The 144,179-nt window shown below is 37.3% G+C and overlaps 1 pseudogene; it reads right to left on the reverse strand.

Annotated features, from left to right (window-relative positions):
• Positions 1–4,934: 4,934 nt before the first annotated feature.
• On the reverse strand, positions 4,935–74,768 carry LOC136148008 (deoxyuridine 5'-triphosphate nucleotidohydrolase pseudogene; annotated as a pseudogene).
• Between the last annotated feature and the right edge of the window lie 69,411 nt (positions 74,769–144,179).

A 144,179-nucleotide genomic window follows, 5' to 3' on the forward strand; every position in this document is an offset into this window, starting at 1 on the left:
TTTAGAAAAGGCAGAGGACCCGTAGATCAAATTGCCAACATCTGATGGATCATAGAAAAAGCAAGAGAATTCCAGAAAAACATCTGCTTCATTGACTGATACACTAAAACCTCTGACTGTGCGGATCACAACAAACTGGAAAATTCTTCAAGAGATGGGAATAACAGACCACCTTACCTGCCTTCTGAGAAACCTGCATGCAGGTCAGGAAGCAACAGTTAGAACTGGGCATGGAACAACAGACTGGTTTCAAATTGGGAAGGAGTACATCATGTTGTCATGTACATGTATGTTGTCACCCTGCTTATTTAAGTTATATGCAGAGTACATCTTGCTAAATGCCAGTCTGGATGAAGCACAAGCTGGAATCAAAATTTCTGGGAGAAATATCAATAACCTCACATATGCAGATGATAACATCCTTATAGCAGAAACTATAGAGAAGAAGAACTAAAGAGCCTCTTGATGAAGGTGAAAGAAGATAGTGAGAAAGATGGCTTAAAAACATTCAGAAAACAAAGATCACTTCATGGCAAATAGATGGGGAAACAATGGGAACGGTGACAGGCTTTCTTTTCCTGGGTTCCAAAATCACTGCAGATGGTGACTGCAGCCATGAAATTAAAAGACATTTGTTCCTTGGAAGAAAAGTTATGCCCAACCTAGACAACATATTAAAAAGCAGAGACATTACTTTGCCAATAAAGGTCCGTATAGTCAAAGGTATTTTTTTTTCCAGTAGTCATGTATGGATGAGAGTTGGAACAGAAAGAAGGCTGAACACCAAATAATTGATGCTTCTGAGCTGTGGTGTTGAAGAAGAATCTTGAGAGTCCCTTGGACTGCAAGGAGATCAAACCAATCAATCCTAAAGGAAATGAACCCTGAATATTCATTGGAAGGACTAATGCTGAAACTAAAGCTTCAGTATCGGCCACCTGATTCGAAGAACCAACTCATTAGAAAAGACCATGATGCTTGGAAAGATTGAAGGCAAGAGGTGAAGGGGACGACAGAGGAACAGGTGGTTGTTTGGCATCACCTACTCAATGGACATGATTTTGAACAAGCTCCTGGAGATTGTGATGGACATGGATGCCTGGTGTAGTGCAGTCGATGGGGTCGCAAAGAGTCAGACGCGATTGAGTGACTGAACAGCAAGAACTTCTTTTATGATTTAATAATATTCCAAATACATACAGATATATAAACAGCTATATTAGTACTTGCCTATATCACATTTCTTATCCATTTGTCTAACAACAGACACAGGTTGTTTCCATGTCCTGACTCTTATGAATAACGCTGCAAGGAGCTCAGGGTTTAAATGTCCCTTTGATATAGCAATCGCATTTCTGGAATTGCTGGATCACATGACAGCTCTACTTTTAACATTTTTAAGTTGTTAAATTTTAGGGCATTTTATTATATGAAAACAAGTAACAAAATGTTCCATGAGTACTTCTTTCTCCTTTTTTTTTGTTTGTTTTGGTTTTTACATTGCTGAAATGATTTTTAATTTGTTCAGATATGTTTCTTTCTTTTTAAAATTAATTTTTATAGGAGTACCGTTGTTTACAATGTTGTGTTAATTTCTGCTGTCAAGTAAGGTGAATCAGCTATATATATATATACTCTCTTTTTTGGATTTCTTTCCCATTTAGATTACGATAGAGCAGTGAGTAGGGTTCCCTGAGTGATAGAGTAGATTCTCATGAGTTATTTAGTTCATACATGGCATCAATAGTGTGTATCAATCCCAATCTCCCAATTCATCCCACTTCACCTGTCTCCCTTTTATAACCATATGTCCATTCTGTTCATCTATGTCTCTATTTCTCTTTGCAAATAAGTTCATCTGTATCATTTTTCTTTTCCTCTTTCTGACTTACTTCACTCTGTCTCTAGGTCTGTCCACATCTCTGCAAATATCACAATTTTATTCCTTTGTATGGTTGAGTACTTTTCCATTGTATATATGTACCCCAACTGCGTTATCCATCCTTCTGATTAGGGACCTTTAGGTTGCTTCTGTGTTCTGGCTATTGTAAATGGTACTTTAATGAACATTGGGGTGCATGTATCTTTTTGAATTATAGTTTTATGTTGAGCACCTTTTCTTGTGTTTTTTGGCCATTTCTATGTCTTTGGAGAAATATCTATTTAATCCTTCCTCTCATTTTTTCATTGGGTTATTTGTTTTTAGATATTGAAGCTGCATGAACTGTTTGTATGTTTTGGATATTAATCCCTTGTCAGTTGCTTCATTTGTAAACATTTTTCTCCCATTCTAATGGTTGTCTTTTTGTCTTGTTTATGGTTTTGTTTGCTGTGCAAAAGCTTTCTAGTTTAATTAGGTCCCATTTGTTTATTTTTGTTTTTATTTTCATTACTCTAAGAGTTGGGTCAAAAAAAATCTTGCTAAGATTTATGTCAAAGGGTATTCTGCCTGTGTTTTCCTCTAAGAGTTTTATAGTGACTAGCTTTACATTTAGGTCATTTATCCATTTTATTTTTGTATTAGTGTTCTAATTTTATTCTTTTACACATAGCTGTACAATTATTCTAGCAACACTTATTGAAGAGACTGTCTTTTCTCCATTGTATATTCTTGCCTTCTTTATCATAAATTTGGTATTCATAGGTAAGTGGGTTTAGCTCTAGGTTTTCCTTCCTGTTACATTGATCTATATTCCGTATTTTGTGCCAGTACCATATTATCTTAATGACTGTAGCTTTGTAATATAGTCTAAAGGCAGAGGAGTCTGATTCCTCCAGCTATATATATATTTTTTTTTTCTCAAAATTGCTTTGGGTATTCAAAGGCTCTTGTGTTTCCATACAAGTTGTAAAAATTTTTATTTTAATTCTGTGAAAATTTTCCTTGGTGATTTGATATGGGATGTATTGAATCTGTATATTATGCGTACTATAGTCATTTTGACAATATTGATTATTCCAATCCATGGACATTGATTTCTTTCATCAGTATCTTATAGTTTTTTGAGTGCATATTTTTTGCCTCCTTAGGTTGGGTTATGCCTAGGTATCTTATTACTTTTGTTACAATAGTAAATGGAATAGTTTCCTTAATTTCTCTTTTTGGTCTTTCATTGTTAGTGTATAGGAATGTAATGTATTTCTGTTTATTAATTTGTATAAATCTTGTAAATTTAACAATTTCATTGACTAGTTCTTCTAGCTTTCTGGCAGCATATTTAGGATTATCTATGTATAGTATCACGTCATCTGCAGACAGTGACAGTTTTACTTTTCCTTTCCAATTTGTTGTTAGTTTATTTCTCTGATTGCTGTGGCAGGGATTTCCAAAACTATCTTGAATAAAAGCAGCAAGAGTCAACATCCTTATCTTATTTCTGATCTTAGAGGATATGCTTTTAATTTTTCACCATGGAGAGTGATGTTTGTTCTTTTTTTTTTTTTAATAACCTTTATTATGTTGACACAGGTTCCCTCTATTCCCACTTTCTGGAGAGTTTTTATCATAAATGGGTGTTGAATTTTGTCAAAAGCATTTTCTGCATTTGCTGAGATCATATTGTTTTTATTCTTTCTAAAAAATTTATTTATATATTTATTTGGCTGTGCTAGGTCTTAGTTGCAGCTTGCAGGATCTTCCATTTTTGTAGTGGTGTGTGGGATCTTTAGTTGTGGCAAGTGAACTTTTAGTTTTGGCATTTGGTATCTAATTCCCTAACCAGAGATCAAACCTAGACCCCTTGCATTGGTAGTGAAGAGTCTTAGCCACTGGACAGCCAGGGAAGTCTCTGCTGTTATATTTTAATTTGGTAATATGGTGTATCACATTGATTGATTTGTGTATACTGAAGACTCCTTGAATCCCTGGGGTAAATCCCACTTAATCATGGTATGTGCACAATCCTTTTAATGTGTTGTTGGATTATGTTTATTAGTGTTTGGTTCATTTTTGCATCTATGTTCATCAGCGATATTGACCTGTAATTTTCTTGCATATGATTTTTTTTTTTTTGGGGGGGTGGGGTCTGCTTTGGGAATAAGGGTGATAGTGGCTTCATAGAATGAGGTTGAGAGTATTTCTCCTGCAATGTTTTGGAAGACTTTGAGAAGGATAGATGTTAGCTTTTCTCTAAATGTTTCATAGAATTTGCCGGTGAAGCCATCTGGTCCTAGCTTTTTGTTTGCTGGAAGATTTTTAATCACAATTTCTGTTTCATTACTTGTGATTGGTCTGTTCATATTTTCTCTTTCTTTCTGGTTCATTCTTAAAAGATTGTATATTTATAAGAATTTGTTCATTTCTTCCATGTTGTCCAACTTTTTGGCATATAACTGCTTGCAGTATTTCTTTATATTTCTGTGATATTAGTTATTACTTCTACCTTTTCATTTATAATTTTATTGATTTGAGTCTTCTATTTTTTCTGTGATAAATGTGGCTAATGGTTTATCAATTTTGCTTATCTTCTCAAAGAACTAGCTTTTATTTTCATTGATCTTTGCTATTGTTTTCTTCATTTCTATTCCATTTATTTCACCTCTTATCTTGATGATTTCTTCCTTTCTACTTTGTGTTTTGTTTGTTCTTCTTTCTCTAGTTGTTTTAGTTGTAAGTTTGGATTGTTTATTTAAGATTTTTCTTGTTTCTTGAAGTGAGAATGAATTGCTATATGCTGCCCTATTAGAAGTGCTTTTGCTGCATCCCATAGGTTTTGGGTTGTTGTGTTTTCATTATCATTTGTTTCTAGGTATTTTTTTAATTTCTTCTTTGATTTATTCAGTGATCTATTTGTTTTTTAGTAGCATGTAGTTTAGATTCTATGTGTTTGCATTTTTATAGTTTTTTTTTTTTTTACACAAATTTTTGTAATACTTTATGCAAAGTCCTTTCAAGTTGAATGTCCATTTTCTCAGTTTCTGTTTTTGGCAAAATGTTAATTATTTCCAGTGGAATCAAAACCTCCTGAACCCCCCTCAGCATTATTTAAAATTTGAAATTCCTCTATTTCTGGGCAAACTATCTATTCACAAATGAGCTGTGCAATTCAATCACCTTTCTTTTTCAAACTTTTATATGCCAAAGTTAAGCATTACAACACCAACATTTCCTCCATAAACTTCATCTACAATACCATCTCCCACATCTGTGGAATATTTTGTAGCTTAGCCTAAATGGGGAGCTACTCTTCCATAGCACCCAGAAGGAAGAACTGTCTGAATGTTGGTTTTAATAAGGCCTTTCTCCACTGGTGGTACTGTGTAACCATAGGCACTATACTGATCATAGCCCACAGACTGTGTGGACCCTTTGGTGGGGTGGTACTGTGTTCTGAGAGCCGGGTCAAATGCTACACTCTGCTGAAGTCTGAGCCCATTTGCTGGGGAAGATGAATTGGGTCTCTTGAGAACAGGGAATTTTAGGGAAGATTGTGAGCTCAATTTCAGAGCAGGGGAACAAGGAAGCAGAATGAACCCAGCACACAAGATCTAAACTTCCCATGAATCCTCCCTCTCTCTAATTGATTTCTGATCTCATAGCATTGTGGTCAGAAAAGATGCTTGATTCCATTTTACCTTTCTTAAATTTGCTGAGGTTTGAGTTGTAATCCAAGATGTAATCTATCCTGAAGAATGTTCCCTGTGCAGTTGAGAAGAAATTATATTCTGCTGCTTTCAGATGGAAGGTTCTATAAATATAAATTAAGTCTATCTGGTCTGTTGTGTCATTTAAGGATTGTGTTTCCTTATTAATTTTCAGTCTGAGTGTTCTGTCCATTGGTGTGAGTTAAATGTTAAAGTCCTTGAGCATTGTATTACTGCTGATTTCCCCTTTTGTGGATGTTAATATTTAACATTTTAATATTTTTTCTTTGTACTTGAGTTTTGTTATTGTGATTAATATATGTCTTTACATGCTTCTCCTTGGGTTTATTCTGTGTGGGATTCTCTGTGCTTTTTGGACTTGTTTAGCTATTTCCATTCCTGTGTTAGGGAATTTTTCAACTATAATATATTCAAATATTTTCTTAGACTCTTTCTCTTCTTTTGGGACCCTTATAAATGAAAAGCTGGTATGATTAACATTGTCCCAGAGTTCTCTGAGATTTTCCTCTTACCTTTGCATTTTTTTCTCTTTGTTCTGCTTTGTGGCAGTTATTTCTACCATCCTGATTTCTATCTTACATATATATATATATATAATATATATATATATATATATTATATATATATATATATATATTCTTTTTCTGCTTCAGTTATTCCAGTGTATTTTTCATTTCAGTTATTGTGTTTTTCATCATTGCTTGTTCTTTAGTTCTACATTCTTGTTAGACGTCTCTGTATGTTCTCAATTCATGGCTCTATTCTGTTTCTAAGATCTTAAATCACCCATTTCCAGGTAGGTTGCCTGTATGCTCTTCATTTATTTGGTCTTGTGGATTTTTACCTTGCTTCATTGTCTGTTGGATGCTTCTCTGTCGCCTGACTTTGTCTGTCTTACTGTGCTTGTGTCTCCTTTCTTCAGGCAACTGTGTCATATTTCCTCTTGCTCCTTGCTGGGTGAAGTTGGCCCAGGGACTTGTGTAGGTTTCTTTGTGTAGGGACCAGTGGGTGGAGCTAAATCTTGTCCCTCTCATGGACAAGGCTGAATCAGGTGGTATGTTTTGGGGTGTCTGTGAGCTCAGTGCAATTTTAGGCAGTCTGTCTTCTAATGGACAAGGCTGTGTTCCTGTCTTGCTAGTTAGTTATCAGGGCACCCAGCACAGGATCCTGAAGGCAGTTAGGTGAGCTGGATCTTGATGTAGCAATGGAGATCTCCAGAACTCATGTTGATCAATATTCCCTGGAACTGAGGATTCTCTTGTGTTCCAGCATCTTGGGATTCAGAACTATTACCACAGAATCTCAGGCCCAACAACTGGCCTGGGAATTGAGGCCCTGAAACCTGTGCAACATGTCCAGGAGGAAAATAAGAAAAAAAAAAAAAAAAAAAAAGCAAGACAAATGATGAAAGCCAAACCAAAGAAAAGGAAATTAGAAAAAAAAAAAAAAAAGAGAGAGAGAGAGAGAACAAAAATCAAGAGAACAACTTAAGAAGCAAATGAACCCAAACACAAAAACAATAAAATCAAAACCGACAAAAGCATAAACAACATAAACAGAAAGCAAACTCAAAAAACCAAAAGAAAATATTAAACAAACACACAATAATGTAAAAAGTGAAACAGAACAAAAACACAAGACAACAACAACAAAAAGTAACAAGAGAAAAGTAAACAAAATGTATTGAAAATTAAACGAAAAACAAAAGCAAACCAAAAAGAAATTAAAAAAAAGGTAAGAAAAAGCAAAAAGAAACAACAGAGCAAAATTAAACAGAAAACAAAAAGAAAGAAGAGGAAAAAATGCTAGTAACAGTATTTTCCCCTGGGCCTTCACTATCTCCGTTCTTGCTTCCATAATGAGCTATAGTCAACCCCTGCCTCCTCAGGTGCTCCTCCAATGTCTCTAGGTAGGTCTCTGGACCAACTGTAGGCATTGTACGGACAGATCATGTTCTGACTTGGCCCAACTCCTGTGTATACCTGCCCCCAAATTCCACCACTGTGAAAGCTAGACTGGTCTCAGTTTTGGAAGCACTCCTTGTCCTTTAACATGTTCCACAGATGCAGTTTACTTAACAGATCATGAAGATTTAATCTGCTGCTTGCAAAACTGCTTGAAGAGATCTCCATTTCTCCTCAGTTACACAAACCCTGGGGCTCAGCTTTGGTTTGACACCATCTGCATGTGGGGTATATTCCCCACCCAGGCAAGAAGCAAAATAAGTAAAATAAGCAACTAATTGAGTCTCTCAAGATGATTAGGGCACTTATTTGCACAGGCCAGGAATATATAAAGTGGCCACAACTGGGACCTTCCATGTGGTAGAGAATCCACCTGCAATGCAGGAGACCTGGTTTTGATCCCTGGGTTGGCGAGATCCCCTAGAGAAAAGAAAGGCTACCTACTCCAGTATTCTGGCCTGGAGAATTCCATGGACTGTATAGTCCATGGGGTTGCAAAGAGTCAGACACGATTGACCAACTTTCACTTTCACTTTTCAACTGGGACATGTGTGAAGCAGCTGTGGCAGAGACAAGTAGGAAGATGCAGCAGACTGAGACACACTCACCTTAGTGGGAACCCCTCCCAGTGCCCGTGGAAGCAGGGCTTGTGGGTGGGGAAGGGGGTTGCAGTGGTAGTTCTGCCCCTTGCACACCACTCATCAATGGTGCCTTATTTCCTAGGCAGACGACATTTCCTCTAGGAACGTCCCTGGCCATGGAGCCCCTCACTCCTGTCCATTCAAGTTTTCTCTGTGAAACCAATAGAACATCTCCCTGGATATGCTCTCCTAATCCCATGCTTTAGCACTCAGTTCCCGCAGGCATTGGCAGATTCCTGTCTCAGGCTGGAGCACCCAGGGGTGATTCTAAAAGAGTGTTTTTGGTGGCAGTGCTCAGGACCCCAGAGCCAACATGAGGAGAGGAGGCTTTGGTTTGAGGGGTGGGCAAGACTGTTCAGGTCAGAGTCCTTCCCATTGTCAGTGGGTGGGGAAGGGGTTTGCAATGATGACCATATCGCTTTCACATCACTCAGCAATGTTATCCTGGTTCTGTAGTGTCTCATGCTCCTTCAGAAAATTCTCTGGTTGTATAGTTCCTTAGTCCTGCCCCTTCACAGAAAGTAGCTGCCCCTACCCAGGGTCTATACTCCAAACCTCACTTTTCAGGACCTGGCCTCCCAATACACCTGGAGACACACAACTCCAGGAGGGGTGTGCAGGGCAATGACATGGATCATGCTCACAGTTCTTACTTTGTCTTGCCTTCCACAGACTGGTTGCTGTGTTCCCCTCCAGTCCTCCAAAGGTCCCTTTCTTCTCCAGCTGATGTCCCTACTGTGAATGTGCTTTCCTGAGTGTGGGAAACTTGCCTCATCTTCAGTTCCCTACAACGGGAGCTGGTCCCTTCCCATTTCCTATTTTTTTCTTCCTTTTTGTCCTTCTATTGTCCTACCCAGTTGCATGGGGATTCATCTTGTCCTTTTAGGTGTCTGAGTCTTCTGCTAGTGTTCAGCAGGTGCTTTGTGACAATTGTTAATTTTTAGATGTAGTCTTGGTGTACCTGTGAAGAAAGGTGTATTCCACATTCTCCTATTCCACCATCTTGACTTATTCCCCTCCTATTTTTAATTTTTTGAGGAGTCTACATACTGTTTTACATAATGACTCTATCAGTTTACATTTTCACCAATAGTCTCTGTTCAGTTCAGTCCAGTTCCTTTCAGTCGCTCAGTCATGTCTGACTCTTTGCGACCCCATGGACTGCCACACGCCAGGCCTATCTGTCCATTACCAACTCCTGGAGTTTACTCAGATTCATGTCCATTGAGTTGGTGATGCCATCCAACCATCTCAATCTCTGTTGTCCCTTTCTCCTCCCACCTTCAACCTTTCCCAGCATTAGGGTCTGTTCTTCCTATCAGGTGGCCAAAGAATTGAAACTTCAGCTTCAGCATCAGTCCTTACAAAGAATATTCAGGACTGATTTCCTTTAGGATGGACTGGTTGGATCTCCTTGCTGTCCAAGGGACTCTCAAAAGTCTTCTCCAACACCACAATTCTAAAGCATCAATTCTTCGGCGCTCAGCTTTCTTTATGGTCCAAATCTCACATCTGTACATGACTATTGGAAAAACCATAGCTTTGACTAGACGGACCTTTATTTGAAAAGTAATGTCTCTGCTTTTTAATATGCTGTCTAGGTTGGTCAGTTTTTCTTCCAAAGAACAAGCTTCTTTTAATTTCATGGCTGCAGTCACTGTCTCCAGTGATATTGGAATCCAAAAAAACTAAAGTCTCTCACTGTTTCCCCATCTATTTGTGATGAAATGGTGGGACTGGATGCCATGATCTTACTTTTCTGAATGTTGAGTGTTAAGCCAACTTTTTCACTCTCCTCTTTAGCTTTCATCAAGAGGCTCTTTAGTTCTTCTTCACTTTCTGTGATAAGGGTGGTGTCACCTGCATATCTGAGGTTATTGATGTTTCTCCAGGCAATACTGATTCCAACTTGTGCTTCATCCAGTCTAACATTTCTCATGATATACTCTGCATATAAGTTAAATACACAGGGTGACAATATAGAGCCTTGACGTATTCCTTTCCCAATTTGGAACCAGTCTGCCGGTCCATGTCCAGTTCTAACTTTTGCTTCCTGAACTGCATACAGGTTTCTCAAGAGTCAGGTCAGGTGGTTTGGTATGCCCATCTCTTTCAGAATTTTGCACAGCTTATTGTGATCCACACAGTCAAAGGCTTTGGCATAGTCAATAAAGTAGAAATAGATGTTTTTCTGGAACTCTCTTGCTTTTTCAATGATCCAGCTGATGTTGGCAATTTGATCTCTGGTTTCTCTGCCTTTTCTAAATCCAGGTTGAACATTTGGAAGTTCATGGTTTGTGAATTGTTGAAGCCTGGCTTGGAGAATTTTGAGCATTACTTAACTAGCATGTGAGTTAAGTGCAATTGTGTGAGAATGATGCTTCCTAAGGCCCACTTGACTTTGCCTTCCAGGTTGTCTGGCTCTATTGGAGTGATCACAGAATTGTGATTATCTGGGTCGTGAAGATCTTTTTTGTATAGTTCTTCTGTGTATTCTTGCCACCTCTTCTTAATATCTTCTGCTTCTGTTAGGTCCATACCATTTCTGTCCTTTATTGTGCTCATCTTTGCATGAAAACTTCCCTTGGTATCTCTAATTTTTGAGGAGATCTCTAATCTTTCCCATTCTACTATTTTCCTCTATTTCTTTGCATTGATCACTGAGGAAGGCTTTCTTATTTCTTCTTACTATTCTTTGGAACTCTGCATTCAATTGGGTATATATTTTCATTCCTCTTTTGCCTTTTGCTTCTCTTCTTTTCATAGCTATTTGTAAAGCCTCCTTAGACAACCATTTTGCCTTTTGCATTTCTCATTCTTGGGGATGGTCTTGATCTCCTGTAAAATGTCATGAACCTCCGTCCATAGTTCTTCAGGCACTCTGTCTATCAGATCTAATCTCTTGAGTCTATTTGTTACTTCCACTGTATAGTTGTAAGGGATTTGATTTAGGTCATACCTTAATGATCTAGTGGTTTTCCCTGCTTTCTTCAATTTAAGTCTGAATTTGGCAATAAGGAGTTCCCTTTTCTCCACATCTATGCCAGCAGTTTCTGTCTCTTGCTTTCTTTATAACAGAAATCATAAGAATTATGAGATGCTATTTCATTAGGATTTTCATTTGCTTTTTCCTGACGACTAGTGAGGCTGACCATCTTTTGCCTGGAGAAATATCAATAGCCTCAGATATGCAGATAACACCTCCATCATGGCAGAAAGTGAAGAGGAACTAAAGAACCTCTTGATGAAAGTGAAAGAAGAGAGTGAAAACGCTGGCTTAAAACTCAGCATTCATAAAACTGAGATCATGTCATCTGGTCCCATCACTTCATGGGAAATAGATGGGGAAACAGTGGAAACAGTGGCTGATTTTATTTTTTGGGGTTCCAAAATCACTGCAGATGGTGACCTCAGCCATGAAATTAAAAGACGCTTGCTCCTTGGAAGAAAAGCTATGACCAACCTAGACAGCATATTAAAATGCAGAGACATTACTTTGCCAATAAAGGTCTGTATAGTCAAAGGTATAGTTTTTCCAGTAGTCACGTATGGATGTGAGAAATGGACTCTAAAGAGAGCTGAGTGCTGAAGAATTGCTTCTGAGCTGTGGTGTTGGAGAAGCCTCTTGAGAATCCCGTGGATTGCAAAGAGATCAAACCAGTCAATCCAAAGGAAGTTAGTCCTGAATATTCATTTGAAGGACTGATGTTAAATCTGAAATTCCAATACTTTCGCCACCTGATGTGAGGAAATGACTCATTGGGAAAGACCCTGATGCTGGGAAAGATTGAAGGCTTGAGGAGAAGAGGATGACAGAGGATGAGATGGTTGTTCGGCATCACTGGCTCAATGAACATTGAGTTTGAACAAGCTCTGGGAGTTGGTGATGGACCAGGAAATCTGGAATGCTGCAGTCCATGGGGTCACAGAGTTGGATATGACCGAATGACTGAATTGAACTGAATGGCCGTTTGTATGTTTTCTTTGGGAAAATGTCTATTCTACTCTGCCCATTTTTAAAATTGGATTATTATTATTAATGTTGTTAAGTTCTATGTGTTTCTTACATATTTTGGATATTAACACCTTGTAGGATAGTTGGCTTACAAATATTTCTATTTCATAGGATGCTGTTCTGTACATTCAGTTTGTTATTTCCTTCGTTGAGCAAAAGCTTTTTAGTTTAATGGTAGTCCCACTGGCTTTTGCTTTTGTTGCTTGCACTTTTGGTTTGTTTGGGATGGTCTTGTTAGCTGCCTCCTGTACAGTATTACAGACCACAGTCCATAGTTCTTCAGGGACACTATTATCTAGTTATATATATCTTGAATCTGTTCATTGCCTCTACTGAAAATTAGTACTGGATTTGATTTAAGTCATACCTGGCTGGCCTAAGCTTTTTCCCAATTTTATTTATTTTTTTAAAGCCTGAATCTTGCTATGAGAAGCTGATGATCTGAGCCATAGTCAGCTCTAGGTCTTGTTTTTGCTGACAGTTTGTCCATTTCTGGCTACAAAGACTGTAATCAATTTGATTTTTGTATTGATCATTTGGTGATGTCCATGTGTAAAGTCATTTCTTTTGTTGTTGAAAAAGGGTATTTTCTATAACTAGTGCATTCTATTGGAAAAATTCAGTTAACCTTTTGCCCTGCTTCATTTAGTTCTCCAAGGCCAAATGTGCCTGTTACTCCAGGTATATCTTGAGTTCCTACTTATGCATTTCAATCCCCAATGATGAATAGAACATCTTTTTTAGGTGTTAGCTCTAGGAAGTCTTCTAGGTCTTCATAGAACAGATCAACTTCAAGGAGGCAAAGTGGTTGTGTGAGGTGGCATTATGAATAGCAGAAAAGCAAAGTGAAGTGAAAAGCAAGGGAGAGAGGGAAAGGTACATTCAATAAAATGCAGAGTTTCAAAGAATAGCTAGAAGAGACAAGAAGGCCTTCTTCAATAAACAGTGCATAAAATTAGAAGAAAACAATAGGAGAGGAATGACTAGAGATCTCTTCAGGAAAATTGGAAATATCAAGGGAACATTTCTCCCAATGATGGACACATTAAAGAGCAGAAACTGTAGAGGCATAGTAGATACTGAAGAGATCAAGAAGAGATTGGAAGAATACACAGAAGAACCGTATGAAAAAAAGATCTTAATGAACCAGATTACTATGATGGTGTGGTTAGTCACCCATAGCAAGACATTCTGGAGTGCAAAGTAAAGTGTGTCTTAAGAAGCAATGCTGTTAATTAAGCTAGTGGATGTGATGATATTCCTGCAGAACTATTCAAATACCTAAAGGAGTATGCCATCAAAGTTTTGCAGTCATTTGTCAGCAAATCTGGAAGACCCAACAGTGGATACAGGACTGGAAAAGGTCAATCCTCATCCCAGTTCCCAAGAAGAGTAGAACCAAAGAATGTGCTAACCATCAGACAGTTGCACTCATCTTTAATGCTAGGAAGATCATGCTTAAAATTTTGCATGCTAAGCTTCAGCATTATTGAACCAAGAACTTCCAGATACCCAAGCTGTGTTTAGAAAAGGAATAGAAACTAATTGGATCAATTTGGATCAAATTGCCAACACTCACTGGATTATAGAGAAAGCAAGGGAATTTCAGAAAACAAAAACAAAAACAAAACATCTATCTCTGTCCAACTGACTATGCTAAAGCCTTTGACTGTGTGGATCATGACAAACTATGGAAAGCTCTTAGAGATGGGAATAGCAGACCATCTTACCTGTCTCCTGAGAAACCTGTATGCGGGTCAAGAAGCAACATTTAGAACCCTGTATGGAACAACTGATGGATTCAAGATTAGTAAAGGAGTACGGTAGGGCTGTCTATTGTCATCCTGTTTGTTTAACAGGTATGCTGAGCACATCATGAGAAATGCAAGGCTGGATGAGTTACAAGCTGAAATCAGGATATGCGGGAGAAACATCAACAACCTCAGATATATGGATGATATCACTATAATGGCAGAAATTGAAGAGGAACTAAAGAACTTCTTGATGGGGGATGAAGGAGTAGAGTGAAAGAGCTGGCTTAAAACTAAATATTAAAAAACAAAAAACTATGATCATGGCATCTGGTCCCACAACTGCTTGGTAAATAGAAGGGGAAAAGGTGGAAGGAGTGACAGATTTCTTCTTTTGGGATCCAAAATCACTGCAGATGGTGACTGCAGCCATGAAATCAGATGATTGCTTCTTGGTGGAAAAGCGATAACAAACCTAGACAGTGTGTTGAAAATTGGAGACATTGCTCTGCTGACAAAGGTCCGTATAGTAAAGGCTATGGTCTTCCCAGTGGTCATGTATGGTTGTGAGAACTTGATCATAAAGAAGGCAGAATGCTAAAGAATTGGTGCCTTAAAACTGTGGTGCTGGAGAAGACTCGTGAAAGTCCCTTGGACAGCGAGGATTGACAGCAAAGATTGACAACAAACCAGTCAATCTTGAGGAGATCAACCTGAGTATTCAATGGAAGGACTGATGCTGAAGCTGAAGCTCTAGTATTTTGGTCATCTGATGCACACAGACGACTCATGGGAAAAGTCCCTGATGCTGGGAAAGATCGAGGGTAGAAGGAGAAGAGGCCATCAGAGGATGAGATGGCTGGACAGCAACACCAATGCAATGAACATAAACTTGGGCAAACTCCAGGAGGCGGTGAAGGACAGGGAGGCCTGGCCTGCTGCAGTCCTTGGGGTAGCAAGAGCCAGACATGCCTGGGTGACTGAACAACATCAACAGCAGCAATTTTTGGTTTCACAATTAAAACTCTTGCCAAGACCAATGCCAAGAGCTTTTCCCCCTGTGTTTTCTTCTGTTTTATATTTTCAGATCTCTTACATTTCAGTCTTTAGTCCAATTTAAGTTATCTTTTGTGAGTAATGTAATATATGAAGTCTTGATTCTGCTAATCAAGAAAATAAGAGAGAAGACTCAAAATCAAAAATTAAAAAAAAATTAAAATTGACACCACAGAAATATTTCAGGAACCTGAGATGACTATAAACAATTACAGGTCAATAAATTTGATATTTCTGTATAACGACTCTTGCTGTTAAAAGTCAGGACAAAATATAAAGAAACACCATATATGGCTATATTGAAACAGTAAGAGTATTATGAAAAAATGGGATAACTTCTATGGGTATAATGAAAGTTTACTTTTGCATTGCTAAGTTGTTTTAGTCGTCTCCAACTCTGTGCGACCCTATAGATGGCAGCCCACCAGGCTCTGCCATCCCTGGGTTTCTCCAGGCAAGAACTCTGGAGTGGGTTGCCATTTCCTTCTCGAATGCATGAAAGTGAAAAGTGAAAGTGAAGTCACTCAGTCATGTCTGACTCTTAGCGACCCCATGGACTGCAGCCCACCAGGCTCCTCTGTCCATGGGATTTTCCAGGCAAGAGTACTGGAGTGCAGTGCCATTGCCTTCTCCTACTTTTGTATTACCTATTAATATAATTCATTCAATGAACATTTTAAGGATAAAATTGGGAGAAATTTTTGATAGATGCTGTAGTGATTTTTGAAAATAAATACATTTTTGGTTAAAACCATTAGTAAAACAATAAAAGGAAATTTTATAGCAGGTATGAAATTGTGTCTAACTGGTTATAATTTCTGAATGCCTTCTGTGAAATATTCGAAAGAATATAAAAATCTTCACTATAATAGTTGTTGTTCAGCTGCTCAGTCATGCCTGACTCTTTGCAACCCCATGGTCAGGCTTTCCTGACCTCCACCATCTCCCAGAACTTGCTCAGATTAACGTCCATTGAGTTGGTGATGCCATCCAACCATTTCATCCTCTGTTGTTTCCTTCTCCTCCTGCCTTCAATCTTAGCCAGCAACAGAGTCTTTTCTAATGGGTCAACTCTTCACATCAGGTGGCCAAAGAGTTGGAACTTCAGCTTCAGCATCAATCCTTCCAATGAATATTCAGTACTGATTTCCTTTAGGATTGACTGGTTTTATCTCCTTGCAGTCCAAGGGACTCTCAAGAGTCTTCTTCAACACCAAAGCTCAGAAGCACCAATTCTTCAGTGCTCAACCTTCTTTATGGACCAACTGTCACTTTCATACATGGCTACTGGAAAAACTATAGCTTTAACTAGACGGACTTTTGTCAGCAAAGTAATGTCTCTGCCTTTTAATATGCTGCCTAGATTAGGCATAGCTTTTCCTCCAAGCAGCTAGTGTCTTTTAACTTCATGGCTGCAGTCCCCATCTTCAGTGATTTAGAGCCCAAGAAAATAAAATCAGTCAATATTTTCACTATTTCCCCATCTGTTTGCCATGAAGTGATGGGACTGAATGCCATGATCTTAGTTTTTTGAATGTTGAGTTTTAAGTCAGCTTTTTTACTCTTCTCTTTCACCTTCAACAAGAGGTTCTTTAGTTCCTCTTCACTTTCTGCCATAAGGGTGATGGCATCTGCATATCTGAGGTTATTAATATTTCTCCCAGCAATTGTGATTCTAGTTTGTGCTTCATCCAGTCTGGCATTTTTCATGATGTACTCTGCATATAAGTTAAATAACAGGGGGACAATATACAACCTTGACATACACTTTTCCAATTTGGAACAAGTCCATTGTTCCAAGTCTGGTTCTAACTGTTGCTATTTGACCTGCATACAGGTTTCTCAGAAGGCAGGTAATGTGGTCTGGTATTCCCATCTCTTGAAGAATTTTCAACAGTTTGTTGAAATCCACACAGTCAAGGGGCTTTAGCATAGTCAATGAAGCAGAAATAGATGTTTATTCTAGAATTCTCTTGCTTTTTCTATGGTCAGTGGATGTTGGCAATTTGATCTCTGGTTCCTCTGCCTTTTCTAAATCCAGCTTGAACATCTGGGATTTCTCAGTTCACATACTGCTGAAGCCTAGTTGGAGAATTTTGAGCATTACTTTGCCAGCATGTTAAATGAGTGTAATTGTGCAGTAGTTTGAACATTCTTTGGTCTTGCTCTTCTTTTGGACTGGAATGGATACTGATCTTTTCCAGTCCAATGGCTACTGCTGAGTTTTCCAAATTTGCTATCCTATTGAGTGTAGCACTTTCACAGCATCATTTTTTAGGATTTGAAATAGCTCACCTGGAATTCCATCACCTCCACTAGCTTTGTTCATAGAGATGCTTCCTAAGGCCCCCTTGACTTTGCATTCCAAGATGTCTGGCTCTAGGTGAGTGATCACATCATCATGTTTATCTGGGTCATTAGATGTGTTTTTTTTTTTTTTTTTTAATTTCTGTGTATTCTTGCCACTTATTATTTTCTGCTTTTGTTAGGTCCATACTATTTCTGTATTTATTGTGGCCATCTGTGCATGATATGTTCCCTTGATATCTCTGATTTTCTTGAAGCGATCTCTAGTCTTTACCATTCTACTGTTTTCCTCTATTTGTTTGCACTGATCACTTAACAAGGCTTTCTTATCTCCCCTTGTCATTCTTTGGAACACTCCATTTAGATGGTTATATCTTTCCTTTTATCCTTTGCCTTTCACGTCTCTTCTTTACTCAGCTATTTGTATGGCTTCCTCAGGCAACCATTTTGCCTTTTGGCATTTCTTTTTCTTGGGTATGGTTTTGATCACCACTCCTGCACAATGCTATGAACCTCTGTCCATACTTCTTCAGGCAATTTTTCTATTAGATCTAATCCCTTGAATCCATTTGTCACTTCCACTATATAATTGTAAAGTATTTTGCTTTAGGTCATACCTGAATGGCCTAGTGATTTTCCCTACTTTCTTCTATTTAAATCTGAATTTTGCAATAAGGAGTTCGTGATCTATGCAACAGTAAGCTCCTGGTCTTGTTTTGGCTGACTGAGCTCCATCTTCAGTTTCAAAGAATGTAATTTATCTGTTGGTATTGATCATCTGGTGATGTCCGTGTGTAGATTTGTCTCTTGTGATATTGGAAAAGAGTGTTTGCTATGATTAGTGTGTTCTCTTGACAAAACTCTGTCAGCCTTTGCCCTGTTTTATCTTGTACTCCAAGACCAAACTTGCCTTTTACTCCAGTTATCTCTCGACTTCCTAACTTTGCATTCCAGTCCCCTATGATGAAATGGACATCATTTTTTGGTGTTAGTTTTAGAAGTTCTTGTAGATTTTCATAGAACCATTCAACTTTTTCAGAATTAGTGGTTGGAGCATACACTTGGATTGCTATGATATTGAATGATTTGCTTTGGAAACGAACAGAGATCATTCTGTTGTTTTTGAGATTTTCTCAAGTACTGCACTTGAGACTCTTTTGTTGATTATAAGGGTTACTCCATTTCTTCTAAGGGATTCTTGCACAAAGTAGTAGATATAATGGTTATCTGAATTAAACTCATCCATTCTGGTCCATTATAGCTCACTGATTTCTAAAATGTCAGTGTTCACTCTTGCCATCTCCTGTTTGACCACTTCCAAATCACCTTGACTCATGGACCTAACATTCCAGGTTCATGTGCAATACTGTCTTTTACAGCATTGAACTTTGCTTTCACCTAGACACATCCACAACTGGGCATTGTTTCTGCTTTCACTCAGACTCTTCATTCCTTCTGCAGCTTTTTCTCTGCTCTTCTTCAGTAACATATTGGGCACCTACCAACCTGGGGAGTTCATCTTTCAGTGTCATATATTTTTGCCAATTCATACTGTTTATGCAGTTCTCAAGGCAAGAATGCTGAAGTGGTTTGCCTTTCCCTTCTTCAGTGGACGATGCTTTGTCAGAACTCGCCACTATTACCCACCTGTCTTGGGTGTCCCTAAGCACCATAGCCATAATTTCTTTGAGTTAGACAAGGATGTGATCCATGGGATCAGTTTGCTTAGTTTCCTGCTATTGTGATTTTCATTCTGTCTGCCCTCTGATGGATGAAGATAAGAAGCTTGTGGAAGCTTCCTGGTGGGCGGGATTGGCTGTAGGAATCTAGGTCTTTCTCTGGTGGCAGGGCCATACTCAGTAAATCTTTAATCTGTTAATCGGTGGTGCTATCTATGTTCGCTGCCTGTAGTTTGGCTTGAGTAGTTTTTCCATAGCTTTATACAAAAAGGCAAAATGGTTGTCTGAGGAGGCCTTACAAATAACTGTGAAAAGAAGAGAAGCGAAAAGCAAAGGATAAAAGAAAAGATATACCCATTTGAATGCAGAGTTCCAAAGAATATCAAGGAGAGATAAGAAAGCCTTCCTCAGTGACCAGTGAAAATAAGTAGAGGAAAACAACAGAATGTGAAAGACTAGAGATATCTCTTCAAGAAAATTAGAGATACCAAGGAAACATTACATGCAAAGATGGGTTCAATAAAGGACAGAAATAGTATGGAAGTAACAGAAGCAGAAGATATTAAGGAGAGGTGTCAAGAATACACAGAAGAACTGTACAAAAAAGATCTTCACTACCCAGATAATCCAGTGGTGTGATCACTCACCTAGAGCCGGACATCCTGGAATGTGAAGTCAAGTGGGTCTTAGAAAGCATCACTACAAACAAAGCTAGTGGAGGTGATGGAATTCCAGTTGAGCTATTTCAAATCCTGAAAGATGATGCTGTTAAAGTGCTGCACTCAATATGCCAGCAAATTTGGAAAACTCAGCAGTGGCCACAGGACTGGAAAAGGTCAGTTTTCATTCCAATCCCAAAGACAGGCAATCCCAAAGAATGCTCAAAGTACCACACATTTGCACTCATCTTACATGCTAGTAAAGTAATGCTCAAAATTCTCCAAGCCAGGCTTCAGCAGTACGTGAACCATGAAATTCCAGATGCTCAAGCTGGTTTTAGAAAAGGTGGAGGATCCAGAGATCAAATTGCCAACATCTGCTGGATCATCGAAAAAGCAAGAGTTTCAGAAAAACATCTATTTCTGCTTTACTGACTATGCCAAAGCCTTTGACGGTGTGGATCACTATAAACGGTGCAAAATTCTGAAAGAGATGGGAATACCAGACCACCAAACCTACCACTTGAGAAACCTATATGCAGGTCAGGGAGCAACAGTTAGAACTGGACATGGAACAACAGACTGGTTCCAGATAGGAAAAGGAGTATGTCAAGGCTGTATATTGTCACCCTGCTCATTTAACTTATATGCAGAGTACATCATGAGAAACGCTGGGTTGGAAGAAGGACAAGCTGGAATCAAGATTGCCGGGAGAAATATCAATAACCTCAGATATGCAGATTACATCACCCTTGTGGCAGAAAGTGAAGAGCAACGAAGAAGCCTCTTGATGAAAGTGAAAGAGGAGAGTGAAAAAGTTGGCTTAAAGCTCAGCATTCAGAAAACTAAGATCATGGCATCTGGTGCCATCACTTCATGGCAAATAGATGGGGAAAGAGTGTCAGGGTTTATTTTTGGGGGCTTCAAAATCACTGCAGATGGTGATTGCAGCCATGAAATTAAAAGACGCTTACTCCTTGGAAGGAAAGTTATGACAAACCTAGACAGCATATTAAAAAGCAGAGACATTACATTGCCAACAAAGGTCCATCTAGTCAAGACTATGATTTTTCCAATGGTCATGTATGGATGTGAGAGTTGGTCTGTGAAGAAAGCTGAGTGCTGAAGAATTGATGCTTTTGAACTGTGCTGTTGGAGAAGACTCTTGAGAGTCCCTTGGACTGCAAGGGGATCCAACCAGTCCATCCTAGAGTAGATCAGTCCTGGGTGTTCATTGGAAGGACTGATGCTGAAGCTGAAACTCCAATGCTTTGGCCACCTGATGGGAAGAGTTGACTCATTGGAAAATACCCTGATGCTGGGAGGGATTGGGGGCAGGAGGAGAAGGGGACGACAGAGGATGAGATGGTTGGATGGCATCACCAACTCGATTGGCATGAGTTTGAGTAAACTCTAGGAGTTGGTGATAGATGGGGAGGCCTGGCGTGCTGTGATTCATGGAGTCACATAGAGTCGGACACGACTGAGTGACTGAACTGAACTGAGCTGAACTGAACTTAACTGAACAAAGGTATTCTACTTTTTATTTCAAGCCTTCTTCCCCAAGCTGTTTTAAAGTAATAAAATAATAATAATAGTAATAGAGACATAAAGATTTACAAATGCCAGAAATGTTTGTTATGGTTTCTCTGGAGACTAAGAACTCCTATTCTTCTTCTTCAGCAGTGGGACTGGATGTCTGAGAAGCCTTCTCCCCTGGAAGTATGGCAAGTAGGCATCTGCTATGTTAAACATATTGCAAAACTTGAAAACAAACAAACAAACTGATTTTTCCCATTTGGATAAAGCTGGGAGCTTTTATCTTGTAAGATAAAGCCATTGAGAGAAAAGCCAGGGGTTCTGCTCGGTCACAAAGTCTTCATTATGATGCTCTCAGTAATGACCACACAGGACAGTTATTGAGTTGACCTGGGTGGATGGTACAGCAACTGATGCCTGATACCTGCCTGGGATGCCAATCACATGGATGGTCCTGTGATCCTGCTCATATTCGCTGCTAAAATATGCCACTTTCTGAACTAATGACAACTTTAATTTAAGTCTCTATCAATGGTTCTCAGATTTTGGTGTGAATCACAAATATCTGTATAATAGCTAAAGATCCAGATTCCTGGGTTCCACTGACAGACAGTTTGACATTTTGAGAGATAGGAACAATCTGTCACTTTTCTAGTGGTCTGTGTCTCCCAGAGAGATGGACTTCCAGCTACAATGTAAGCATCTATGTTGTAGTACTATCTGTACTTGTGAGGCTATTAAAAAAGAACAAAAAAGAAAAAACAGACATTATTATAGCTATGATCTCACTATAGGAAGAAAAATGAAGCTCTAGATGGTACCTTATTTATTTCATAGCACAACTAGTACGTTGAAATTGCAGCATAAATAATTTGAATGTTCTGTTGCTTGTATAGCTTGTTAAACTGTATATTCACAATGTATAGACTATAGACATCCATAATTTACTTACAGTGTACCAGAAATAAGAACTTCAGAGAGAATCTTTCTTCTCCATAGAAGCAGCAGCTAAAGTATGTATCAGAAGTAGTAACTTGATTGAAGGATTTCACTTCAGACAGAGGTGACGAAGTTCAGAGCTTTTAAATACATCAGACAGGAATATTGAAAACAGTGGCAATGAGAAAAAGAATGAATTCTTCCCCAAACATCATTTCTTGGTAGAATTAATACATATGCTATGACATATCCACACATCACTGGAGTTAATCGAATGCTTAAAGGCACAATGCAGACGTCCACATCTTCCAAATGTTTTGTAACAGCTGGGTGCAAAGGAATGAAATTGCCTTCCTTTTAAATTCACCTGTTGTGTTAGCAATGGTCACCCTGGATCCCCAGGAGAAACCAAAAATCTTTGTTTTTGTTGTTTGAGGTTAGGTTTTGTAGTGTAATTAGAGAAATTCCTTTCTTAAATGGATTGAAGTATCAGAATATATTGACATATCTTTCTCCAAATACTTTAAAGAAAAGTGCTATTGGTATAAAATACTTGGAGAAAGATTAAAGGACCTTTGGAGCTTCTTTTACATTTCCTTGTTTTGTTTTGTTTTTTAATTTTTAAATACCTGGTTGCTGACTGCCCCATATACTCAGAAAAAGCTAGTTTTGAAATAACAAATACTACTGAAAAGCATTATCTATTTCACAAATTATGCTGAATTTGATTTAATAGCCAGAAAATAGGTTTAATTTTCTTGGGATAATATTGGTAATATGAAGCTAATTATAACAATCTGATGATCTTATTCACTGACTTTTTTCTTTTGTGATATCTGGGTAAATGATAAGCTGTTTATATTAACCAAGTCTCCCAATTCTCATTTGTCAAGAGTCCTATCAGTGTACACTGCCTTTGCACTCTTTTTATGTCCCTAAAGCAAAATCCATGTTGAAAATGTCATTTACTTTTGTGAAATTAATTTCAGATATTCTGTTTAGTAAGTCTCATTTTGAAATGCATGCTGTTGTTTCTTATCTCAGTTATTTTTCTTAAACCTAGTCAAAGTTTCTTTTGTCTTCTAATCCTTTCTCTGGTGCAAAAGAATCTTCCCTTGTGCTTCATATTCAGTGTTACTTGGCTAGCAACTTTCTTGAGGCTATCTGCCTGTGACCTCTGTCTGTTTGTAGTCAGACCAAGAGATCCCGAAGATCACAGGCATCCATTTAAATCTTCACTCCCCCTTGGGATCCCAGTCCAAGCAGCAGATGTTTGCTAGCAGAGGATGCTCTGCAGAGTCTGTTCTGAGTCACATATGGGCTCCAGTTGTGACTGGAGTCTGTTCCAGAGTCTCATATGGGCTCTGCTGTGGACTGACTTTTATAATCTCAGGGTTGATGTGGAGGAGAGTTTTGTGCCTTCCTTGGGGAGTAATTAATATTCCATTTATTAGAAAAATATAGCCACAGTATATAATTTTTGTAGTCTTTCCCTCTTTCTTATGATTATCTTGCCACCTGTCACCTGAACGCTGATTGCTTACAGAATACAAGGGAAAATCTGAAACTCTTCCTGATGTCATGATCCGTTCTAGAAAATGGATGTTTCTTTTTTCTTTTGAAGAAGGGAAATGGCAACACATTTTGGAGAAGGCGACCCATTTTGGAGAAGGAAATGGAAACCCACTCCAGTATTCTTGCCTGGAGAATTCCGTGAATAGAGGAGCCTGTCACGCTGCAGTCCATGGGTTCGCAAAGAGTCGGACACGACTGAGTGATTTTCACTCACTCACTTATTTTTTTGAGGTTTTGCAGAATATTATTTCTCAAATATCTCACGGAAAGCTTTATTTTGTCTAAATTGGTGAGGACAGAATAAAGCTAGTTTTTATCAATCATAAGGTACTGATGTCACTCAGTACTTATGATAAAATAACAACACATTCATTCATTAAATGCCTCTGGCACTATAAGTTCTGAATTTTTTCTGTTTAAAAATTAATTGAACTACAATCAGAATAATTTTATGTGTATTTTATTACATTATAATTTAAAATTGTTATTTAATATATACTTTTAAAAGTTTTTATTTTATATTGGAGTATAGTTGATTATGGAGTAGGAAATGGCAACCCACTCCAGTATTCTTGCCTGGAGAATTCCACCGACAGAGAAGCCTGGTGGACTGCTGTCCATGGGGTCACAGAGTTGAACATGACTGAGCAACTGAGCATGCATAGCTGATTAAGATTATGCTGATAGTTTATGGTGTACAGCAAAGTGATTCAGTTACACCTGTGTCTATTCTGTTTCAAATTCTTTTCTCATTTAGATTGTTATCTAATGTTGATTATAGTTCCCTGTGCTATGCAGTAGGTCCTTGTTGGTTATCCATTTTAAATACAGCAGTGTTACATGTTGATCCCAAACTCCTGAATTATCCTTTTCCCCCACCCTTCCCCTCTGATAACCATAAGTTCATTCTCTAAGTCTTTGTTTCTGTTTCTGTTTTGTAAATATATTCATTTGGATCATTTCTTTTTAGATACTGCATATAAGTGCTATCATACAACATCTCTTTTTTTTGTCTGACTTACTTTACTCAGTATTACAATATCTAGGTCTAATTCATGTTGGTGCAGATGGCATTATTACATTCTCTGTAAGAGCTGAGTAATATTCCACTGTATATATGTACATCTTCTTTATCCATTCCTCTGTTGATGAACATTTAGGTTGCTTCCATGTCTTGTCTATTATAAACAGTGCTGCAATGAACATCATGATGCATATAGCCTTTAGAACCATGTTTTTCTCTGGATATATGCCCAAGAGTGAGGTTGTAGGATCACATGGTAGTTCCATTTTTGCTGTATAAGGAACCTCCATACTGTTCTCCATGGTGGCTGTGCCAATTTCCATTCCCACCAGCAGTGTAGGAGACTTTCTTATATGTTTTATGTGAGTGTGGTTGCCAGAATAATGTCTCTGAGGCCCCAAATCTCCATTTCCTAATACCCAGAACTGGTGAAGGTCATTTTATATCACAAAGGAAAGTTTGTATATGTGCTTAATTTAAGGATCTTGAGAAGGGGATGCTATCCTGGTTTATAAGGGTTGGCCATAGTCCTTATGAGAGGGAGGTAGGAAGAATCTAAGTTAGAGAAGGAGGTATGATTACAGAAACAGAGAATTAAGTGATATGCTTTGAAGATGGAAGAACAGGCTGCAAGCCAAGGACTATAGGCAGCCACCAGAAACTGAGAAGACAAGGAAATGAAATATGTCCTCAGAACCTCCAGAATGAGGCGGTCCTACCAACACCTCAACTACAACCCAGGGAAGCTCATTTTGGATTTCTGACCTCTGCAATTATAAGATGATAAATTTGTGTGGTTTTAAGATGATAAATCCATAATAAGTAGTAGCAACATTAGGAGTCTAATGCAATCAGCCTAAGTATTAGACTTGCCTCTCCCTGAAGATGACAGATAATATTTCACTGTACATTGGTGTGATGTGAAATTGGATGAGCACAAGTGATTTTTTAAATACAGCCTCTGTGCACAGGCAGTTTGGATATGTGCAGTCTCAGGATATTTCAAGTAATAGTAGCTTTTTATTTTCTAGGATTATTGAAAATATGTGTATGTGAGTTTGCTTAAATATTTACTTGCTTATTATGAAGCATTAATAGGTTTTAAATGCATTAGAAAGATTACAAATTAATCCTCACAGTTCTTTTTTTTTTTTTTTCATTTATTTTTATTAGTTGGAGGCTAATTACTTTACAATATTGTAGTGGTTTTTGTCATACATTGACATGAATCAGCCATGGATTTACATGTATTCCCCATCCCAATCCCTCCTCCCACCTCCCTCTCCACCCCATCCCTCTGGGTCATCCCAGTGCACCAGCCCTGAGCACTTGTCTCATGCATCCAACCTGGGCTGGTGATCTGTTTCACCCTTGATAGTATACTTGTTTCAATGCTATTCTCTCAGAACATCCCACCCTCAACTTCTCCCACAGAGTCCAAAAGTCTCTTCTGTACATCTGTGTCTCTTTTTCTGTTTTGCATATAGGGTTATCATTACCATCTTTTAAAATTCCATATATATACGTTGGTATACTGTATTGGTCTTTATCTTTCTGGCTTACTTCACTCTGTATAATGGGCTCCAGTCTCATCCATCTCATTAGAACTGATTCAAATGAATTCCTCTTAATGGCTGAGTAATATTCCATTGTGTATATGTACCATAACTTCCTTATCCATTCGTCTGCTGCTAGGCATCTAGGCTGCTTCCATGTCCTGGCTATTATAAACAGTGCTTCGATGAACATTGGGGTGCACGTGTCTCTTTCAGATCTGGTTTCCTTGATGTGTATGCCCAGCAGTGGGATTGCTGGGTCATATGGAGAACAGTGTGGAGATTCCTTAAAAGACTGGAAATAATCCTCACAGTTCTGTGAAATAAATACTACCATCCTAATTTTATGAATAGACTGAGGTCTAGTTAATCAAGGCCATGTAATCACTAAGTGACAGATATCAAAAGCCAAACATTTACTTAACAACCATGTTACATTGTCTTCTGTATGTTTGACATTTCTTGAAACCTTTGAAAAATAAAAGGTAATGCATTTGGAATGCATGTGACTTTACAGTTTTACCTCAAATGCTAAAGAAATATTTTTCCTTCTTCATCCTTAATGTTATATTCTTTTACAAGTAACTGCTGTGTACTAATAAAACATGTCTATAAATATAGTGATTCTGATTATGATATTCAAGTTCTATAAATTATAGAGTACTTAAAGGCTTGTGGAAACCCTTATTCTATAATTGCATTAATTCCAGAAGCATTCCTATGAAAGGATATAAAACCTATAATATTGGACAAACACAGAAAAATAAGTACTATGCTCTAAAAAGGATATATGAGGGAAAAAATACCACCGACATTTCTTACACATAGATTGGTTTTTCTGAATAAGTTTGTTAGTGGGAAAAGGGTACTTCAAAACTGGGAGCAGTTGAGTGGCTAATGGTTTGATATTTGTGCTTTATTTTAATATTACTATCAGAGATGAGAAGAATGAAAATGCAGAGGCCTTGTAATGTTCTTAAACTTCTATTTAGAAGTTGAACCAGAAAATATTCCTAGAGTTCATAGTTGATTGCATTTTGAAAAGTGTGAATAACTCTTTTAAATCACTGATATTGTTTTCAGAAGACATACATTACATACTATGAAGTTAAACATGAACTTCTGAGTGGGGGTGCAGATAATCTTTGGTAACCAGCAGTAGATTGCTTGCCAGAATTGATTCAAGAGCTCTGGCTATAAGAGGCTTTCATCTTCACACCTGCATTATTCCACTCTGCTCTGTGTGCATCAGTATTATTCCATTGTGTCAGAAAGAGTAAAACCCCAGGTCAAAGATCTTCTGGGGTACAAAAGCTTTACTTACTTTAAGACCTCAAAGCAGGTTTTGTTGATCATAAACTGTCCTCACTAGAGTTTAAGATGCTCTAAAACAGGGAGCTTATCTGACTTATTCCTTGAGATGGTATCTCCAGTATCTGGAGAGGTAAATGAAATATAGTATTATCTGAATACGTAATATTTGAATGAATGAATGAACTGGCCAAACATCCACCACCAACTATGGTCACATACAACTAAGGTCAGGAGATCATACATTTGTTAAGGTAAGAATCACTTCTCATCATTTCTTTTTTGCTTTACTTTATAATGCTTACTTTATTGTTATTAATCCAGTCTCTGATCCTAGTCTCATTTCTGTGTAACAGTGATATTTTTATTATCCCCCATGTCATTTAGAGCTTCATGCCTCTCAAATCAGGTTCTACACCTTCTCTTCTCCTTGGGTCATCTATGAAGATCCAAGCACAGCAATTTCTGTTTATAAACAAGCTATCTTGTAACTATGTCTCTGGCTCCTCCAGGTCATGGGAACATCATGAATCACAGAAGTTGGTATGAGACAAAGCCTAAGTTTATTGTAGGAAATAGAAGAGCCTTATTCTCATAAGTATTTTAATTAAATGAAGATTATCCCTCTACTCCTCATTTCTTATTGTAGTTAGTCAGTATGAACTCCTGCAGTTTCTCCCAAATAAAAATAATTTATAAATCAACACTGGTTGAAGTGGAGTCTAGATTGTTTATAAGCTTTATACTTATAAATAAGGCTGATATTCTATAAAGAAAGTCAGACAACTTTGCTTGATGCCAATTATTAGGCAAAATGTCTAGATTTTTATCTCTTCCTCTTGTACATCATCCTAGAAAACTAAAAATATCATATTACCACTCCCCACCCCACCCCCAACACGGGCAAGTGCTCAGTTCATTCTCACTTAATTTAGTTTGTTGTTTAATTTCACCTTTTCTTCCTTTTAGAGAGAAAATTTTAAAGTCTAATGGGATTAGGGATATGACTAGATTCTTAAATGCTCAGTTCAGTTCAGTCACTCAGTCGTGTCCAACTCTTTGTGACCCTGTTAACCGCAACATGCCAGGCCTCCCTGTCCATCACCAACTCCTGGAGTTTACTCAAACTCATGTCCATTGAGTTGGTGATACCATCCAACCGTCTCATCCTCTGTCATCCCTTTCTCCTCCTGCACTCAATCTTTCCCAGCGTCAGGGTCTTTTCAAATGAGTCAGCTCTTCATATCAGGTGGCCAAAGTGTTGGAGTTTCAGCTTCAAAAACAGTCTTTCCAATGAACACCCAGGATTGATCTCCTTTAGGATGGACTGGTTGGATCTCCTTGCAGTCCAAGGGACTCTCAAGAGTCTTCTCCAACACCACAGCTCAAAAGCATCAATTATTCAGCACTCAGCTTTCTTTATGGTCCAACTCTCACATTGTACATGACCACTGGAAAAACCATAGCCTTGACCAGATGGACCTTTGTTGACAAAGTAATGTCTCTGCTTTTTAATATGCTATCTAGGTTGGTCATAGCTTTCCTTTGAAGGAGTAAGCTTCTTTTAATTTGATGGCTGTAATCACCATCTGCAGTGATTTTGGAGATCCCCCCAAAAAAGTCAGCCACTGTTTCCACTGTTTCTCCATCTATTTGCCATGAAATGATGGGACCAGATGCCATGATCTTAGTTTTCAGCATGTTGAGCTTTAAGCCAACATTCTCACTCTCCTCTTTCACTTTCATCAAGAGGCTCTTTAGTTCTTCTTCACTTTCTGTCATTAGGGTGGTGCCATCTGCATATCTGAGGTTATTGATATTTCTCCCAGCAATTTTGATTCCAGCTTGTGCTTCATCCAGTCCAGCGTTTCCCATGATGTACCCTGCATATAAGTTAAATAAGCAGGGTGACAATATACAGCCTTGAAGTACTCCTTTTCGGAACCAGTCTGTTGTTCCATGTCCAGTTCTAACTGTTGCTTCCTGACCTGCAAACAGGTTTCTCAAGAGGCAGTTCAGGTGGTCTGGTATTCCCATCTCTTTCAGAATTTTCCACAGTGCTATGTACTGACAAAACAAATGTATAGAATAAATTGTGTTAAATATCACAGACATTTCTATTCAATTTGCTGCTGCTGCTAAGTTGCGTCAGTTGTGTCCAATTCTGTGCGACCCCATATATGGCAGCCCACCAGGCTCCCCCATCCCTGGGATTCTCCAGGCAAGAACACTAGACTGGGTTTCCTTTTCCAGTGCATTAAAGGAAAAGTGAAAGTGAAGTCACTCATTCGTTCCCAACTCTTAGGGACCCCATTGATTGCAGCCCGCCTGGCTCCTCCATCCATGGGATTTTTCCAGGCGAGAGTACTGGAGTGGGTTGCCATTTCCTTCTCCCTATTCAATTTAATTAGAACCAAATAAGATTATTTTCTGGAGAAGTAAATGGCAACTTAACTCCAGTATTCTTGCCTGGAGAATCGCATGGACAGAGGACCCTGGCAGGCTACAGTCCATGGGGTCTCAAGAGTCGGACATGACTTGGCGACTAAACCATCACCACCACCAAGATTCTTTTCATTTTGTTTCTTTACCTTGATTCCAGCTTCCAGTTTACCTTACTATCTCTAAATTATTGTCCCCAAAGTACAGAAACTGCTTAGTTACTAGAGAACTCATAAATAACAGTTTTCCTTAGTACTGCTTTCCATTAAATAGCTATTAAGTGTTTTATCATATGTTTCATTTTGGGGACTAAGATTAGGAATATGTTTTGATTCTTCTAAAAAATTAGCAACATAGTGCAGATACAAGAACTAAATAATTTATCCACTTTGGGAAATGGGATAAGCTACCTTTTATCAGTATGTTGTTATTCAGTTGCTCAGTCATGTCTGCCTCTTTGACACCCCATGAACTGCAGCATGCCAGACTTCCCTGTCCTCCACCGTCTCCCATAACTTGCTCGAACTAATGTCCATCAAGTCAGTGATGCCATCCAACCATTTCATCCTCTGTCATCTCCTCTCCTCCTGGCTTCAGTCTTTCCCAGGATCAGGGTCTTTTCTGTTGAGTCAGTTCTTCCCATCAGGTGGCCAAATTATTGGAACTTCAGAATCACCATCAGTCCTTCCATGAATATTTAGGATTGATTTCCTTTAGAATTGACTGGCTTGATCTCCTTTCAGTTCAAGGAACTCTCCGGAGTCTTCTCCAACACCACAGTTCAAAAGCTTCAATTCTTCAGTGTTCAGTCATCTTTATGGTCAGACTCATATATCCATACATGACTACTGGAAAAATCATAGTTTTGACTAGGTGGATCTTTGTCAGGAAAGTATCGTCTCTACTTTTTAATGTGCTGTGTAGGTTTGTCATAGCTTTTCTTCCGAGGAGCAAGCGCCTTTTAATTTCGTGGCTGCAGTGACCATCTGCAGTGATTTTGGATCCCAAGAAAATAAAGTGTATCACTGTTTGCAGTTTCCCCATCTACTTGACATGAAGTGATGGGACTGGATGCCATGATCTTCATTTTGTGAATGCTGAGTTTTAAGCCAGCTTTTTCACTCTCCTCTTTCACCTTCAATCAGTATGTTAAATGAAAAGAAAATAAAAATAGCTAAGAATGGGCAAAGGAAATAAATTCAACATCATCCATTATCATGACACAGGAGAGACAGTAGCCCCTTGGAAGACAGGAGTGATTGAGAATAACATCTGTCTCTGTTGCTAAAAGAGACATTTGCTTCTGACAACAAAAAGAACTCACCCAGTTCTCCAATGTTCTGTCTCTGCAGTCCATTCCTCAGCTGGTAAGTCACCAGGGGCAGCTCTTGCTCAGCTGCATTTGGAAGGACACATAGAAGTAATGTGTGGAGTTTCTGTAATGCAAAGTGAAGGATTAAATAAAGATCAAGATATTGGAAACAGGTTTTCTAGAAAAATCATTTGAAAAGTCACTGAAAGTCTTTAAAAATGTCACTTCTTCATTTACCTTAGTCAAAAATAAAACTACTTCCCACTATTTATGTGTTCTTCATTTACTCATTCAACAAATGTGAAGCACTTAGGATTGTCCAGACCCATTTCAAGGAGCATGGAAAACATCAGTAAATAAATACAGTTCCACTTTTTTCCCAAATCACACGCACTTGGAAGGTTATCCCAGTTGTGAGTGCCAAGACAGAATGAGCTTAAAACAATTTAGAAATGTGAATGCTGGCTTATAAAATAAAACTGGAAAAATTTAAATTTAGAACTAAATTAGTTTTTACTTACATCTTACAGATATGTAAGAGTAGTCCAGAGTCACTTATGCATTATGAAAGTCACTGTAATGTTTATGTGCTAAGTCACTTCAGTCATGTCTCAGCTCTTTGCAACCCAATCTACTGTAGCCCACCAGGCTCCTCTGTCCATGGGATTCTCCTGGCAAGAATACTGTAGGGGGTTATCGTGCCCCCCTCCAGGGGATCCAGTTATTGAGCCCGTGTCTCTTACGTCTCCTGAATTGACAGGAGGGTTCTTTACCACTAGTGCCACCTGGGAAACCCAAAACTTTGGGAGAGGAACCACCCAACACTGGCCTTGAACCCACGACCCTGGGATTAAGAGTCCCATGCTCTCCTAACTGAGCTATCGGAGCAGCTCAGTAATATATATATAGTTCTTTGTAAATCTGTGTTCAATCACTTGTTCATTCATATATTCAAGAAATTATTAAATTAACCCTCATGCCAGGTGCTGGTGCAAGGTGCTGTACAGTGAATTCGTCTTTTAAAATGATGCAGCAGAGCATCCCTGAAGTGAGAAGACTAAGCATTTCTGACTACCTCTATCTGATTATATGCACATAGGCTTGGGGATGTCAGCTTTGACAGGATTGCTCAGCATATGGTACTAGAGATGCCAGAAGATAAGAGCCAGGTCTCCAGGGCCTTTTGGTCTAGCCATTGCATGTAATCTTTAAAGACTAAATGTATGTCACTAATGCAATTTAAATATATAGTCTCTTAAAAAATAATGGATTGCAGAGAATCGTAAAACATATCTGCTTTTTAAAGTATGGGAAACATTTTTTATGGTGACGAGTCTACCTATTCAATACTGATAATCTTTTTGTCTCTTTATTACTTGAGCCCAACTGCTAGGAGATTCATTCTCTGTGTTCTTATGTATCTTGGCATTATCTTTTTCAGTTCACTTAGCTCATGTATTCAGAACTAATGAGAACAGAGTCTCAGCTCTGCCACCCAGGATGCATGGTCATGAGGGGCACACTCATCAGATCAGCTCTTAATATAATGTGACTCTGTCTCAACAGCAGTCAAGTATTCGCCTGATAAAATTCATGTTAACTGTTAAAAATAGTCTTTATATAAATACCTGATCTTATTCATATAATTACTAATAAAGACCCTTGAATGATTTTTGTTACTATGAGAATCATCAACATGGGTTTTAGTATATCTTCATTAAACTCTTCAGAGGTCTTCCTGTGTATCATCAGGTTCTGAAATTCAGGAATACTTTGGTGTTGGTGAAAGTGAAGAAATAAAGAACTTGGAAATAAATGGCAACAGATGATAAAATAACAAAATTCCATTTAATAGGGAAGTGGAGTCATAACATTAATATTTGCAATTGACCACAGTGAACGGTACAGTATAAGCAGAATGATATCTGCCTGATGATGTTGCAGAAATGATTTCACGTTGTGACGTTTTAATTAGAGATTTAATACCTAGCAGGGTTCTTGACACATGAAAACTATTTAATTACTGATTGCCAAAGGGATAAGTTAACTAAGTCCATGAATTGCCTTTGATTATGAAGAACCAAACTTTTTAAACTCAGAGAGCAAAAGACTTCTTTAGTTTAATGATCAGTTGTCTTAATTTGTAGGCCTAGGTGATGGGTTGAGGATGGGCGTGTTCCTTTGTTGGAGGAGGTCAGTAAGAGGACATAAGCTCAGATTGACCTGTGAACAGTCCCCAGGGATCCAGGGTCTCCCACTCAACCCCTACCCCTGTCCCCTGCCTTTGGAGCGTGTGCTCCACACACAGTCCCCACAGTGGGAGTGTTTTAAAGGGCACAGCCTGGAGAGAGCGATGTGTTGCTGAGGCCATCTGAACTGAATGAGCACTGGGGGACTGAAGCCTGTTAAGGCCTCTGTACCAACTTAGATAATTCTGGCTGGTGGCTGTGGTGATCCACCTGCCCAAGACAAGGCTCGTATGTAAGTTACCTTGCTTATTAAAGCTGCTTATTTACCTGCCAATCTGGAGTAACTGTCTCTTTCTTCAGTCTCTCCTTGTCTTTTGTGTCCTGGGCCAGTTTCAGATTTAATTTGAGGACCTCTTGAGAGTGCAAACAATTTTTAGACCTGTTTGTAGGTATGCAGATATAAGGGCCAAAAGGTTACATTTTGCCAAGATTTATAATTAAGTAGTAGCAACAGAAATGGATCACAGACTCCAAATTCATTTCTGTATGTTCGTCCCTTACTGCTAGTTGCCTTTCTAGATTCTCTTTCCTTTTCTTCTTTCTTCCTCCCTCCCTAGCCCCTTGTATCGCTGATCCTGTGTGTGATGCCAGTTGTCTTGCTGTTCACAATGTTCAGACTGTTCTCTGACACCAGGGCAGGCGAGGCTCAAGTTAACAGACTGGAAGAAGATGCGAGGAGCTGTAGGAACTGCAGGCATATTTATTCTCTCCTGACTGGCATGGCAGCCATAACACGGCCTCTCTCCTGGCTGACGTAACAGCCATAACATAACCATAATGTACCCATAATATAGCCATAACGTAACCTCACATACATAACTATGATGCTGCCCCAGTGGAGCCCCAGTGCAGTGGCAGCCAGAGCTTTTCAGGTGAAGCTTATATATACTTTCAGGACAAAAGTAGCTCATGGCCAAGCGAGTAACTCATGACGTGCGTGTGCAGTGCTTTAAGTGACCTCAGCTGTTACATGACCATGCAGGGTCATTGTTTACAGAACATGGGGTGACAGGGCGTGAGAGTGTGGGGCAAGAGGGCCTGACTGGCCCCATGTTGTTAATTTCCCCACACCCTCTTTCCTTTCCTTTCCTTTTTGGGAGACTCTTTCCTTCTCATTGTGGTGTGAAAGATTGATGGGCAGAATTTCCCTGTGACATTAAAAAGTCAGTTAACACAAATCCTCCCTAAATTGTTGGCGAGAAAGCTTTCCATACGAAGCTAGCCTTATTTGAACCCCTAACCTGGGATGGGATGCAGCCCTTGCTCTGAGTCCCAGTAATAGCAAAAGAACAAAGCAGCCTGGGAGTAAGCTTTAAGAGGTTGTGGGCCACACCTGCAAAAAAAAAAAAAAAAAAAATCGAAAAACAAAAAAGTCATATCATACTGACAGCATTCACTGACTGCAAACTTAGAGCAAATGCAGCCTTAATACAAGAATAAGCAACTCCTACTGTGAAAGAAAATGTTCTTTCAAGAGATTGGTTACAGCTTGCAATATGCTTTATTTTAAAAATACGAGTATTTGCTTTAAAAGGAGAGAAAAATAACTTGTCCTATAACCATTGCTACATATTATAAAATAAACAGAGTTTGGAAACTGATTTGCATTAAAAAGTGCAGGTAGGGATATCTGGGCTCTTTGATGGTGGTAGTTTATTTTATAATGGACATTGCATATCCCATAAGCAGCCTGAAAGACAAAATCCTTCCTGGTTAATATTTCCATTCTCTTTGCCTCAATCAAATACCAATATTACCTGACTTATAACACAACTCCCTGCTGTTTACTGAACACCCCTGCCTGACATGGACTCTCCTCCAAGCATACTGGCAAGTCTCAGAATAGTCAGTTTGTCTAGTTACCCATCTATCAAGACACCAGCACTTGTATTCTCAGTAGTCGTCCTGGTAGAAAATTCTCCCTTTCACACCTGTGAACCTTCTGCCTCAGCATTTTGTATTCATGAGTTTGACACTAATGTTGTCTCTTGGTGCAGCAAATTCAAGTTCATTAACTGCCATTGAACAAGTAACTCTGTTTTATCTTCAACTACTTGTTTTAAGTAGGAAAAGGAAAAGATTACTATTGAAAATATATTGCTTACTAAGTTTGCCTGATTGGTGATTGGAGGACAGAATTATGTATACATAATTTTATAATATTTACAATGCATCTTATCTTTATTATGTAAAATCAGAAACAAAGACAATGTCAGAGAGGACAGTAACATAAACACCCATGTTTTTACTGCCCAACCTCACCAATGATCAACTCATGGCCAGGGTTTGTTTGTCTTTCTTGTACATTTTTCCTGTTCCTCCATATTATATTGAAACAAATCTCAGACATTTCATTTTACTCATATATTTCAGTATATATTTTAGAAGGATCAAATCCGGGTCTCCTGCACTGCAGGCAGATTCTTTACCAGCTGAGCTACAAGGAAAGCCTATTTTTAGAATACGAAGATTATTAAATATCTATACCCACCATATCAAAGCCTCACCTAAATATTAGCAGCATTGGAAACACAGTTAATAGAGAAAGCTTCTAACCAACTAATTATATTGAAGTGTTTCTTTTCCAAGTCCACTTACAGAACCTCTCACTCAAAACTACAATCTTATGATACTGAGGTGGCATCCAGAATGTATCACAGATGCCCAGTTAATCCAGACACAAAGTGTGAAACTAATTGCATTGAATTCTAGGTGCTGATGTAAGGGCTTTTCTTTCCTTTGCTCAAGGCCAGCCATAAAGCGAATTTCAAAGTGCTGTTCAGTTCAGTTCAGTTCAGTCTCTCAGTCGTGTGCGACTCTTTGCGACCCCATCAGTCACAGCACGCTAGGCCTCCCTGTCCATCACCAACTCCCGGAGTCTACCCAAACTCATGTCCATCTTTCGGTGATGCCATCCAGCCATCTCATCCTCTGTCATCCCCTTCTCCTCCTTCCCCCAATCCCTCCCTGCATCAGGGTCTTTTCCAGTGAGTCAACTCTTCGCATGACGTGGCCAAAGCATTGGAGTTTCAGCTTCAGCATCAGTCTTTCCAATGAACACCCAGGACTGATCTCCTTTAGGATGGACTGGCTGGATCTCCTTGCAGTCCAAGGGACTCTCAAGAGTCTTCTCCAATACCACAGCTCAAAAGCATCAATTCTTCGGTGCTCAGCTTTCTTCACAGTCCAACTCTTACATCCATACATGACCACTGGAAAAATCATAGCCTTGACTAATGGACCTTTGTTGGCAAAGTAATGTCTCTGCTTTTTAATATGCTATCTAGGTTGGTCATAACTTTCCTTCCAAGGAGTAAATGTCTTTTAATTTCATGGCTGCAATCACCATCTGCAGTGATTTTGGAGTCCAAAAAATAAAGTCTGACACTATTTCCGCTGTTTTCCCGTCTATTTGCCATGAAGTGATGGCACCAGATGCCATGATCTTAGTTTGCTGAATGTTGAGCTTTAAGCCAACTTTTTCACTCTCCTCTTTCACTTTCATCAAGAGACTTTTTTGTTCCTCTTCACTTTCTGCCATAAGGGTGGGGTCATCTGCATATCTGAGGTTATTGATATTTCTCCCGGCAATCTTGATTCCAGCTTGTGCTTTTCCAGCCCAGCGTTTCTCATGATGTACTCTGCATATAAGTTAAATAAGCAGGGTGACAATATACAGCCTTGACATACTCCTTTTCCTATTTGGAACCAGTCTGTTGTTCCAAGTCCAGTTCTAACTGTTGCTTCCTGACCTGCATACGGTTTCTCAAGAGGCAGTTCAGGTGGTCTGGTATTCCCATCTCTTTCAGAGTTTTCCAAATTGTATTGTGATCCACTCAGTCAAAGGCTTTGTTATAGTCAATCAAGCAGAAATATGTTTTTCTGAAACTCTCTAGCTTTGTTGATAATCCAGAAGATGTTGACAATTTGATATCTGGTTCCTCTGCATTTTCTAAAAACAGCTTGAACATCTGGAAGTTCATAGTTCATGTATTGCTGAAGCCTGGCTTGGAGAATTTTGAGCATTACTTTACTAGCGTGTGAGATGAGTGCAATTGTGCGGTAGTTTGAGCATTCTTTGGCATTTCTTTTTTTTTGGATTGGATGAAAACTGACCTTTTCCAGTCCTGTGGCCACTGCTGACTTTTCCACATTCGCTGACATATTGGGTTCAGCACTTTCACAGCATCATCTTTCAGGATTTGAAATAGCTCAACTGTAATTCCATCACCTCCACTAGCTTTGTTCGTAGTGATGCTTTCTAAGGCCCACTTGACTTCCCATTCCGGGATGTCTGGCTCTAGGTGAGTGATCACACCATCGTGATTATCTGGGTGGTGAAGATCTTTTTTGTACAGTTCCTCTGTGTATTCTTGCCACCTCTTAATATCTTCTGCTTCTGTCAGGTTCATACCATTTCTGTCCTTTATTGAGCCCATCTTTGCATGAAATTGATTATTAGGTCCCTTTAAATTTAGATGTATTGTTAGGGTATTTTAAAATCATCTCTGCTCAAGTAGCCCAAGTGTTGACTGTCTCAGGTGTATCAGATAAACAGTATTTGTAAATCAATACATTTGTTTGTTTTCTTGTTTTCAGTTGTTTTCTCCTTGGTTCTTATGCATGTAATATTCATATGTAGTCAAGATGGTGAAGTGTATAAATGTTGACAGTTTCATTAAGGAAACCCATATCACACCAGAAGTCTGTATTTGCTTATTGGTGGTTCCCAGCTGGCAGGTGGGGACTGGGGAGTGAGGACAGCCTTGCTCCCTTCCTTTCAGAGCTGGGTGATTTCTGTGACTTCATTCTTATGAAAAGGTGTTCATCTTGTCCACTGTTTCTCATCACCTGAGGAGTAGGAATTCCTTAGTTCTTCTTCTAGTGTCCTACTAGGCCTTTGTTCTTATTGGAGATTTTGGGAATAATCATCTGGCAGAGACTTCTAAAATTGATTCCCTAGTGAATGAATTCTAGCTCATTAGAAAATTTTCATGATTCCTATATAAATTAAATAAAATTCAAACTCTATGAAGATAGAAAGATTGTTGTTGTCTCCATTATTTCTCCAGCAGCCAAAACAATACCTGGCATAAAGTAGATGCTGATAAATGCTTGTTGAATATAAAGTTGGATTCAGTAATTCACTGAAAAACATTGCATATTGTTTTGCTATTCTTTTTCCAATATATAAATGTAACCCAAACATGGCCCCAAACTATGTATTAATCATTCACAAAGCCTATTACCTCATCTCTGTCATTGTTTTCCTCTTCAAAAAAATGATATGAACTAAAAAGTAATTCTTTAACATATGAGGTTGAACTTTAAGAGCCTGACATTCTTCATATTCTTTGCTTATATTGAAAAGCCTGATTGATGACAATTTTAAAGCATCTACCACACATGGGTTTATTAAAATAGAACATTTTTTATTAACATATGTTTTTGTCAGTTTTCTATTAAAGAACTATTGTGTGTAGCACAGTTAGGGGGAGTCCTCCAAGTGGAGGTACCTCTGTTTGAGGTGCTGCCCATTTTGTTTGCTCTCTGTGGCATCATGGGAGTTCACTCACCCAGGTCCGGGCAACATCTGAAGAGGTTCTTTATCTCTGTGCTTTATAATGACAACCAAATAGGATGGGTATTGTCAGGTCACAGGATGAGCTGAACATAATATAATTAATAAGAAGAAAAGCATGTGTTCTCATATGGAAATATATTACAACTGAAAATAGAGTTCTGGCATTAAATTTCAATTTATCTTATAAAAAGTACTTTAGTGGCTAATATGATCTGCAGTCCCATTCCTGGGTATACATCCAAATAAAACTATAATTAGAAAAAGTAAAATATATCTGATGTTCATTGCAGCACTATTTACAATAGCCAAGATTTGTAAGCAACCTAAATGTCTATCAACAGATGAATGGATAATGAAGATGTGGTGCATATATGCAATGATATATTAATTAGCCATAAAAAGGAATGAAATAGTGTCATTTGCAGTGACATGAATAGACCTAGTAATTATCATATTAAATGAAGTAAGAAAAAAACAAATACCATAATATACCACTTACATATGGAATCAAAAATATGATAACAAATGAACTTATTTATGAAACAAATTGACTCAGACATGAGTGTAGACTTGTGTTTGACAAGGGAGGGGATGGTGGAGGCTGGATTGGGACCTTGGGGTTGGCAGATTCAAACTATTACATCCAGACTGGTTCAACAAAAGGGTCCTATCATATAGCACAAGGAACCACATTCAGCAGCCTGTGGTAAGCCAAAAATGGAAAAGAACATAAAAAATAATGTATGTAGGTGAATATATAGTTGAATCCCTTTTACAGGAGAAATTAACTCAACATTGTAAATCAACCATACTTCAGTAAAATAAATTTAAAAAAATCAAAAAAGTACTTTATTGTCTAAGTGAAATGTAAGGGCAGTCCTTTGTAATCCAGGATCTGTGGGGTCTGCCAACCTTATCCTTCTCTTGTTACACACAGTCCATCCCCTTCAGTGCCTCCAGTAATAGCTGCCTAGACTCTGCATTTGGTGAAAGGACTCAAGGTTCTCAGTCCCATTCAGATCCATTGCTATAGACAGACTATTCCATTCCCTCACTGTACACAGCTTGATGCAATTCCTTCTGTATTTACCACATTCTTCAATGCCTGCTTCATTTTTGTGGCCTATAACATGTCCTCTGTCTTTGCAGGGACAAATTTCTCTTTAACATCTGTGTCTATGACCTTATACAAAACGTTCAGTCCTTTTCAGGTCACTGTTTCTGAATTATTTTGTGGCAGCATGAAGATTTTTGCTATCTCACTCTTCATTGCAAAAAATCAATTACAGATTATGACAAAACCCGAATCTCTTCACAGACATCAAACACTTTCCTCAGGCTTGGTTTCTGCTTTTTAGCCATCACCCACATGATTGCAGGCTCTAGGGCACTGTCTTTTTCCAGAGTACAGTCTGCACTTGATAGAAGCTAGCATTTCATTTCAAAACAGTTACTATGTGCAAAATCTTGTTATAAATGCTTTATAGATCTTTAAACTCATTTACTTCTTAGACCAATTCTATCAAATAGATTTTGTTATTATCCTCGTTTTTGCAGATGAGGAAACTGGAGTGAAGAGAAATTATGTAACTTTTCCAACTCACACATTTAGTAAAATCTGGCATCTGGCATGTAGTACACTCTCAACTTCATTAGAACTGCCTCAAATGTGTTCCTTTTTATAGTTGAGTAATATTCCCTTGTGTAGGTGCCACACTCCCTTATCCATTCATCTGCTGATGGCATCTAAGTTGCTTCCATGTCCTAGCTATTGTAAACAGTGCTACAATGAACATTGGGGTATATGAATCTCTTTCAATTATGGTTTCCTCAGTGTGTATGCCCAGCAGTGGGACTGCTGAGTTGTAACCCTGCAGATTTACTATATTTATTGAATAGCTCTAGTAATTTTCTGGTGGTTTCTTTAGGGTTTTCTATGAAGAGGATCATGTCATCTGCAGTTTTACTTCTTTCCCAATCTGGGTTCCCTTTATTTATTTATTTATTTATTTATTTTCTTCTCTGATTGCTATGGCTAGGACTTCTAAAATTATGTTGATTAATAGTGGTGAGAGTGTTCACCCTTGTCTTGTTCCTGATTTTAGAAGAAATGCATTCAGTTTTTCACCATTGAGGATAATGTTTGCTGTGGGTTTGTTGTATATGGCTTTTATTATGTTGAGGTATGTTCCTTCTGTGCCTGCTTTCTGGAGAATTTTTTCATTGTACATGGTTGTTGAATTTTTCAAAGTCATTCTCTGCATCTATTGAGATAATCATATGGTTTTTATCTTTCAATTTGTTAATATGGTGTGTCACATTGATTGATTTACAAATATTTAAGAATCTTTGCATCCCTGGAATAACACCCATTTGGTCATTACATATGATCTTTTTAATATGTTGTTGCATTCTGTTTGCTAGAATTTTGTTGAGGATTTTTGCATCTATGTTCATCAGTGATATTGGCCTGTAGTTTTCACTTTTGGTGGCATCTTTGTCTGGTTTTGGTATCAGGATGATGCTGGCCTCATAGAATTAGTTTGGGAGTTGACCTTCCTCTGCAATTTTCTAGAAGAGTTTTAGTTTTAGTAGGATAGGTGTTGGCCTTTCTCTAAATTTTTGATGGAATTTACCTGTGAAACCATCTGGTCCTGGGCTTTGGTTTGTTGGAAGATTTTTTATTACATTTTCTATTTCCATGCTTGCAATGGGTCTGTTAAGATTTTCTAATTCTTCCTGGTTCAGTTTTGGAAGGTTATACTTTTCTAAGAATTTGTCCATTTCTTTCAAGTTGTACATTATATTGGAATATAATCACTCATAGTAGTCTCATGATCGTTTGTATTTCTGTGTTGTCTGTTGTGATTTCTCCACTTTCACTTCTTATTTTATTGATTTTATTCTTCTCCCTTTATTTTTTTAAATTAATTTATTTATTTCAATTGGAGGCTAATTATGTTACCATATTGTGGTGGTTTTTGCCATACATTGACATGAATCAGTCACGGGTATACATGTGTCCCCCTTTATTTCTTGATGAGTCTGGCTAATGGTTTGTCTAATTTATTTATCTTCTCAATGAACCAGCTTTTAGTTTTGTTGATCTTTTCTGTAATCTCCATTTCTTTTTCATTTATTTCTGCTCTGATTTTTATGATTTATTTCCTTCTACTAACCTTGTGGTTTTTTTTTTTTTTTTAAGTTGTTATTCTTCTTTTTCTGGTTGCTTTAGGTGTAAAGGTAGGTTATTTATTTGATGTTTCTCTTGTTTCTTGAGGTAGGCTTGTATTGCTATGAGCCTTCCTCTTAGCCCTGCTTTTACTGAATCCCATAAGTTTTGGGTTTTCATGTTTTCGTTATCATTTGTTTCTATGCATATTTTGATTACCTTTTTGATTTCTTTCATAACCTGTTGGTTATTCAGCAGTGTGTTTGGCCTCCATATGTTTGTGTTTTTTAGGTTTTTGGGTGTAGTTGATTAATCTTACCACATTGTGATCAGAAAAGATGCTTGAAATTATTTGTATTAAAAAAAAAAAATTTAGCAAAGCTAGATTTGTGGCCCAGGATGTGATCTATCCTGGAAAATGTTCTGTGTGCACTTGAGAAGAAGGTGAAATCCATTGTTTTAAGGAAAAATGCTCTGTAGATATCAATTAGGTCTAACTGGTCCATTGTATCGTTTAAAGCTTGTGTTTCCTTACTAATTTTCCGTTTAGTTGACCTATCCATAGGTGTGAGTGGAGTATCAAAGTCTCCCACTATTATTGAGTGATGGTTAATTTCCCCTCTCATACTTGTTAGCATCTGCCTTATGTATTGAGGTGCTCCTCTGTTGGGGTCGTATATGTTTATAACTGTTATATCTTCTTCTTGAATTGACCCCTTGATCATCATGTAGTGTCCTTTTTTGTTTCTCATCATGGTCTTTATTTCAAAGTCTGTTTCTCTGATATGAGTATTGCTACTCCTGCTTTCTTTTGGTCTCCACTGGCATGAAATATCTTTTTCTGGCCCCCCATTTTCAGTCCATATGTGTCCCTAGGTTTATGGTGGGTCTCTTGTAGACAGCATAGATAGGGGTCTTGTTTTTGTATACATCCAGCCAGTCTTTGTCTTTGGGTTGGAGCATTTAACCCATTTACATTAAAGATGATTATTGATAAGTATGATTCTAATACCCTTTACTTTGTTGTTTGGGTTTATTTTTATAGACCTTTTCTTTGTTTCCTGTCTAGGGAAGATCCTTTAACATTTGTTGAAGAGCTGGATTGGTAGTGCTGAATTCTCTCAGCTTTCGCTTCTCTGTAAAGCTTTTGATTTATTCTTCATACCTGATTGAGATCCTTGCTGGGTAGAATAATCTTGGCTGTAGGTTTTTCTCTTTCATCTTTATTTTTTAAGTATGTCCTGCCATTCCCTTCTGGCCTGAAGGATTTCTGTTGAAAGATCAACTGTTATCCTTATGGGGATCCCCTTGTGTGTTATTTGTTGCTTTTCCTTGCTCTTTTAATATTTTCTCTTTGTGTTTAATTTCTGTTAGTTTGATTAATATGTGTCTTGGGGTGTTTTGGCTTGGGTTTATCCTGTTTGGGACTCTGGGTTTCTTGGACTTGAGTTGTTATTTCCTTCCCCATTTTGGGGAATTTTTACTAACTATTATCTCCTCAGATATTTTCTCATGCCCTTTCTTTTTGTTTTCTTCTTTGCAGACACCTATGATTTGAATGTTGGGGCACTTAACAGTGTCCCAGAGGTCTCTGAAGTTGTCCTCCTTTTTTTTCCCCAATTTTTTTTCCACTCTGCTTCATTTGTTACCACCATCCTATCTTCCACCTCACTATCCTCTCTTCTGTCTCAGTTATTCCACTGTTAGTTCAGTTCAGTTCAGTTGCCCAATCGTGTCCAACTCTTTGTGACCCCATGAATCACAGCACAGCAGGCCTCCCTGTCCATCACCAACTCCTGGAGTCTACTCAAACTCATGTCCATCGAGTCGGTGATGCCATCCAGCCATCTCATCCTCTGTCGTCCCCTTCTCCCCCTGCCCCCAATCCCTCCCAGCATCAGGGTCTTTTCAAATGAGTCAACTCTTCGCATGAGGTGGCCAAAAGTAGAGTATTTTTAATCTCAGTTATTGCATTATTCATTATTGATTGACTCTTCTTTTTTTCTTCTATGTCCTTGTTAAACATTTCTTGCATCTTCCCAATCCTTGTCTCTAGACTATTTATCTGTAACTCCATTCTTTTTTCAAGACTTTGGATCATTTTTATTATCATTATTCTGAAATCTTTTTCAGGTAGACTCCCTATCTCCTCCTCTTTTGTTCAGTTTGGTGGGTTTTTATCATGTTCTTTCACCTGCTGGATATTTCACTCTTTTCATTTTGTTTAGCTTTCTGTATTTGGGGTACCCTTTTGTTTTGTGGAAGTTGCTTCATATTCAATTGATCTTTTGATAAATTTGTGTGGGAGAAAGTGAGTTCCTCTCCTATTCTGCTTTCTTGGGACCACAAACCAAAAATCTTATTTTTTGCTCTCAAAAGTTGTTTCTAGTGTGACCTATTCACCCTTACTCTTACCAACACCCAAACACTGATGTCTTGTCACCTTTGGCATTATTTTGGGGGGGGGGAGGGCTAATAGGTTCAGAAGTTGACAGACCACCGAGGACTTGGATGACCTTGAATAATGATAACTGCTGACATTGTTGATCACCCCTATGTGCCAGGCACTTGTGTACTTACTCTGCGTGTTTTAGCTCATTTAGTACACACCACAATCATCAACATTGTGTAACCACTTTTAGGTTACATATTGGGAAAGTGAGACAGAGACTAAATCATTTGCTCCAAATTTTATAGTTAAATAAGCTAGACTTAAAACTCCACCCCTCTGGTACAGATCCTGCATTCATCACTTCTACTTGGGACCTCAAGTTTTATAACTTCTGTAAGACCATTTGTTTATCTCTTAAATAAGGGTGTGTCAGTCAGTTTTTTTGATAGCTTATATTTCAGAGTTTGTTATTAACATCATACAACAAGATTGTCATTGGACATAACTTACCTTTGATTCAAAGGAATCCCATAGAACTAATAATCTCTCAATACCTCCCAGCGCACCAGCCAGGTGTCTTGTGAAAAATAAGATGTCCTGAGGTACTGAAGCCTTTAATTTCTAATATAGGTCAGTAACTGGCCTGGAACAGCCAGAGAAAGTACTAAATCACCTGCAAAATGGACCATAATTCAGACACTAGGCAAATTTGTTTCATGCTGCAGTCTGACTACCTCCCTTCCTTATGATAAGTTGGTAGACTGGGCCTTAATGGAAAAGAACATAGTGTTGCATCTTCAAGTGACTTTTACCCAGTAGAATTAGGAATCTTTTATCTAAACATCGCCTCTTGGTGTATTAACTTCTAACATATCTACCATTTTTCCACAATGGTCTGCCTACTATTGTATCAAGAAGTTAATGAGACTTTTGCATTGCTTCAGTATTTTCCACAAAATGGTGTTGTAATTAAAAGTTGAAGGTCTGTGGAATTTTTCTTTTTTTGTTTTGTTGAATTAAGCTATTATAAAAGAAAGCTAAATTTTGCCTTAGATGGTCTCATTGGCATTTTTCACTTGGTTTTAATGAGTTCCTAAGTGTTTTATGGGACAAGGACACTCTTGGTTCTTAGTCCATAAAATGAAGATTGGCCAACTCTGTCAGCACCCTGCCATACCCAAGTAAGCTGTCCAGTAGTTTCATCCGTGTGCTGTATCTGATATTTACTTGGCAAGTGACTTCTAAAATCATTTTTGAAAGTAGTTTTGTCACTGTTTATAGAGAAGAGGTTTTAGTGCAAGTGTTACCAGCAAAATGGCAATTCCTCAGTCCTTGTATCCCAAAGGAAAAGACACAAACCAGTTTTACACAGCACTAGTTTTATTAAGCAAAGTGAAAATATGCTCCTGGAAAAGGAAATCAGACTTTCCAGAAACCAGAAACAGTCCTTCAATAGGGGTAGGATTGAGTTTTCAGAATGGTGGAAAGTCCCTCCTTCTGTCCTGCATTGACAAGTTGATTGACAGTTTTAGGTTATATAACATTTCCCTTTGTGCATAGGAGCATACCAGTAAGCACCCAAGGGAAAGCTATAGTGGGGCAAAAACCATAATGCTAATTTATTACAAATATGGCATATTATGTTCTGGGTTACTTTGAGCCACTTTTGATTCTTTGTGTGCCTGCACCAACCTATGCAAGGGTTTTTTCTTGCCTGGTCCTGAAGCTGGAAACTTAGTAGTGCCTGACCACAGAAGGGAGGATCTCTGCTCATGTTCTGATCCCCAGTGTCCTGGTGCGGAAGGGAAAGATTATTCCACCCCTAACACAGAGGGGACTTACTCATGTCTGACTGACTACCTAAATGAAGTAGTCAAACAATAAATTTCCAACATATTTTTTTTGTTGTTGAGTAAAGAGAAAAGGACCTGAGAGATTTCATTTAATTAGTATAGTGGACGAAAAAGTCATTGAATTATAAACATAGTGGACATAGCATTTATCATACAGTAAGGATTCAAGATATTTTAAATGTATGAATAAGAAGTAATTTTGTTGTGCTCTGTTGCTTGTCATGTCCAACTCTTTGTGACCCCATGGAGCCTGCCAGGCTCCTCCATCCATGGGATTTTCCAAACGAGAATACTGAAGTGGGTTGCCATTTTCCTTTTCCAGGGGATCTTCCCAAACCAGGGTTCGAGCCTCCATCTTTTTTGTCTCCTGCATTGTCAGGCAGGGTCTTTATCACTTGTGCCACGTGGGAAGCCCCTAAGAAATAATAGGAGATGGTAAATAAAAGGCATAATGGCAAGGGCCACTGGATAAATTGCTAATAAAGAACTAACAAATATTTGTGTAAAATTTTTGCATGACAGTAAAAATTGCAATAGAATCATGTCATCTCTGGAATATTTTCTAACACACATTATTATTAGTTGTATTTCAGTTTGTTTGGATATCTCACCCACCCCACTAGGTGCATATGTAAGTTTTGACTGGCAAAACTTCCTATAGTTGCCTACAGTAAAATGATATTTGTGAGTATGGAGAAGGGAACTATCTAGAGTCAATGACTTGTATACAACTTGAGAAAAATTCTTAAGTAAGTAGTTAAGTCCTATATTCTAGCCCTTGGGTGGTGTGGAGAGAAAGCAGTTATTTCCAGGTGACTTTTCCTGGAGAAGTGTGATGCTCCATTTGGTGCTACCATTGTATGAATATGTCTTGAGAGCAAGTAAGACCAAGAATAATTAACCCTATAGATAAACTGTGAGATAAACCCTATAGATAAACAAACATTCCATTTTAAGAGCTGAACTTGACAGAACGTTACAGAAATCGTAGTGAAAGAAAAATCCTTTCTGATCCAGACCAGAGTGTTAAGGAACACTTTGGGAGTAGAGGAAACAGTCACACAACATGCTGAATGAGCGTAAGTGAAAGATTCTTTATAGAAGCTCAAAGATATTAGCTTTATCTTTGTTTTTTTTTTTTTTTTTTTTTCATTTATTTGTATTAGTTGGAAGCTAATTGCTTTACAATATTGTAGTGGTTTTTGCCATACATTGACATGAATCAGCCATGGATTTACATGTGTTCCCCATCTCGATCCCCCCTCCCACCTCCCTCCCCATCCCATCCCTCTGGGTCATCCCAGTGCACCAGCCCTGAGCACCCTGTCTCATGCATCCAACCTGGGCTGGTGATCTGTTTCACAATTGATAATATACATGCCTCATTGCATAGTTCTATCTTTGAAACAATGAAGGATTTTCAGTAGGAGAAGGCTGAGATTTGGCATGTTGGTTCAAGGCAGTTCCTTTGGCATCTGAATAGAGAATAGATTAAAATGGTTGCAGTTGAAGCTGGGAAACTGTTTTCCTTCAGGTAAAAGATAATGGAGATAAGAACTAGGGCAGATTAGCAGGTATATAGGATAGATGGTGAATTTGAGAATCATTAATAAGAAAAAACATTATGTCAGGGCTTGATAAGTGATTGAATGTGGGAGAAGAAGAAGTCTCATTTTGACTCTCAAATTGCTAGAATGGGTGACGGGGTAGATTTAATTTTCAATCACTGAGTTAGGCAATCTAGGGAGAGGGATTTTTTTTTTTTTGGGAGGTGGGGATAATATATTCAATTATTAATGACTTTTATTTCTCCTTTAAAATACACGTTATTTTGGAGAGGAATCTCTAATTGAGAAGCTATTTAAAACCAATGATATTGTCATTATAGATTTCATCTGAAACTTGGAGATCAAAAGAAATTAAGATGGAAAAAAAATGCTCCAAAATAAAACAGAAGAGAATCACCATTCAAAACATTAATTAGAAAACCATAAATCTCCTCTCCATCCCATGGAGAGCTTCATGACACATTTAATCATATTATCTAGAATTCTTATCATTTGATGTATAAACATTGTTACAGTCTAATTTCTAGTCTTCATGTAAATATGTATTTCTTATGCAAAAAGCATCTGCACCAAAAATTTTGGGGAATAGATGTAACCCAGATGAGACTGCAAATTCTTAAGAAATTTCATCTAATCAGATTATAAAAACAATTTTCTCACACACAAAATAATCACCAAGATTAATGTTCCTCAAGATGATATTTGGAACCATAATTTTTTCCCCTTAATTCCATGGTAACTGCAGATTAAATGCAGTGATCTCTTTTTAGATGTTTCAGGACTTAAACACATGGTTTAGATGGATGGTCAGTGGAAACGTTTCTTGAAGAATTGGTTACTGAATAGTAAAAGAAAATTTATTTTTCCTTAAAATATGCATAGTAGCAACACCTAGATGCCCATCAGCAGATAAGTGGATAAGGAAACTATGGTACATATACACAATGGGATATTACTCAGCCATTAAAAGGAATTCATTTGAATCAGTTCTAATGAGATGGATGAGACTGGAGCCCATTATACAGAGTGAAGTAAGCCAGAAAGATAAAGACCAATACAGTATACTAATGCATATATATGAAATTTTAAAATATGGTAACAATAACCCTATATGCAAAACAGAAAAAGAGACACAGATGTATAGAAGAGACTTTGGGACTCTGTGGGAGAAGGTGAGGGTGGGATGTTCAGAGAGAACAGCATTGAAACAAGAATACTATCAAGAGTGAAACAGATCATCAGCCCAGGTTGGATGCATGAGACAAGTGCTCAGGGCTGGTGCACTGGGAAGACCCAGAGGGATGGGATGGGGAGGGTGGTGGGAGGGGGGATCAGGATGGGGAACACAAGGAAATTCATGGCTGATTCATGTCAATGTATGGCAAAAACCACTACAATACTGTAAAGTAATTAGCCTCCAACTAATAAAAATAAATGAAAAAAATATGCATAGTAGAAGCATCAGTTAATTGTATGTATCCTATTCCAAAATATTCCAAAATGTTTAACTTTGATTACTTTCATATTGAGTCATAAAGCTAAAGAGACTATTTCTATAACTGAGATTCATATTATATTTTCTTTTTCTTTTGTCTGCACCAGGGTTACTTTAGAGTGTTAGTGAGAACTTATTTTACTGAATTTTGGATGTTATGAATAGTAATCCTCATAATAATAGCTCAATACATGTCTGTCTGTAATTGAGTAGAGAGCACAGTCAACTAAAAACAATATTTCAAGAGGGCTCACCTTTTAGCATAGTAAATAAATAATAAAAAACAACTTCTTTGTCCCTGGAGGCAAATATAATATGTACAATGCTTTTGGAATGGTTCCACTTTTTTCCTTCCCCTGGAAGTCTTTAAAATGAATTCTAAGGAGAAACCTCATAAGAGGAAAAATATTCTTAGTGGAAAGCACGAGTACACAATGTTAGAACTAGGTTTTTAAAACCGAATCTGTCTCAGGTTTTAATGCAGCTCAGCTGGTATAGAATCTGCCTGCAATGGAGACCCCGGTTTGATTCCTGGGTCAGGAAGATCCCGTGGAGAAGGAACAGGCTACCCACTCCAGTATTGTTGGGCTTCCCTGGTGGCTCAGCTGGTGAAGAATCCACCTGCAGTGGGGAAGACCTGGGTTCAACCCCTGGGTTGAGAAGATCCCCTGAAGGGAATGGATTCCCATTCCAGTATTCTAGAGAATTTCATGGACTGTATAGTTCATGGGGTCGCAAAGAATTGTACACAACTGAGTGACTTTCACTTTCACAAATTGTTAAATGGAGAAGAAAAGAATCAACATTTATCCTCCACTGTCATTATTAGAAAACATTTCTAAATTCTGTGTGATAAATATATTTTTATATTTTTCAATGATCTCATTTGCTTTTACTTCTGTTTCCTTATGAAACTATATTTCAACTGTTTCATTTAATGATTTAAAATTAAGGAGCTGTGAGTGGTAGCTTTAAGCAACTAAATAATTTCTTTCAGAGCAAATTGTTACACAATGTAAAGGATTAAACACCATGAAATAATAGATATATAATCTGCTATTGTAAATAAATTTCAGTTTTCTGATAAAGATAAAAACACATTTTCAGAAACAGAGTAGTTTTAATGATCTCCTTTTTAAAAAATTTTTTAAAAATTATTTATTTTTAAATGAAGGATAATTGCATTACAGTACTGTGTTAGTTTCTACCAAACATCAACATGAATCAGACATAGATTTACCCATGTCCCCCTCTTAAATCAACATGTGTTTTATAGAAAGGCATTCTTCTCAAGGTAGTTCAGTAAAACTCAAATTCTATTTTTTCTGATTATTTGGAAATAATTTAAAATGAACATCATTTTATCTGCTCACTTTTGCACTGCCAGAGTTTGGTTTTACCACAACTTTTCAATAAGGGAGCTATCAGGCATCAGAAATAAAGCAAGCAATGTAATTGCTCTTTGTGATTCACTATTAAGTAAGTAAACAAAGCACAGAGTTACCACTTCCTGGCTTCTCCAGAAATTCCTCCTACACATCCAATTTCTGGTTTAGTTCTTTCCCCCCTTAAAATCTTTGGGAATACCATAAAATGGGCCTTATTCTGTTGAACTTGATTAGATTCCACATCTAGTTATTGACTGGTTACTGTGTTCTTGAGCTGTGCTAAACCTTGACTATACAAAGAGAAAAGAGCAGGAAGATGTGAATTGCTCTGTCCTTAGGGTGTGTATAATTGTGTCAGCAAAGCAAGTCATAGCCTATTCATTCATAACAGTTGTGATACCACCATCATAGCCACTTTTCCAAATTATACTACCTTGCACCCAGCCCCCTGCTTGAGAATATTGTGCCTCATGTTCTTGATTCAGAGGTGAGATTTTGACCCACAGCACATCAACTCTAGCCTTGCTAACAACTCTCAGACCCAGAGGAAGATTCTACCAAAAAGGTCTCATTGCCATTGACTTTATCTGAAGTACAGAGAGTAGAAGAGAGCAGACCCACAGAGAGAAGCTGAGACATGAGAGGAACACACACTCACACAACCTGCTTTATGTATATTCACACATATGCGATATATATACATATAATCTCTCTGTATGTGTATATATATCATATGTGAATATGTATATGTATATTTATGTATATACTGTATGTATGTGTGAATATGTGTGTATGTCTATGTGGGCTTCCCTGATGGCTCAGTGGTAAAGAATTTGCCTGACACAGACGCCTTGGGATTGATCCCCGGGTTGGGGAGATCCCCTGGAGGAAGTCATGGCAACCCACTCCAGTATGCTTGCCTGGAAAATCCTATGGATGGAGGGACTTGGCGGTCTATGGTCCACAGGGTTGCAAAGAGTCGGACATGACTGAAGTGACTTAGCGCACATGCTTGTATGTGTATGTGTACATACATACACTAAGTCCTGGTTATGAATTAACCAGTATTTGGTTGTTTCCCAGAATTATAGAAAAGAAACACCTTAAAAAAATTTTTTTTTTTTGCCAAACACAACCAGATAATCATGATGGTGTGATCACTCACCTAGAGTCAGACATCCCGAAATGCAAAGTCAAGTGGGCCTTAGGAAGCATCACTATGAATAAAGCTAGTGGAGGTGATGGAATTCCCATTGAGCTATCGAAAATCGTTAAAAGATGATGCTGTGAAAGTGCTGCACTCAATATGCCAGCAAATTTGGAAAACTCAGCAGTGGCCACAGAACTGGAAAAGGTCACTTTTCATTCCAATCCCAAAGAAAGACAATGCCAAAGAATGCCCAAACTACCACACAATTGCACTCATTTCACATGCTAGCCAAGTAATGTCAAAATTCTCCAAGCCAGGCTTCAAAGTATGTGAACTGGGAACTTCCAGATGTTCAAGCTGGATTTAGAAAAGTCAGAGGAACCAGAGATCAAATTGCCAACATCTGTTGGATCATTGAAAAAGCAAAGGAGCTCCTCAAAAACATCTACTTCTGCTTTATCGACTATGCCAAAGCCTTTGACTGTGTGGATCACAACAAACTGTAGGAAATTCTGAAAGAGATGGGAATACCAGACCACCTGACCTGCCTTCTGAGAAATCTGTATGCAGGTCAGGAAGCAACAGTTAGAACTGAACACAACACCACAGGCTGGTTCCACATCAGGAAAAAGGGTATGTCAAGCCTGTATATTGTCACCCTGTTTATTTAACTTATATGCAGAGTAAATCATGAGAAATGCTGGACTGGATGAAGCACAAGCTGGAATCAAGATCGCCAGGAGACATATCAATAACCTCAGATATGCAGGTGACACTACCCTTATGGCAGAAAGCAAAGAAGAACTAAAGAGCCTCTTGATGAGAGTGAAGGAGAGTGAAAAAGTTGGCTTAAAACTCAACATTCAGAAAACTAAGATCATGGCATCCGGTTCCATCACTTCTTGGCAAATAGATGGAGAAACAGTGGACACAGTGACAGACTTTAGTTTTTTTGGGCTCCAAAATCACTGCAGATGGTGATTGCAGCCATGAAATTAAAAAGAGGTTAAAAGACGTTTGCTCCTTGAAAGAAAAGTATGACCAACCTAGACAGCACATTAAAAAGCAGAGATGTTACTTTGCCAACAAAGGTCCGTCTAGTCAAAGCTATGGTTTTTCTAGTAGTCATGTATGGATGTGAGAGTTGGCCTATAAAGAAAACTGAACACCAAAGAATTGATTCTTTTGAATTGTGGTGTTGGAGAAGACTCTTGAGAGTCCCTTGGGCAACAAGGAGATCCAACCAGTCTATCCTAGGGGAAATCAGTCCTGAATATTAATTGGTAAGACTGATGCTAAAGCTGAAACTCCAAGAGTTTGGCCACCTGATGCAAATAACTGACTCATTTGAAAAGACTCTGATTCTGGGAAAGATTGAAGGAGGGAGGAGAAGGGGATGACAGAGGATGAGATGGTTGGATGGCATCACTAACTCAATGGACATGAGTTTGAGTAAACTCTGGGTGTTGGTGATGGACAGGGAGGCCTGGAGTGCTGCAGTCCTGGGGTCACAAAGGGTTGGACCCGACTGAGCAACTGAACTGAATTGAACAGTAAAATGGGGTTTCCATGTTGGCTCAGTGATAAAGAATCCATCTGCCAATGACGGTGATGTGGATTAAATCCCTGTGTTGGGAAGACCCCCTGGAGGAGGAAATCACCATGCACTCCAATATTCTTGCCTGGGAAATCCCATGGACAGAGGAGCCTGGTGAGCTAGTCCATGAACTCAAAAAAGAATTGGACGTGACTGAGCAACTAAACAACAGTGGTAAAACACACTTTCTTTTAAAATATCTAAGTCAGCTAATTCTATATAACTACATTTTTATCCTCCTTTCAAGTTTATTTATTCTTGTGTTAATTTTTCTTTATGCCTAAATTGATGCTCTCTTTGCACAATATCCCTGGAGAAGTGTATTTCATGGGTCTCAAAGAGTCAGACATGACTGAGCGACTTTGACTTGCACAATGTAGTTTTTATTATCTATCCATCTATTTTTAGTTATATTTACTAATATGGCATTTTTATATAATGCCAAGATAATCCTCTTTTTTTCTGTTTCTTATTCTGTGATCACTTTATGAAATCATACATTTAAGAAAAATTATCCTTTTCCCCCTAAATAATTGCATTTGTAATCATTTCATTTAATTAACTGATCTCTCCTGGAGGCTTGGGTAAACAGAGAAGCAGAAAGATTGCAAAGTGAGCTGATTTTCTAAGAAAATGATCAGCTTACAGACTTGCATTTTTAGAGCGTGTGATTTGAAGTCAATAGAGTCCATCAATTACCATTCCATCATTACCATTCTCGACTGATTTCTTTGTCATGGAATCCAGAAAGGAAAATAGCAACTAATTTGTCCCCCAAATTTGCTTCATAGTTTAATGCAAGTGTAAGCTCTCAGTTAACGCTTGCTAATATATTGCACTCTCGATGCTAGCCTTTAATGAAATGCCAAGATCCTTTGAGAATCATGTCAAATCAGCACATCATTGATTTTCTTTCTACTTAGAATTAATGATATCATATTATGGTTTGTGATTTTTGAAAGGATGCTTGATCTAAGTACTCTATGTAGAGAGGCATATTTCCCAGTCCTGTCATTCCAGCTTTTCTCATGTATTGCTCTATATTCATTAGTGTATAGTTACTCCATCTGGCAAATATAAAAGAGCTGGTGTAGTTATAAGACAACTTGAAAGCTTGACACATATAGTAGGCTCAGGAGGCCAGTAATGTGAACGAAGACGAATGATTTGAAAGCATTGCAGCACAATCGTTTTGAAGACTTGAATGTTGAACTCATATATTCTTTCTGAAAGGAGACACATTAGGGTGTCACACCATCTTAGAACTTCTTGATCTTGCTACATTACACGTTACCCTATATTTTTGTTTACTTTTTTGTGCCTGTACTCTGTCTCCTAATAACAGCCCCAATTTAAGGGCATCGCCTGTTTTTAAATTAATCTATACCTTTAGCAATTAGCACAGTCCTTTATGTAGAGGGTGACAGTTTCAATCCACCAAAGAATATTTCTGTAGTTGTTGAATTTAATTTCTCATTGGGATCTCCATTCCTGGGAGTAGAAAATAAATGGCATTGGGTTTAGGCTTTCCGTTTCTTTTGCATAGGGGTTTGGGGATGGGAGGTAGGTGGCAGTGAGATAAGACAGGGCTTGTTGGGACTGACTGCACATCCACTCATGGACCACTGATATGTCATCCATCATTTTATTTCAGCCTTGGAGGAGTGAACCCATTGCTGTTAATTTTACCTTCCTTTCCTGAACTCAGAGCCCTTTCATATTCAACCTCTTTAAATGCATCAGAGTTCATTTGGTTACCCCCTGACCATGCTGGCCTGTAAGTATGTAAGGACCTCTGGAAGCTTTGTCTACCTAAATACTGGAGTTGTTGTGCTTTTCTTTTTTTTTTTCAAATGTTTGAGAAGCACAGCTCATTTTTTTCCTGTTCCCTAGATTTATAAATTTATCTGAGGGTTCTGACTTTGGTTCAGAAAATCTAGAAAAGCTATATTTTGTTGGATAAGGCATGAGTTGTGAGTAGTGAGGGAGTCTAGTTTCTAGTTCACCTGAAACTTTTAGATCTTTTGCTCAAGCAAGAGTTTTTCCTATTCTTCCAAATCTAAGGACAGAAGGATTAGAGGGTCATAGTGTAAGAAAATATTTTAAGAAAATATAGAAAATTAGCATGAAACATCTCTCTCCAAACATTTAAAATTATTCAATGAATAGATGTTGTCACTGGTGATTAATTTCTGGCATCTTGACTACATAGCTTTTAATCAAGACCTTTTGTATAAGAGGCTAAATTAATATTTTCTCTTTTTATTTTATTAAATATTGTCCCTCTTTTCTAGATAGGTGATAGATGGGCATAAAAGGGCTAATTGTTTTAATTTATAAAATTTTTGGATGTGCACTGACACATTAAAACATTCGTTCATCTTTCAATCACCATTTGCCCACTTCAATTTAAAGGATATTTTATCCTTTGTTACAAATATAGATTATACTCTAATTTGGGAGCTATGCAACAAAACTTGATTTCTGACTTGGACTCTGACCTTGACCATTCACCTTTTCTTTCTGGAACACAGTTTCTTCTTAAAATATGATATTGATTGATTTTAGTAGATAATTTCTCAAGACTTACTAGAATTCTATAATTCTAGTAAAAAGTAAAGAATTTCAACTATATAAAAATGGTAGTGATATTGATGAGATTGTATTGTGTGTCCTGCGCTTAGTCACTCAGTCATGTCCTACGCTTTGCGACCATGGACTGTAGTCTGCCAGGCTCCTCTGTCCATGGGATTCTCCAGACAAGTATACTGGAGTGGGTAGCCGTTCCCTTCTCAGGATGATCTTCCCATCCCAGGGATCGAACCCAGGTCTCCTACATTGCAGGCAGATTCTTTACCATCTGAGACACCAGGGAAGCCCATTGATGAGGTTCACTGATCAATTTTCTTCTTTAATGATTTATAACCTTCGTAACATGTTAAGGAAAGGTGAACAAATCTGGAGACCACAACTCCTGAGAGTGATTTTTTCTGACAGTGGTACATTCTGGGGAATTAAGCTTCCTGAGTATGTCTCGTTTTCTCTTTTAATCACATCTTAATTTCAAATACCATGACAATAGAATTATTTCACTTTAATTCAGTTGCTTGTGAATGAGACATATGTACATTAATAACAGATGGTAACACTATCTTAAAGATTCAAAGCATTATTAAATATTCGAAGTGAGTTATTATTTTAGATAATGCAGTATTATTCTTTTGTATGTTATTTAATAATTCTAGCTACACATATAAAATCATAAAGATGTTTTCATTGTAGTTCTTATTTAATACAATATTAAATGTGGTTTATACAAAATAAATACTTTAAATAAATAAGATACTTTCATTTTTTGTAAAACATCAACTCACCAAACTTTGAGGCGAAGACTAGTCATGAAAGCATGAGGTTTTCAGTTTGGAGGTGTTCACCTCATTCTCAGCATCCTCGTTTCCTGATGTTGTTAATTACTGTGCCTCTGGAACAGGATCCAGGTGTTCTGATTTCCTCTCTTATTTGTAAAGTATTTCACCCTGACCTTTTTCCCATTCTTTTCAATATTTGATCTTTTCCTGTCTGAACATTTCTGCCTGCTTTTGGAGCCCTGCTTTTACTTCTTTGTCAGATTTCAGCTAAATGGTGGCTTCATCCTGGATCTACTGCTCAATGAGATGAGCTAACATTTTGAGAATGTAAGCCATTCTCAAAATATGCTGTCTTTTTTCCTTCATAGCACTTATTCATGACTTGTAATTTTTATACCTGTAACTTTTGTGTGTATGTTGTATTTATTTGGTTGGTATCTGTCTTCCCACTTTGAGTACAATCCACTTGAGGGTAAAGATCTTGTATTTTTTGAATTGCATTTGTTTCCCATTTCCTAGGATAGTGTCTGGCAAATATAGTGCACACTCAATTTTCAGTGAGTAAATTAAGGTGTAACTTGATGAGTTAGGGTGTCCACTATAGTCAAAGCAGTGTGTTTGGGCATTTTACAAAAGATGTTGGAAACAGACTTATCTGCATTCACATATCTATTTGGTGAAAGCATTCAGATTCATCAAAAACCTAAATATTTAAAAATCACCTTTTCTAAATAAAAGTGAAAGGTTTATTTATTAAATTTAGCTTTCTTCTTCCCACTAACAAAACCAAAGTAACAAAAACCTGTGGACCCAGTAACCACAGACACAAATCTGCTGCTCAAGAGTAATTATAAAGACCTTATATGCAAATATAAAGGATGCATCAAGAATGAAAAAAAATTTAATTTAAAATTTTGAAGTGAGTGTTTAAGGAATCAGGAAGCATTCATAAGTTCTAGAATTGAAGGTGTTTTCATTGTGCTTTGGGGAAATTGTTTATCTTGCTTTGTGCCTTGCCACATTCATTTCAATTTAAGGTATTTCCATAGGAGTGAATTAACAATTGAAATGCAAAATAGGTAACTCCCTGAGAATTTGTATAAATTCTCAGAAATTTTCCTTGAAAATCGGTGAGTCGTATTCAACTACTGCTACTAACTGACTAAATAGTTTCAAAATGAGCAAAGACATGAAGAAGTGGCAGAGGATTCACTGGGGGGGCCACACGTTACTTATTTCTAAATGCACTTGTGGTATAGTGAAAGTCTTATGTTTGTAACACATCCTGGTTTGGTTTTCTTTGGAATGTAATCCACTGTGGCTAGTGGCCACACAGTTTGAGTTTTTCTTCTGCAACTTGTTCCGATTATCTTCAAGGACATTCATACTTGTTTTTCTCACTCTAGTTATATAGCTAATTATTTAACATAGTTTCTGGCATCTCTTTTGCAATCTTCTATTTATCATCCTATTTGCAAGCTTCTCTACTGTTGCATGGTTTACAATCTTCCAGTTTTTAGGGAATCATTCTTAATTTCATTGCTTTTAAGAAAGTGTTTTAGAACGAAATCGCTCACAGTAGTGTATCTGGAAGGGATTAAATAGCATGTCAGCTTGTTGTTGCCAATAGTGAATAAGGGGTAGGAGGACTTTACTCAAACTCATCACTCACTGAGGGCTCATCACAGTAATGCTCAAGAGGGCTGTAACTTTCTTCTTTCCTAATAGCAGCTATGAAAATAAAACTCCTTTTAATTTATCCTTGTGAATTTCACTTAAGATCCCAAGCCTGAAGTGTGTGTGGGTGTGTGTTGGTGGTGGGACTCGGGGGATGGGCTTGGTGGAGTGAAGTCAAACCCCACCAGCTGTCTGCTTCATTAAGATCACTTGTGTGGTCCAAGAACAGATTAAAGGGCATAACTAAAATTCCAAGTAGGGATGAAGAATAGTGATTTTTGAGCACCTTCTTTGTGCCAGGAACAAAGAGTTGGGATGGTCCTCACACCATATCACTGATAATTCATTTCATTCTCTGAGATATGAAGGATGAGAAGGAAGCTAAGACTCAGAAAGTTAAAGCTGTCCAAGCTGGCCCCTGTCCTTGGGTGCTTCTAGAAAGTACTTTTTCTCATGCATAAAGACAGTCTTTACTTCTTAAAAGAGAAATATGTACTCATTTAAAATTTGAGTTTCTTAAGATCATTGTACAGAAATAAAGTATAATGTTTAGCCACAAATCATAAGGCAGAGAGGGCCCTGCCTGGTTCTGGGGGCCCCTTATGGAGAGGAGGAAATGTATATTCACCTGGGGGCATGCAGTACGGTAAGTCCTCTGTATATGAATCTTCAAGTTGTGGGCTTTCAAAGCTGTGAACATGTGTTTCCATGTCCAATCACATGTTAGTTCATATATCTGGCATACCTTGTGATGTGACCATATCCTGTATAAGTTGTGTTTTTGTGTACTTTAACCTACAGTACTGTATAGATACTGTATAGTATCTTTATTTCAAGCCCAGGATGTCTGGAAGCAAGCATAAAAGCAGATGTGATGCAGCTTGTACTGTACTGTACTTTACAAAGCACTGTAACATTAAAAACAGTATGAACATCATGAAAAAGCAAAAAGATATGACTCTGAAAGATGAACTTCACAGGTCAGAAGCTGCCCAATATGCTATTGGAGAAAAGCGGAGAATTAGCTCCAGAAGGAATGAAGAGCCTGAGCCAAAGCAAAAACAACACCCAGTTGTGGATATGCCTGGTGTTAGAAGTCCAATATGCTAAAGAACAATACTGCATAGGAACCTGGAATATTAGGCCCATGAATCAAGGTAAATCGGAAGTAGTCAAATAGGAAATGGCAAGAGTGAACATTGACATTTTAGGAGTCAGTGAACTAAAATGGACTGGAATGAGTGAATTTAATTCAGACAACCATTATAACCTACTGTGAGCAAGAATCCCTTAGAAGAAATGTAGTAGCTCTTATAGTCAACAAAAGAGTCTGCAATGTAGTACATGGGTGCAATCTCAAAAATGACAGAATGATTTCAATATGTTTCCAAGGCAAACCATTCAATATCACAGTAATCCAAGTCTACGCCCCAAACACTAATGTCAAGGAAGCCAAACAGTTCTGTGAAGACTAAGACCTTCTAGAACTAACACCCAAAAATGATGTCCTTTTCATTATAGGGGACTGGAATGCAAAGGTAGGATGTCAAGAGATACCTGGAATAACAGGCAAGTTTGACCTTGGAGTACAGAATGAAGCAAGGAAAGTTTAACAGAGTTTTGCCAAGAGAATGCACTGGTCACAGCAAACACTCTCTTCCAGCAACACAAGAGATGACTACACATAGACAACATCAGATGGTCAATACCAAAATCAGATTAATTATACAGAAACTCTATATAGTCATCAAAAACAAGACTGGGAGCTGACTGTGGCTCAGATCATGACCTCTTTATTTCCAAATTCAGACTTAAGTAGAAGAAAGTAGAGAAAGCCACTAGGCTATTTAGGTAAATAAATATAATCTCTTACAATTATACAGTAGAAATGAAAAATAGATTTAAGATATTAGATCAGATAGACAGAGTGCCTGAAGAGCTATGGACAGAAGTTCATAACGTTGTACAGGAGGCAGTGATCAAAACCATCTCCATGAAAAAGTAAGGCAAAATGGTTATCTGAGGAGGCCTTACAAATATCTGAGAAAAGAAGAGAAGTGAAAGGCAAGGGAGAAAAGGAAATATATACTCATCTGAATACAGAGTTCCAAAGAATAGCAAGGAGAGAAAAGAAAGTATTCCTAAGTGAACAATGCAAAGAAATAGAGGAAAACAATGGAATGGGAAAGACTATAAATCTCTTCAAGAAAATTAAGAGATACCAAGGGAACATCTCATGCACAGATGGCCACAAAAGGACAGAAACAATATGGACCTAACAGAAGCAGAAGCTATCAAGGAGAGGTGGCAAGAATACACAGAAGAACTGTACAAAAAATATCTTCATGACTCAGATAATCACAGTGGTGTGATCACTCACATAGAACCAGACATCTTGGAGTGTGAAGTCAAGTCACACCTGATGCCTTAGGAAGCATCACTACCAACAAAGCTAGTGGAGGTAATGGAATTTCAGTTGAGCTATTTCAAATCCTAAAAGATGATGCTGTGAAAGGGCTGCACTCAATATGCTAGCAAATTTGGAAAACACAACTGTGGCCACAAGACTGGAAAAGGTAAGTTTTCATTCCCATCGCAAAGAAAGACAATGGCAAAGAATGTACAAACTACCACACAATTGTCCTCATTTCACATGCTAGTAAAGTAAGGCTCAAAATTCTCCAAGTTGGCTTCAACAGTACATGAACCAAAAACTTCCAGTTTTCCAAGGTGGATTAGAAAAGGCAGAGGAGCCAGAGATCAAATTGCTAACATCCATTGGATCATAGAAAATGCAAGAGAATTCCAGAAAAACATCTATGTCTGCTTCACTGACTACACTAAACCCTTTGACTATGTGGATCACAACAAACTGTGGAAAATTCTTGAAGAGACAGGAATACCAGAACACTTTACCTGTCTTCTGAGAAATCTGTATTCAGGGCAAGGAGCAATAGTTAGAACTGTACATGGGAAAACTGGTTCCAGATTGGGAAAGGAATATGTCAAGGATGGATATAGTCACCCTGTTTATTAAACTTTTATGCAGAGTACATCATGAAAGATGCTGGACTGGATGCATCCTGGAATCAAAATTGCCAGGATAAATTTCAATAACCTCAGGTAAGAAGATGATACCACTTTTATGGCAGAAAGTGAAGAGGAACTAAAGAGCTTCTTGATGAAGGTGAAAGAAAAGAGTGAAGAAGCTGGCTTAAAATTCAACATTCAAAAAACAAAGATCATGGCATCTGGTCCCATCATTTCATGGCAAATAGATGGATAAACAATGGAAACAGTGACAAACTTTATTTTCTTGGGCTCTAAAATCACTGCAGATGATGACAGCAGACATGAAGTTAAAAGACACTTGCTCCTTGGAAGATAAGCTATGACATTCCTAGACAGCATATTTAAAAGCAAAGATACCCTTATGGCAGAAAATGAAGAGGAACTAAAAAGCCTCTTAATGAAAGTGAAAGAGGAGAGTGAAAAAGTTGGCTTAAAGCTTAACATTCAGAAAACTAAGATCATGGCATCTGGTCCCATCACTTCATGGCAAATAGATGGGAAAACAGTGGAAACAGTGTCAGACTTTATTTTCTTGGGCTCCAAAATCACTGCAGATGGTGATTGCAGCCATGAAATTAAAAGACACTTACTCCTTGGAAGGAAAGTTATGACCAACCTAGACAGCATATTAAAAAGCAGAGACATTACATTGCCAGCAAAGGTCCATCTAGTCAAAGCTATGGTTTTTCCAGTGGTCATGTATGGATGTGAGAGTTGGACTGTGAAGAAATCTGAGCACTGAAAAATTGATGCTTTTGAACTGTGGTGTTGGAGAAGACTCTTGAGAGTCCCTTGGACTGTGAGGAGATCCAACCAGTCCATCCTAAAGGAGATCAGTGCTAGGTATTCATTGGAAGGATTGATGCTGATCCTGAAACTCCAATACTTTGGCCACCTGATGCGAAGAGCTGACTCATTGGAAACGACCCTGATGGTGGGAGGGATTGGGGGCAGGAGGAGAAGGGGATGACAGAGGATGAGATGGCTGGATGGCATCACTGACTCAATGGACATGAGTTTGAGTAAACTCCGGGAGTTAGTGATGGACAGGGAGGCCTGGCATGCTGCGATTCATGGGGTCCCAAAGAGTCGGACACGTCTGAGCCACTGAACTGACCTGAACTGACATTACTTTGCCCACAGAAGTCCATATCAGCAAACTATTTTTTTTTCCAGTAGTCATGTATGGGTGTGAGAGTTGGACCATAAAGAAGGCTGAGCTCTGAAGAATTGATGCTTTTGAACTGTGGTGTTGGAGAAGACTGTTGAGATTTCCTGGGACTGCAAGGAGATCAAACCAGTCAATTCTAAAGGAAATCAATCCTGAATATTAGTTAGAAGGGCTGATTCTGAAGCTGAAACTCCAAGACTTTGGCCACCTAATGAGAAGTTCTGTCTCATTAGAAAAGAACCTGATGCTGGAAAAGATTGAAACCACTAAGAGAAGGAGATAACAGAGGATGAGATGGTTGGATGTCATCACTGCCTGAATGGACAGGAGTTTGAACAAGCTCCAGGAGATGGTGAAGGGCAGGGTAGCCTGGCGTGCTGCAGTCCATGGGGTTGCAAAGAGTTGGACACAACTGAGTGGCTGGAAAACAACAACAACAAGAATGAAAATGCTTATTTTTTGTGTTTGTTTTTTATGTATCACTTTTATGAAAATTGTCATAAGCCTACTATGCTATATACTATTATACTATACAGTATAGTACCGTATAGTCAATTTTGTGTGTTGGGTACCTCGGCTAACTTTGTTGGACTTACAAATAAATTAGACTTATGAATGTGCTCTTGGAGTGCAACTTGTTCATATGTAGGGGAATTACTGTGTTCCACTCCTAAGACAGAACAACATTCAGCTTCACTGACAGAGATAAAATTACAAATCCCAGCATGGAATGACTTCTGTCCAACCACTCCCTCTACAGAAAGATAAACATCTATTAGCAATTTTAAAGATCTCTTTTGGAAGTCATATTTGTAAACATAAAAATATTCTTGTAATTATGTCTAACTGAATTTCATTTCACAGTTAGTGTCTTTCTCCAGCCCTACATTGAATATTCTTAAAGAATATTCTTAAAAGCAGCTCCAGACCTAATTATAATATTCTGTATAATAGAACTCCTAAAAAGTGTTATTAGACTTTCTCTGAACCTTATTTTCTGTAACTGAAATTTTCAGTTTTTTTAGGAGTTACAAATAAGTTTTTCTATACCTCATTTTGACTCCTTTGTCCAAAGCAGCCAAATTATTACCTCTGCCAGCCTTCACCTCTTCTACAATGTTTTTCCATCCTCTTTGGGGCACTTTCATTCCCTTTGCCCTCTATGATGATGAAACTTTGGCATTCTTCCTGTCTTTCTTTTATTTTTTCTTTTTCCTCTTTGACTCTCATTAGATATGAGTACCTTAAATTTCTGACATTGGCCTTCTGTATTGACTTAGTGTTTTCTCCTTGGATAACTAGTTCTACCCCTAAGGCTTAGCTATCAGCACTGTGTTCATGCATCCCTGATGCACAAATCCAGCCCTGTCCACTTTCCTCAGCTTCAAAAAAACACTTTAGATTTTCTTGTCCCTCTTTCTGTCAAATGAACTTATGCCGTCTCTGTTCTACAGAATCCAGTGTAGTCAGGTCCAAACTGTCAGCCTTACAGTTCTGTGTTTCTTGTAACTGTTTTTCACCCAAAATAGAAAGTAAACATGTATTGCTATACTTTATTTTCCTCATTTGTCAGGTCCTGGCAATTATATCTTCAAAATACTTCTCTTTTCCATCCCCATCTTTCATTTCCGTCACCATTGCCATTGGTCAGTAGATCTGGTTCTCCAACCACTAATGCCTTTCTCCTTTAGTGTTTCTCAGAGTCCTGAAAGTTCCTGCTCCTCTATAAAATTTAAATGTCTTCCATTGTCAACATATCCGATGCTTAATTGTGTGTTTGGGCATTTTAAGATATGGTCTCACCTTAATTTTGGTGACTTTGTTATTCATAATATCTGTCCAAAGACCCTCTCCTTAGCAAGTTAGGCAGGAGCATATTCACATTTGTGTGGATTAGCTTTATCTTTTGTTTTCCCATCTCCACCCCCCCCCCCCCACACACACACCTTTTCTTTTCACATCTTCCTCTCCTTTATTTTTCAGTTGTCTGTCATCCTTTGTCAGATCAGGCAAATGGGTAAATATTCCTTTTATCATTTTGCACATAGATATCAAAGCACTGATTGGAGTTATTACATTAACTACTACCACTGTTAATTTCATGAATGCTTTTCTTCAAAAATATAGTAAAAATATTAGTTTAAGGAGTGGAAATTGTCAGGAGAACGGAAAAAAAAAATCTCTAGAGAGGAGATTTGGGGGCTTGGAGAAAAGTGCTATTTTTGGAATTTCAGGTCATATTGAGCACTCCATGGACAGACAGAAGGCTAGGCTTTAGGATTTATAGGCATCTCAAAAGTTCATTATGGTCAGCAAGAATATCCCATAAAGATACACCAATTGACTCTAGCCAGCCTGATGTACAATTCATTGTCTGAAATATTGTTTCAGCCAGAGTATTTTGAAGGTGAGCTTAGAGCAACTGTAAACGCAAACTTTTTGAAATAATGAAAATGATAATAATGATAATGATATTCTGTGGTGGAGAAAGGTATTGGAATGGTGGGGAAGAGACACTTAGGACTGAAGTCAGTGCCTAGTGTTTTAGAAATGTTCTGGTCCTCAGAGAGTAGGCTTAGGTAACTGAAGTTCTGACATTTATTCAGATACATAAAGGTTCCAAGGAAACAAGTGGGTTCCATATTTATTGATTTAGATATTTTTCTGCCACTGAACACATTTGCTAATAGAATAGAATTTTGTTATATAATGTGTGAATTCTATTGAAAATTGAGATATGTTACTTCAAATAAGACATATTAAAAACTGGCCCAGTAGCCAAACAGCTCTAATCCTGCCCAACCTTAGAATATCATGGAAGAGAGTTTGGAACATTGTGATCTAGGGTATTTTCATCAGTTGCATCAAATAAGGAAACTCTCCTTTGTATATCTAGGTTCTGTGCAGCCCTGACTGGAATGCTTATATTGAGTTTATCATATTTAATTTGGGGAACATAAATCCTATTTCTTTAATGTCCAACAAATTGTGCCTTATATATTTTTGATTACTTGATTTATTTCCTTAAGCTAATACCCCATTTCAATAATAAAGGCAATTTTATAAGTTTCTGTCTTTTATTATTTTAAGACATATTGCTTTCCGATGCAATGATTTCTTTCCATTATATTATTTCTAAGATTTCCATTTAGCATGTTAAGTTGTCAGGATTTTTAGTACTAGTTTTTTTTTTTTTCCCCCTCCATTAAAAATAGATTTGAGAAGTATAAATTATTGTGGGTAATTAAGGGATATGGCCGACAAGCACTCTTAATGCAGGGGACATATCTCTAATGGAATGAAAATAACGCTACCTTCTTGTATAAAGTCTGGCAGAGTGGACACCCAATAAATACTTGTTAAGCAGGTATTTCATGAGTATGTGTATGTAAGGAGGAATATATTGTAGGACAGAATGGTGCATACTTTAAGATACGTTTTGTTTAACATATCAAGATTTTAAAAGAAAACACACTTGAAATGCAGTTTTTTTCTATACCCTATTTTATTTAGACCTTTTAATCCTGAAAAAAAATATTTATCATTTTCCTCTATAGAGAATACATCAAGTCCCCTACATATGAAACTTCAAGTTGTGAGATTTCAAAGGTGTGAGTTTTTTTGCATGCTTAATCACATTATGTTAGTTCATGTCTCTGGTGTATTGATTGTTCAAATTAATAGTATTACAAATAGTATGCAATAAATTATTGTACTTAGATGTATGCATCTTACTAAATTTATAGTGAGGTTACATCCCAATAAACCCATTGTAAGTTGAAAACATTTTAATTCAAAATGGCATTGAATACACCTAATCTATGAAGCATCACAACTTAGCCTAACCTACTTTAAACATGCTCAGAATATTTACATCAGTGGAGCAAATCATGTATTACAAAGCCTGATTTATAAAAAAAGTGTTTAATATCACATGTAGTTAATTAAAAACCATGCTGAAAGTTAAAAAAAAAAAAAGAACAGAACTGTTGACTCAATCTCGAATTATTATAAGTGTATCAGTTGTTTAGCCTCATGATCCTGTGGTTCACTAGGAGCTGAACTGCCCAGCATCATTAGATATAGAACTACATATCACCAGTCCAAGAAAAGATCAAAATTTCAAACTCTAAAAGTGAGGTTTCTACTGAATGTGTGTAGTTGTCTTGCCATCATAAAGCTGAACCATCTGTCAGTAAGTCAGTTGAACCATCTGTAAGTGCAAATCTACTACATTAGATCTTTCCTGAAACAGACTTCCTCTTCTATTACTGCAATCTGTTTATCCAAGTGATCAAGAACTTCATTTATAGTGTTGAATTATAAATCAGAATGGAAAAACTGTAACTAATCTTTAACAAATTCTTAGACATTTAAAAATGATTATATGCTTTATCATCAACAGAGTTTGAGTTCTTTAATCTTTCATCATAGTGTCAGGGTTACCAAGTTTTTTGTTTTTGTTTTTTTTAATTGTAAAAATTAGTTTAAATAAACAGTGGTAATACTACAGATAATCATATTAAAAAAATGTCTACTTATGATGAACATATGTGAAGGTAAAATACTAGTGACATATTTATAACTGAAGTTATTTAGATCTATGTTCTCTGCCCTTGCTTGAAAATGCATACATTTCTAGAAGTTAAATAGAAATAGATTTTAAAGATAATTTTTCATGATCTTTCCTTCATGGACATCTTTCCTTCATGAAAATTTGAGATATTAAGCATAAAATCAATTCTTAGCTTTCACTAAGATGAAATATGAATACTTTTCAAATTATTTTCATTATTTGACAGCATTCAATGCTGGAGACCTGGGTTCGATTGCTGGGTTGGGAAGATCCCCTGGAGAAGGGAATCCACTCCAGTATTCTGGCCTGGAGAATTCCTTGGACTGTATAGTTTATGAGGCTGCAAAGAGTCAGACATGACTGAGTGACTTTCACTTTCACTTTCCTCTTTGAATTACATGGTTAAATGTTCATTAACACATTTTGTCCTTAAACCACATAATTAGAGATTCACATTTATAAATTAGCAAAAGTTAGGCAAATAAATCAGAATATACACATGGTGAGGAAATGTTTTTGAGTTCTTAACTTCTCCTGAAGCAGTCTTTTACTTTTGCCCAATCATGGTTCTAATTTAATTTAAGGGTTCTAATTTAATTTAAGGGCTTCCCTGGTGTCTCAGACAGTAAAGCATCTGCCTGCAATGCAGGAAACCTGGGTTCAATCCCTGGGTTGAGACGATCCCCTAGAGAAGGAAATGGCAACCCACTCCAGTACTCTTGCCTGGAAATTTTCATGGACAGAGGAGCCTGATAGGCTATAATCCATGGGATCAAAACGAGCTGGACATGACTGAGCAACTTCACGAGAGTTTAAAGTGAAAAGGTTTAGCTTTTGAACTTCAGCAATGATTACTAATGTAAGTGGCTGACTTTTGAAAAGCAGTAAGTTAATAAATCTCATAAGTTTATCTTATAGTTTTTGTAATGCTGTGTCTTTTGCTTAATTGATGAAACTTCAAATAATGTAAGAAATAATGGGTAGGTCTCCTTGATTTTTATGTTGTCTTAGAGACATCATTATTCATCCATCCATCAAACTTGTACTGAGTAACTGGCAAACTCCAAGGACAAGTGATGTTGCCAAGAATGCTTCTTATTGAAAATACATTTGTTAGTGGGGAGGGCTTCCTTGGTGACTTAGATGGTAAAGAATCTGCCTGCAATGCAGGAGACCTGAATTCAGTCCCTGGGTTCAGTTGAAAAAAATCTGGAGAAGGGAATGGCTAGCCACTCCAGTATTCTTGCCTGGAGAATTCCATTGACAGGGGCTACAGTCTTTGTGATTGTAAAGAGTTGGACATTTTAACTTTGTTAGTGGGAAAAAAAAAATCAAATAAATAGTTCCAATTTGGGTGTGTTAATGCTGTTATAGAGGCATGAATCATGTTCTTCAACACACAAGGAAAGAAAGGTGCGTGTATGTGTGTGTGTGCTGAAGGATTTCAAAATAATTTCAGAGAGAGGTGGAACAAGAGAAGATGTAAGAGAATTCCATGAAGGCATAGACTTGCTAGGAAACAGCAGGTCATTTGTTATGGCAGAAGTATACACTCCAATGGTACATGAGGCTAGAAAGGCTGAGATTATAGCATAAAGAGCTTAGTAATTTGATTTTTATATTTATGGTGATGATAAACCACTGAGGTATGAAATGTATAGTGTTGTATAATCAGATTTTTGAAAGGTTTTCATAAGACTAGGATTGAGGAAGAATATGTGAAGAGTGATTAGAGTCATGAAGACTTGTAATCTATGGCAATCTGACCAAATGTGGGGTAAGGGAGGTGGATGAGCAAAGTTGACTCTATTATTGCTTAAATCAGAGGAATGATGGCTTGAACAAGAAAGTGTGTTTTCTTTAATTACTCTCCAAAGCTTCCCTTCTGCAACCCCTTGCTTCCTTCTATGTACACAAGACCGGCTACATCAACAAAAATATGTTTGCAAATCTAGTCCTACTTTAAAAAATCTGTTTCATAATGTTTCTAAAATCCCAGGTAATGACCAGCACATTAATTTAAAAAACCTCCAAAATTCCAGATATCTAAAACTATTTGTAAAATCACATAATATCAGTCTACATAGAAAAATCTTTCCCCAGACCATGACCATAAGCGAGTCCACAAGTGGAAGTTCCCAGACCTCCTGGGGCTGTTATCAAACCCACAAGTGGTGTCATTTACTGTACCTTCATAGTTAAGTTTCCATGCAGCAAAAGCCCCAGTTAACATTATTTATTTTCCATAAATGAGCATTGATATACATACAACCACAAAAAAAATCTATAGTAAACAAATGAGGATATCAACTTATTTAAGATAAATTGACATAGAATTTGTTTAAGAAAAAGAGACACATGAAACCAGTGTTCCTAGCAGCACTATTTACAAAGAAGATGTGGTACATATATACAATGTAATACTACGTGGCCAAAGAACAAATCTGAGTCAGTTCTAGTGAGGTGGATGAAACTAAAGCCTGTTAGACCAAGTGAAGTAAGGTAGAAAGAGAAAAACAAATACAGAATATTAACCTATGTATATGTAATCTAGAAAAAAATGGTACTGATAAACCTATTTGCAGGGGAGAAATGGAGAGTGGAGAAGGAATTGGCAATCCACTCCAGTATTCTTGCTGGGAGAATTCCATGGACAGAGGAGCCTGGCAGGTTACAGTCCTTGGGGTCTTAAAGAGTCAGACATGACTGAGTGACTAACACTACTATTACTATGGAATCTGGCAAAATGGTGCTGATGAACCTGTTTGCAAGGGAGGAACGGAGACACAGATGTAGGGAATGGACTTGTGTACACAGTAGGGAAAGGAAAGAGTGGGATGAATGGAGAAAGTGTTTTCGACGTATGTGTATACTACCATATGTAAAACAGACAGCTGTTGAGAAGTTGCCATATAAGACAAGGAGCCTAGCTTGGCACTCCGTGACGACCTAGAGGTGTGGGATTGGGGAGCACAGCGGGTAATATATGTATTGGTTCAGTTCAGTTGCTCAGTCTTGTCCGACTCTTTGCGACCCCATGGACTGCAGGACGCCAGGCTTTCCTGTCCATCACCAATACATGGAGCTTATCATCTCATCCTATGTTGTCTCCATCTGTTCCTCCCATCAATCTTTCCCAGCAACAGGGTCTTTTTCAACGAGTCAGTTCCTTCTATCAGATGGCTAAAGAATTGGAGTTTCAGCTTCACCATCAGTCCTTCCAATGAATATTCAGGACTGATTTCCTTTAGTATTTACTGGTTGGATCTCCTTGCAGTCCAAGGGACTCTCAAGAGTCTTCTCCAACAACATGTTCAAAAGCATCAATTCTTCAGTGCTCAGCTTTCTTTATAGTCCAACTCTCACATCCATACATGACCACTGGAAAAACCATAGCTTTGACTAGACTGACCTTTGTTGGCAAAGTAATGTCTCTGCTTTTTGATATGCTGTCTAGGTTGGTCATAGCTTTTCTTTCAAGGAGCAAGCATCTTTTAATTTCACAGCTGCAGTCACCATCTGCAATGATTTTGGAGTCCAGGAAAATAAATTCTGTCACTGTGTCCACTGTTTCCTCATCTATTTGCCATGAAGTGATGGGACCAGATGCCATGATTTTAGTTTTCTGAATGCTGAGTTTTAAACCAGGTTTTTCACTCTCCTCCTTCACTTTCATCAAAAGGCTCTTCAGTTCTTCTTTGCTTTCTGCCATAAGGGTGGTGTCATCTGTGTATCTGAGGTTATCGATATTTATCCCAGCAATCTCAATTCCACCTTGTGCTTCATCCAACCCAGCATTTTGCCTGATGTACCCTGCATATAAGTTAAATAAGCACAGTGAAAATATACAGACTTGACATACTCCTTTCCCAATTTGGAACCAGTCTGTTGTTCCATGTCCAGTTCTAACTGTTGCTTCTTGACCTGCATACAGATTTCTCAGGAGGCAGGTCAGGTGGTCTGATTTTCCCATCTCTTTAAGAATTTTCCACAGTTTGTTGTGATCCACACAGTGAAAGGTTTTGGTGTAGTCAGTGAAGCAGAAGTAGACATTTTTTTCCTGGAATTCTCTGTTTTTCAATGATCCAACAGGTATTGGCAATTTGATATATATAAAATTTGGATGATTTATATGATGGTACAGCAGAAACCAACACAGCATTGTAAAACAATTTCCCTCCAATTAAAAACATTTTAAAAAGAACAGTAAACAAAATAAAACAAAAATAAAACAGTATAGCAAATACAAAAAAAAAAACAGAAAAATAAACCCAAAATCCATAAAGTCTTTTATCTGGAACATTCCAAGTCCCAAGCATTCAAGATTTAAATATTTTTGCCTAACTAATTCTAGAAGCACAATGAAACAATTTGAACAGTCAAGGAATGAGACAGAATTTGAATTAATGTGAAGTGATAACGTTAGTTCATGTTTTCTTTATTGATTGAGAGCTAATCTGGTATCCTCTTCAACCAAAGGCAATTACAAATATTAAGTGATTACTGAGAATTTGATGGTGGAAACTCCTCGCATTTATTTTGTCATTCCCAAAGATTTCAAAAGGGCTAGAATAGAGCAGTTCTCTAGAAATGTGGTAAGAGATGAAAATTTCACTGTCACTCACATAATAATGTAACTGTGATTACTTATGTATTCATGATTGTTGGATGGGAGGGAAATCTCTTTTATATTCCTTATCATCTATGGCATTTCATGGAGCTTGGTGACTTATTCTCCTTATTTTCACTCACAATTGGTTTTCATTAATAGTGCTTTCACACCTAAAAATTGTCATTCTCCTGATTTCCTTTTAAATTTCTTGTTCACATAGCCATCCCTATTGTTATGCTGAATCCTGCTCTAGTCTGAGCTGCACCCTTGGGAGAAGCTCCTCTGTGACCCACAGAGCTGTGGTCACTGGGAGCCCCTGGCGACATTTACTTTCCTTTTTCACTTCATTTCTTGACATTAATTTCAATAGACTTTTTCCAATCCCTACTGGAAAATGCCTATTCATTTGTTAGGTAGTTAGAATAGGAAACTGGAGTCCAGAATGGCGGTGGCTAAATGACAAGGAAGGGAAAAGCCCACGAAAATAGAACAAAGAAAGGTCTGAGGACCGGAGTGAGGACCTCAGGTAGAACAAACAACACTCCTGGCTAACCCAATTTACGTAAGGCAGGCCCAGGGGGAGAAACAAACAAACAAACAAAAAACATTAAAAGAGGAGTCAAAGTGTTGCAGGAAGGGGGACGCCTTCCCAGGCCCGAAACTGGGCTCTAGTCTAACACTCAGAAATGAGTTGTCTGAGGAGACACATGCTGACAAAGCAAGAGATTTTTTTGGGAAAGGGCACCCGGGTGGAGAGCAGTAGTTAAGGGAACCAAGGGGAACTACTCTGCCGCCTGGCTCACAGTCTCGGATTTTATGGTGATGAGATTAGTTTCTGGGTGGTCTTTAGCCAATCATTCTAATTCAGAGTCTTTCCTGGTGGCGCACGCATCTCAGCCAAGATGGATGCTAGCGAGAGGGCTTCTGGGAAGTGGACGGACACGCGGTGTCTCCTTTCAACCTTTCCCGAACTCTTCCAGTTGGTGGTGGCTTATTAGTTCCATATTCCTTATCAGGATCTCCTGTCATAGAACAACTCATGCAAATGGTTACTATGGTGCCTGGCCAGGGTGGGCGGTTTCAATCAGTGTGCTTCCCCTAACAAAAGGGCTGGGGGTCTCTCTCTCTCTCTCTCCCCCGCGCGCTGGGGCGCTCTTCTCTTTGCGTCTTTGGGTTGACATGCCTCGAGGATGTATTTTCCTGCTATTATCTAAATAAAATAAAGCTGTAACATGGATCTGTAACACTGATTTGTCTAAGAGCTATAACACAGTCTGTCCAAGACCCAAGAGCTGTGACACGCTGAGGACTTTAATGTCTGTCACTCCAAATCTTTATTGTGACGATACAGAACCGAGGAGAATACACTCGCCTGACAATTTTACAAAAACTTGAACTTTAGTCTATTTTAAAGTGTTCTAAGTAGTTCTGGTTTTGAGGTAAGCTTTTTTTGGTGTGTCTTTCTTTATCCTTTGTACAATGACAATGAGTGCTCCTAAAGTTTGTGAAAAGTCAGACCTCAACACCAATTCTCTTACCTTGCGGATTTGCAACCCAGGATTTCAAACCATACAGATCATGGATTTAATCTTTGCCTGTGACATTTCTCTTTCCTTCCTACTACACCCATAAAACACTTCTCTTTTAGATACTCATAAACTTTCCATAGCAGTCTTAGTTAAAACTGTATCTTTTTTTTTCTTTTTTTCTGGACCAGTTTATATTAATGTCTGTAGAATTCGTTTTAGTGTGCTCTGATTTTCAGCTTCTCTGAGAAATTCACTGTGATCTAAAAGTTTAGTAACACATTTCTAAGAACTTGTTTCCATATGCAAAACCTTACATAATGCAGTTAAAAAGGAACTATTCTCAAGTGACCTTCTAGAATTCTTATGAAGAAAAAGTACTAGTTTAGATTTCATGTGATGCCAGCACCACTGCTGTCACAATGATAAAAAAAGATATTTTTATTTTACATATCATACAATGAGAGAGACTGTGAAGATCTTGAAGTTTAATACAGGATAACTTCTCATTTAAGTCCTTTGAAGGCAGCACACAACATAATCAGGAGTGATGCAGTCTCAAACACAACAAATTTGACTGATTCTAAGGAATGCCTTGGAGTGTATTGTCTTAAATGAAGTGTGCAGTGATATGCTTGTTGCTCTGAAACTAAAGGCTCTAGTATAGCATGGATATTCTGTCTTAAACTATGCTGTCATTTAACTTATCTTGGAAGCTGTCCTTTGGACTGAAGTGCAAGGAACCTCTTAGTAAAAATGCTGACAGGTAGTCCTTGACTACTTACCCTTTCAATGAGTTCATCTGCCATGAAGACGGGTTGTTTTTCCCTTGTTTCCACTCTCTTCAAGTCTTTGTCATATACTTGACTACTGACGGCAGCAACTCTGTAGAATGCGTGACCTGAATGATGTGATAAATGACATTTAATGGAGACTTCCACCATTTTGCATTTTATACAATGTAATTTTATACACATCTGTGATATAACATACTTTATATCAATATAATATGTACATACAAAAATAATACATAAAATCATCTAAGATATATTCTCAGACTCTTTAAGGAGAGATTAAGATTCACAATTCCAAGGAATTGTATAAATTTCTTGTGTACCTCCAGAGGTTTGTATACTTCATTTAAAAAAAAATTGTTATTAGTTGGAATGAGTGATCTAGTAATTATAAATTAATTAGCACTACATATTGCTAAAACATATGAACACATTTATAGGTAGTAGCTAGTTTTAAGAATCATGAGGGATTGATAAAGTTAAAAAAATGATATAGTTCTCTGTATAGTAAAAGTCATATTAAGGGGGAAGCATTTTGCTTAAAAGAATATATAATGCTGTATACTAATTTCTTATGTAAGATTATCAGATAAAATTCAGAATGAGCTGTTACGTTTAAGTTTAATATAAATAATGAATATCTTTTTGTATGTATGCATGTAATATTTGAGACACATACTAAAAAAAAAAATTCCCTGTTGGTCTGAAATTCAAATGTAACCCAGTGTTCTGTATTTATATTTCCTAAATCTGGTAATCTAGTCCCTGTGCATGCTTATTCATTAACTCTGATAACTTAGTATCATTATATCTGATAGCTCGTTAGAAATTATCTCTGATACCTTGTTGGAAAGTGGCTTGACTGAGAAATGTGTTTCCAAACATACTAGCCACAAGAGTCACATTGTGAAATATTTCCAAATCACATTTTATTTATACAAAACATGGTGTCTATGGAACTATAAGAAGTGATTACCAAAACCATCCCCAAGAAAAAGAAATGCAAGAAGATGAAGTGGTTGTCTGAGAAGGTCTTACAAATAGCTGAGAAAAGAAGAGAAGTGAAAGGCAAATGAGAAAGGGAAAGATATACCCACTTGAATGCAGAGTCTCAGAGACTAGCAAGGAGAGATAAGAAATCCCCCTTCAATGAAAAATGCAAAGAAATAGAGAAAAACAATAGAATGGGAAAGACTAGAGATCTCTTCAAGAAAATTAGAGATTCAGGGGGACATTTCATGCAAAGATGGACACAATAAATGAGAGAAACGGCAAGGACCTAACAGAAGCAGAAGATATCAAGAAGTGGCAAGAACACACAAAAGGACTATACAAAATTTTCTGAAAGACCTGGATAAACACAATGGTGTGACCACTCACCTAGAGCCAGACATCCTAGAGTGTGAAGTCAAGTGGTCCTTAAGAGGCATTATGACAAACAAAGCCAGTGGAGGTATGGAATTCCAGCTAACAATTTCAAATCCTAAAAGATGATGCTGTGAAAGTGATACACTTAATATGTCAGCAAATCTGGAAGATTCAGCAGTGACCACTGGACTGGAAAAGGTCAGTTTTCATTTCAGTCCTAAAGAAAGGCAATGCCAAAGAATTCAAATTACTGTACAATTGAATGCATTTCATATGCTAGCAAGATTATGCTCAATATCCTCCAAGCTAGGCTTCAGAAGTACGTGAATAGAGAACTTTCAAATGTACAAGCTGGATTTAGAAAAGGCAGAGGAACCAGAGATCAAATTGCCAACATATGCTGGATCATAGAAAAAGTAAGGAAATAAAAAAAAAAAAATCTACTTCTGCTTCATCGACTATGCTAAAGTCTTTAACTGTGTGTATCACAACAAACTGTGGAAAATTCTTAAAGAGATGGGAATGCCAGAGCACCTTACCTGTCTCCTGAGAAATCTGTATGTAGGTCAAGAAGCAACAGTTAGAACTAGACGTAGAACAACAGACTGGTTCCAAATTGGAAAAAGAGAACGTCAAGGTTGTATATTGTCACCCTGTTCTTTTAACTTATATACAAGTACATTATGCAAAAATGTCAGGCTGGATAAATCATAAGCTGGAATCAAGATTGCCTGGAGAAATATCAACAACCTCATATATGCAGATGATATCCCTTTAATGGCAGAAAGCACAAAGGAACAAGAGTCTCTTGATAAAGGAAAAAGAGGAGAGTGAAAAAGCTGGCTTAAAATCAACATTAAAAAAACTGAGATCATGACATCCAGTCCCCTCACTTCATCACAAATAGATGGGGAAAAAGTGGAAACTGTGACAGATTTTCTTGTCTTGGGCTCCAAAATCACTGCGGATTTTGACCTCAGCTAAGAAATTAAAAGACGCTTGCTCCTTGGAAGAAGCTATGACTAACCTAGACAGCATATTAAAAAGCAGAGACATTGCTTTGCCAACAAAATTCTGTCTAGTCAAAGTTGTGGTTTTACCAGTATGAATGTATGGATGTGAGAGCTGGACTATAAAGAAAGCTGAGTGCTGAAGAATTGATGCTTTCTAACTAACTGTGGTGTTGGAGAAGACTCTTGAGAGTCCCTTGGACAGCATCCTAAAGGACATCCATCTTGAATATTCATTGGAAGGACTGATGCTGAAGCTGAGGCTCTAATATTTTTGCCACCTGATGTGAAGAACTGACTCATTTGAAAAGCCCCTGATGCTAGGAAAGATTGAGGGCAGGAGGAGAAGGGAGCTACAGAGGATAAGATGGTTGGATAACATCACTGACTCACTGGACCTGAGTTTCAGGGAAGTCAGTGAGAGTGAAGGACAGAGAAGCTTGGTGTGCTGCAGTTCATGGGATCACAGAGTCAGACAGGTTTCAGTGACTGAACAGCAGCAACATGGGACTCCATGCCTTTCTCAAGCAAAGGAGTTTGGTTTAACTTCTTTCTGTCTGTGTATCTTTTTATGGAGTATAGGCAAGCTTTGTCTTCATGGTCAGGTCCACACCTTATTTATTATTGTTATTATCATTGCTATGTTTTTTCTAGTATTTTTCCTTGTGTGTAGTCAATGAATCCAGAGTTTGACCACAACCTACTTAAGTTTGATAACCATGTTGCACATTGCTATTTATGAGAATAATGTTACAAGGATTATGAGGAAATCCAACATTCGAAATGGGAGTGAAGACAAAATCAATAATCACAAATAATTATTTATACATATTATAAAAGGTTTTTATACTTGTATTTTCCAGATATTCAATGTTTGAATTTTATTATATTTCAGCTATTTGCTAAACATATGCACTAAACCATTAAGGTGACCAAATTCACAGGTGTGAACTCACAAAGCTGTGTATTTTCTTTTCACTTTATGGGATGAATATTTATTTTTAATATCAATGTATGGAGTCCTCTTCTCAAAATTAGCCTTCTTTAAAAGTAAATGCGGTTTTGATGATAAATTATTCCTCTAAGAGAATCAAGGAAGAAATTTGATGTGCTATTTCAAAGAGATGAGGCAAAATTTTAAATTTTGTCAGTTAACAGAGAGACAGAGAGAATGAAAGTTCACTTGTATTTGAAACAAAAATGAACTGTCATCGAAGAGACATTATGACACATATTGAAAGACCCTGTCTGTCTGTGGCAACTTTTCCTTTTAACTCTATGGTTCTCCACAGAAAACATTTGAAAATAATTGTTAAATAACAACTCCTATCAAGTTTGTTAGTTTGTTAATTTAGATAATTCCAGAGGAGGAAGTGGCCACCCACTCTACTATTCTTGCCTGGGAAATCCCATGGACAGAGGAGCCTGGTGGACTGCGGTCCATGGGGTTGCAAAGAGTCAAACATTAACTGAGCAAGATCATGGAATTAAGATAAAATGTTTTGTGTTAGTATTTTTTCTTCATTCCTGATATTATTTATTAATCATGTAAACTTGCAGTAAAGTGAAGTCGCTCAGTCGTGTGCGGCTCTTTGCGACCCCATGGACTGTAGCCTACTAGACCCCTCGGTCCATGGGACTTCCCAGGCAAGAGTACTGTAGTGGGTTGCCATTTCCTCCTCCAGGGTATCTTCCCGACCCAGGGATCGAACTCGGGTCTCCTGCATTGTAGGCAGACGCTTTACCGTCCGAGCTACCAGGGAAGCCAAACTTGCAGTAAGTAAGCCCTTAAGAATAACAAGTGAAAACAAAGTTATACTTTAAAGCTAAAACTTCAACAAAATTATGTGTATCTTACTTCTGTTTTCAGTGAAATACTTTAACATATATAGAACAAGTGAGATAATGTAAAATACTCAGGTTAAAAGATTGACATATTAAAAACTTAGAGTGATTTTTTTTTTAAATTATCCACATGATGAACTTTCAAATGCAAGTTTCATAAAAATCACACTGCTAGAGTTTATGTAAAACTTCTCTTTATCTTTTTGGGAGTTGAACCTAAGTAGGCTACTATGCTGAATACTGGGGGATAAAGTTCCATAGCTGTTTTGTTGGTGTGATTTTAGTTTATGGAATATTTTCTTGTTCTTCCTATCAGTTAAATTAAGATTTTTATATTGGTATTTTCATTGTTTTACTTGCATGATTACTTCTCCCTAGGAATGCTGGGAGGGGTGAGATGAGACCAAAGTAGTCTAACGTGCTACTTTATATCAGAAATTCTGTTGGGAGAGTGTTTAAATTTTCACTTTTATAATCTATGGCTTCAGTTTGACTTCTTAGAAACAAAAGCGCCAGTGTAGATGATATAATTCAATTTAAAAAACAGGATATTCAATTTAAAAAATAAAGTAGTGCTCACTTCAGCAGCATATATACTAAAAAATAAAGTAAAATAGATTGATTAGTAAATAGCAGTTCCATTTTTAAGCTCTTGTTTGGTTATAATGAAATAATAGCTCCTAGTGACATATCTTATTCATATCTTTGTTCTGACTCTCACAAAAAAATCTTAAAATTTTAATCATAGATATTTTCTTGTTCAGCAGGGTCAGGTAATTTTTTTTTTTTTTTTTTTTTGGTATAGAAAATATTTTATACTTATACCAGCAGTACTTTCGTAAAATGAACACTGGCTGAAGAGACAGCCGTTGATTTTATCTATTATTATGTGATCAGTTCATTGAAGGAAAACAAAATCAGCCACTATTTTAGCTAAGACCTTTGAAAGAAGCTTCATTTTTTGTTTTCATTTATTTTTATTAGTTGGAGGCTTATTACTTTACAGTATTGTAGTGGTTTTTGCCATACACTGACATGTAAGGGAACCCTCTTACACTGTTGGTGGGAATGCAAACTAGTACAGCTACTATGGAGAACAGTGTGGAGATTCCTTAAAAAACTGGGAATAGAACTGCCATATGACCCAGCAATCCCACTTCTGGGCATACACACCGAGGAAACCAGATCTGAAAGAGACACGTGCACCCCAGTGTTCATCGCAGCACTGTTTATAATAGCCAGGACATGGAAGCAACCTAGATGCCCATCAGCAGATGAATGGATAAGGAAGCTGTGGTACATATACACAATGGAATATTACTCAGCCATTAAAAAGAATTCATTTGAATCAGTTCTAATGAAATGGATGAAACTGGAACCCATTATACAGCTTCATTTTTTGTAAGTTAAAAGCCTAAACATTTTTGGATTACTTTGTATTTAATTTTCCAATTTTGTATTTGGATGTACCGAATGTGTATATATTGTTGGACAACTTGTACTTCCCAGTGTGTAATGAGGAAGGAAAATGGTTGTGATGGTTTAATATCTTTCTGATTTTGACCCAGCTGCCTTATCACATAGAAGGTAGTAACTGGAGTCCAGCGGGCATCTATGTGGAAGTAAAGCCTATCCTGGAAGTCAGAGAGTGGCACCAGTCTGATCATAGTTTCATGTTTTCCAAGAGTGTGGAGGCTATTTAAAACTATTTTAAATGTTTTCTTAAAAAAAAAAAAATCTGAAATGGATTTTACAGCTCTTCCAAGGTGAGTTTCTTGTTTCAAGTTATGTAGCCATGACATGAATAGTCAAAACCTTGGTTACCCAGTTGCCATAACATGTCATAAAAGTATGGGTGTCCAGAAACCGTATAGGACATCTAATTTCCTGTAAGATTTTTCTACTCCAGTGAATTGAGCTAGACTACTTATCTTTCTTTTTCTTCTTTAGCTTAAGGACTAGTGTAAAAACAAACTGAATGAGCTCCTAAATCTCTTTCCATTTGGTCTACACTCACATGTGCATCAGAATTCTCAAATGAATGAATTTTCAAGAGTGTTTTGTCTTATCTCACACACAAATTAAGATTTTTTTTTTTCATCTGTGAAGTGATTTGGATAGCTATCCATTCAAAATCTTATGATCTCCTTCCTGTGTTTCAGTATCTTCAATTTCTAATTCATTGCTAAGACTCTTCAATAAAGTTGCTTTCAGTTTTATTGTTGAATCCAGTTTTTTTTTTTTTTTAAGTCATTCTCTTACTTAATCTAAAGTTGAGCTTGACTTTTAATAATTCTGTTTGAGCCAGAAGTAGTTTCCGAATCTTCTATTTACAACAAAATCATTCCTTGCTGAGGAAAGCAATGAGCATGCCTGCATGTTCAGTTGTGTCTGACCCTCTGTGACCCCATCCATGGACTGTAGCCCACCAGGCTCCTCTGTCCATGAGATTTTCCAGGCAAGAATACTGGAGTGGGTTGCCATTTCCTCTTTCAGGGGATCTTTCTGACCCAGGGACCCAAATCCATGTCTCTTGCATCTCCTGCAGCAGAAGGCGGATTCCTTGCCACTGAGCCACCTGGGAAGATCCTGAGAAACATAATATTCTGGACTACATAAGGATTCAAAATCTTGCTTATTTTTAAAACTACCTTTTCCCTTGGTTGCTGTGACATGCCTTGACTCTACTATCCTCCATACACACCCCTGCCTGAATTTTCTCCTGTCTTCTACTGGCTTGGTCTTCTTTTTCAATGTCTTTTAATGTCTCTGTTGGTAGGTCTGGGTTCCATTCTGCTTTTTTCTTACAATATATTAAAAAATCTTTATGAGTATTCTGACTGCCTATAAGTTTTCAGTGAGTGCACGTATGCATACTGGTGGGTTCCCAAGACTTTCTGATCTGCTGGCCCTGCTGGAAACAATGCTTTTACTCCTCTGACCCTCAGATCTTCTTTCTGTGTTCTGTCTCTTAGCACATACCACCATCTTTCCTCATTTCTCAGACATTTTCCTTGAGGGCAAACACAGAAACAAGATCGACTTTGTTAAGAAAAAAAAAAAATGAGGACTTTCCTCTTAAGTGGTGTAGACATGGTTTGAAGGTGGTAGGGAAGGCACATTTCGTATTGAGGAAAGGAAAGCATGACATATTGAATGTAGAGTGGGTAAAAATTAATGAATAAAAGAAGTAGGCTTCTGGGAAAATATTGACTATTTTTTTCAACAGAAGAATAGAAAGATCAATGGAATAGCATAGGAAAAGCAATTCACCCAATTAAAGAAACTAGAATATCATAAAGTTGGTATTTCAAATTAATGGAAAGAAATGAATTATTCAGAAAAAAGTGTTGAAACAACTGGCCAACCATTTGGAAATAGAATAAAATTGGTTCATTCCTTGTGACATAAACCAAAATAAACTCCCAGATTGGTCATAGATTTATGTTCAAATATTGAAACTGTTTATTACACTTGTCAAATTGGCCCAGAAAATAGAAAGCTGGATTTTATTTATTTATTTACTACAAATTTAGGTACATTTTAGGAACAGCTATGAGGCCACTTAAGATTGGGGGCAAGAGGAGAAGGGGATGACAGAGGATGAGATGGCTGGATGACATCACCGACTCGATGGGCATGAGTTTGAGTAAACTCCAGGAGTTGGTGATGGACAGGGAGGCCTGGCGTGCTGCGACTCATGGGGTCCCAAAGAGTCGGACACAACTGAGCAGCTGAACTGAACTGAACTGAACTGAAGATATAAATTCAGACTTCTGGTTTGCATTCAAATTTATTAAAATAATCTTTCCTAATATTATTTAGCCCCATTATACTAAGCGATCAGTGAGGAAGCCAATGGATAAAGCTGGAACAAATATTTCTGTTTTCCTATTCCTGATCTCATGCTATGAGATATTGGCTATGAAGCCAATATGAGATACTAGCTATGAAGACATTGGCTGTAATTTTGTACTCCTGAAAATTTCCCTGTTTTTTTAGAACAAAATTGATGATTACTAAGAGAATCATTGAGCTAGTATACAATTCTTTGGGGAATAACTGGAGGGCTTAATGGGATGTCTTCTAAAAGCTTTTATGAAAGTGAAAGTGAAGTTGCTCAGTTGTGTCTGACTCTTTGTGACCCCAGTAACTGTGGCCTACCAGGCTCCTCTGTCCATGGGGTTTTCCAGGCAAGAGTACTGGAGTGGGTTGCCATTTCCTTCTCCAGGGGATCTTCTTGACCCAGGGCTTGAACCCAGGTCTCCCACATTGTATTCAGAGGCTTTACTGCCTAAGCCACCAGGGAAGTCCTAAAAGCTTTTACATCTCAGGACAAAATGAAAAAAATATATATATTTTTATAATCAACCTGAATCCTCAAGGGCACCTGGATTCAGATGTTTCTGAATGTCCTAGTTATAATACATTCTTGTCTCTATTGTGGCATGTAATCTTTGGGAGCATAAGCATTATTTATTGTGGTGCAAAAATACATAATGACACAGAATAGTGAGATTAATTACCTGAAACATTCAAGCAGAAGCCTGATTGTGCCATGATTGTTTTTAATCTGTTCAGTTCATTCATGCTACAAATGAGTATTGAATAACTGACTACTACAGTCTTTTTTTCTTAAGGGCTAGGGGTTGTCATTTATTTGCTAGGTGGTGCCTGACTCTTTTGTGACCCCATGGACTGTAGACCACCAGGCTCCTCTATCCATGGTATTTCCCAGGCAACAATACTGGAGCAGGTTGCCATTCCCTTCTCCAGCAGATCTTCCTGACCCAGGGATTGAACCTATGTCTCCTGCGTTGGCAGCAGATTCTTTACCACTGAGCCATCAGGGGAGGCCAAGGGCTGGGCATACAAGTCATAAAACTTTCCCTCCAAGAGCTTCAATTAAAAGTCAAGATTATGTAGCATAGCAAGTACTCGGATAGGGATGAAAGATGTTGCAGGAGCATTGACCCAGGATTGGTCAATTAAAGAAGGCTTCCTTGAGGAGGTGATACCAAAGTTCTGTCATGAATGATGACTACAGTTGTCAGCCAAAACATAAAGCTAGGTGAAGTGGGCAGGAAAGACATCATCAGGCAGAAGGAAGATATGTTTGCAGGGTGAGTATAGAGTATTTAGAGGAACTCAGAGGGATTCAGTAGGTTGGACTAGAATATGCCATGCTGAAGAGAAAATGGCAACCCACTCCAGTATTCTAGCCGGGAGAACCCCATGGACAGAGGAATCTGGTGGGCTACAGTTCACAGGGTCTCAAAAGGTCAGACACAATTCTGTGACTGAGCAGACATGGATGCAATGCTGAGAGGTGACCAGAGAGGAGATTAAGGCGCCTGGATTATGAATAAAGTTAAACTTATCACTGTGGCCTAAGGGCACCATGAAACGCTGCTATATAGCCCTCTCCTGTCAGAGAGTGTGCAGTGTGTGCCGCCTAGGTTGTCTGTCGCAGATGGCAGGCTTTAGGGCACCTGGTTGGTCCTTATTCTTCTAAGAGATGATCTGAACTAATTGCAAATATCCCACACTTTGGCAAGCCTCAGTGACACCCATACCTTCGATCTCTCTGACTTTCAGTTAGATCTCTCTTACTTTCAGTAAGATTATCATCCCATCACCAACTGCACATCCTTCATCTGGCCCAGTGTCTCCTATTTGCTTTTCTCCTTCACCTATTCACTCTGCCCCTTGAGCCTCCTAGCTTCTAAACTCTCATAAATCACTGTGTTGCATGAACTAAATTTCATTTTACATGGTGTTTGTTTCTTCTTCCTCATATCAGAAGTCTCATGAAAGATATATATATATATATATCTCCTTGCTGCCAATCAGCACGTTTAAATCATTTGTAATCTTTCCTCTTTCAATGCCTGGCATCGTCAGCACTAAGACCACCTTGGGTGTACCACTGTGCTCACTAATATTTTCCCTAATTCTGCAATCACCCATAATTTTGACTCTGCTCATCCTGTTTCCTAGCCTTCTAGATTCTTGAACTTCTCACCTTTATCCACCTCAGTCACCCACTGGCATGATTACAACTGTTCCCTTGTTATCATCAATCATTGCACTATCTTCAGTATCTTAATTATAACGAGTTTGTACTCAGACCACCACCTACCAACCCCTTTTATGTAGGAGCAGAATTTCCACCTCACCAATCCTCCCAGTGCATTTTCCGAAAGGACCTCACGACCTATCATCACTTTCCTGTTTCACTGTCCTCATCATGAACACTTCCTTGCAAACGCCCTCAACTCTCTCGTCCCTCAGAAAAACTCAACTGATCTCTTGGTCAGAATGTTTCTCATTACAAGTGTCAGGAACACAACTTTACTCATTTGAATATAAAAGGCATCCTGTTTCTCACAATTTGGAAATCCAAAAATCCAGAACAGCTGGATCCAGAGGTTCTAGAATGATGAACTTCTGTCTATCTCTACTCTGTCTTCCTCCATAAGATTGTTATTCCCAAGCAGTGACTATGACTCCCTGATAACACTAGAACTAAACAGTCCTAAAATCCATGGCCTTAGGGAAAGGAAATCTCTTCAATCACTAATGTGACCCTGATGCTTCTTGCATTATATGCCATCTTTACATCAATCACTATGGACAGAGATTCACTGCTGTTAAGAATTCAGTGAAGTTCCTTGGTGTCTCAGACGGTAAAGAATCCACCTGTAATGAAGGAGATGAAGGTTTCATCCCTGGGTGGAGAAGATCCTCTGCAGAAGGGAATAGCAACCGACTCCAGTGTTCTTGCCTGGAAAATACCATAAACAGAGGAGTCTGGTTGGGCTACAATCCATGGAGTCACAAAGAGTCGGACATGGCTTCTCCAGGGGATCTTCTTGACCCAGGGATTGGACCTAGGGCTCCTGTATTGTAGGCAGATCTTTAGTGTCTGAGCCACCAGGGAAACCCAAACCTTAGTTTACTCAGTGCTAAGTTGAAGATAATTATGAAATGTGTATACCAGTAATCTTTCTTGTAGAATTTTTGAGAGGATTAACTAGGATAATTGATGTATACACTTAGTATGATTTCTGTGCACATTGAATATCCAATAATCCTTTAAATCTCATAATCTATTATGAGATGGGACAATATCCCTTCAATTAACTTTTATTTTAAGGTTTACATTTTTCCTATTCTTTCACTTCTATACTAACACAAATTTAAGAAACATTGTGTAATTTATTTTGGCATTTTAATTGAGGTTCATTAAACCTATGGGTAAATTGGATGAAAACTTTGAATTCCCCCCAAAGTTCATGTGTTTCTTACTTTTATATCTCTAAGTAAAATTAGAAGAGCCTTTATATTATTTAATATCTATTTATTGACATAAAATAATATTTGTTATCTTTGAAAATGGGATCAGTTTTTCAAATCTTATTTTTAGCTGATTATTGCTGATAGAAAGTTGTTGAATTTTAAGAGTACATTTTGCCATTTGTCACCTTCCTTTTTTTTAAGTTCTAAGCAGCTTTGTGCTTATTGACTGGATGACGAGGTAGACTGTTTTGTGCACAGATTTTACAGTATAAATGTTTTATTTCATTTTCTTTGATTAATTTGAAAAAAAAAACTACAAAAGCATTTTGATAGACTATACCTTAGTGCAGGAATTGTTTCTAATTCAAACTATGCTTCTAACTTCAAGAATATGGCAAGAATGTAAAACTTTACTTTCTTTTTACTTTGCCACCTATGGAAAAGAATATATAATCGTATTATTTAAATTATCAAAATTCAAAGTTCAAATTATTAAATTCTATATTTATTGAAATTATTAATTATCCATCTACATAATAAATGATTATTATATAACTTAAATTATCAAAATATTGTATTATTTAAATTGTTAAACTTCAAAATTAAATTAAATAATTTAAATAATTATCTGAATTCTTAAAATTCCCAGTTCAAAATTGGGAAAGGAGTACATCAAGGCTGCATATTGTCACTCTACTTATTTAACTTATGTGCAGAGTACATCATGTGAAATGCCAGGCTGGTTGAAGCACAAGCTGGAGTCAAGATCACTGGGAGAAATATCAATAAACTCAGAATCACAGATGACACCACCATTATGGCAGAAAGTGAAGAGGAAATAAAGAGCTTCTGGATGAAAGTGAAAGAGGAGAGTGAAAAAGCTGGCTTAAAACTCATCATCAAAAAAATGAAGATCATGGCATTTAGTCCCATCACTTCATGGCAAATAGATGGGGAAACAATGGAGACACTGACAAGCTTTATTTTCTCAGGCTCCAAAATCACTGAGGGTGGCACCTGCAGCCATGAAATTAAAAGATGCTTGTTCCTTGGAAGAAAAGCTATGACAAACCTAGACAGCATATTAAAAAGCAGAGATATTACTTTGCGACAAAGGTCCGTCTAGTCAAAGCTATGGTTTTTCCAGTATGGATGTGCGAGTTGGACCATAGAGAACGCCAAACACTGAAGAACTGATGCTTTTGAGCTGCAGAGTTGGAGAAGACTCTTGCAAGTCCCTTGGACTGCAAAGAGATCAAACTAATCAATCCTAAAGGAAATCAATCCTGAACATTCACTAGAGGACTGATGCTGAAGCTAAAGTTCCAATACTTTGGCCCTCTAATGCGAAGAGCTGATTCATTAGAAAAGATCCTGATGCTGGGAAAGATTGGAGGTAGGAAGAGAAGAGGATGACAGAGGATGAGATGGTTGGATGACATCACTGACTCAATGGACATGAGTTTGAACAAGCTCCGGGTGATGGTGAAGGACAGGGAAGCCTGGTGTGCTGCAGTCCATGGAGTCACAAAGAGTTGGCTGTGACTCAGAGACTGAACAACAAGTTTTTGATGTAATAAATTATTCTAATTAATACTCAAAATATAAACTACTTTTAAATTTCCAGAATAATGTATACATAGTTGGATATCTGGTTCATGCTCTGTGAAATTATTTTAATTTGATAATATTCTATTTAAAATTTAGCTTGTGTTCAAAACTAATATTAGTCTGTGAAATTTTTTTTTTGTTGTTCTTAATATTCAAGTAATCTTCTTTATGCACAATGGTTAAAGAGGTGTTCTGTAGTCTTCTGCAATCTGGAATATTTACATAATATAGGAGTTACATCTTTATTGAAAGTTTGATAAGACACAGCAACTCTTAGTGTCAAAGAACATTTTTGGTGGCAATTGTTGGACAAAATTTTTAATTACCTTCTGCATGTTTTAGCCATTTCAGTTTTTTCCATCTGATTAAGTTTTTATATTTATCTAAGGGAAATTGTTAAATTTATGAACATATTAATTTTATTCTTCCAGAATTTTAAATAGAATTTCTCTCATTTTGAAAAATGTTAATTTCTCTTTTAACACATTTTATTTATGTTTTTAAAACTATTAAAAGTGTTATATTTTGTTATTCATTTTTACTTTATCAATTCTGTTTTCTTTTTTCCTAATATATTAATTTATACACTTTTTAAAAAAATTTGTACTGTTTTGTTTCCTTTCTATAATTTATTCAATGATTAGTTCAGTTATTTTTTTCTGTTAAAAGTATTTTAAGTCTTTTGTAAGTCTTATCACATTAGAAATTTGACTGCATCCTTTAATTTTTATATATTTTAAATTTTGGCTTTTCCCCCCTAATATAAGAGATATATAGATCACATTTTACAATATGAACATATATTTTATTAACCATGTAAAAACCTATATTAATTTTCAGGTAAAATCAAATACTAATTTATAGTGACAAGAACTGTGAAAGGGCCTAACATAATAATATACTCTTACCTGTATATCTGCATACGTATATGCAGATTTTGGTAAGTCTGTGTGTTGTTTCTCTGTTGGTTTATTTTTACCCTCTCTAATTCATTATTTAATTTAAATCTTGGGGAGAGGTGGGAATACAGCAACTAGATGGTGTGAAATAGAAATTACTCCAAGTGTGTAGAATCAAGCAACTATTCTAACTCCCCTCCCCTCTCGTGTGTGTGTGTGTGTGTGTGTGTGTATGTGAGAGAGAGAGAGTGAACCAGATTGAAATAAATCAATCCATATTGAGATTTTTTTCATACAGGTTAGGTTTTCAAAAACTGAAAAGGGAATCCAAGAATAACTTTATCTGCTGCTACTCAGGTATATTTTATGTCTAAAACATACACTAAAGCGTTGCTAATAGAGCCTTAGGAAAAAGTACTAACATATAACTTCCAGTCACACTGAACTATATTTGAAAGTTTTTTGAAACTGAACTCTGGAATAAGCTAACATTATGACAATTAATTCAGGAATTATTTTAGCATTTGATTAATGGTATATGCTTGATGTATAATTTTCTGAATTCAAATTATATATTAAATTTTAACTTCATTAAATCAGTTTAGTGAACCTAGACAGCATATTAAAAAACAGAGACACTACTTTGTCAAAGAAAGGTCCGTCTACTCAAGGCTCTGGTTTTTCCAGTAGTCATGTATAAATGTGAGAGTTGGACTATAAAGAAAGCTGAGTGCTGAAGAATTGATGCTTTTGAACTGTGGTGTTGGAGAAGATTCTTGAGAGTCCCTTGGACTGCAAGGAGATCAAACCATCCCATCCTAAAGGAGATCAGTCCTGGGTGTTCATTGGAAGGACTGATGTTGAAGCTGAAACTGCAATACTTTGACCACCTCATGCAAATTTGACTCATTTGAAAAGACCCTGATGCTGGGAGGGATTGGGGGCAGGAGGAGAAGGGGACGACAGAGGATGAGATGGTTGGATGGCATCACCGATTCAATGCACATGAATTTAGGTAAACTCTGGGAGTTGACGATGGACAGGGAGTCCTGGTGTGCTGTGGTTCATGGGGTCACAAAGAGTTAGACACAACTGAGTGACTGAACTGAACTGAACTGACTGAGTGAACTAATATTAAGCTTTCAATCTTTTCTCCTAACATTGCTTAGTTTTCTGTTCTGTTTTACATTTTAAAAAATTCTATTTAATTTAGAATCTTCCTTTTAATGATGATCCCCTTTAATTGGGAAGTAATATAAAAACACTACAGTAATTTAGCCAATTTTCTATGTATGAGTCTTACTATCTTGATTTAAAAATATATTAACTCCTTCTTTTCTTCATTCATTCCATAAACTCTTTTTTTAAATTTTATATTGGAATATTTTTGACTAAAAATACTGAGTTAATTTCAAGTGTATAGCAAAATGATTCAGTTATACACATATCCATTCTTTTTCAAATTCTTTTCCCATTTAGATTGTTACATAATATTGAGCAAAGTTCTTTATTCTATACAGTATGTCCTTGCTGGTTATAACATGGGGTAGTGTATACATGTCAATCCCAAAGTCCCTAACTACCCCTCTGGCCCCTTCTCCTCTGTGAACCTTTATTGAATACACTTACATGCTATGTACTTCACTCAACATTGGACATATCCGTGGTGAGCAAAAGTGGAGCCCCTGCTTTTAGGAGTCTTACCGTCCAGTATGGGAAATATAAATTGCTAAATGTGAAAGTGAAATTGATGTACATACAGTGTGCAGTGCATGGTGATACATAATAGGTAAGCACACAGTAAATAGGTGGGAGGCCAGGGGCGACTGCAAAAAGAAGGGATCTTTTGCTGAGATGGAAAGTTGAGTGGGGACTCACTAGGCAAAGTGAAGAGAAGATCCTTTTAGGCAGAGGGAGAAGCATATGCAGAGATACTGCAAGTGGGGAAACATGGTCCATAGAAAGACCTCAGGGAAGGTCTGAGTGGCCTGGATATTGAAAGCCAGTAGAAGGGGCATACAAAGAGGCCTGAGAAGGAGAAGCTGTCTGCTTTCTGCAGGCCTTAGGTTACATGAGAATATGTGTTCTCTACTCACTATGCAATGTGAGACCAAAGAAGTGCTTTAAAGGGACAACATGATGTGATTTAAATTTATGACTTCATTTAACAACTATTTATCAAGTGCCTGCTGTTTTTTAGATGTTTCTCTGCACACAGGAAATGCATCAGGGACTAAAACAGACAAAAAAATGAAAAAAAAAAAAAAAAGAAAGAAAACAAAACCCCAAAACCAAAAAGCACAGTGCTCTTACTGCTGATAATATGATGCAATGTTTAGTAGGTCAGAGAAATTCTCATAAAGGAAGTTACATGTAGGCAAGAATCTGAAGAAAATGAGGAGACCCAGGGAGGGATTGAATGATACAGAAACCTGGTGAGTAAATGTTGGCCAGGTGAAACCATTCCAGCTGTCCTCAGTCTGGATTCTACAGATGGCATTGACTGGTTCTCACATATGTGTGTGTGTGTATGTATACACGCATGTTTGTGTGTATGTGTATGTGCATGCACACATGTAATGTGCAGTAACTTAAGCAATGGACATGAAGAAAATAGGCTATAGAGATAATATAGGGTGAGGAGTGAAACAAGTTAACACCAGATTTTATTAATGGATGGAGAAAGGTGAAGTGGCTCTGAAGATAGGATAAAAAGCCACAAGTATGTTGTGTGTATTCAAGGGGAAAAGAATGTAGTGGTTTCATCATTAAATGGTGCTGACAGGTAAGGATAAGAACATCACCATATTTTTGGTTTAGTGACTTGAGGGTCACTAAATCCTGTTTTGATAGAGTAAGAGAAGCCAGTCCCTTTAGAATGGAATGAATGAGAAGTGGAAAGTTTGAGAATAGTTGTATTTTTTTTTAATATTCAAAGATGTGGAAAGGAGAGAATAAAATAGTAACTGAAGGAGATTATTGAATTGAGGAAGTCTTTGTTTACTTGATTTTAATTGGAATGACCATTATATTTAGAAGTTGATGAGATCCATTCAAGATGGAGATTTTTAATATACAATTGAAAGAAGGGAAAATTAATAACAGTTTAATGGGTAATTCAAACTTGGCAAATATTATAAGCTTTTGTGTAGGCACAACTATAGAGGTACTGTCTCTCCATAGTCATAACAGTAAGCGGTTGTTTATTGTTATCAGTCTAAGTGAATTTTCCAATATCAACTAATAATCTCTATTAAGCTTATTAATGTTGCTTTATTTAAGGAAAAGGGGAAATGCCTTTATCTTTCTCTCAGTTGAGTATTTGACTTCAGTGATTCACTGCCTCAATCTCTTGTCACCAAAGATAAATGAAATCTACATATAACCTATTGTTACAATGCATGGCAGTTTATAAATAGCTGAATTTTTAGGAACTAATATTAAGTGCTTGAGTGGATCTTAATAAATCATTAATCCGTTTATTACTTGTATATTATTTATCATCTTTTTGTTAAAAGACAAGGAAAAATTGTCCAAACATTGTTTAGTACAGTCGTCATTAATTAGTTAACACTTACCAGAGGGTTTTTTAAACCTTTTCTCACCCAGGGTTATTCTAATGTCAGAGTAGGATAAAAAATATATCTATAGTGACTCTTAACTCTTTCAAACTTAACATTTATCATGTCAGTTAGCTCCTTATAAGAAGAAAGGAGGTGAACAGCTGGTTGTGGAAGTCTGTGCAGCAGCAGCAGAAAAGGAACACAACTTCCAGAAAAATACTCTCTTTCTCTCTTATAATTTAAAATATTTGACATGATTAATGACACATCCTTCTTTACTCCCCCCCCCCCCCATTGGAACTCTATGTTGATATACAGTTAGTATACTTAGCTTAAGAAGTAAATCCTATCTCTTATATTTTTACAACTTTCAGAATACTTTTAAAAGTGAATTCTAAAACACACACAGTGTGCCATGTAGAGAGTTAACAAATCCTGGCCCAATGGTGATATTTTAAACCTAATCAGTACTGGCATTCTTCATAGTACTGGCATTTAAACCTAATCAGCAACCATGAAAAACAGGAGATTTGAGAATGATCTTCTCACATCTAATACAACTTTCAAATTGATTTTCTTTTTAATGATTTTGTCCTGGCTGATCCATATGAATCCTTTTTATGAAGAAAAATAAGCTATCTAGGATTCACTGAAGAACAAAATAAACCCTTGTCAATCATTCTGGGAAATGTTGCAGGCTTAAGCAATTTTAGAGGTAGATATTGAGCCTACTACTTGCTATAAGTGAACTTTGAAATACAGATATATCATCTTCATGAGCTGAAAGGATGTTTAAGCTGCATGTGCACAAAAATTGTGATTTTTTTACCCACTTATTAACCAATATGGAAAAGCTCCAGATAGAGTAGAAACCGAGCAAATTAGACTTGTTTGTTTCTGCACAAAATAAGTTAACATAATTTACCACCACTGGTAGTTTTAGAATAGATAAATTCAGCTTTGTGATTTATTGCCTAAGACATTTTCTTCTTTACTGTAAAGCCTTATGCCAAAATAAAGTGGTTTTGAGACTTGCTGGCCTTTGGTAAATTACTTGCAATTCTGGCAGTTTTGAGCTGAATATTGATTTCTTCATTTATCTTTTAAAACATTTTGATTTGTTATTAGATTTTCAAAAATATTTGGAATAGATCTCATTTGCTTATTTTTTTCTTTCTTGTTATAATTTAAGGATTTGGCTTTCTTCTGTGAATAAGCTGGAATATCTTCAGATATTGCTTAATTGAAAACACCACCAGTGAAGTTTCATTAAATTTTAATTACTATGACTAGTGAAGCATATACATCTGTCTTACTAAGATGATTCTTCTGTAGTTAGTGTTATAATAATAGCTCGGTTTAAGATCAATAATTACATACTTTTTAAAGGTTTTGTACCTGTTAGAAGGTTTTGTACCTGTTAATTTTCTTTCTTGGGAGAGCATATTCTATCTTAGAGTTAAACAAATGAGTTTTATGTCTTATCATTTATGGTGTACCACTTTCTTCTTGTTCTTTATTAAGAGTTGTATAAAACAATAAGTTGAGCCAGAGTTAAGATGGTAGAATAGGAAGACCCTGAGTCAACCTCTTCCCATGAACACAACAAAACAACTGCATGTAGAACAACACTTTCTGGGAATAAACTGAAGACTAGCAGAGTGGCTTACCTACAATCATGCTTATAAACCAAAAGCCGCACCCAGATAGGTAGGAGGGGAAAAGAAGTGATCTAGTCAGTATTCATATCCCTGGTGGGCAACCAAGGATGGGGGTGTCACAAACTAAGAAGTATTCCCTTAAGAGTGAATAATTTGAGACCTACATTGCATAGCCTACCCCACACCAGGGACCAGCTTGTTTTGGAAACCAGTGTGACTTAGAATTGGGAAGGCTGGGAGCTGTAAGAAACTCAGACTCTGCTCTTAAAGGACAAGACTTTTCTCTGCATAAACTTACTCTCAGTCCCAACACAGAGACTGCAGAATGAAAAGTGCCTGTTGCTCTAACTGGCCTGCCATGACCACCCCAGAATATCCCTCAGCCCACAGCAGGATTAATTTCAAACTTCCCACCCCTTCCCAAGGCAGCAGCTGCTGGTGTGCCCTGGGAGAAGCACTGACCTATCTCTCCTTCAGCAGTTCCAGCCCATCCCCACCAAGGCAATGACCCTGGAACTTCCTAGAAAAAGCCTAGCCCAAAGTCATTTCAAATCAAGTTCTCCCACCACAACCAATGGGCACATGCAAACTATATAGGGATGCTCCCAAATAAGGGCATGTTTCAAGAAAGGAATAGGTGATTGTTTTGCCTAGTTTTGTAGAGACAGAGTCCCCCCCCCCCAAAAAAAAAAGAGAGAGAAGAAATATATGACTATATGCCAAACAGAAGAACAAAATGAAGCACGATGGTCACCAAACCAGGGAAATGAATTAAGGAACACAGTGAGAACGTCAACAAAGGATTAAAAAAAAAAAAAAAGAAAAAGAAAAAAATCATTAGAGCAGAAGAATATAATAACTGAAATGAAAAATATGCTAGAAGGAATTATCAGTAGACAAGGTGATACAGAAGCATGGATCAACAATTCAAAAGATAGAATTATGGAAATCACCCAATCAGAAAAAAAAAGAAAAAATAATAATGAAGTAAAAAGAAAAAATGATGAAGATTGTTTAAGGGACCTTTTGGAACAACATTAAAACAGCATCAAATATCAAATATTAACATTCACATTATAAACTTTCCAAAAAAGAAGAGACAAAAAAGTGGAAGAAAAAGTATTGATGAAATAATGGCTAAAAACTCCTAAGCAAAGAAAGGAAACAGATATTCAGGTACAGGAATAACAGTTAGTCCCAAAACATGAACTCAAAGAAATTCATACTAAGATATAATTAAAATGGCAAAAGTTAAAGAAAGAATTCTAAAGGCAGGAAGAGAAAAGCACAAGTCACAACAAGCACCCCCCCCCCCCGCCCGAGGTACTGAAAGGGAAAGGGAAACACACACACACATATACAACCAAGGATATTCTATCCATGATGCTGAGGCTGAAATTCCAATACTTTGGCCACCTGATGCCAAAAGCTGACTCACTGGAAAAAAACCCTGATCCTAAGAAAGATTGAAGGCCAGAGAAGGGGGTGACAGGATGAGATGCTTGGATGGAATCATGACTCAATGGAAATGAATTTGTGCAAACTGAGAGATAGTGAAGGACAAGGAAGCCTGGCATACTGTAGTCTATGTGGTTGCAAATAATTGGACATGACTTGGTGACTGAACAACAACAACAAAAAAGATTAACAATCTGTTGAAAGCCTGATAAAGGTATTCTTAGATAAACAAAGACTAACAGAGTTCATCACCATTAAATCAGCCTCACAAGAAATATTAAATTATCTCCTTTAAGAAGGATAAAGAAATAATAATAAATAAGAAAATACATAAAGGAAGAAGGCTCACTACATATTACAAATACATAAAGGAAAGAGGCAAATAAAAAGTAAATACAGTGGATCAAGCACTTAAAAAGCAAGTATGAACATTTAAATACAAGAGTTGTAAAGTCAGCTATAACTATAATAATTAGTTAAGGGATACACAAGAAAATGCAAAATATGTCAAAAAATAAAATATAGGAAGGGATAAAAAATGTAGAGCTTTTAAAATGTGTTTGAATTTAAATGTTGGTTAAAACAAATATATCTATGAACTGCATGGTAACCACAAACCAAAAAGCTAGTATACATAAAAAATAAAGAAACCCAAAGCTAATACTAAAGAAAATCACTAAACCATAAGGTAAGAAACTAAGAAGAAAAAAACAGAAGAACTTCATAAACAACCAGAAAACAAGAAATAAAGTAACATATAAGTACATATCTATCAGTAACCACTTAAAATGTAAGTAGACTAATTAAACGCTTCAATCAGAAGACATGGTGGTTGACTGGATTAAAAAAAAAAAAATGAAGATCCATTGACAAGCTGCTTACAACTAACTCACTTTAGACCTAAAGACATACATAGTTTAAAAGATAAATGGTGGAAAATATATTTTATGCAAATAGAAGAGAAAATAAAACTAGGGAAACAATATTTTTGTCAGGTAAAATAGACTTTAAAGCAAAGTTTATAACAAAAATGAAAGTAGGGCATTATATAATGATAAGGGTGTTATTCCAGGAAAAGTATATAACATTCATAGACATATATACATGCAACATAAGAAGCACCTGAATATATAAAGCAAATAATAACAGACATAAAGGGAGAAATTGGCAATAATACAATAATTATAGAGTACTTTATCAATGCACTTATAGCAATTGCTGATTTATCCAGATGGAAAATCAATAAGAAAAGAGACCTTGTATGATATAGTAAATCAGATGAACTTAAAAGGTGTCAACAGATTATTCCATCCATAAACAGCAGAATACACACTATTTTCAAGTACCTAAATAGTCTACATAATAGAACACTTGCCAGGACACAAGACAAGTCTAAATACATTTTAAAAGATTTAAACCATTTTAAGCATTTTCTGAACTACAGTGGTATGAAATTAGAAATCAACTAAGGAAGAAAACTGGAAAAAGCACAAGAAAAAAAAAATGTGAAGCCTAAACAACATGTTAATAACAACAACAACAAAAAATCAAAAGGTCCATGAAGAAATCAAAGGGGAAATAAAGAAATACTTTTAGATTAATGAAAATAGAAACAATTTTGTTTTAATCTATGGGATGTAGAAAAAACAATTTTAGGAGGAAAATTTATAGCAATACTGGCCTACTCCGGAAAACAAGAAGCATATCAAATAAACAATGTAATACTGCAGCGAAAGGAATTAGAAAAAGTGAAACAAAGCTCAAAGTTATCAGGAGAAAGTTAATATCAATTATCAGAGCAGAAATATATTAGAAACCAAAAAGACAATTGAAAAGATCAATGAGATTAACAGTTGGTTTTTAAAAAACATAAGTGTAATTGGCAAAACTGTATCCAGAATCATGAAGAAAAAATAGAGAAGGGCAAAATACATTAAATCAGAAATGGAAGAGGATAAATTAAAACCAACACTGCTGACATAAAGATGATTAAGAAGTTCAGTTCAGTTCAGTTCAGTTGCTCAATCCTGTCTGACTCTTTGTGACCCCATGGACTGCAGCACACCAAGCCTCCCTGCCCATCACTGACTCCCGGAGCCTACTCAAACTCATGTCCATTGAGTTAGTGATGTCATCCTCTGTTGTCCCCTTCTCCTCCTGCCTTCAATCTTTCCCAGCATCAGGGTCTTTTCAAATGAGTCAGCTCTTTGCATCAGATGGCCAAAGTATTGGAGTTTCAGCTTCAGCATCAGTCATTCCAATAAATATTCAAGACTGATGTCCTTTAGGATGGATTGGTTGGATTTCTTTGCAGTCCAAGGGACTCTCGAGAGTCTCCCCCAACACCACAATTCAAAAGCATCAATTCTTCAGTGCTCAGCTTTCTTTATAGTCCAACTCTCTGGGAAAACCATAGCTTTGACGAAGAGGTTAATATTAACAATTAAACACTAACAAATTGGACAACCTTGAAGAAACAGGTTAATTCCAAGAAACATATGATTTCCCAAGACTAAATCAGGAAGGAAAATAAACTAGGAGCAGACCAGTTACCAATAATGAAATTTAATCAGTAATTTAAAAGCTTCCAACAAACAAAATTCTGGGAAGAAATTTCATGCTCTACTAAACATTTAAAGTAGACTTAACATTTATCCTTCTCAAACTGTTTCAAAAAAGTGAAGAGGAAGGAATGCTTTTGAACTCATTCCACAAGGTGAGATTTACTCTGTTACCAAAACCAGATAAAAATACCAAAAAGAAAAAAAGAAAAAAAAATTATAGGCCAATATCATTGATGAACATAGATGCAAAAGTTCTCAACAAAATATTGGCAGACAAAACCCAACAATACATTAAAAAAGTCATATAATATGATCAAATGTGATTTATTCCAGGGAGATGTGGATGGTTTAACATTTGCAAATCAATGAATGTGATACACCACATTAACAAATTGAAGAATAAAAATCATGATCAGTTCAATAGATGTTGGAAAAGCTTTTCACCAAATCCAACACCAAATTATGATAAAAACTCAACAAAGTGGGTGTAGAGATAAAGTGTCTTGGTATAATAAAGGTTACATGTAATAAACCAACAGCCAACACCACATTCAATGCTAAAAGCTGGAAACACTCCTTCATAGATTGGGAACAAGACAAGGATAACTATTCTCACCACTTTGATGCAGCATAGTATTGGAAGTTCTAGCCATAGTCATACACACACACACACAAATCAGCACCCACATTTTTGGAAAGGAAAAAATAAAATAGTCATTCTTTATGCATTTTACATGGCACTATTTATAGAAAAAAAGCTAAAAACTCACCCAAAACTATTAAATAAATTCAGTAAAGTCGCAGGATACAAAATTAATATATAGAATTTTACTGCATTTCCATATACTAATAATGAACTATGAGAAAAAGAATGGAAGAAAACAAGCCCACTTATAATTGTATTAAAAAGAATAAAATACCTAGGAATAAATTTAACCAAGGAGGTGAGAACCTATACTCTGAAAATTGTAAGACATTGATGAAAAAAATTGAAAATGACACAGATAAATGGGAAGCTATTCTGTGTTCATGGAATGGAAGAAGTAATGTTGTTAAAATATCCATACTACCCAAAGCAGTGTAAAGCTCCAGTGCAATCCATATCAAAGCATCAATGGTATTTTTCACAGAACTAGAACAAGTAATCCTAGAATTCGCATGAACCTATAAAAGACTCTGAATAGCCAAAGCAATCTTAAGAACAGAGCTGGAGGTATCACAGTCCCTGTTTTCAAACTATGCTACAAAGTTATAGCATACAGTATCAAATCAATACAGTATGGCCTTGGCAAAAAAAAAAAAATGCATATACATATATCAGTGGAACAGACTACAGAGCTCAGAAATAAACCCCCACACCTATTGTCAATTCAGTTCAGTTCAGTGACTCAGTTGTGTCCAGCTCTTTGTGACTCCATGGACTGCAGCACACCAGGCTTCCTCAGCCAACACCAACGCCTAGAGTTTGCTCAAATTCATGTCCATTGAGTTGGTGATGCTCTCCCACAATCTCATCCTCTGTCATCCCCTTCTCCTCCTGCCTTCAATCTTGCCCAGAATCAGATCTTTCCCAATAATCAGTTCTTTGCATCAGGTGACCAAAGTATTGGAGTTTCAGCTTCAACATCAGTCCTTCCAATGAATATTCAGGACTGATTTCCTTGCAGTCCAAGGGACTCTCAAGAGTCTCCTCCAACACCACAGTTCAAAAGCATCAATTCTTCAGCACTCAGCTTTCTTTATGGTACAACTCTTACATCCATACATGACTACTAGAAAAACCACAGTTTTGACTAGATGGACCTTGTTGGCAAAGTAATATCAATTAGTTTATGACAAAGGCAGTAAGAATATATAATGGTAAAAAGATGGCATTTTCAATAAGTGGTAATGGGAAAACTGGACAACTACATGTAAAAGAATCAAACTAGACCATTTTCTTATGCCACATACAAAAGGAAAGTAAAAATCGATTAAAGATTTAAATCTAAGTCCTGAAACCATAAAACTCCTATAAGAAAACATAGACAGTATGCTCTTTGACAACAGGCTTAGCAATACTTTTTTGATCTGTCTACTCAAGGATTGTCAGCAAATGCAAAAATAAACAAATGGGACCTAATGAAACTAAAAACATTTTGCACAGTGAAGAAAGGAATGAAAATGAAAATGCAACATACTGTTGGGGGAAGATATTTGCAAATTGTATATCTGGTAAGGGGATAATATTCAAAAGATACAAATCAAAACCTCATACAATTCAGCATCAAAAAACCAAACAGCTCAATTAAAGAAAAAAAAAAGGGCCAAAGACCTGAATAGGTATTTTTTTCAATTAAAAAAAAGACATACAGAGGAGAAATAGGCATGAGAAAACGTCACAAATCATTAGGAAATGCACATCAAAACCACAATGAGAAAATATCTTACATCTGTCAGAATGGCTACAGTCAAAAGACAAGACATAACTGTTGGTGAGGAAATGTAGAAAAGGGAAACTTTGTGTACTGTTGGTGGGGATATAAATTGGTGCAATCACTGTGGAATACAGCATGAAGTTTCCTCAAAATAATCAGTGATAGAGCTGCCATATCATCCAGCAATTCCACTCGTGGGTACTTTACCTGAAGAAAATGAAAACACCAATTTGAAAAGGTATATGCATTCCCCTCAATGTTCATAGCAGCATTGTTTATAATTGCCAATATATGAAAGCAACCTAAGTGCCCAATGGCAGATGAATGGATAAAGATGTGATTATATATAAAATATGAAATATTCCTCAGATATAAAAAAGTAATGCAATCTTGCTATTTATGACAACATGGATGGAACTGGAGTGTATTGTGCTTAGTGAAAAATGTCAGAGAAAGGAAAATACTATGTTTTCACTTACATATGGAATCTAAATGTAAACAACTATAACAAAACAGAAACAGACTCACAGATACAGAGAACAAACTAGTGGTTAAAAGGAGAGAAAGGGGTAGGGGGCAGGTGTGAATTAGGTAAAGGGGATTAAGAGGTACAAACTGACAGTTATAAAAAGAATAAGTTGTAGGAATGTAATGTACAGCACAGGGAATATAGATAATATTTTATAACATTTTACAAATATTAAATCATCATGTTGTACACCTGAAACTAATATATTATTTAAGTCACTATATATCAATAAAAATAGCAACAGCAAAAACATTACCGTGTATTCTTCCCTGAGTTTAAAATTCAAAATGAGTGCTATCTAAAATTGAAATACAAATAATCAACACATATTATCCCACTAGTATAGGAACTCATATTTTGATATATTTTGTTTAGTATTTGAAATTTATATTTTTATTAAAATATTTATATGTATACATTTATATATAATTAAAAACACATATATACAAGTTCACATTGGAAAGCTACACTTAAGAACATAGGTACGTGATATGTCATTACTCACCTAGATCATGTTATTATTCCATTGCTTTACTGTTGGGTGTTTTAGATTCTGTGCCAGTTTTATTTTCTTGGCTTTTTTGTGTGACAGTTAATACATACAAAATATATGTTACATATTTAAGTGTAAAGAATGATGCTAAAATAAATATTTCTAGGTTATCCACAACCTAATGAAAAAGAGCAATGTTATTTCTTTCCAACTGTAATCCCCTCAACCACTCAGAATTCTTGTTTTCCTTTATATTTTCTTTCACTTTCTTATAGTTTTATCACATATCAAAAATAAATACCTTTCTTTATTTTGCACTCTTAAATATGCTTTTACTGTGGTAAAAGTCACAAAATATAAAGCATGTTATTTTAACCATATTTAACTATAGATTGCACTGGGACTAAGTACATTTACATTGTTGTACAAATTTCACCATCATCCATCCGCAGAATTTTTCACTTTCCTAAACCAAAACTCTGGCCCCATCAAAAGTTGGGTGGTTTTGGCTTTTTGGTATCACAGATCATGTGGTAAGCATTCTGTGTATTTCCCTTGATGCTTATTGTGCAAGTTCTTCTTGTGGAGATCTGTATGTATGTGTTCAGTTATGAGGTCCTGTCCAAATCTTTGCAACCCCATGGACGATAGTCCACCAGGCCCCTCTGTCCATGGAGCTCTCCAGGCAACACTGGAGTGGGTTCCCATATTCTCCTCTAGGGGATCTTCCTGGATCAGGGATCAAACTCAAGTCTCCTGCGTTGACAAGTGGTTTCTTTACCACTGAGCACCAGGGGAAACCTCCTGGGGAAATACTAGCAGCAAAACTGCTGGGTCATCTTTATGCACATATATACTACTTACTTTATGATACAATATTTCATGAAGAGTTGTATCAATTTACATGTTTTCCAGCAATGGAAAATTGCTGTTAATTCACATATTTCTTAATAATTATTATATTTAGAACATTTAACTTTTGTCAGACTAGTGGATATTAAAAAAAAACAAAACCCAAGGTATTTTAATCTGCATTTCTCTGTTCATTTATGAGAGTGTGCTTATTTTCATATGTTTCCTCACCATTCTTTCTTCTTTTTTTATGTATTTTGCTTATCTTTTCATTTTATGTTTCCTTTTAATTGATTTTTGAGAATTCATTATATATTCTGAATATATATTCATTCATTATATGTGCTGCAAACTTTAAAGTTTATTTTTCTTGCCACTTTGTGATTTCTTCAAAATATATGTTTTATATTTTAAGGTATTCATATATGCATTTTTCCATTTTAATGATTGTGTTGCTTGATTTTATGACCTATTAAAGGTCACAAAAATTCTCATTTGTTTTTATATAGAACTTTTCACTATCATCCTGGAACCTATCCTGCACTGATTTCTGTTTATGGAGTGAGATAGCTTATCCAACTCAATTGTTTCACATATAGATAAATACTTGTTCTATAGCTGCTCTAACACATATCACAAAATGGATTAAAACAACACATATTTATGATTCTACAGGTCTGCAAGTGACAGATCAGATGTGAAGCTCACTAGACTAAGACAAGTTGTTACCAGGGTTTCTCTTTTGTAGCTGTAGGTTAGAATTCATTTTCTTGACATTTCCAGCTTTTAAAGACCACCAATATCCTTGTCTGATGGTCCTCTTTCGTTATCTTCAAAGCTAGTAATGTTACATTACTCTGACCTTTATTCCTTGTCACACCTGTCTTTCTGCCCTCAGTCAGAAATTCTCTCCTTTTAAGAATTTGTGTGATTGGATTTAACCCCCTCTGGATAATTCAGAAAAATGTGCCCATCTCAAAGTGTATATTCTTAATTTCATCTGAAAAGTTATTTTCATTATGTAACATAACATATTCACAGGTGAATATAAAGCTGTCTACTGCATCACTTGTCCTAAAATCATTGATTAAATTGTCCATCATTTACTGAGTGACTTGTAGTGACAACCCTATCAATTATCAGAATGCATTTAAGCATTGTTTTTGAAGATTTGTTTATGAATTTATTGGCCGTGGTGGGTCTTTGTTGCTGTGTGCAGGGTTTCCTCTCATTGTGGTGAGTGGGGTCTGCTCTCTAGCTGCAGTGTGCAGACTTATTGTGGTGGCTTCTATGGTTGTGGAGCTCAGGCTCTAGGTGCATCGGTTCAGCAGTTGCAGCTCATGGGATCTAGAACACAGGCTCAGTAGCTGTGGCTCATGGACTCAGTTGCTTCATAGCATGAGGAATCTTCCTGTATCAGGGATTGAACTGTAAGGTGGGTTTTTAACCCTTGGACCATCAGGGAAACCCAAACATTGTCTTTTTATCTTTTTATTCCATTGATTTATCTCTATTCATACATAATGGTACATGAACCTATTATGGCAACTTTGAAAATGGCTCAAACCTGTCTTAAAATTTTCACTTTGTTTTCCCTCTTCTTTAGAAGTAACTTAACCATTTTAGCTCTTTTGTCTTCCATTTATATTTTAGAATCACTTTGTCCCATTTTAAGAGAAATTCTGTAAAAATTTTGATAGGAATTTAATTATATTTTAGATACATTCTGGAATTGTGTTCCCTGGAATCTCAGATGATAAAGAATCTGTCTGCAATTCAGGAAACCTAGATTTGATCCCTCGATCAGGAAGATCCCCTGGAGAAGGGAATGGCAACACCCTCTAGAATTCTTGCCTGGAGAATTCTGTGAACAGAGGGGCCTGATGGGCTATAATCCATGGATTCCAAAGAGTTGTACATGAATGTGGGACTAACACTTTCATTTTTCATGGTGTATAGTTTCTTTTTTCCTTGTTTATAAAAAAATTTTAACATGGATGAATATTCAATGTTATCAAATGTTTTTTCTGCCTTTTCTGGTGTTACTGTGGTAGTTATATGATTTATTTCCTTTCACTAGTTAATGTAATATATTACATTTATGGATTGCTACAACTATTGAAGCAATTTTGAATTTGGGGATAAACCTAATGGTGATATTTATTCAATAGCTATCTTTTGTGTATGACTACTTGTTACAGATACTTTATAAATAGTAGTGAACCAAACAGAAAACGATCTGTCATTATGGAAGTTACACTCCAGAATTTGCAGAAAGACAATAAATAAACACATATATTTATAGGACATTGAGTGGTAAGTAAAATGGAGAATATTAAAGTAGAAAAGAGATTGGATGTGTAAGACTGTAATTTTGAATAAGATGGTAAGGGAGGTTTCCCAGAGAACGGAACATCTGAGAATGGACTTGTAGGACATGAGAAAGCAATTGCTGTGTTTTTTTCTGTGAGAGAAATCTTCCAGGCAGAAGCAACCATAAGGTAAGGCAGACTCCCTGAAGCAGGAGCATCTTGGAGATTTTACTGAACAGCGAGGCCAGAATTGTGGTGGCAGAATCAGCCTAGGGGGCGGTTAGAAGGAGATTAGGCCAAGCAAGGTGTGGCTCTCAGACGGGGACCATTTCTCAGGCCCATGCAACAATTTTACTTTTACTATAAATACTGTGAGTAAATGTGAGAGATTCTAAAGTGAAAAAGGGGACATAATCTGTTGCATGTTTTAAATGAATGTTCCAGCTCTGTGTTAAGAATCAATTGTAAGGTATAGAGCAGAAGCAGAGAAACCATTTAGGAAATTATTGCAATAGGTTTCATGAAAAAAATAAATAACAACAACAACAACAAAAAGTAACATGCCAAAACTGACTTAAGGAGAAATAAATATTTTGAATCTTGCTTTCTCATCTTGAATCAGCAGGTTGAACCTTCCCCTTCAAACAAAAAATGAAAGCTGAAAAAAAACCAGCTCAGACAATTTCATGTGGGAGTTCTAGCATGTAAAGAACAGTTAATTTTACTTTCACAAGAATTTCTTTTAGAGCCCAGAAAATAGGACATACTCTCCACTAATTTTATCATAGTCATATAATCTACCAATTAAAATTAGATTAAAATGATATAAGAAAAGAAAATTAAAGACATATCCCATAATATAAACTCCCAAATCATTAGAAAATGGTAATGAATAAAAAGCTAGTACTTAGTTAATTCATTACTATAGATGTCTCAGACTTAACAGAAATTCTGACCTTTCCTACACGATCACTCAGTCTTTTCTCTAAGTAAATGGCAACTCCATCAAGTCACTGAGATTTCCTACTGCTTGTTTCATCAAATGACATTCAAAATTTAACCATTTCTCATCAGATCCACTATAATCAGCATAGTGCAAGCAATTATGTATATTTTCATTTTTCAAAGTTTAATATGCAGTTTTTTCAGAACTTTCTGGACATATTTTTTTTTTTTTGTATTGTAATAGTACTCATAGTCTGTTCAGGAAAATAGAAGCCATGCTACATATTCCAGTAATAATTTTTTTCATATTAATCCCCTGGAGAAGGGAAAAGCTATCCACTCTAATGTGCTGGCCTGGAGAATTCCATGTACCATAATCCATGGGGGTCACAAAGAATGGGACACGACTGAGCAACTTTCACTTTCAGTTTTCAGGGGCTTATATTACTATTTGAAGTGCTAGGGGGAAATGCACCAGGAAAGTAGCTAGAGAAAGTTAGAGTAGCTCATTTTATACCTCACATTGCAGCCTAAAAGACCAGCTAGGGAGCACACAAGCCAGAGCTTATGGAATTTGTGAAGAGTTTATAAATTCCACCTAGACCAATGGTGGGGGCTTGTGAAGGGATCTGCAAGCTGTCACATCTGCCAAAGCTGCCACATCTGCCAAAGCTGCCATGGCTAATCCCAAACATCCTGAATATGAAGGCTTCATTTTCACTCTCCCTTTAAGTTTTCAAGAGGTTCTTTAATTCGGAAACTCAAATCTGCAATAATTCACACGGAGGGAGACTTTGGTCAGCAGAGTTCCCAGGCTTAAACCAAGATTTTCTTGTTCTTTACTCATAAGTTTGATTTCCTCATTTCTTTTTAATCACATTGACATATTCTTTTCTAATCTATATGCAATAATGCAGATGTGTGGAGTCTTTTCAGGTTTGAATATGCTGCTCATGGTTCTGCTAACTCTCATTGCTTTCTGTTAGTGTTACTGAGTCTAAGCTGTACTCCTTGCTGCTAGTAAATTAAGAGACAAGTTGTTGGGTCAAAGGATGGTGACTTTATTAAGAAAGCCAGCAGACCATGAAGACAGTGGACAAGATTCCCAAAGAACCATCTTCCCTGAGTTAGAATTCAGGCTTCGTTTATACTAATAGCTGAGGAGATGTGACCAATTGCTGCAACTTCTTATTCTTGCAGCTGTCTATGTAGATATGGTCACAATATTCCTATAAACCTCCAGCAAGATAAATATTATTCTCTGTTATGCACCTCTTTAAATCAGTAGAAAAGCATTGTACTTTTCAAGGTCAGAACCTTAAGAAAGGACCTCATGTATGTATCTCAGGCTGCAGCAGCATTCTTTTACATAAGTGTGGAGCCCAGCAGGACTAAGCACAAGTGACAGGGCAGAAGGGTTAGAGCTAAAGGAACAGGTCGAATATGGAGTCAACTTTGTTCTTTTCTGTTTTCATTGTTGTTTAGTTCCTAAGTTGTGTCCGACTCTTCGTGATCCCATGAACTGCAGCATGCCAGACTTCCCTGTCCTTCAATATCTCCCTTAGTTTAATCAGACTCATGTCCGTTGAGCTGATGCCATCCAACCATCTCATCTGTCGCCCTCTTCTCCTCTTGTCCTCTCCTCTTGCCCTCAGTCGCCCTCTTCTACTCTTGTCCTCAGCATCAGAGTCTTTTCCAACAAGTTGCCTCCTTGCATCAGGTGGCCAAAATATTGGAGCTTCAGCATCAGTCCTTCCAATGAATATTTAGGTTTGATGTTCTTTACGATTGATTGGTTTTATCTCCTTGCTGTCCAAGGGACTCTCAGGAGTCTTCTCTAGCACCAAGTTTGAAAGCATAAATACTTCAGCACTCATCCTTCTTCATGGTCTAACTCTCACATCAATACATGACTACTGGAAAAACCGCACTTTTGGCAATATGGCCCTTTGTTGGGAAATTGATGTCTCTGCTTTTTAATACTATGTCTAGGTTTGTCATAGCTTTTCTTCAAAGGAGCAAGTGTCTAATAACTGTGGGGCTGCAATAACCATTTGCAGTGATTTTGGAGCCCCAAATCTGTCACTGTTTCCAGTTTTTCCCAATGTTGCGACCAGATACCATGAACTCGTTTTTTGAATGTTGAGTTTTAAACTGGTTTTTTCACATTCTTCTTTCACCTTCATCAAGAGGCTCTTTAGTTCCTCTTCATTTTCTGCCATTAAAGTGGTATCATCTGCATATCTGAGGTTGTTGATGTTTCTTCCGGAGCTCTTGGTTCCAGTTTGCAATTCATCCAGCCCAGTCCTTTGTATGATATACCCTGCATATAAGTTAAATAACCAGAGCAACAGAATACAGCCTTGATGTACTCCTTTCCCAATTTTGAATCAGTCAATTGTTCCATGTCCAGTTATAACTGTTGGTTCTTACCCTACCTACACGTTTCTTATGAGACAGGTAAAGTGGTCTGGTATTCCCATCTCTTTAAAACTTTACCACAATTTGTTATAATACACACAGTCAAAGGCTACATTAGCATGAATATTGTGATTTTTGTATTAGAGGTTCATGGTTTTTGAGATGATTCTTGGAGGTCTAGTTTGATGAGGTATTCTTCCAAAGATTTTATTTCCAACAGACTTTTGGACAGCTCTGAGTGCAGTTTGAATTAAACCTGAGAGTAGTTTGAATTAAATTCTCAGCTTGCATATTTGCACAACATACAGAGTGTGGATTCAGGCTGAAACCTGTTTGAGAGCTGAATTTTGCCTACAAACGACACAGGGACCATTTTTCTATCCACTGGCAGCTGAGGCCATTGGAAAGCATTGTCTCTCTTGCAGGATTTATTTATTTTCTATTTTTAGTTCACACTTCACTGAGTGCATAGCACTTATGTGAGACTCTCAAAGCCAGTTTTGTACTTCGTGTGCACCCTAGCTGTGTCCCCTTCCCTACTGAGCATATTCCATGTGACTCAGGGTGTCACTAGTTATTATGGTCATTTCAAAGTTGGGGGCTGAGTCACTCACACGATGCTTGGCTAGCTTCAGTTCCCTTGGATGGTTGGCCGGAGACAGTCTTCAGTCTCTTGCACGTGGACCTTCCCACTGGGTGGCTCACAACAAGGCAGTTGGCTTCATCCAAGTGGGAGGGTGAGAGTGAGGAACAGAAAGGCTGGATGGGAGGGAAGTCACAGTATTTTATAACCTAATTTCGGAAGTGACATCTCATTACTTTTGTTATATTCTACTCAATAAAAGTAAGTCAACAGACCCAGGCCACTCTCAAGGGGAAGGGGGTTACACAAAGTTATACAAACTAGGAAATGAGATCATTAGGAGCTATTTTATAAGCAGGCATAGTATCTTATCCAGAATATATCTCATTCAGCACTGCAAATATGATCTTCTCTTGTCTCTCTAAAAAGAAATGACTGTTCTATATACTCCCATCTCTCATTTTTTCTCTCTCGTCCCAGACTTCTGGTTAGATAACTGTGTCTGTCTTGATTTTTCATGAATAATGGACTGTGATGTTCACATCATTTCATTCCACCAAATTTTAGCAGCTTATTCAATATTGAGCATATAGGTGGCTCTCAATGAATATTTCTTATATTGCTGAATAGAATTAGTATCATACCTCCTATGTTTCTGAACCATCAAGAAGAATTTATCATGTCTGTATTTTAATGACTGGTTCTATTAAAAGTTGTTTTTGTTCATTTTATTTTGTTAGGCTAGAATACAAATATTTAAGGCTAAAATAAACTTGCTTGAGCCATAGCCCTCAGTTTGTATATATAACCCCTGTCTTTATATGCAAGATTCCTCTTGAAATGGACAACCCAACCTTTGGAGGAAATTCATCAATCTTCTGTCTTTTGCTTGACGACAAAAATAAATATTAAATTTGCGCATTTACAGAAATAAACCTGATGGTGAAAGGGTCACGTAGGTTATGAGACCCCTTGGCACTGCTTAGCACAACACTGATAAATGTGATCCCCAAGAACTCTGTGGATTAGAATCTCAGAGGCAGGATGTGAGCATTTATGTGTTTTGCAAAGGTACCTAAATGTGTGATTTAAGGCTGTCATAGCAATTAATGTTGCCAGTTGGAAATGTTACTGGTTTTCTATCATCATCATCATAATATTAATCAATGTGTGCTTAGTCAATCAGTCGTGTCTAACTCTTTGTGAGCCCATGGACTGTAGCCCACCAGGCTTCTCTGTCCATGGGTTTCTCCAGGCAAGAATACTGGAATGGGTTGCCATTCCCTTCTCCAGAGGATCTTCCCAACCCTGGTACTGAACCCAGGTCTCCTGCATTGCAAGCAAATTCTTCACCATATGAGTTACAGACAAGTTCCTAATAGTCAATATTAGTTAATAAATTAATTATAACAAACAATAATTGCTATCAATTTTTAATTAACCACAACTGCTAGTTTTCTTTTAATTGTTATTTACAGTTTTCCAATGTCATTGCATTCATCTTGCTTGACTCTCAGTCCCAATTTGGGTTAGGTGAGATAGCAATGCTGTGGTCCATGATTTCTTTTCTTTGTTTAATTTTTTAACATTCTGGCAAAATGTGGCCCACCCTAGTTGGAAGGTGTTGAATATGCTACTGAGGAAGAGCAGAAGTGTCTGGGCCAAAAGTGCAGTGCTCAGCTGTTGATGTGTCTGGTAGTGAAGGTAGAGTCTGATGCTGTAAAGGACAGTATTGTATAGCAACCTGGGGTTTTAGGTCCAGAATCAAGGCAAATAGGGCATGGTCAAGCAGGAGATGGAAAGGCTGAACATCAGTGTCTTAGGAATCAGTGAACTAAAATGGATGGGAATGGGACAATTTAATTCAGATGGCCATTCACCTATGACCTATATCTACAACTGCAGGCAAGAATCCCTCAGAAGAAATGGAGGAGTCTTCATAGTTAAAAAAGGAGTCTGAAATGCAGCACTTGGGTACATTCTCAAAAACAACAGAAAAATATTGCTTTGTTTCAGTAATCCAAGTCTATGACCCAACCACTGATGCTGAAGAAGCTGAAGGTGACCCGCTCTGTGAAGACCTACAATACTTTCTAGAACTAACACCAAAAAATATGTCTTTTTCATCATAGGGAAATATAAGGCAAAAGTAGGAAGTCAAGAGATACCCAGAATGACAAGCAAGTTTGACCTTGGAGTACAAAATTAAGCAGCGCAAAGGCTAACAGAGTTTTGTCAAGAGAACATGCTGGTCTTAGCAAAAACCTTTTTCCAACAATTCAAGAGACAACGCTACACATAGACAGCACCAGAAGGCCAATTCCAAAATCAGACTGATCATGTTCTTTGCAGCCAAAAGTGGAGAAGCTCTACAGTTAGTAACAACTATACCTGAGTAATACACTGAGCTCCTTACTGCAAAATTCAGGCTTAATTGAAAAGAGTAGGGGGAACTACTAGACATTTCAGGTATGGCCTAAATCAAATCCTTTATGATTATACAGTGGAGGTGACAAGTAGATTCAAGAAATTAGATCTGGTAGATAGAGTGACTGAAGAACTATGGAAATAAATTTATAACATTGTACAGGAGATGGTGACCAAAATCATCCCAAAGGGGAAAAAATACAAGAAGACAAATGGTTGTCTGAGGAGGTATTACACATAGCTGAGGAAATCAAGATCACCCAGAGAAATATCAATAACCTCAGATATGCATATGACACCACAGTTAAACAGCAGAAAGCGAAGAACTAAAGAGCCTCTTGATGAAAGTGAAAGATGAGACTGAAAAAGTTGGGCTTAAAACTTAGCATTCAGAAAACTAAGATCATGGCACCTGGTTCCATCACTTCATGGCAAATAGATGGGGAAACAATGGAAACTGTGACAGATTTTATTTTCTTGGGCTCCAAAATCACTGCAGATGGTGACTGAAGCCATGAAACTAAAAGACGCTTGCTCCTTGGAAGAAAAGCTATGACCAACATAGACAACATATTAAAAAGCAGGGACATTAATTTGCCAACAAAGTTTCATATAGTCAAAGCTATGGTTTTTCCAGTAGTCATTTATGGATATGAAGGTTGGACTAAAATGAAAGCTGAACACCAAAGAATTGATGCTTTTGAACTGAGGTGTTGGAGAAGGCTCTCAAAATTCCCTTGAACAGCAAGGAGATCCAACCAGATCATCCTAAAGGAAATCAGTCCTGAATGTTCACTGGCAGGACTGATTCTAAAGCTGAAACACCAAGACTTTGGCCACCTGATGCAAAGAACTGACTCATTTGAAAAGACCCTGATGCTGGTGAAGATCAGCTGGTGAAGATGGGAAGAGAAAGGGATGACAGAGGATGAGGTGGTTGGGTGGCATCACCGACTCAATGGACATGAGTTTGAGTAAGCACCAGGAGTTGGTGATGCACAGGGAGGCCTGGCATGCTGCAGTCCATGATGTCACAAAGAGTCAGACATAACTGAGCTACTGAACTGAACTGAGGAATGAAGGGAGGCCAAAGTTAGGGGAGAAAGGAAAACATATACCCAACTGAATGCATAGTTCCAAAAAAACAGCAAGGAGAGATGAAAAGTCCTCAAATGAACAGTGCAAAGATAAAGAGGAATACAATAGAGTGGGAAAGACTAGAGATATCTCTAAGAATTCTGGAGATATCAAGGGAACTTTTCATGCAAGGATGTGCACAATAAAGGACAGAAATGGTAAGGACCTAACACTAACTAAAGGAGACAGTGAAGGACAGGGAAGCCTGGCATGCTGCTGTCCATGAGTTTACAAAGAGTTGGACAGGACTGGGTGACTAAACAGCAACAACAATATTACATTGAGTAATCTGAGTTTATAGAAGGTTAAGATAGTTGTCAAGCTGATGCATTCAGAAAAGGTAGTCTGGACCAGATTTGTATCTCTCAGAAGTGACCTGTGTGCCTAGAGCTTTCTTGACTACTTTAGCACTTTATTTTGACCAGGAGACATCCACTCACTCACTCACTTGTTCGTTTATTACTTGTTTGGTATTACTGCATATTCCAGGCACTATATTGACTGTATGTAGAAGTGAACAGAACAGACATGGTCCCTGCCTTCGTGGCAGAAACTGATGTTAAATAATGACACCTCCCAGCTCTTTTAAAATTATAAATATGATGAGATGCCATGTGATCATATGGAGGTATGTAATTTAGTTAGAGAGTGAAGTGAAACTCTCATAGTTGTGTCAACTGTTTGCTACCCCATGGTCTGTACAGTCCATGGAATTCTCCAGGCCAAATTACTGGAGTGTGTAGCCTTTCCCTGCTCCAGGGAATCTTCCCAACCCAGGGATTGAACCCAGGTCTCCTGCATTGCAGGCGGATTCTTTCCCAGCTGAGTAACAAAGGAAGCCCAAGGATATTGGAGTGGGTAGCCTATCCCTTCTTCAGCAGACCTTCCTGACCCAGGAATTGAACTGGGGTCTCCTGCATTGCAGGTGGATCCTTTACCAACTGATCTAACAGGGAAGCCCTTAGTTAGGGGGCTTCTCTCTCCTGAGTCACTGCTACTTAAGCTGAATTATAACTGATGATAAGCAGTTTGTTAGGAAAAGTAGTCCAGGCAAGGAAGAGCAAGTCCAAAGCCCAGAATGTGGGAAGAGCTTGTCTTGGTCTAGGAACTGAAAATTGTCTGAGGGGCTGGATCAGAGGGTGGGGGAAGTGCTATTATTAAATGAAGCAGGAAACTCCAGCAGACACCTAATCACTCAGAGCCCTGAGGCCGCTTTAAGATGTTAACAAAGTAAAAGCAGTGAGTGAAAGCATAATTCCATATGTTATATGTCTGTAAAAAGTTCTTTTAAAAATGCACTTTAAGCATGTATACTGTTAATTTTTAACAACTATTAACTACTTAATACAAGCATGCTACTTGGAATGGCATAAACTTTCTAAACTGGCAGAATTTCTTCCATGAAGAATCTGAAAAGGGTGTTCATAACAGTGTCATCTGGATATTTTATGAACTCCTTAGAGTGATTTTTATCTATACTACTTGGCAGAATTATAATTGACTGTGAAATAGGTGATGATAATTGTCTTCTGTTCTATTTAAAAAATTTCTAATTACTAATTTCAACATTTGCAACTACTTAATACATAGATTTATCTTACTATATAATTTATCTTTACCAAATTATGAATAACTTATCTCAACTTAATGTTTAAATTAAGACAAAATCACAGGCTTTTCCTCTATATTAGGAATGAGATTTCTGAAAGGAGCATGATAATATATTCTGTTGTGGTTTTGTATGAAATAATAATAAATTGAGGATTAATAATTCAAATACAAAGCAATGAAATAAATCAAATTGAAGAGCAGTTCTACAGAACTAAAACAGCAGAATTAAAACAGAATTTAAGAGCAACTCTGAAGTCCTTAATTATGGAAAAATTTGCAAACCGATAATGGCAGATCTTATATCTCAACTTTGAATCTTCCTAATTCGCCATGCCTCAGATTCCTCATCAATAGAAAGGAACTAATAAAAGTGAAGTGTTTTCTGTATTACCATGGAGAAGATAAAAAGATCTTAATTGATTATAAGTGTTTGTATTATTGAGTTGAGCTCCCTCATTCTAATCTTGGCATGGTTTTTCATTTTAAAAAGTATAAAGAATAAGTAAATACATATTAACACTTTATATATATTTAAATACATATATGTATATAATTTGCAAATATCAAATGTGGTTTTGTGGTTTACATTCACAGCACATATTTCTCTGCTCCCCACTCCTGCCCTTTGCCTTCTTGCTTTCTTTCTTATCAAAATTTTTATTGTAATGTAATTGGTTTACAATATTGCATTAGTTTCCACTGTAGAACAAATTAAATCTTCTATATGTGTACATATATCCTCACTCTCTCAGACCTCACTTCTACCCCTCCATCCCACCCTTCTAGCTCATCACAGAGGGTTGAGCTGAGTTTCCTGTGTTTTATAGCAGGTTCCCACTATCTGTCTATTTTACACATGGTAGTATATGTATGCAATCCCAATATCCTAACTCATCTCACCCTCCCTTTCCCCTCCCCTCTGTGTCCCCAAGTCCATTTTCTACATCTGTGTCTCTATTCATGCCCTGTAAATAGGTTCATCAAATAGGTACCATTATTCTGAATTCCATATATATGCACTATATGTGATATATGTATTTTCTCTTTCTGACTTATTTACTCTGTATGACAGTCTCTTCTAAGTGTATATTTTCTGCCTAAACTTTTCCCTGATTCTCTTCTCCTAGTCTTTCTAGGTCTCAGTCTGTCTACCATCTCTTACTAACATACACACATACTCACAAATACACAACTTGAAAAATATCCTGTCATAATGCCAGCCCCTGGGGGCTTTCATCTTTATCATCCACTTCTATCCTTGCCCCCTTTTAATTCATTGTTTTAGGCTAGGAAGGGGAATTAAATACTCCTATTTTCTCCTGTTATCATATCATCACTAGACCTTTGTGAGTTCCATGGATGAAGAGCAAGGCACAGTATTTCTTTGATTCACCTTGAAATCCACCCACTCACAATGAACACCCATTTATTCCTCCTCCTGTAATTGAGAGATTATAATTGTCATTGTGACACACACTTTAGTGTCAATATAACTGAACACTCTGGTTCCCTGTTTCATGCCATCAAATACTGGCATCCAACTTGCTCAAAGTTTGGCAAAGTCTAGTGGTGATTTCTGAGCTGTTCATCTGTGTTTGGTCTGCAAAATGAAAGAGGATTGTCTCCCCCATCGTAATCATGATTTTATCTCTACATTTAGAAAAAAAAGATGGTTAAACATACAAAGTGACCCAGGCCTGATTGAAAGTGGTGAGTGGGAATGACAGAGCAGGATCCTGGCTTGTTGGGAATCTTATTTTGGTGAGCTGAGGCCTATTTTCTTCCCACAGATGTCACATGGTTATGTGTTAACCTATTAACAAGGACTTTCCATATACCAGGGACTAGTCCAGGCTCTGTGGATGTGTTCACCTCTGGGGAGGTGCACAAAATCACTAAGGCTCTCATGTGGCACTCTTCTCAATTTAATGGAAAGGGACAGTCACAAATTTTTTAATAATTGAAAATATATAAGGCTACATAAAAGCCATGAGTCCATATTTGTACATTTATTTTATTAGTGTGTACATATTATGTACATATTCCATATATGTACATTTTATTTTATTTACAGAATAAAGCAATATTTGTAGTCAGGAAACTTTTATTATAGACGTGATATTTGGATGGAGACCAAATACCTGAAGTAACTAGCTCTCTGAATGTGGGTGGGAAAGGATTTCAAGTTGAGGGAACAGTGGGAGCAAAGGATCTAAGCTGTTAATCCCAGTCTGTCTGGGGAGAATGTAATGATTAAGGAAGAGACTAGTACAAAAGGATATCAGAAAGACACTCCAGGAAGAGCTCATGTAGCGAGGCTGAGATCAGAGTATGGATTTTATTCTTTGGAAAGAGAAACCCAGTCAAGGATTTTAAGCAAAGACTTAATAAGATTTGTAGTGCATTTTTTGAAAGTTGCTGAAAGGAGAAAAACAAATATTGTATATTAATGCATATATGTGGAATCTCGGAAAATGGCACACATAGAAATGCAAATGCAGGTCAAGAATAGACATACAGAAGTATCAGCACACGTGAGGACCTGGGGCAGGGAGGGGCTGAGCTGGGACACAGGGGTTGATATGTACTCGGTTCTGTGTAGAAAGCTGGTGGGAGCTGCCGTGTAGCCCAGGGAGCTCAGCTCAGCCCTGTGATGACCGAGGGGGCGGGGTAGGGGAGTGGGAGGCAGTTCCAAGAGGGAGAAGATGTACATAAATGTATGGCTGACTCATTTTGTTGTGCAGCAGAAACTAGCATAACTTTGTAAGGTAACTATACCCCAATTAAAAAAAAAATTTTTTTTTTCTGAAAGATGAATGCATTGGGATGGGTGAAGAGTCCTTGATTTTGGGCAAATCTCACTCTGAGGCATTGTTTCCTCTGTCAACTACAAATTGACACTTGCTATGGGCACTTGCCATCTACTTCAACAAAGATCAAAGCATGTGCTTATATAGCTACTGACTTTCAACACCTCCTGTAAGGAGTTCAAGGTGGAGAGCAGAAATGAAGTACTCTATGTTGAGGAAAAACTGGCAGGATAGGTCTTCAGATAGATATTTTCAGGAGCCAATTTTATGAGCCAAATTCTTATATCTTCTCATATCTAGAAAAGGCAGAAGGCTTCACAAGAGTAGCAGAAAGCATCATGAGAGTAGTGGAAATCTTATAGAAAAAATGTGCTTGATTGCTTGTATTCTCTTTTCACCAAGGGTTTCCCTGGTGTCACAGACAGTAAAGAATCCACCTGCAGTGTGGGAGACCTGGGTTCAATCCCTGGTTTGGGAAGATCCCCTGGAGGAGGGCATGGCAACCCACTCCTGTATTCTTGCCTATAGAATCCCCATGGACAGGGAAGCCTGGTGAGATATAGTCCATGAAGTCACAAAGAGTCAGATACAACTGAGCGACTAAGCAGCAGCACCTTTTCACTAAAAATCACACATTTACTGGAGAAGGAAATGGCAACCCACTCCTGTACTCTTGCCCAGAAAATCCCATGGATGGAGGAGTTTTGTAGGCTACAGTCCATGGCGTCACAAAGAGTCAGACAAGTCTGAGTGACTTCACTTTCACTTTCACTGACCTTTCTCCTTGCCTCTTTGGTACAGTTCCTCAGAGCTATAGAAGGTTAGAAGGTGCTGTCTCCTGGGCTGCAGTCCTTATTTTTCCCCAAATAAAACTTAACTTGAAGCTCTCATATTGTGCTTTTTTTTTTTTAAGTTGACATCTTATATGCAAAACGGAAATAATGATGGTATCTACCTTACTAACTATAAAGTATACCTATTTTCTAAGGCTATTGTAACAAAGGATATCAAAATGAATAGTTTAAACAGAAGTTTATTGCCTTATAGTTCTGGAGACTAATACTGCTTCAGAACAAAGCAATTTATTCAACTTAGTAGGCTTCCTATTCTAAAGGTTTATAAGGTTACAGAGATGTGTACTTTTGTGAGCAGCAGAGCATAAAGTGTGATATGAATAGGGTGTGCATGTTTGTAGCACTTGTGAACACAGAGGCTTAAACTTGAGTGCTGATGGCTCTGGGTTAGAGGAAAAGAGAAAATCAAGCTTCTTATCAAAGTCAAGAGGAAAAAAAATTGTCTCCACATTGTAAGATATTATCAATTTATAAGTTGATCATGCGTTCTCACTCCTGGTTATATTAGAATCTGGAGATATCTAAAAAATGTGTTCAACCATATTCTAACAAATTTGGAAAACTCACCTGTGGCCACAGGACTGGTAAAGGTTAATTTTCATTCCAATCCCAAAGAAAGGAAATGTCAAAGAATGTTCAAACTACCATCCAGTTGCACTCATTTCACATGCTAACAGGGTAATTCTCAAAATCCTTCAAACTAGGCTTCAGCAATACATGAACCAAAAAGTTCCAGATGTAAAGCTGGATTATAAAAGGCAGAGGAACCAGAGATCAAATTTCCAGCATCCATTTGATCATAGAAAAAGCAAGGGGATTCTAGAAAAACATCTACATCATGAACTACACTAAAGCCTTTGTGTGCATGGATGCGTGCTCAGTCATGGCCAACTCTTTCTGACCCCATGAACTGTAACTCACGGGGCTCCTCTGTTCCTGGGATTATCTTGGCAGGAATACTGGAGTCAGTTTCCATTTCCTTCTCCATGGGATATTCCTGACACAGGGATCAAACCTGTGTCTCCTGTGGCTACTGAATTGACAGGTGGTTTCTTTACCACTGAGCCCCCTGGGAAGCCCTGTGTGGATCACAGCAAACTGTCGAAAAGTTTTGAAGAAACAGGGACACCAGACAACCTTACCTGTCTCTTGAGAAACCTGTAGAAGGGGAAGAAGCAACAGTTAGAACCGAACATGGCAAAATGAACTGGTTCAAAATTGGGAAAGGAGTGTGTAAAGGCTGTATACTGTCACCCTGCTTATTTAACTTATATGTAGAGTATATCATGTGAAATCCTGGGCTCAATGAATGATCAGCTGAGATCAAGATTGCCAGAATAAATATCAACAACCTCAAATGTACAGATGGCAGAAAGCGAAAAGGAACTAAGGAGCCTCTAGACATGTACAAGAGGAGCGTGAAAACGCTTATTAAAACTCAGCATTCAAGAAACTAAGGTCAAGGCATCTGGTTCCATCACTTCATAGCAAACAGAAGGGGAAAAAGTGACACTGACACATTTTCTTTTCTTGGGCTCAAAAAGTACTGCAGATGGTGACTGCAGCCAAAAAATTAAAAGACGCTACCCCTTGGAAGGAAAGCTATTAAAAACCTAGACAGCATGTTAAATAGCAGAGATGTCACTTTGCCCACAAAGATCTGACTCGTCAAAACTATGGTTTTTCCAGTAGGCATGTATGGATGTGAGAGTTGGACCATAAAGAAGGCTGAACGTGAAAGAATTGATGCTTTTGAATTGTGGTTCTGGAGAAGACTCTTGAGAATCCTTTGGACAGCTTAGAGATCAAACCAGTCAATCTTCAAGGAAATCAGCCCTGGATATTTTTTTGGAAGGACTGATGCTGGCACTCCTTTGCTCCAATACTTTGGCCACCTTATGCGAAGAGCTGACTCATTGGAAAAGACCCAGATACTGGGACAGATTGATGGCAGGAGCAGAAAATGATGACAGAGGTTGAGTCAGTTAAGTAGTATCACTGACTCAATGAATATGAGTTTGAGCAAATTCTGGGGGCTGTTGAAGGACAGGGAAGCCTGACAAGCTGCAGTTCATGGGGTCACAAAAAATCTTTCAAGTTAAGTTTAGTGACCAGGATGCATGACTGGCAACAAGTGTTGAGGACAGTTAGGCCAGAGGTTCTTTTTGTTTTGCTTTGTTTTTTTTTTTCATTTGTATTGAAATGTGTTTGACTTACATTATTATGTTAGATTCAAGTGTACAGCAGAGTGATTCAGTAATGCTTCCCTGGTGGCTCAGAGGGTAAAGCATCTGTCTGCCTGCAATGCAGGAGACCTGGGCTCGATCCCCGGATCAGGAAGATCCCCTGGAGAAGGGGATCACCAGTACTGGGGACCACCCCAGTACTTTTGCATGGAAAATTCCATGGACAGAGGTGTCTGGTAAGCTACAGTCCATGGGATCACAAAGAGTTGCACACTACTGAGCTAATTCACTTCCATATGCATATATATATATTCTTTTTCAGATTCTTTTTCATTATACATTATTACAAGCCATTGAATATAGTTCTCTGTGCTATACAGTAGATCCTTCTTGATTATCTGTTTAATGTACAGTCATGTGTATATATCAACCCCAAACTCTTAATTTATCCTCTCCTTTTCCCCTTCGTTAAGTTTTTTTTTCTATGTCTGTGGGTCTATTTTTGTTTTATGAATAAGTTCATTTGTGTCATTTTTTTAGATTCGACTTATAAGTGATATCATATGATATTTGTCTTTGTCTGATTTAATTCATTTAGTATGATAATATCTAGGTTCATCCATATTGCTGCAATTGGCATTATTTTACTTTTTAAAATGTAGACCAGAGTGTTTTCAGTGGCAATCAAGAAAATACAAATTACAAAATAGTAACTGAACATAGTTTAACTTACCTCCAAAAGAGCTGAACACTTTTAAACCAGATGCTACTTTAAAGTGACTAAATCTATGCAAATCCCAGAAGTTATGTCCATACACATATTTCAAGGGTCACAGAGAAATTACATACATACCCTACCTCAAGGATCACAGAAATTCTCCATTTCTGAAGAAACCAGAAAACATAATAATGCCAACTGCAGAAATGTTATTATCCTGATATTTTTTGCAACTATGCATCTTGATTATTCAGTTTAGCAAACCAGTGCTGATTGGTAGGTGGATAACAGAAATGGCCTGATATCAGCCTTTTCACCTGGAAAATTCAATTTAATACAGATTTATTGTTTGTAGCTAATTATTTTGCTGGAAATATACCTAGATCTCTTCTTTAAACATTATAAACATGGTGCCTATTGTATAGAAAGTCCTCAGTAGGTTTTTCTATGCTTTTTTGTTGTTGTTTGTTTTTTTAATGAATTAACCATCTTACATAAAGGATGTGTGCTGTGCTTAGTCACTTAGTCATGCCTTACTCTTTGCGATCCCATGGACTGTAGCCTGCCAGGCACCTCTGTCCATAAGGATTCTCCAGGCAAGAACACTGGAATGGGTTGCCATGCCCTCTTCCAGGGTATCTTCCCAACCCAGTGATCAAACCAAGGTCTCCCCCGTTGGAGGTAGATTCTTTACTGTCTGAAACACCAGGGAAGGCCTACATAAAGGATAAACAAACTTTTAATCTTCTATGTGGTTCATAAATACTGAAATATCTATGGATCCCAAAGGTAAGTGCTTCTGTAATTCTGAAATGTTATTACTTTTCACTGTTAATAAAAGCTTTTGACTTTAAAGATAACAATTCCCCAGAATCAAACTGGAGCTACTAAAGTGAGCAAGTAAATGATGAAAAATAAATCCAGACATTTTTTGAATACATATTTATAATCAAAGGGCCATGCTATATTTTGAAACCTAAGATGGAAGTGGATTACAAAATGAGTGCATAAAATAATCAAAACATGAACCCCGAGTGCATTTCCTTGATATAAACTCCTTTTAGAAATTGCCATACAGTGGCAAAGAACACTAAGACTCTAAAGTAAAATAGCTAGAATTCCTAGGATAGCAGACAGTTAGAGTCCTGAATTGGAAAGAGCATCACACCCTATCTAACTGTGCCACAGAAACCAGAACTCACCAAAAAAAAAAAAAAGAAAGAAAGAAACCAGAACTCAGATCTCTCCACTCTTATTGAGACGTGTTGCCTTTATGAGACCAGACTATTTTCGTTAAAAAACATTTTTCTCTTGCTTTCTCTCTAGTTCTGTACTTTTAACTTTATACCAGCTTTCCCTTGTAGCATTCAAAATTTGAAAATATAGAAGCTTAAAAAATATTATATTTCTACCTTAAATTTTTAAGACTTTTAATTTTTCTGTATTTTGCTTCAGAATCTATCCATATGCATGACATTTGATACAGTTTTCATTTCTGCATTTTCCTAACTTCCCAAGTGACTCATTGGTAAAGAATCTACCTTCTAATGCAAGAGATGCCAGTTCAATCCCCGGGTGGGGAAGATTCCCCAGAGAAAGAAATGACAATCCACTCCTGTATTCTTGCCTAGGAAATCCCATGGACAGAGGAACCTGGTGGACTATAGTCCATGGGGTTGCAAAGAGTTGGACATGCTTTAGTGACTGAACAACAGTGTAATGATTGGAAGCTGTATTCTTTATTTATTGGATGCATAAAACAATTCAGGTCAGTTCAGTCGCTCAGTCTTATCCAACTCTTTGAGACCTCATGTACAGTAGAACACCAGTCTTCCCTGTCCACCCAAAACTTGCAGAGCTTGCTCAAACTCATGTGCTTCAAGTTGGTGATGCCGTATACAACCATCTCATCCTCTATCATCCCCTTCTTCTCCTGCCCTCAATCTTTCCCAGCATCAGGGTCTTGTCAAATGAGTCAGTTCTTCTCACCAGGTGGCCAAAGAATTGGAGCATTAGCTTCAGCATCAGTCCTTCCAATGAATATTCAGGACTGATTTCTTTTAGGTGGACTGTTTTGATTCCCTTGCAGTCCAAGGGACTCTCAAAAATCTCCAACACTACAGTTCAAAAGCATCGATTCTTTGGCACTCAGCTTTCTTTATAGTCTGACTCTCACACCCATACATGACCACTGGAAAAACCAAAGCTTTGACTAGACAGACCTTTGTGGGCAAAGTAATGTCTCTGCTTTTTAATATGCTGTCTAGGTTGGTCATAGCTTTTCTTCCAAGGAACAAGCATCTTGTAATTTCATGGAGGCAGTCACCATCTGCAGTGATTTTTGGAGCCCCCCAAAATAAAATCTGTCACTGTTTCCATTGTTTCCCCATCTGTTTCCCATGAAGTGATGGGACCAGATGCCATGATCTTAGTTTTCTGAATGTTGAGTTTTTAGCCAACTTTTTTACTTTCCTATTTTACTTCCATCAAGAGGCTCTTTAGCAATGTTCAGGGTTGGTGCACTGGGATGACCCTGAGGGATGGGATGGAGAGGGAGGTGGGAGGGGGATTCAGGATGGGGGACACATGTAAATCCATGGCTGATTCATGTCAATGTATGGCAAAAACCACTACAATATTGTAAAGTAATTAGCCTCCAACTAATAAAAATAAATGGGAAAAAAGAACCCTGCATGAGTTAGGTTTACAACTTTCTAGATACTAGATAATATTTGCAAAGTGATTTGTGTATATAAGCAATGTTTTTAGGAAGGAGACTTATTCTAATATCTTACATTTAATATATGTTGTAGTAAGTACAATTTTTCTAGGTCTTAAAAAAAGACTTAAAGTCAAGTGCCTAACAGGGCTTATTATTAAAATGTAATTAAAACAAAAAAGAGGCTCTTTAGCTCTTCTTCACTTTCTGATATAAGGGTGGTGTCATTGGCATATTGGAGGTTATTGTTATTTCTCCCGGCAATCTTGATTCCACCTTGTGTTTCATCCAGCCAAGCATTTTGCATGATGTACTCTGCATATAAGTTTAACAAGCAGGGTGACAATATACAGCCTTGAGGAGCTCCTTTCCCAATTTGGGACCAGTCTGTTCTTCCATGATGAGTGCAATCGTGTGGTAGTTTGCACATTTTTGGCATTGCCTTTCCTTGGGATTGGAATGAAAACTGATCTTTACCAGTCCTGTGACCACTACTGAGTTTTCCAAACTTGCTTGTATACTAACTGCAGCACTTTCCCAGCATCATCTTTTATAATATGAAATAGCTTAGCCGGTATTCCATCCCCTCCACTAGCTTTGCCTATAGTAATGCTTCCTAAGGCCCACTTGATTTCACACATTTCTAGCTCTGGGGAGTGATCATATCATCGTGGTATCTGGGTCATGAAGATCTTTTTTGTATAGTTCTTCTGTGTATTCTTGCCACCTCTTTTTAATATCTTCTGCTTCTGTTAGGTACATACTATTTCTGTCCTTTATTATGCTTATCTTTGCATGAAAAATTCCCTTGGTATCTCTAATTTTTGAGGAGATCTCTAATCTTACCCATTCTACTGTTTTCCTCTATTTTTTTGCATTGATCACTGAGGAAAGCTTTCTTATCTCTCCTTGCTATTCTTTGGAACTCTGCATTCAAATGGGTATATCTTTCCTTTTTCCCTTTGCCTTTCATGTCTCTTTTTTTTCTTAGCTACTTGTAAGGCCTCCTCAGGCAATGTTTTGCCTTTTTGCATTTCTTTTTCTTGGGATGGTCATGATCACTCTCTCTTGTACAATGTCATGAACCTCCACCCATAGTTCATCAGGCACTTTGTCTATCAGACCTAATCCCTTGAATCTATTTGTCACTTCCACTGTAAAATCATACAGGATTTTATTTAGGTCATATCTGAATGGTTTTCCCTACTTTCTTCAATTTAAGTCTGAATTTGGCAATAAGGAGTTCATGATCTGAGCCACAGTCAGCTCCCAGACTTTTTTTGTTGTTGTTGACTATATAGAAATTCTCCATCTTTGGCTGCAAAGAATATAATCAATCTGATTTTGGTATCAACCATCTGGTGATGTCCATGTGTAGAGTCTTCTCTTGTGTTGTTGGAAGAGAGTGTTTGCTATGACCAGTGTGTTCTCTTGGCAAAACCTTCTTAGCCTTTGCCCTGCTTCATTTTGTACTCCAAGATCAAATTACCTGTTACTCCAGGTATCTTTTGACTTCCTTCTTTTACATTCCAGTCCCCTATGATGAAAAGGACATCCTTCTTTGAGCGTTATTTCTAGAAGGTCTTGTAGGTCTTCATAGAACTGTTCAGCTTCAGACTCTCCAACGTTACTGGTTGGGGCATAGACTTGGATTACTGTAATATTGAATGGTTTGCCTTGGAAATGAACAGAGATCATTATGTCATTTTTGAGATTGCACCCAAGCACTGCATTTCAGACTCTTGTTTTCCTAAGAGATTCTTGCCCACAATAGTAAATATAGTGGACATCTGAGTTAAATTTGCTCATTCCAGTCCATTTTAGTTCACTGGTTCCTAAAATGTCAATGTTCACTCTCTGTCTCCTGTTTGCCAACTTCTAATTGACCTTGATTCATGGACCTAACATTCCAGTTTCCTATGTAATATTGCTCTTTACAGCATCAGACTTTACTTCCTTCACCAGTCATATCTACAATTGGGTGTTGTTTTTGCTTTATATTTAATTCATGACCTAAATCATTCATAACTTCAATGAATTCTGTTTTTTAGGTGTTTCATCCATTAGTTTCTTAGCTATACTAAGTTATCAAATATGATTTATAATTTTTTTTAGTTTTATGGAAGATTATATCATTTTTTTCTTTGTATATTTTAAAGCTGTGTATAAAGTACATAAATATTTGGAGCCCATATCATTTGCTATCTGTCTTTGTCCATCTGAGAACTTTCCTCTTTGATTATAATGGTTCAACAGCTAATCTATTTCATCTTATATTACTTTGGACATCTTATACTTTTCAATATTCCTCTGCCATTTGATATTAAACGGGTCAATTAAAAGCAATATGGATGTTCTTATCTGTGATATTCTCTATATTTTAGATAATTGCCTATAACTCATTTTCTTTCATGGTAGTGTTGGAGTGCTTGGGCTTATTTTTGACATATTATTTATTTTATTTTATTTGACATATTGTTATGTCCTTTCTTCTATTTTTTACTTATTTGTTTATTTTCATTTTTCTTGCCATTTATTGGATCATTGCATTTTTCCCTTCACTGGCTTGGCAGTTATAATTAATAATTTTAGGAGCTATACTTGGATTTTTTTTTAAACATTGTATTTTGAAATAATTATAGTAATATAACCACAGAAATTACAAAAGCAGCACAGGCATACCCATCACTGTCTTCTATAATGATAACATTTTGCATAACTGTAGCATATTATTTAACTTCCAGAATTGGCATCAGTGTTGGGGCTTCCCAAATAGCTCAAATAGTAAAAGAATCTGCCTACAATGCTGGAGACCTGGGTTTGATCCCTGGGTCAGGAAGATCTCCTAGAGATTTCTTGCCTGGGGAATTCCATGGACAGAGGAGCCTAGTGGGTTAGAGACCATGGGGTCACAAAGAATCAGACACTACTGAGCGAGTAACACACACACACATGCACACACCTGCACACACACACATATATATATAATCGAAAAGGCTGATTATACCTAGAGGGTTGGGAAGGGGAGAGAGGTGGGAGGGAGCTTCCAGAGGGAGGGAACATATGTGTACCTGTGGCTGATCCCTGTTGATATTTGGCAGAAACCAACACAATACTGTAAAGCAATTATCCCAATTATTGCCATTATATTTCTCAAGTTAAAATTTAAAAGTAAAATTAACTATTAGTACTTTTGAATATATCTGAAAAAAAATTTTTGGGGGTGTATGTTAGATAAGTATATAGTTAATATGTAAAAAATAAAAATGTTTTACTATAAAAAATAAATATATTTAAAAAGGAATGTACTATAAATGCAGTCATACAGTTTGTACACTTTGAGTTTTTTGTTTTTTTTTTCACTTTAAATCTAAATTTTGTGTGATTCTGTAGTTCATTCCTTGGCAATGCATCCATTTTATAGGTATCCCAGATTTTGTTTATCCACTCACCCCTTGAGGGAATTAGGTTATTTCCAGATTGGGGCTATTAAAAAAAAAAAAATCTGTCAATATTTGTGAACAGATTTTGTATAAATGTATTTTGTCGTTTCCCTAAAATAAATGTCCAGGAATATGCTTGCATTTTAATACAAAATCCATCTGTATCTTTTAAAACAAGTATAGATTCAATCAATAGTCATATTCTCCCCTAGACATATCAATATGCTGAATATACTAAATAATCAGATTGTACTTGTGTTGCAATTCACTCTGTACTTTTGTTGTAATTAAGCAATTTCAAGTTCTTAAAATCATCGTTTCTAACTGGTACCTATTTAAGTATTACAATTGATTGTATTAATTCACTCAGTTTTCCTTCTAGCACTTTTCCTTCTGGGTTTTGTGTTTAGAAAAGATTTTGTGCATGATATATTTCCCAAGTCCTCAGATGTTTACAAATGCCTTACTTGAGCCCATTTATCTTGAATGAAACTTGGACTACTAGGAATTTCTATATTTAAATTATATTCACACAGCATTTTAATTTTACAATTACAATAATTCTTGTATTTAATTTCACAAATCGTAAGATTAAAATAAACATATTTTCTTCATTTAAGATAACCTATCATTCCTATTTGAATGTTTATAGCTTTTTTCCTTATCCTTTGTTTTCAAGTCTCGTTTGGACCATGCTATTAGACCCTATTGTTCTGTTTTCATTAGGCCACAGCGTCACTATGAACAAAACTAGTAGAGTTGATGGAACTTCAGTTGAACTATTTCAAATCCAAAAGATGATGCTGTGAAAGGGCTGCACTCAATATGCCAGCAAATTTGGAAAACTCAGCAGTGGTCACAGTACTGGAAAAGGTCTGCTTTCATTTCAATCCCAAAGAAAGGCAATGTCAAAGAATGTTCAAACTACTGCACGATTACACTTATCTCACATGTTAGCAAAGTAATGTTTAAAATTCTGTAAGCCAGGCTTCAATGGTATGTGAACGGTGAACTTCCAGATGTTCAAGCTGGATTTAGATAAGGCAGAGGAACCAGAGATCAAATTGCCAACATCCATTGGATCATAGAAAAATCAAGATAATTCCAAAAAAAATCTACTTCTGCTTTATTGATTACACTAAAATCTTTGACTGTGTGGGTCATAAAAAACTGTGGAAAATTCTTCAAGACATGGGAATACCAGACCACCTTACCTGTCTCCTGAGAAATCTGTATGCAGGTCAAGAAGCAAGAATTAGAACCAGACAAGGAAGAACAGACTGGTTCCAAATTGGGAAAGGAGTTCCTCAATGTTGTATATTGTCACCCTGCTTATTAAACTTATATTCAGAGTACATTATGCAAAATGATGGGCTGGATGAAACACAAGCTGGAATCAAGATTGTCAGGAGAAATATCAATAACCTCCAATATTGAGATGACACCACCCTTATGGCAGAAAGCGAAGAACTAAAGAGCTTCTTGATGAAAGTGAAAGAGGAGAGTGAAAAAAGTTGGCTTAAAACTCAACATTCAAAAAACCAAGATCATGGCTACTCATTCCATCACTTCATGGCAAATAGATGGGGAAACAATGGGAACTGACAGACTTTATTTTGGAGGGGTCCAAAATCACTGCAGATGGTAAATGCAGCCATGAAATTACAAGATGCTTATTCCTTGGAAGCATCTATGACCAAACTAGATAGCATATTAAAAAGTAGAGACATTACTTTGCTGACAAAAGGTCTGTCTAGTCACAACTGTGGTTTTACTAGTAGTCATGTATGGATGTGAGAGTTGGACCATAAAGAAAGCTGAGTGCCAAAGAATCTGTACTTTTGAAGTGTGGTGTTGGTGAAGACTCTTGAGAGTTCCTCAGAGTTCAAGGAGATCAAACCGGTCAATTCTAAAGGAAATCAGTCCTGAATATTCATTGGAATGACTGATGCTGAAGCTGAAGCTCCAATACTTTGGCCACCTGATGTGAAGAACTGACTCATTTGAAAAATCCTGATGCTGGAAAATATTGAAGGCAGGAGGAGAAGGGGACGACAGAGATGAGATCGTTGAATGGCCTCACCGACTCTATGTCCATGAGTTTGAGCAAGCTCTGGGAGTTGGTGATGGACAGGGAAGCCTGGCCTGCTGTAGTCCATGGAGTCGCAGAGTTGACCATGACTGGGTGACTGAACTAAACTGATAGGGTAAAGGCAATCTACTTACATGTGGTTGTGTTGAAGTGTAGCATTTATTGCAGGCACTGAGCATGGGGCATGGGCAGCACATGTTTAAAAGACTCTAACTCCTCATTGATTTCCAGGGACGGGGTTTCAATGTCAGTGTTGGTAAGGGAACTGCAGGGTGTATGACAGCCTCTTGCACAATTCTTGGATGAGTTGGCATCAAGGTGAAATTTCTTGCATTGTCAACAATTTAGTTTCATCCAATCTAGTGTCTATATGCTGTGGCCAGCAACTTTCATCTGATTGGGGTCTACTTCTTGTAAAAACAACTTAGGGATGTGTGTCAGACCTTTGTTGACACCTTTCAGGGACTTGGGAAATTGGTTCTCTCATGTGGCCAAATTATAGTCTAAATTGTTACCAGTTTCCCAGCCTAACAGTGATTCACTTTTCTTCATACATCTTCACATTCCTAATCATGAGCTCTGAAGCAGCCTTTAAAGACTCAGAAGAAGCCTCAGAGACTAAAACTAAAGCTTTTCACTTCAAAGGACAGGGACAGAGGGGCTTATACAAGAATCAAGTACTGTTGGTCTTTCTCAGGGGTTTGGCCTCCAAGATGGCATGCCTCTGAAGCTGCCTTTCTTTGGTACTGAAGCTGGTGTTGAGGGTATGAAGAACCGTGAGGTGTGTGGTACCTGCTAGGAGGAAATCCCAATGCTTTCAGGTGAAAATCTATTGCTGGGTCCATGCCTCTTCCCTTTCCCTGGTGCTGCCTTTGCTGATTTTCTTTTTTAAGGATTTATACAAATATTAATTTTATATATATATATATATATATATATATATATAGTACAAGAGTGGGGAATCCATCTTATGCAAGTTATAAGCTGAATATTTTGATGTATTCCTGGCAACAGTGGCCTAAATAATACTTGGTTACGTAGTAAGCACTCTTTATTTATTATATAGCCTAAGTTACAGAAGTTCATCAAACCTCTTAGGATTTTTTCCTTGGCATTCATATATACGCAGGTTTTAAATAGTTCAAATCCATTTGAGGTTGGTTTAGCAATTATATTATTTCTAGAATAATCTGAGGATTTTTCTTTTTCAAGCATTTATTTCATGATGGTTTATCTAAGATGAAAATAAATAATCCTTTAAACATACAAAATCGTTTTAAAAATATCCATTGGTATTTTGTGTTTCTTTAAATAAACTTAAATAATTTTTAAAAATATTTCTCTCTTAATCTTCTTAAAATTATCAATGCATTACTTTATCAGTTTTAAAATGTACCTTTTTATTTCCATAGCAACTTCCATCCTATTAAGGTTATATTTATCAGTATGCAGCTATGGTGTATTTTGTTGCTGGAGAATTTTGCTGGAAGGGATAGTAGGATAACATGGAAGTGTTTTTATTTAAGCCAAGTCCTAGATTTCTCAAAACCACTGCAAATTACAAAGGAGGCAGCAATAAGAAAGCTTTGCTTTATCAACACTACATAAAGTGATTTGCCTTTACCATCATCCTGATACATAAAGTGCAAAATCATAACCATTTGCACACTGTGTGAGACAACAGGGTAAAGACTGAAAGTGATCACTGTTTCTGTGTAAATTTCCTTTTGGTCTGAGGCTAAAATTTGGCATCTGTGTGGTTGTCCAGGATTTGACTAGGAGAAGGGTCGAGAAAGAAAAGCTGCCAGAGTGAACATTGCATTTCGTTATACATAAGAATCTTCAAATGTTTTCAGTCTCATGGCTTATCCGCTTTCTATTTATTATCTCGTGAATAGAAGCAAAACATTGTGAGTTTGAGTTGGATAAATATACGTTTTGTGTTTGAAATGGTATTATGTCGTAGAACTATGGAAAGTATGCCATTTTGGGTAATGTTAAGCAAAGAGTGAATTTAAATAGATTTTGCAGGGGAAATAAATGGCATAAAAGAATAACTTAGAGAAAAGAACCATCACTTTTAATAAGACATAAGTCTTATTTATAAAGACATCTTTAATAAGACATGTCATATTAAATACTTAATTTTGCATAATGACTAACACGTTGTTGACCATTTATTTATATTAAATCATTATGCTAGTAATTCTTCATGATAATTCATTTCCTTATTTTTGTTGTGAGTCTATTAGTAAGAAATGGCATCATTCCAGTCTTTTCAGTGCTCCTCTCCCAGATTAGAAAAGAAGAGAACAAAACAGGTTGGGAAAAATGAAGCATGTGAGGTGAATGTGTTAGTTGCTTAGTCGAGTCTAACTCTTTGCAACCCCATGGACTGTAGCTACCCAGGCTCCTCTGTCCATGAAATTCTCCAGGCAAGGAGTTAGTAGCGATTTCCTTCTCCAGGGGAACTTCCTGACCCAGCGATCAGACCCAGGTTTCCTGCTTTGTAAGAAGATTCTTTGCCAGGGTGCCACCAGGGTACTCCCAGTTGAAGGATTTGAAGGCCTTGGCTTCATTCTTCTTTGTGCTTGTTTCCCTTTGTCATTATATTTCTTCCTTTTTCTTGTTCTAGTATTGTTAAAACAGTTTTTTATCCAATTTATCTGGAGTGCAGTTATTTTAAAAAAAGGTGAACTCCTTTAGTTGTAGTAAATAATGTTCTTGGTTTTTAAGTAATTAAAAAAAAAAACCAAACTCCAATTTATCATGCTTTATGTAATTTATGGGTTATTTGATTATTTAATCAATGTGGGATGATAAATATTTTCTCAAAACACAATCAAAATAAATATAATTTATGAATGTAATGAATATGATGTTAGTTTTATTAATTAAGAAATCTTGAAGTGGAAAATTGAGTTACCATTTTTCCTCTAGGTTTATTTCCCAGCTTACACAATGACATCAAAATAATGCTGGAATTATTTGGCCTATGCAATTTTATCTTTCATATTTTCTATGTTTAGAGCATCTTCTATTTTTTCCTTCTGAGAGGAAAAAAAATCTAAAATCTGGTAACAAATGAAGATCTATAAGAGGTGATGGTTCATTAAGCTGTTTAATCTTAAAAATGTTTGCCTTCTATTTACTTTGACTATCATCTCCCCTCCTTTTTTTAATGCTATATTAGGTGGCACTAGTGGTAAAGAACCTGCCTGCAATACAAGAGACTTAAGAGGCTTGGGTTCAATCCCTGGGTTGGGAAGATCCCCTGGAGGAGGGCATGACAACCTACTCCAGTGTTCTTTAGTATTATTATTATTATTACTTTGAAAAAAATCTATTTATTGTTTTTAATTGAGTTGCATTACAGAATTTTGTTATTTTCTATCAAACATCAGCATGAATCACTATAGGTACACATATGCCCCCGCCAATATGAGCCTGCCTCCCAACTGCCTCCCCATCCCACCCCTCTAGGTTGAATCAGAGCCCCTGTTTGAATTCCCTGGGCCATACTGCAGATTCTGATTGGCTATCTATTTCACATATGTTAATGTAAGCTTCCATATTTCCCTCTTTATAAATCTCACCCTCTCCTTCCCAATCCGGTGTCCATATATCTGTTAGCTATGTCTATTTCTCCATTGCTGCCCTGCAAATAAATTCATCAGTACGATCTTTCTAGATTCCATACATATGCTTTAGAATATGATATTTATCTTTCTGACTTACTTCACTGTGTATAATAGGCTCTAAGTTCATCCACCTCATCAGAACTGACTCAAATGTGTTCCTTCTTATGGGTGAGTAATACTCCATTGTATATATGTACCATAGCTTTATCCATTCATCTGTTGATGTACATCTAGAGTAGTGGAATGCTATATTAGGTGACTTACATGTCCTAGCTCTTTTAAATAGTGCTGCAATGAACATTGGGGTACATATGTCTTTTTCAATTTTGATTCCCTCAAGATATATACCTAGGAGTGGAATTTCTGGGTCATATAGTGGTTTTATCCCTAGGTTTTTTAGGAATCTCCATACCATTTCCCATGGTGACTGTATCAATTTTAACTACCACCAACAGTGCAAGAGTGTTACATTTTCTCCACACCTCTCCACCATTTATTGTTTGTAGACTTTTTGATGATTGCCATTCTGACCAGTGTGAGGTGATATCTCATTGTAGTTTTTATTTGTATTTCTCTAATAATGAGCAATGCTGAGAATCTTTTCATGTGTTTGTTAGCCATCTGTATGTCTTCTTTGGAGAAATGTCTGTTTAGGTCTTTTTCCCACTGATTGGGTTGTTTGTTTTTCTGATATTGACTTGTAAGAGCCGCTTGTATATTTTGGAAATTAATTCATTATCGGTTGTTTCACTTGTTATTATTTTCTCCCATTCTGAGGGTTGCCTTTTCACCTTGTTTGTAATTTCCTTTGCTGTGCAAAAAATTTTAAGCTTAATTAGGCCCCACTTATTTATTTGTTTATTTTTGTTTTTATTTCCATTACTCTAGAAGGTGAGTCATAGAGGACCTTGCTTTGATTTATATCACTGAATATTCTGCCTATGTTTTCCTCTAAGAGTTTTATAGTTTCTGGTCTTATGTATAGGACTTTAATTCATTTCGAGTTTATCTTTGTGAATGGTATAAGGAAGTGTTCTAATTTCATTCTTTTACATGAAGCTGTCCAATTTTCCCAGCACCACTCATTGAAGAGGCTGTTTTTGCCCCATTGTATATTCTTGCCTCCTTTGTCAAAAATAAGTTATCTATAGGTGCATGGGTTTATTTCTGGGCTTTCTATCTTGTTCCATTGGGCTACATTTCTGTTTTTGTGCCAGTACCATACTATCTTGGTGGCAGTAGCTTTTTAGTATAACCTAAAGGTTGATTCCTCCAGCTCCACTCTTCTTTCTCAAGACTGCATTGGCTATTCAGGGTCTTTTGTGTCTCCATATGAATTGTGAAATTTTTGTTCTAGTTCCGTGAAAAATGTCATAGGTACTTTGATAGGGATTGCATTGAATCTGTAGATTGCATTTGGTAGTATAGTCATTTTCACAATATTGATTCTTCCAACCCAGGAAATTGGAATATACTCCATCTGTCTATGTTATTTTTGATTTCTTTCATCAGTGTCATAATATTCTATATACAGTTCTTTGTCTCCTTAGGTAAATTTATTTCTAGATATTTTATTCTTTTTGTTGCAATGGTGAATGAGATTGATTGTTTAATTTCTCTTTCTGATATTTCATTGTTCAGTTCACTCAGTCGTGTCCGACTCCTTGTGACTCCCTGGAATTCAGCACCCCAGGCCTACCTGTCCATCATCAAATCCTGGAGTTTACTCAAACTTATGTCCACTGAGTCAGTGATGTCATCCAATCATCTCATCCTATGTCGTCCCCATGTCCTTCCAACTTCAATCTTTCCCAGCATCAGGGTCTTTTCAAATGAGTCAGTTCTTCACGTCAGGTGGCCAAAGTATTGGAGTTTCAGCTTCAGCATCAGTCCTTCCAATGAATATTCAGGACTGATTTCCTTTAGGATGGACTGGTTGGCTCTCCTTTCAGTCCAAGGGACTCTCAAGAATCTTCTCCAACACCACAGTTCTAAAGCCTCGATTCTTTGGTGATCAGCCTTCTTTATGGTCCAATTCTCACATCCATACATGACTACTAGAAAAACCATAGCTTTGACTAGATTGGTTGGACCTTTGTTGGCAAAGTAATGTCTCTGCTTTTTAAATATACTGTCTATGTTAGTCATAGTTTTTCTTCCAAGGAGCAAATGCCTTTTAATTTCATGACTGCAGTCACCATTTGCAGTGATTTTGGAGCACCCCATAAAATAAGATGGTAAAGCATCTGCCTACAATGCAGGAGACCCAGGTTCAATCCCTGGGTCAGGAAGATCTCCTGGAGAAGAAAATTGCAACCCACTCCAGTATACTTACCTGTAAAATCCCTTGGATTGAGGAGCCTGGTAGGCTATAGTCCATTGGTTTCAAAGAGTCAGATACGACTGAGTGACTTCACTTGCTTCACTCACTCACTCATAAAATAAAGTCTGTCACTGTTTCCATCGTTTCCCTATCTACTTGCCATGAAGTGATGGGACCAGATGCCATGATCTTAGTTTTCTGAATGTTGAGTATTAAGACAAGTTTTTCACTCTTCTCTTTCACTTTCATCAAGAGACTCTTTAGTTCTTTTTCACCTTCTGCCATAAGTGTAGTGTCATCTGCATATCTGAGGTTGTTGATATTTCTCCCAGTAATCTTGACTCCAGCTTGTGCTTCATCCAGCCCAGTGTTTTTCATCATGTACTCTGTATATAAGTTAGTATATAGGAATGCAAGTGATTTCTGTGTATTGGCTTTGTATCCTGTGACTTTTCTAAATTTGCTGATTAACTGTAGTAGTTTTCTAATACTATCTTTAGTGTTTTCTGTGTACAGTATCATGTCATCTGCAAACAGTGAGAACTTTACTTCTTCTTTTCCAATCTGGGTTCCTTTTATTTCTTCTTCTTCTCTGATTGCCATAGCTAGGACTTCCAAGGCTATTTTGAACAATAGTTGTGAGAATGGACACCCTTATCTTTTTCCTGATCTTAGAGGGAATGCTTTCAGTTTTTCACCAGTGAGAATAATGCTTGCTGTGGACTTATCATATACAGAGTTTACTATATTGATGTAGGTTCACTCTATGCCCATTTTTAAAAGAGCTTTAATCATAAATGGTGCTGAATTTTGTCAAAGGCTTTTTCTTCTTCTATTGATATTATTACATGATTTTTATCTTTCAGTTTCTTATTATGTATCATATTGATTAATTTGCATATATTGAAGAATCCTTGCATCTCTGGAATAAACCCAACTGGATCATGCTGTATGAGCTTTTTAATATATTGTTGAATTCTGTTTGATATAATTTTGTCGAGGATTTTTCTTGTATCAGTGATATTGGCCTCATTTTATTTTGTGTGTGTGTTGTCTTTGTTTTTGTATCAGAGTGATGGTGGCCTTGTAGAATGAGTTTGGAATTGTTCTTTCCTCTGCAATTTTTTGAAAGAGTTTTAGAAAGATAGGCAATATCTCTTCTCTAAAAGTTTGATAGAATTCATCTCTGAAGCTCTCTAGTCCTGGATTTGTGTTATTGGGGAGATTTTCTTATCACAGTTTCTCTTTCAATGCTTGTAATTGAATTGTTCATAATTTTTATTTTCTTCCTGGTTCAGTCTTGGAAGGTTGAACTTTTCTAAGAATCTGTCCATTTCTTCCAGTTTATTCATTTTTTTTTTTTTTTTTTTTTTTGCCATACAGTTGTTCATAATTGTCTCATAATCCTTTGTATTTCTGCATTGTCTGTTGTAACCCCTCCATTTTCATTTCTAATTTTGTTGATTTGATTCTTCTCTCTTTTTCTTGATGAGTGTGACTAAAAGTTTCTCTGTTTTATTTATCATCTCAAACGACAAGCTTTTAGTTTCATTAATCTTTACTACTGCTTATTTCATTTCCTTTTTATTTATTTCTGCTCTTAACTTCATGATTTTTTTTTCCTTCTGTTAACTTTGGAGTTTTTTTTGTGGTTGTTGTCCTTGTTTTTCCAGTTGTTTTAGGTGTAAAGTTAGGTTGTCTATTCGATGTTTTTGTTGTCTCCTAAAGTAGTATTGTATTTCTATAAACTCAGAACTGCTTTTGCTGCATCCTGTGGATTTTGAGTTATCATGTTTTCATTGACGTTTGTTTCTAGGAACTTTTTGATTTTCCTTTGAGGTCTTCAGTAAGCTGTTGTTACTTAGAAATGTATTGTTTAATTTCCAGGTGTCTGTTTTTCATTTTTTTTTTTCTTGTAATTGATATTTAGTTTCAAAACATTGTGGTCATAAAAGATGCTTGATATGATTTCAGTTTTCTTAAATTTACTGAGATTTTATTTGTGAACCAAGATTTTGTCTATCCTGGAGAAGTTTCCATGTGCACTTGAGAAGAAGGATGGAATGTCCTGAAGATAACAATGAGATCCCTTTGATCTAATGTGTTAAAGAAGACTTGTGTTTCCTTATTAGTTTTCTGTTTTGATGGTCGGTCCATTGGTGTATGTGGGTTGTTAAAGTTTCCTTCTATTATTGGGTTACTTTCGGTTTCTCCTTTTTTGTCTGTTAGTGTTTGTCTTACATATTGAGGTGTCCCTATGTTGAATGCATAGATATTTACAATTGTTTTGTCTGATAGGAGGATTCCTACTCCAGCTGTCTTTTGATTTCCATTTGCATGGAATATATTTTCCATCCTCTCACTTCCAGTCTATATGTATCTTTAGGTCTGAAGTGGGTTTCTTGTTGACAGCATATATATGGATTTTTTTTTTTTTTTTAATCCCTTCTGCCAGCCTCTGTATTTTGGTTGCAGCATTTAATCCATCTACATATAAAGTAATTATTGGTATATATGTTCCTATTGCCATTTTCTTAGTCGTTTTGATTTCTTTTTGTAAACCTTTCTTCTCTTGTATTTCCTGACTATATAAGTCCCTTTTAATTTATTTCCCTTTGTGTTTAGTCTTTTGAGTTGGACATGACTGAGCGACTGAATTGAATTGAATTTGATTTTTACATGTCTTGGCATGTTTCTCCTTCTGTTTATCCTGTATGGGACTCTTTGCATTACTTGGACTTGATTACCTGTTTCCTTTCCCATGTTGGAAAAAGTTTTCAACTATAATCTCTTTAAAATTTTTCTCAAACCCTTTCTTTGTCTCTTCTTCTGGAACCCCTATAGTTAGAGTGTTGGTGCGTTTAATATTGTCCCAGAGGTCTCTGAGATTATCATGCTATTTTCATTCTTTGTACTTGATTCTGCTCTTCAGCAGTTATTTCCACCATTCCACTATCTTCCAGCTCACTGATCTACTGTTTTGATTCAGATATTCTGCTAATGATTCCTTCTAAAATATTTTTAAATGCAGTCATTGTGTTGTTTGTCTCTATGTGTTTATTCTTTAATTCTTCGAGATCTTTGTTAATTGGTTCTTGTCTTTTCTCCATTCTATTTGAAAGGTTTTGGATCATCTTTACTATCATTATTCTGAATCCTTTTTCAGGTAGTTTGCTTGTTTCTTTTTCATTTATTTGGGCTTGTGCATTTTTAGGATTTTCCTTCATTTGCACAATATTTCTCTGCCTTTTCATTATTTATTTATTTTTTAATCTTCTTGTGTTTGAAATCTCCTTTTCCCAAGCTTAAAGGGTGGATTTTTTTCTTTCTTTTGATTTCTGTCCTCATAAGGTTGGTCTAGCGGTTTGTGTAAGTCTCATGTAGGGTGTGATTTTTGCTTGCTTTGGCCAGAGGAGGTGAGGGGTTTCTTTTTGTTGTTGTTGTTGTTTGTTTGTTTTCCCCCCTCTGATAGGCATAGCTGAGTGAGGGGGTAATCCTGTTTGCTGATGATTGGATTTGATTTTTGTCTTGTTTGTTGTTTGAATGAGGCATCCTGCACAGGGTGCTACTGGCAGTTTTGCATACTAGTGGTTGCCTTTGTGGGAGTTCTATTTGATACTCCCTAGGATTAGGAGTTTTCTGGTAGTGTAGAGTCTTAGAGTCAGCACTTCCACTCTGAAGGCTCAGGACTTGATCTCTGGCTGGGCATGAAGATTCCACAGGTGGTTTATTATGGCATTAAATGGGTTAATACAAATATACAAAAATAGGAAACAAAAGATGCAACCCCAGACACATGGCAATTATAAAACAGGGAAATAACTAAAATAATGTAATAGATACACCCATAATCTAAACCAAAACCATGCAAAAAAAAAAAAAACAAAAAAAGTAAAATAGATTGACCCCATGAACAAAGGAAACTGAAAATTATATCCTCCAGTTAAGAACAAAAGTAACTATAGAACAAAAACTGTAAAACAAAACTAAAGCAAAGTACCAACTTGGAAATAAAGCAACAAAAACAAAACAAACAAATACAGTGAGAAAAAGAAAGGAAAAAAAGAATAGAAATGCAAAGTTAAATAGAAGTAGATAAGGAAAATTTCTATATATTAAGGATTAACTGCAATGGGAAAAGAACAGTAGGAAAAGCAAACAAAGGGATAAATGTAGAAAAAGATAATAAATTTTGAAAATTTAAAAATTAAGATTAATAACAAAGAGAGAGGTAAAAAAGAAAAAAAAAAAATAGAAAAAAGAAAAACCCACAGATCCTCAAAAGGTTAACAAAGAGTCAGAAGTATATGAGAAATAAAAAGTGTGATTAAAGAAAAACAATTTTCAAAAGCTTCAATAGATTTAATAGCACTAATAAAATAGACAACTACAACAACAGAGGGGAGGGACAAGGAAAAATAGAAAAAAAAAAATCCAGAAGAAACTACAGAATAAGTCAACATATAAGAATAATAAATGTTTTTCTTGAGTCTCTGCTGTTAGCGTCCTTGCCCTCGCTGGAAGTCACAGTCCACCTCACTTCCCTAGGATGCCCTCCAACACTACATTTGTCTCTGGACCTGTTTGGGGGCAGCTCAGACTCTAATCTGGTCCTGCTCCTGTGTATTCTTGCCTCCACAGCTGTCAGAACTACTGCATTTTCTTTTGTGAGAACTCTCAATGTTCTTTCATATATTCTGTAGACACAGAGTCTGCCTCATTGATCATATGGATTTAATCTGCCACTTGTACAACTTGTGGGAAGATTTTGAGTCCTCTTCCTTATCCACACTGCCCCTGGGTTTCAACTGTGGTTTTGTTTCCACCTCTTCATGTTGGACGTCCACAGGGTTTGCTCGGAGGCTGTCCTGGAGGACGTAAGTCCTGGAGAACGTAAGTCTGCCCCAGTGAGCGCCAGAGGAGGAGGTGGAGCAGCTGCTTGGTTTGCAAGGGCCCTGGTGGCACCAGCGACTCTGGGGAGTTGGCATCTAGGGCAGCAGGAAATATAGTGCTCTAGAAGGGTATGGCAACCCATTCCAGTATTCTTGCCTGGAAAATCCCCTGGATAGAGAAGCCTGGCAAGTCACAGTCCACAGGGTCATAAGAGGTGGACACAGCTGAAGTGCTCCCACATGGGCAGACACGGGACCTTTTCTAGCCTGTGGCAGCTCTGTCCCAGTGAGGATTGAGCATGAAGGTGGTGCAGCTGCTTGGGCGGCAGGGACCCCTGACTAGCCTCTTAGGCTAGTCCTTCTCCACGGTTCCACCCACTCAGGCGCTTAGAGGTCTCCCCTGCCCAGGGTCCTTCTCTGTTGCTTGGCACATCAGGCACATAAAGAGGCCCCCCTGGCTGGGGTCCTCTCTGGTGTTCAGCACGTCAGGCACTTACAGGGACACCTTTCCTGCGGTTTGCCTCAGGTGCTTGAAGACCCAGCCTCTCTATTGTTCAGCAGCAGGTGATGGCATGTGACAGGTGATGGCTGCACCCCCTACGCATGACTCAGCAGCATCGCCTTGCTCCAGTGGTTGCCTGGCTCTCCTCCAGGGGCATTTCCTACCATAATGTCCTCCCTCACACCCCCTCGGGCTGCCTCCCCACAGTCAACATCAGACCTTGCCTTCGGATTGTTCCAAAATCCCTATGCTGAAGCTCCCAGTCAGTGTGCCTTCTAGGGGACACGCGTCCCTTCCCAGGGTACATATAGCTGTGGCAAGGATTATCTGTGTGATACTCACTCCATTTAGGCTGTCACAGGCCAGATGTTTCACTTTCAGTCCTAAATGTTTCTCCTTGACTGAAACAATGGCCCCGATATGGGATTGGGCCCCTGCTTCAGTTCCCTCATCCACCGAAGGTAGGGCCAGTCCTACTAACTCTCCTGTTTTTACTCCTGGTTCCCTCCCCTACTGAGTTTTGCATGGTTCTATATATTCTTTTCCAGTGGTCAGGTAATCCTGTCTGCTCGCAGCTGGTGTTCTGCAAGCACTTCTGTATCTGAAGATGTGTTCCTGATGCATCTGTGGAAAGAGATGTGCTCCGCATCCACCTACTCCTCCACCATCTTACACCAGTATTCTTGCCTAGAGAATCCCATAGAGGAGCCTGATGGGTTACAGTTCATATGGTCACAAAGAGTCAGATCTGACTGAAGTGACAGCATGCACACACATACCATTAATGTGCAGTAACTAAATGACTTTTACTCTATGATTCACTTACATTTTGTCTTCATCAGCTCTTTCCCTGGAACTCCAAACTCAGTACTCAATTTTATCCCCTAAACTTTACATCTGTTCTTCTAATTCAGTCTAATGCAGGACCCAAGCTGACTACCTGGCCCTTCCTAGATCTGTCACTCCCACACTGAGTGATCTTGGGCAAGTCACCTTAACAGTCTCAGCTTCCCCAGCCAGCTGAAAGAGGTAACACCAGAGATATGCTTGGGGATGTGTCTGGAGGTACCCAGTAATAGTTTGCTCTTATGGTCAACTCTTCCCTCCCTGACCTCCCCACTCAGAGAGTTTTCCATTTCTGTCAGTTGAACTACCACCCACTCACCAAATCACATTTTTCACTTTTTCCTTTTCTTTGCCTTCTACATCAAATCCATGAAATCCCACCAATTTGTTTTTCTTTGATCCCAAGTCTATACTCTGGGTCTGTATCTATTATTGCCTGGGTGATTTCATAGTTAGCTTTTACTGTGTTCCTTCCTGATTTAGTTTTTATAGCTTGTTACAGAAAACTTCTGAAATACAATTCTGTGTGTCCTTCCTTCTTTACTAGTAATTTTTCATGGGATTATATTGTGAATACCTACAAGATAAAGTGCAATTTGCATTGTTTTAGATGTAGGACCCTCAATCGTGGGTGCTGGGGCATTTCCCACAATGTCTTTACCGTCCTCTTTGCAACACTTTCCTCCTGTTACATGAAGCTGTTCTGATTGCATGAATGCACCATGTGATACCTTTTCTTGGTCTCTGTTTATGCTCCCCATAACCTCACAGCATCTTTCTCTGGATGCCCTGTGGCCAAAATGATAGCCACATTTCACAAGTATGGCTCAGGTCCCACTTTGTTGCAGTAATCCCATTATTTATTAATACAAATTTTTACTTCATCTGTATGTTTCACCACTTTCTGCTTTATTTTAGCTATATGGCCTTTCTCCCCATAAGCTTCTTGATGGCAGAATCCATATCTTCAGCTTGGAATTCACTCAAAAGTAACAAAACTCTTCCAATAATACTTCATAAATATGTGTTGGATAAATAAATGGATATGTATTGATTTAGTTATCATTCATGTGATTCCCAAAAGGATTTAAGAAAATCTGTGAGAAAAATTGATGAATATAGTTATAAAAAGTGTGCAATCTTTATTAATAGTAGATTTTCTGTCATATGAGAATTGTCCCAATTTTTCCACTCATTGCTTATGAAATGCTTTGAGACTCCAAATCAATTTATTTTTACTGTGGTTTTGAATTTCCACTAAGAAGTACTAAGCCAGTTGGATCTTAAAACTTCAGAGTTAAGTTAAAAATATTAGAATTAGTTTCTTTTATTTTGTTTTTCCATTTATTTTTATTAGTTGGAGGCTAATTACTTTGCGATATTGTAGTGGTTTTTGTCATACATTGACATGAATCAGCCATGGATTTACATGTATTCCCCATCCCGATCCCCCCTCCCACCTCCCTCTCTACCTGATCCCTCTGTGTCTTCCCAGTGCATCAGGCTGGAGCACTTGTCTCATGCATCCAGCCTGGCCTGGTGATCTGTTTCACCCTAGATAATATACATGTTTCGATGCTGTTCTCTCGAAACATCCCACCCTTGCCTTCTCCGACAGAGTTCAAAAGTCTGTTCTGTACATCACTGTCTCTTTTTCTGTTTTGCATATAGGATTATCGTTACAATCTTGGTAAATTCCATATATATGCGTTAGTATACTGTATTGGTCTATCTTTCTGGCTTACTACACTCTGTATAATGGGCTCCAGTTTCATCCATCTCATTTGATTCAAATGAATTTTTTTTTTAATGGCTGAGTAATATTCCACGGTGTATATGTACCACAGCTTCCTTAAACATTCGTCTGCTGGTGGGCATCTAGGTTGCTTCCATGTCCTGGCTATTATAAACAGTGCTGCGATGAACATTGGGGTACACGTGTCTCTTTCAGATCTGGTTTCCTCGGTGTGTATGCCCAGAAGTGGGATTGCTGGGTCATATGACAGTTCTAATTCCAGTTTTTTTGTTTTTTAAGAAATCTCCACACTGTTCTCCTTAGTGGCTGTACTAGTTTGCATTCCCACCAACAGTGAAAGAGGGTTCCCTTTTCTGCACACCCTCTCCAGCATTTATTGCTTGTAGACTTTTGGATAGCAGCCATCCTGACTTGCATGTAATGGTAACTCATTATGGTTTTGATTTGCATTTCTCTGATAATGAGTGATGTTGAGCATCTTTTCATGTGTTTGTTAGCCATCTGTATGTCTTCTTTAGAGAAATGTCTGTTTAGTTCTTTGGCCCATTTTTTGATTGGGTCATTTATTTTTCTGGAATTGAGCTGCAGGAGTTGCTTGTATATTTTTCAGATTAATCCTCTGTCTGTTGCTTCATTTGCTATTATTTTCTCCCAGCCTGAGGGCTGTCTTTTCACCTTGCTTATAGCTTCCTTTGTTGTGCAAAAGCTTTTAAGTTTCATTAGGTCCCATTTGTTTATTTATTTTTTTATTTCCAATATTCTGGGAGGTGGGTCACAGAGGATCCTGCTGTTATTTATGTCAGAGAGTGTTTTGCCTATGTTCTCCTCTAGGAGTTTTATAGTTTCTGGTCTTACATATAGATCTTTAATCCATTTCGAGTTTATTTTTGTGTGTGGTGTTAAAAAGTGTTCTAGTTTCATTCTTTTACAAGTGGTTGACCAGTTTTCCCAGCACCACTTGTTAAGAGGTTTTCTTTTTTACATTGTATATTCTTGCCTCCTTTGTCGAAGATAAGGTGTCCATAGGTTTGTGGATTTACCTCTGGGCTTTCTATTCTGTTTCATTGATTTATATTTCTGCCTTTGTGCCAGTGCCATACTATCTTGATGACTGTGGCTATGTAGTATAGTCTGAAGTCAGGCAGGTTGATTCCTCCAGTTCCATTCTTCTTTCTCAAGATTACTTTGGCTATCCGAGGTTTTTTGTATTTCCATACACATTGTGAAATTATTTGTTCTAGTTCTGTGAAGAATACCGTTGGTAGCTTGATAGGGATTGCATTGAATCTATAGATTGCTTTGGGTAATATAGTCACTATGACAATATTGATTCTTCCAATCCATGAACATGGTATATTTCTCCATGTGTTTGTGTCCTCTTTGATTTCTTTCATCAGTGTTTTATAGCTTTCTATGTATAGGTCTTTCGTTTCTTTAGGTAGATATACTCCTAAGTATTGTATTCCTTTTGTTGCAATGGTGAATGGTATTGTTTCCTTAATTTCTCTTTCTGTTTTCTCATTGTTAGTGTATAGGAATGCAAGGGATTTCTGTGTGTTAATTTTATATCCTGCAACTTTACTATATTAATTGATTAGCACTAGTAATTTTCTGGTAGAGTCTTTAGGGTTTTCTATGTAGAAGGTCATGTCATCTACAAATAGCGAGAGTTTCACTACTTCTTTTCCTATCTGGATTCCTTTTACTTCTTTTTCTGCTCTGACTGCTGTGGCCAAAACTTCCAAATCTATTTTGAATAGTAGTGGTAAGA

Source organism: Muntiacus reevesi, chromosome 16 (genome assembly GCF_963930625.1).
Source record: "Muntiacus reevesi chromosome 16, mMunRee1.1, whole genome shotgun sequence".
NCBI classification, from domain to species: domain Eukaryota; kingdom Metazoa; phylum Chordata; class Mammalia; order Artiodactyla; family Cervidae; genus Muntiacus; species Muntiacus reevesi.